The following is a 103,047-nucleotide window of genomic DNA, read 5'->3' on the forward strand; positions in this document are numbered from 1 at the left end:
TCATACCATTGTAAACAAACAATGATTGTTGTTTAATTATATAAAAATAAAATCCTAATCGTGTATAGTGACACACCGAAATATCAAACGCATTTTACTTCATTGTCATTATTAGTCTAAATGATTAGCAAGTCACGATAAAATCCCGTTAAAATAATAATCTAATCCTTAGGTGTTAATTGGAAGAATTTCTTTTAATAATAGTTCAGTTATAGATCAGAACCGTACAGTTATCAAAATACTTACATTGTTTTTTTCATGTGATCTTCACATAAATTATTATTATTATTAATATTATTATTAATGTTATTATTATTGTTGTTATTAATTCTATTATTATCAATATTATTGCTAAATTTAATTTTTATTATTAAGGTAATTATTATATATTTAGTTAGTTGATTTATAACCATTATATCATAATTGTCATAATTATATTTGAATTTTATAATCATATAAATTAATTTATTCTATTGACATTTAAAAAAAAGATATTTATGATTTTTCATTTATTAGTGTTTAAAAATTTTAATTATTATTTTTTTCACTTTTTTTTATCAAGGTAGAGAATATAATGAAAAACTGATTCTTTTGACAAATGCAAATTAAATTTTATTATTTTTTTTACACTCATTGTTTTTTTATAATTACATATTATGAATAATTAATTTCATAAAGTACAATTATTACATAGTATAGATAAAAAATCAGTAATTATTTCATCTGTATAAAATAAAATTAATGTAAATTATTTTCTAAGTTTATAAATAGCATTTATTCAGTAACATTATTTTAATTTTTTAACGAACAATTGAAGTCGTAATACAAATAATTTATCATACATTATAGCAAAATAAGTTGTACAAAATATTTGTGTCCGTCCGCATGAAAAGGGTCAACTTTTTTGATTTCAATAAGGAATATTTTTGCGTGAACATTAATGCGAATATAGTTCTTATGAAAGAAAATAAAGTAGTCCCTTTTAATGCTGACGGACACATAATTATATTAAAGTGAAATTTTAATTCCCTATTTACAATATTATTTTTAATAAATATTTTCTATAAAATATTGAGATATTTAATCTCGTTTTTTTTGTCTTTGGCAGCTTTTTTGAGTCTTAACCCGATTGGATAATTATTTTACATTAAGGACGTTTATATCCAGGAATGTAGATTTCCTGAAAAAAATATTCTATTTATTTGGGACCTAAGAAACAACAAATTATAGGTTATGTTTATGATAGTTTGTAGTGGAAATAGATAAAATATTAACTCTCAATTACAAACTATTGAGTCTTTATTATACATAAAAAAATAAAAACTGATTTTCATTTTACATAATTAAAAAGAAACTTTAAATTAAAATATAAATGTATCATAAACATAACCTATAATTTTTTGCTTCTTAGGTCCCTTTCTTCAGAATGCGTCACAATCAATACATATCATTTTTTTTTTCACGTTTTTCTATATTTTTCAATAGCATCGAGAATCCACATTGTATAATCCCACCAATTCAATTGATTTTGTTGAGCAGAACTTCTTGCATTTGAAGCAACTGATGCTAAATTGGCCGGAAAATTAATCTTGTGCCTGGCAACACTCTTGAGAACTAGAGCTGCTATATAAATGATAAAATAAATACTGAAATAGAGCGGAATATACCAAAGTTTTCTACCAATATAATAATAAGAATAAGGCCTCTTGCTAAGACGTTGATCATTCATTTCAGGCTCTTCTGTTGTAGTGGTAGTGTAATGATGATCATGATGATAATGCGGATGATGATCGTCATCAGGAATGTGATCATAGATTACATCATGTTGATAGTCGTGATCAGAAACATAGCCATCAACTGAAATGGGGGGAGGAGGATGATCAAATTGAGTTTCATACACCGTTGATTTTGGAGGATCCTCTCCATATATTGTTGGTTTGTTACCATAGGAATCATGGGGTTTATGATTCATCTTATGGCCATTCAGATAGGAATCAGTTGCATAAAATGATGGTGCCTGTTAGAAAAAAAAAAAAAAAACAAAAATATTAAAACAGAGAATTTGGTAACGAATTTAAATATTTTTTGTTAATTAAAATCATTGTTAAGGTTCAGTTAAAATTATGAATTTAGACAATAAAAACTATTATTGTTGATTAATTTTTACGAGGCCTTTAAACGGAAAACATGTTTAAAATTTTTAAAGAAATTTATTAAATTAAATGGAAATTTTCTTTACTTGTTTTTTACTTTTTGTTTAAATAAACATTTAAAATGTAATCATTTAAAATACAACATTTCCTCCTTATGAGGTAATTTTTTTTAAATTTAAATTAAAGCTTCTTGTTCATTACAGGAAAATGTTGTTATTTATCTTGATCATTGTCAATTATTAATTTTTATTTTCATAAAAAAAAGGCATTGGACCTAAAAAGAACAGTATATACTGTCGAAACATATTGTCCTTAAATAATAAATTTCTTTAAAAATTGTAAACACCTGTTTTCCATTTAAAGGCCTCGTAAAAATTAATCAACAATATAATAAATGATGGATGTAAAATTAATTCAACAAAAACTATTATTGATAATTTTTTATACTCATTTTCCATTTTTATTTATGTATTATTTAACAGACGCTCGAATAAGCTCTAGAATGAATTTGTTAGAATTTCCATTTGACAGAATTATTTCATAACCTAAATTTTATTTTTATTCGAATTTTTATTTTTTTGAATTAATTTTCATTTAACAGATTCGAATTTGAATTTGACAGAATTATTTTTTTTTGAAATTTTCATGAGACAGAATAGTCATTTTAAAAAAATTTTGTTTTACATAAAGTAATATTAGAAATAATTCTTTTTTTATCGAGTTTTTATTTGTTTGAATTTACATTTGAAAGAATTCTTAAAACGACAAATCTTTAATTTGCAGAACTTTCATCCCAGACAGCACGTAAACTTGCAGCAACCTTGCCGCAAGCTTCACGTCAAACTTACCGCAAGCTTCAAATGTCCCACCTGACCCAAGCTTGCATGGTAAGCTTAGCGAAAGATTGCAGTGTAAGGTTACTACAAGATTGCTTTGTAAGCTTGTTTCAAAGTTAGTGCAAGGTTCCCAAATAACATTGCTTTAAACCTTAAAATTTTTTTTTAAATGTATTATCTAATTTATATAATAATCAAATTTATATAATAAAATTGTATAAATTAGACGGAACATTAAAAGAAAATTTTTTTAGGTTCAAAGTAAGGTTATTTGGCAATCTTGCACTAACCTTAGCAAGGTATACTGAAATAGAGCGGAATATACCAAAGTTTTACATTTTACTTTACAATGTTTAAAAAAGTGGGTTTCATTGATTAAGATATTTATTTTTATTAAAATAACAAAAATGTGTTATTTAAAAAATCAGTTTTTGGATTTTATAGTATTATAAATGTTTAAAGGTTCAGGTCAATAATCCAAAGTAATTTAAAAAAAATTTTTTTAGGAAAAATATGATTATTTTTTCGATGTTCCAATGGTAGCCACTATATCCTTTTCAAGAGATTACAAAAATCTATAATTAGTTAATTAATTTAATTACAATTAATAGTATTAAAAACTAATTATAAATTATTGTAATAAGGATAGTTGTCACCATCGAAACGTCTGACAGAATTTCGTTATCTAAAATTTACTTGTAGCCGAATTTTGATTTCTTTGAATTATTATTTAACAGAATTTTCATTTAACCAAATTTCTATAATACAGAATTGTTACTTAAACGAATTTTTATTTTACAAACTAGTTATTCCATCGAATTTGAATGAATTATTATTTCAAGCTTAACGCGCAATATTGCCAACCTTGCACGGCAAACTTGCCGCAAGCTTACTGCAAGCTTCAAATGTCCCACCTGATCCAAACTTGTATGGTAAGCTTACCAAAAGATTGCTCAGTAATCCTACCGAAAGCTTGCACAATAAGATTATCGCAAGATTGCTCAGTAAGCTTTCACGGTAAGCTTGTAGTACTGCTTTAATCAGCAGAAATAATTGATTACTTCAGTATACTACACGGAGAAAAATGGAATTGTGGTGCAAACAAATTTTTGGATTGTTGTCAGTAGATTTGTTGATATTACAATTCGAAATGTTAATATTACAATTCGGATTGTTGTCAATACAAATGTATGTTGTTTTAACAACAATACGAATTTTTTGTTGTCAGTTTTGTTCAGTTTGCAATTCCGTACATTTGCAGAAGCAAACTCTCTGTCGATTGCTGATGGAACAATCCGGATTTGTTCAGCTGACAGGTTTATTGTTCCATGTCACGTGGTCATCTTGAATTCTCGCAAACTGGCGTGCAGATCGTCGCGTCGTTTGCTTCTGGCACAAATGCCACTTTTGCTTTTATTATTAGTTTTTTTGTAAATGACGAAGTCCTGTTAAATAATTAATCCGGTTAAAGTGAGAAATCTATTACAAGTGTAGTGAATGGATGATGAGACAATTTCATCGTTAATCGGTAAGATAGGTTACTATTGAACATAACCTTACCTTAAAAAATACAAAATGTATATTAAATATTATTTAATAACAAATTTCAACTGAAAATAATTTTTTGGTTTCAAGTCAAAGAATTTGATTCAGAAGCTGCATGTTCCAAAGATTTTAATGCAAATGAAACTGGTGATATGACCTACGGAAATCTGCTATCGATTATTTTCGAAGGCGAAGAAACTGAACAAATTGTATTAGACGGATCAAAGCTTTGTTAATAAAACAAATTGTATTGCCGATTTAACAATTTAGTTTTGTTATTTCAACTGTTCTATAACAATTTTCTTTGTTCATCAAACAATTCTGTTTGTTCACCGGACTTAATTTTTAGTAACCACAACAATTCTTTTTTCTCCGTGTATAAGTACTATAAATAAAATTAATGATTTATCCAAAAATTTCTATAATAAATTATTCAAATTTTTCATTATTTCAATTATTATTTCCATTGTCTATAAATAATAATAATAATAATAATAAATTATAGGTGAAGTTTATTTTGATAAATTAATTATCTACCTTGAGATCGGAATTGGAAGTTATGGATCCGTCAGAGTCGAAATTAGAGGGTGGATAATCGAAGGTCTCAGAAATCATAGGTTTTGTGAATGTAATATCGGGCCCCATTGGCGATGGCCTTGCGTCTAATGTTGAAGGATTTGAAAATCCTGATCCTGGTCGATTTTGTTGTCTTTTTGCATTTTCGTGGGCCAATACGTGTTCAAAGGGAGCTGGGGGATGAAATCTCTCTTGAACATTTTGTTTGAGTGGCATCGAATTCAATTTTGAAATCATGCTTTCATCTAATGTTGAATAACTGCAAAAATTGTTTTTTTTTTTGATAAAAAAAAAATGAAAATATATATAGCTTTAAACTTTAAAATTGTAAAGACTTAAATAGGAGAAAATATTAAAATTTCACTAAAAGTGAAAACATATGAAAATTTTGTATTCTTATTTACTAAAAAAAAAAAAAAAAATTCGTCTACGTCCTCACCCTTTGGTTGTTGGATAATCAATGGCTTCTCCAGGTTTGAGAATAGGATTCCTGGCATTGACGAACATTGGAGAGGCAGTAATTACGATATCCTGCACACTTCTACCTTCATTTTTTTGGCCCTTCGATCTATAAAAAGCGATCATTATTTATAAAAATATATAATTTGAGAAAAAAAAATTGGCACAAAATTCTATTTCTCTTCCTCTTTAAAAATATCAACAAAGAAAAAAAATTAAATCATCTATTTCTTGGAAGTCAAAATCCTTTTAAAACACCATATAATAATACTCATTTATGTAAATCTATTTGATGAAGAAAAAAAAAACATTAAAAATGAAAAGAATTTTAAAGACCTATGACACACATTATATGACGTCCATTTAAAGTTTATAGTTGAAACATGAAATTAAATTGCAGTTGAATAATAATTGAAGTTAATGAAGATTAATTAATTTTTTTTTTCGTTCTTAAATAGTAAGAAATTTTTTTTTATTTATGCAGAGTCTAAAATTAAATGAATTTGTGAAAAATAATTTTTTGTACTGATGATGTGAAAGGATTCTATTTTTAGGAAAATAATTGTTGTGCTGAGTTGATTTTGATGGAAGATGATGACCCGTTGGTCTATATATGTATGTATATATGTTTTTTTTAAATGATCACTAATTCTTGCGCCCTTTGATTACCTAGATATTTCGACGCGTTCTCCTTGAAGTTTTTCGTCTTGCTTGCCATTCTTCGTTACTTTTGAATACGAAATCACTTGCGGAATTATAATTGACAATGATAAAAAGAGAAGAGAAAATAATCTTTTCTTCATCTTCTCTGAACAATACTTGTACAAGTGACCAGTAAAGCAAGTTTGAACCTCCTATATAGACTCTGTAACTGTAACTGAATAGTGACAACTGTAATTCTATTGTCCACAATGTAATGTTTAATTGATCTTTAAAAAAAAAATGTTTCTTAAAAATTATAATTCTTTATTATAACCATTGATGAATATAATTATATAATTGAAATTTAAAAATTATTTATGTCAAAAAATTTTCTTCCTCTTCTTCTTCTACTGCTCATTCTTTTTTTTCTCTATCTTCTTTTTATTTTTTTTCTTTTTAGTATAAAAGAAAAAAAATTAATAACAAATTAATGCAACAATTTTTGAACGAAATATTTAAATAATACAAAAATTAAAATATTTATGAGTCAAACTGAAATATTATTTCGTTTTCACGGACAATATTTTAGCAGTTGAAAAAGGGTGCTAACTATTCGAAACGATTGCAGATTGATGAGTTCTAATTTTCTTTGTAAACTTCATGCGACCGTTACAATAATTCAAAAAAGTAATGAATTTACAATATGCAAAATTGTTCTTACGTGACCCATATGTGTTTTGAAAATTATAATAATTCAAATGTAAAAAAAATAATGACGATAAGAGAAGTAGAGATAAGACTAGGGCATACTGACGAATTTTAATTTTATTAATCAAAAGTAAATTTAAGTCAAAATAATTTCGCTTTATACTTAAAATAATTTACTTATTATTGTTCATTAATTATTATTGAGGAAAATATAACGGAATATAACTAATTTTAATACTTCAAAGTGTATGTTAAAAGCTTTATTTAAATTTTTAAACTTATTTGCCAGATCAAGTGAATTAAATTAAAAAAGTTTCATAATAAAAATTTTTTTTTTCACTTGTGCATAACCATTTATTTTTAAATTGTTTAAAATTAATTTTTACAAATTTATCAAGTGTCACTGTTTTCAATTGGTTTGCCTTAATAAGTTGAAAGACGAATAAGACGCTTTTACAACCTGAAAATAGAAAATCTGTCAATTATCTTAAAATTTAAAAAAAATAAATTTTCAATTTTTTTTGCCCATAAAAGCGAATAATAATTAAATTCATCTTTTATTTATAAACGAAAAAATTACTTTGAAAAATGTTTCAACAGATAGTGTAATTATTAAAGTGCCAGTTAATTGTATGGGGCGATGTGACCTCATCATCATCAATATTAATTTTTCTTTCGTTTGTATTGTTAATGAAGTCCAATTCATTTGATATATTTCATCAGAAATAGACAAACTCTGCAATGAGTGCAACAATTTTATTTTATTTTTATAGAAGGCGTTTCATACGAAAATAATTAAGGTTCATCTTTCGTTTTTGGATCGGGGGTAGGGCGACTAATTAACCATATATACCAAATATTAATTAAAAATATTTATTATTTTTGAAGTTATTTGCATTAACAAATTAATGACACTTTTTTTTAATCGTTCCTAATTTTATTAATTTTTTTATACAACACAAATAATTCAAACTTTTCTTTTTAAAAATTATAATTGAAAACCTCTTGAAATGTTTTCATCAGGTTCAAAAAGAATTTTAATTCTGACTGAAAATTAGAAAAAGAAAATAAAATTTTTATGTCAACCCTGTTATAAAAAAGTGAAACTATAAAAATTGTTTATATAAATAATAGTTTATATTTTATAAATTAAAATCTATTACTTAAGGGGACTTTCTGGTTTAGAATTGACAAAAAAGTACACGTTTTAAAACTTTTGTTGTAAGAAAAATATTAAATAAATTGCAAAAATTCTTTTTGGACATTATTGCACATTACATAGAGAAAATTTAAAAAAATATTTTTGAGTGTATTTAGTTCAATTTCTTAGTTGTAGGTGGCGTCATCTAAAAGGTGCCTTTTTTTGGTACAGGTGATTGCGGACAACCTGTAATATATAATTTCAAATTTCAAACGCGAATCTCTTCATAAGGGTTTATTCTAGACAATAAACTTAAAAAACGATTTTTTAGAAGGCTTTTTTTATTTTTATGAAAAAAACAGGGGGTAGAAAAATAAAGTTTCAAAGGTTTATTCTCTAGTTTTAAAATTTTTTTTTTAATTAAATTAAATAAATTTATTTTTTTTTAATAAAAAAAAGTAAAAAATTAAAATTATATTTTTTTCCCTTAAAGTTCAATTTTTTTTTGGTGTTTAAAAAATATTGAAACAACATTTTTTGTATAACAAAAAATAAAAAAGTTATAATCCAAAAATAATAAATATTTAAAATTATTAATTAGATCCCCTATCCCTATTCAAAAACATAAGATGAATATTAGAGAGGTGACCTCTCAATCTCATATGAAATTCCTCATAGATGTGTTTTATTAATTAAAAATATTATAATATTTTACCTTTCGTGTTAATTCTTCACCCAGAAAGCAATAGATAAATATTTGAGAAATAAAACAAGTCATTGTCATAATTAACTTCCAAAAATATCCAGTGCTTACTTTAGCTCTTGTTAAACAAAAGCAACTAGTGCACATATTTAATATGGAAATGAAGAACTGGAAAAAAATTAGGAGACTAAAAATGTCATTTAATGTCTTTTCCATTCTGTAAATTAAAACATTAGTAGCTTAACATATCGAGAATCAAGAAGTTTTTTTTTAACAATTTATTGACTAAAACATATTAATATTAAATAATAGATTTAAACAAATAAATAATAATTTTAATAATAATTTTAATAATAATAATTTTAAATAAATAGATTTATTATTATTTAATATTTAAACTTACAAAAAAATACGAAGATGAAGATTTACACAATCTTTTACGATGTTACACTCTTGTTGATAAACATCTACTTTCTCAATACTGTTTTGTTTAATATTTTGCAATTTCAATAAACGATAAATGAAAATATCAAGATTGGTGTCAATTAGTTTCATGAAAATTATTAAAAGCGAATCAAATGATGCATATGTTAAAGCCAAAACATAAACAACTATGATATCATTTATGTACGACATCCAAAATATAGTTTTAGAACTAATAGAATAAGGAACCCATCTATTTAACGGTAGGGAAATTGTTTTTCTACTTATTAATGGCAAAAACAAATATAATGTTGCTGTCAGTAAAGAAGAAATCACAAAAATACGTTCAATGAATCTGAAAATTGTGAGACTAATAAGATAAGATCAAATATATTAATTATTTACTTATTGTAATCAATTTTAAATTATTTAATTGTTTTTAAAATTAAATAACATTTGCGTCATAATTTCTTAATAAATGAATTTTTACTTAACAGAATATTTATTTGACAGAAATTATTTTTACCTAACTTTTTATTTGAAAGAATTCTAATTTAACAAAATTCTCATTGGATTCGTCCATAAATTACGTCTCACATTTTTTACCTTTTTTGACCCTCCCTCCCCCATGTCACACACTATTGCGTACATTAGCGCCATTTTTTGTACTGATTACTGACTTCCCCCCTCCTCCCCCTTAATGTGTGACGTAATTTATGGACGACCCCATTCAACTGAATTCATTCAAGGATCATTATCTTATAAATTTCCTAATTCCGAAAGATTGTGCGAATCCATACAAAAACGCAATTGAAAAACGAAAAGTAGGAAAGTAATATAATGACAGCTTTATTACGTCCTACAGCCGTTAGGTGGCTGAAGCATGCAGGGAGCACAACGTCGCAGTTGTCATTATATTACTTTCCTACTTTTCGTTTTTTAATCGCGTTTTTGTATGGATTCGCACAATCTTTCGGATGGTCGATTTTTTAAAAAGTGTCCGTATATCGAGAAAAAAATATTTTAAAATCAATTTTTATCATTTTCACGTTCAGTGTGTTGTTTTTACAGACTAGGGCGATAATTAAATGCCAAAGAATTTAAGAGACCATTCGACACTCTTAAGTAAAAATTTGTTTTAAAAGAGTTTTAATCAAATGCCAATTCGAAAAATGAAAATTCTAACTAGACACATGTATTAGACAGTAAAATATAAATAAATCATATAAGACGCCTGAATTTCATAAAGATAATTTTTAATAAATACAGTTTTAGTCGTATATGTAATTACAACTACTAACTTTTCATTATTTTCAAACTTTTCATAAATTACATTCTCTTCAATATTACGAGGAAGATTTTCTTTTTGTAAATATAATTTAATTAAAAATTCCACTTCTTTTTTATGATAGTTGAAATATGCTATTTTAAATGATAATAGAAAAATAGTTGTAAATGAAAATATATTCTCTACAAGCATTTCTGCTTTGTATTTATTCTGATAAAGTTTAATTAAAAAACTGGTGGAAAAAAAAAAATTTATATAATATAATAATAATAGTAAAAAAATTATAAACTCGAATTTTCCATAATGATTTTAAAGACATCGGACGCCAAAGTCCAATATAAGATATTGTCTTAAAAGAGAATTCTGCTACTTTAATATTTTTCGATTCTTGCATTTTATTTGATTAAAATTTTCTCCACCATTGATTAAATATCTTTCATATATATATATTTAATAATATATCAATTTTACATAAAGTTTAAATTAAAGAGTCAAGTTTAAATTTTTTTAATCATAAAAATCAATAAATATTAATATGCAATAAGGTAATAAGTATCTATTATATAGAATTTAAATTATTTAATTGATCAATTATTATTTAATTTCACATTCATTTAAAATTAAATTCAAATTAAAATTTTATTTTTCATTTAGAATTTTGCAAAAATAAAATATTTGTAAGATGTTTAATAAATCCTAAGTTGAATTAGTATGTACTCGAAAAAAGAGAGAATATAGATCGATTAAATTTTACTTGTATCTTCCCTTCTTAACATTGTGCTTTATACTAGTAACTCTATAGCTTTAGCCATAATCTTTTTCAAACAAGATTTCTATAAAGGAACATTTTTAATAATATAGTGTCTCTCGAGTTTTAGACGATAATGAAACATAATTATAGGTACAAAAAATAATGTCTGTAGAACTTGTCCATTTATAATGAAACTTATATTCAACTGGCGAAAAGTGATAATTATTATTAACTCTTTGTATGGGACAGAATATTGATTAAATTTTGTTTCTACAGTTGTGTTTATACATAGTCAGTCTTTTCACATCCTCTATCGAGTTCACTTCGTTATGTTTAAACTGACTTACTTCTATTAAATAAAATAATTTTATAACATATACGCTTGTTCTTAAAACAAATAAATGAATTCAGCAGATAATTAACAGAAAAAAAAAATTTAATTAAAATATAATACTTTATTTTTCTGACAATAATAATAATATACAATTCTACATTTACAATAAATTAACTTTTTTTTTTTTGCTCTTAACATATAATAATATTTTCTAGTATAGTCAATAAAAAGTTATATAACTTAATATATTCTAAAAATTAATAATCAAGAAGTTCCTAATAATAAAGATTTCTTAATAAATTCTTAATCTTCTAATATTAAAATGGAAAACAAATCTCACTTATATATCGTCCCTGAAAAGTTGACGTTTATTTTTTTGTTAACTAATAATTATACTTATAATTTCACAGCAATCATGTCACGAGCAAATTGATATTTTTTTGTAAATCTAGTTTTATTATATAATAACACTAAAATAATATACTACTACTTGTCATTCACACTTTTTTAACTGTACTTTCTTTAGATATTTGATAAAAATAAAATTCTAAATTAATAATTTATTCTAAACATTTAATATATATAGGTATCAATAAAAATAACACAGATTATTTTAGAGTAAAACAATTGTTAATAATTTTTGGATTAACAAATTATTAACAATAAAATAACTGTACGAATCTTTATAAAGTTTATAAAACTATAATTATAGTAATCATAATATTATCATCATCATTTTTTTTTCTAATAAATTATTAACTATAATGAATTATTATTGTACAGCTATTTTAATAATCGCATATTACAATCTTTATAGACTCTTCTCTCTAAATCTGAATAAGTGAAATTTCACTTAGAATGTTTCAAAAGTCTTCCATGTAGAAAAATAAGTTTAAATGCACTTAAAAATAAGTGATTTTCACTTAAAAATAAGTGAAGTTTCACTTATTTTTCTACGTGGAAGACTTTTGAAACATTCTAAGTGAAATTTCACTTATATTCAGATTTAGAGAGTTGAAAAGTTATTTTTAAAAAAATGTTATTTTTCATTTATTGACTTCGATTTCATTCCATCAGAATCATTCATAATTAATTATCGTACACTTCTGTCATTCCTTGAGATTTTACTTCTAAATGAAAAGATTTATTTAGCAATAGCCGAACAATTACGATAAAATATAATAATGATAATATAAGCTTCAATTAATAGTCAAATTAATTAATGATAATTTGAATCGACAGTATTAATGGTAACAAAGCCACAGAAAAACATAAAAAAAAGTTCTGATCTGATGATGATCTGATGTTTTTGGGGTCTGTCCGAATCCGAGGTCTGTTTAACCTCATCAGATCAGGATTTTGACATAACCTCAAAAAACCCTTTAATTGAGCTACACAGCAAGCAAAAAAATTTCTTTCTGATCTGAAAGTCTGACCATGTTTATACCATATCATTTTAGGATCCCTAAATCCGAATTCAAGGCACATTTAACCCCATCAGTTCAGAATTCTGTAATAATATCAAAAAATATGTTTCTAATGTGTTTTTTGAGGTTATGGAGAAATCCTAAGGTGATCACAGAAAATTAAAAGGCATTAAAATAAGCTGCAACGCTTATTATTTTAATCCAATTTTGCTTATTTTAATACCAAAATGGATTAAAATAAGCAAAATTAGATTAAAATAATAAGCGTTGCAGCTTATTTTAATGCCTTTTAATTTTCTGTGATGCGAGGTTAAATGGAATTCGGATTCGGGGACCCCAAAAACATATGGTAAACATGGTCAGACACCCAGATCAAAAAAAATTTTTTTTTATGAATTCGTATTTTAAATTTAGGGTTTCTTGATATTATTACAAAATTCTAAACTTATGGGGTTAAATGGGCCTCGGATTCAGATTCAGGGACCCCAAAAAGATATGGTAAACCTGGTCAGACCTCCAGATCAGAACTTTTTTATTTTTTCTGTGGCTGTGTTAGCTTCAATTAACTGTATATATATGAGAGATTCTTTTTCAATCGCCCCAGCCCAAAAAGTCAATGTTCTGGGATTGGCTTCATACTTTGGTAAATTGTTCTCCTATATGATAGTAATAAATCCCTAAAATATAAACTCATTAAAAAAATATTTGTAGAAAGTAGAGGGGGTTGAAGTTTTGACGTTAAGGGTAACATTGTCATTTTCAAATCCGTATAACTATGACAAAAGTTAATGGATTTTAATTTATCTATAATGAATTTTAATGCATTTTTCACGTACTTTTCAAAAATGTATACAAAATTTAAAAAAAAAAATTTTTGATCCCTTTTTTTTCAAAATCAACCCTTATTTTTCGATTTTCACCCCTTCGAGAATTTTTTTTTTTTTTTTTTTTTATTTTCATTGGAAAGCTGAGGTTTTTTCCCATGAGCTATGTAAATATGAAAATGGGACAACAATAATTTTGTGAGAAACAGAATATTAAAGTAGGCGGTGCCTACCTAAATCCTCGAAGATGATCTTTAGGTATACCAGTTATCGGCACCGCCTACATTAATATTCTGTTTCTCACAAAATTATTGTTGTCCCATTTTCATATTTACATAGCTCATGGGAAAAAACCTCAGCTTTCCAATGAAAATAAAAAAAAAAAAAAAAAAATTCTCGAAGGGGTGAAAATCGAAAAATAAGGGTTGATTTTGAAAAAAAAGGGATATACTTCCGAAGTAGGGGTACCTCCGATTTTAATAAAACTTGGTATACTAACGTATTTTGGTGCGCTGATTACGAAAATGATAGTGAAAATTGGCGCAAATTTGATTATCATGGTAAAAACCATAAAAAACACCATAAAATAATGGTTTTTTACGATTATCTCGTAAAAAACAAAAAATTTCGAAAAAAGTTTTAGACAAAAGTTGTAGATCTCAAAAAAACACACATTTTATGTTTTATGCATTTTTTACCAAAAGTCATTATTTTTCGAGAAAAATCCAAAAAACGAAAAACACCATGATAATGAAAACATATACAGCAGTCATGGTTAGACATATTATTTGACTCGTATATAGTATGGGGTACCTTCGATCTTAATGAAACTTGATATACTAACGTATTTTGGTACGCTGATTACGAAAATGATAGTGAAAATTGGCGCAAATTTGATTATCATGGTAAAAACCATAAAAATCACCGTAAAATCATGGTTTTTTACGATTATCTCGTAAAAAACAAAAAATTTCGAAAAAAGTTTTAGACAAAAGTTGTAGATCTCAAAAAAACACACATTTCATGTTTTATGCATTTTTTACCAAAAGTCATTATTTTTCGAGAAAAATGGTCCGAAAGTAATTTGCGGAAATTGTGGGGTGGAGTCTACAGCAGCGGTAAATGCAAAATATTAAACACGGCCTTCGGCCGCGTAAGGTACTGCTCGCTTCTCTTTTTAAGAAATCTTGGCGAGAGGGGGTGGATGTGTCCGAAAGTAATTTGCGGAAATTGTGGGGTGGAGTCCACAGCAGCGGTAAACGCAAAATAGTAAACACGGCCTTCGGCCGCGTAAGGTACTGCTCGCTTTTCTTTTTAAAAAAAACCTTGGCGAGAGGGGGTGGATATGGCCGAAATTATTTTGCGGAATTCGTTAGATTCTGACTAATGGTGAATATGATACTGTATACGAGTCAAATAATATGTCTAACCATGACTGCTGTATATGTTTTCATTATCATGGTGTTTTTCGTTTTTTGGATTTTTCTCGAAAAATAATGACTTTTGGTAAAAAATGCATAAAACATAAAATGTGTGTTTTTTTGAGATCTACAACTTTTGTCTAAAACTTTTTTCGAAATTTTTTGTTTTTTACGAGATAATCGTAAAAAACCATTATTTTATGGTGTTTTTTATGGTTTTTACCATGATAATCAAATTTGCGCCAATTTTCACTATCATTTTCGTAATCAGCGCACCAAAATACGTCAGTATACCAAGTTTTATTAAAATCGGAGGTACCCCTACTTCGGAAGTACACCCAAAAAAAGGGATCAAAAATTTTTTTTTTTAAATTTTGTATACATTTTTGAAAAGTACGTGAAAAATGCATTAAAATTCATTATAGATCAATTAAAATCCATTAACTTTTGTCATAGTTATACGGATTTGAAAATAACAATGTTACCCTTAACGTCAAAACTTCAACCCCCTCTACTTTCTACAAATATTTTTTTAATGAGTTTATATTTTAGGGATTTATTACTATCATATAGGAGAACAATTTACCAAAGTATGAAGCCAATCCCAGAACATTGACTTTTTGGGCTGGGGCGATTGAAAAAGAATCTCTCATATATAGAGTTTTAATTAATGGTAGCTTTAATCAACAATAACTTAATCTCTGGTAGCTTTAATTAATTCTAATTCTAATTCAAATTAATGGTAACTTCAATTAAAAGTAATTTTATTTTATAAAAAAAGCTGTAATTAATTATTATCCTAATCGGATTTTTATATGATTTCAATTGGTTACAATTTTAAACGCAACTGTAGCAGATTTTAAAATTATTTTCAGTTTTCCTTTAAAATTGCCATATTTTGTGAGATTTACGTATTTTGAATAAATGAATGTTTTTACAATTTTTTTCTTTTCAACTAATTACATATTTATTATATAAAACATTGAATAGTTTTGAAAAATCTCGGAATGAAACCAGGACCCTTGGGACGCGAGCCATGTACTTTGACCACGCTGCCATTAATTTACAGATCTTTTACGTAACATTTTTTTGAATATTGAGACTAAAAGTACTTTCTGTTTATCATAACAAATTAACAAAATTATTTTAAATAAAATTTTTCATCTTATTATACTTTCTAATCCTTTTAAATGATTTAGTAAAAAAAATCATAAAATAAATTTTTTCATATTGTTTTATAAATTATCGAATTAATTTTGAAATAAATCATTAAATTTAGTAGAGAAAAATTCGTAGAATATAAATTTTACAAAATTATACAACTGTACAAAAAATAATCACATCTCTTTTTGAGTTTTCGCTCTGGGAATTCTAGTAATTTTATAAATTTAATTTCTTTACATTGTTTTTAAGCTAGGAAATCTGGTCAGGCCCTGATCAGTGCCCTGTTTTAAATCTAGTAAACATTCTATTTGGGGTTTTCACCCTGGAATTCTGTTCGAACTGCTAAAATAAAAAAAAATTATTATAATATATTATATTATATTAGTTTATTTAAATTTTTGTTTAAGCAGGGAAAACTGCCGAAACCCTGTCCAAAACACCATTTTAAATAGAGCAAAGTAAAATAATTTCTGCATGGGTAATGGTAGTTCCGAATAATAATCATTTTAATTAAAAAAGAATGTTTGCAATAATTGAAGCTATTATTGATTAAAACTATCATCAACTTCAACTTACAATCATTATTTAATTAGTATTAAAATTATTATGAAAATATGGTTCATGTCTTTAATAATCGAACATAAATTATTTGTCCTTTGGTACTTTTTCGATCGTAACACTACACTTGCGTGGACTTTTGTCATCAGTGGTTGAATTTATAATTGTATTGTTGTCTTTTTGATAATCTTCCTTCTTATCGTGATTTTTCTCGATCTCTTCATGATCATCTCCACTTTCAGAAATCTTTTCAATCTTGTCGAGGTTCTTGACATTATTGAGGGCCTCAATGTCCTTGGATGTAGGGTTTGCACTTTCAATTTTCATTGCATCTTTAGAATATGCCTTGTTGTCGTAGCCCTGGGCAATCTTTTCTTTGTCTGGTATCTGTTGATGTTGTTTCGTCGTTGTCTTCTTCTTCTTCTTCTTCTTTTCCTCCTCTCCTTTTGAGACTATTTCCACTGATCCATTCTCGAGATCATTTTGACCCGTCGTCTTCTTCTTCTTCGGCTCTTTCTTCACGATGTCGTTGCCCTCAACCTGAGGACGCTTTTTCAAATAAGTGACGTTGAACACGTAGTACATCAATCCTGTCAATAGGGAAGCTAACGCGAATATCTGATAAGTAGGACGTGTACCCACTCCTTTCATAAGAAATCCTCCCACGAGACCTCCGCAACTTTTTCCTGAAATTAACAATTATTTTGTTAGGGACACATGAATATTCCCCACATTTTGGATCTTTTGGTATTTTTTTTTTATGTGGAATTAAAATTTATCCATAAGTTTTATTTAGCTGAATATTTAACAAAATAGGTTTTATAATGAGCCGAATTTTAATATCGAAAAACTAAAGAGGAATGGTACACGTTAACATAACCTAAAAATTGGGAAATTGTTTTTTTAACAATTTAACGCAAACAAAATTATGATTTAAAATTAATTGTAAAAAAATTTTAAATTGAATGGAATGTTGCTACAGATAAAAAGGCTATGATTTTGTTTATATGGATAGATTTTATGATTAAAAATCTTAATACCAAGAAACAAATGAAAAAAGAAATAATTATTATGTTACGTAACAATATTCTTGTGAACATATATAATTTATATATATTTTTAACGATTTTGAAAATTAAGATAAACGAGTTTTTTACGATGCAGTAATACATACATACTTCATTAAATTAATTTGATAATTTTGAAAATAATAATTTGTTTAATTACCAACTCCGTAGTAAATTCCACCCAATAAACCTTGTACAGTACTATCAGTGGCTGTCGTTGATAATTTTGCAGCATAAGTTACAGCTGCTGTAAAAGCAAGTCCAGATGTTACAGATTCAAGAGCTTCAAAAATCAGACATAGCCATGGGTTGTAAATCAGTGAATAGCCTGTAATCAGAGTAAATTAAATTTTTTTATTGTCTAATTTACGTAACTGTATAATAATACATATTATTATACATATATTACAACTTTAGTTATTATTTTCTTTAAATTTATTACATTATAATCCGTTACAATACATTTTACATGTATTGGATAGTTTTTTTTTTTTTTGTCATTTTTTGCATACTACATTTTGTTAATTTTATTTTTATTCCACAATAATTTGTCACAGCTAATTTTTTCCCATTAAATTAAAAAATTGAACTGAATTGAAAAGTTCTTTAATGATTTTGGTTTTTATTAATAAAACAATTATTAATAACCTATGTTATAAATAATAATCTTACCAACAAGTCTAATAGCATAAAAAATAAATCCAATGAAGAGAACATTGGCGTGACCAAGTTTGTGAATTATTGGTCCCGATACAACCAATAAAGGTAAACCAGCAAGGCCACTAACTGTTATAGTGATTCCCATAAGTGATTGAGATGCACCCAAATCCTGTAGGAACCAAAAAAGAAAGGATTCGATGTATCCCCAAGCAGTGCCTGCAATTAATTTTTTTTTTTCATAAATAATTAAAATTTATTTATGTTTCATTTCAAATTAAATTAAAATTCCTTTAAACTTTTTCGATCATATTTATTATTAGTCAATTATACGATGGCTATGTATTATTATTATTATTTATGTTCTATTTATTAAGGAATAAATAGATATATAAAAAATTATAAATATATATAAATAATAAGCGAAACAATTTATAATTATAGAAATAAAAAATAATATTAATTATAATTTTTTTTATTCTTATAATTATTTTTTACGTTTTTCTACTAAATATTTATAATATAGGCAATTATTTTTAAAAGAAAAAAGTGTGAACGCATAAAACATAATTGAAGATTAACATTTTTAACGAGCAGAAAATTGTTTAGTGAGTTTTTTTTTTTTTAAAAGGTATATAAACTGTAAAATAACATAATGTAAACGTGATTTTTTAAATGATGAGATTTGAAGTTGAATGTCAATGTTGCAATTTATTGATTTAAAGCCAAAGTGTTGCAAATAGTCCGGAAGTATTACCGTTTAAATTACGTAAATTCTACAATATATAATTGCAAACACTCAAAACTCTGACGTTATAACATAGACGATAGTAATCTTTACTTACAAAAAAAATATATGTTTATTACACATACATATATATAGGAAATATTTGAAAAAGCACAAAAAAATGTTTATTATTTTCCAATTTAAAAAAAAAATAAAATTCACTTGTTTTTTAAATTCAGAAAAACAAATTTCTAATTAGTTTCATCAAGTGGATAGTAGCTAATAATTATTTATTTGCAAATTCAAATATTTTTAAATTATTTAATTATATGTTTTTTTAAATATTATTTTTTATAATGATAATTATAAATTATACTCGATCAGCGTAAATTTAATTAGTTTTGTCATTATATCATTATTGGTTTATATATATATATGATTTTTTTGCCTTCTTTTTCTGCATTAGAGAAAAGAGAGAAAAAAAAATTGTATGACGTGAAAGACTTACCTAACATGAAGGAAACAACATAAAGTGTAACGATTTCCACATTTTTCAGCACCTCATAAACATCCTTAAATATATTTTTTGCTGGTGATTTGAATTCCAAACTAATAAACAACATGAGGACACCTGAAGCCACTTTTAGTGCAGCGTAAAGATAGAACGCTGGCCTAAATTGCATTGACTTTTAACAATTATTTGTGTTAGAAATAAATATTCTTTAAAATAATAATTTTTATTACTAAGAAAAATATATATTAGAAAAGAAGTTTAAAAATTTAATGAAAAAATATTTGTTGAAATTAAAAAATTTAAATTATACAAATAATTATTTAATTAAAAATTAATTTAAATACGCAAAAAATAATTTCTTTTATTGAAAAAAATCAATACGGTCTTAAAAAAAAATTCTCTGATTTAAAGAAAAAATATTGACCTTATTTATTTTGAATTATACAATTTTTTTTTTTTTGTGTGTAGTAAAAATTATAATTTGCAAATAAATAATAAATATTTTTTTTTAATATTGAAATAAATTTAAGAATTTTTAATTAAAAAAAAATTTTAATTTAAATTTTACCTGAAATCAGTGAAAGCTTTTCCTTTACTAAAAGAGTCTATCATAAGACCTGATAAAGGGGATGATATCATTCCCCCTAAACTACCATAAAGCCTCTGTAAGCCATAATCAGCCTTGTGTTCTCTCAATGTGGCAATCACAGCACCTTCAAACATTGCCCATGCAGTACCACCAATCATTGCTAAAATTAAAATTAATTTACTTTAAAAAAACAATAAATTTATATTCTAATTAATTTTTTGTTTTACCTAACAAAATTTGTTGGTATTATCAAATTTTTTTTTTTTGACATACTTTTTATTTGACAGAATTTCTCTTTATTCAACTTTTTATTTAGAAAAAAAATCTAATCTAACCGAATATTAATGTAGCACAATTGTCATTCAAGAAAATTTTAAGTGATTCGAATTTTTCGTGCAAAAATAAAAATTCGGACAAAATGAAGATTCAGTGAATTGGAAATTCTGGCACTTAAAAATTCGAATCATTTAAAATTTTTAATAATATTTGTAATGAAAAGGCCTAAGTACGTTTTTTTGGATATATATTTTTTTATTAGAAATTCCAACTAGTTTCGAACATTATGTTATAAAATTGGAATAATAAGTTGATAGGGCAATTAAACTGTCAGATCAAAAATTCCATCTTGAAAGTCTCGAGTTTATTAAAAAAAAACTCTAATACAAAACGGATTTCCATAATGTTTCCGATAATGTTCGAAACTAGTTGGGATTTCTAATAAAAAATATATATCCAAAAAAGATCGTACTTAAGCCTTTTTGATTACAAAAATTATTAATAATTAATACTGTCAATTGCACAAAAAACAATTTAAAATTTTTGTTGAATGAGAATTGTGCTAAATTAATATTTGATAACATTAAATTTTTTTTTTAAATAAAAAATTGGATAAAGAGAAATTATGTCAAATAAAAATTCGATAATTCCTAAAAATTTTGTTAAGTGAAAATTCGTTTATAAAGAAATTCTGTCAAATGTTAATTGAAAAAATGAAAATTCTAATCATTAATTTGGAAATTTATGCGCGACATTATTTCTAGTTTATTATAATAATACTAACCGTTGAATAATCTAAAAGAAAGATATAACCAAAAGGTTAATTGAATATTATAAACGACTTCTTCCTTCATATTAGAACATATTTCCGATCTGGGAGCAGTGATAAGACATCTTTGATGACAATTCATAATATTATATTTCCCAGCTGAGATGAAGAATTTCTGATATGTTCGTTCACCATTTTCACATTCAACATTCATCATATTATTGTCAGTCCAATTTGATTTCTCCACTAAATATTTAGTTTTAATTACTGAACTATCTGTTGACTCATTTAAAGTCTTGAGATTTACTTTGAAGGGCTCGTACGTATTTTCACCCTTTAAATTTAAATCTTAATTAATTAGATAATTTTTAAAATTAAATAATAAAATAAAAAAAAAATAATATATATAAATAAAATAATATAATTTTAATGTTAATTAAGTTACCTCTTGTTTATTAGAAATATGCCCAAAGCCACATTTTAAAATTTTTTTTGCATCTTGGCTTACAGGTTCCTCCTCAGTAATTATGCACTTAAAACTGTATAAATCGTTCGCTGGAAAGAAAAGGGTATAATTCGTGATTTGACGAATAGACGTCTTAAAAAATTCATCATTCTTTAACATCCTGTGTGATCTAACATCATCTAAATCATCGTCTACCTATATATAAAGTGAAAAAAAAAGAAAATACTATAAAACATTTTAATATAATAATGTGTAAATGAAAGTTTATGGTTAAAATAATTATTTTATTACGATCACTACTTTTTAATTAATGGGCGATTCCACGTGAGATTTACATATGACATTTTAAATTCGGTAAATATATTTTTTTTCGATCTTTATAGAAAAAAAAGGTTGACGTATTTTTTTATTTTTTTATAAGTGCTCAAATTTTCGAGTTATGAATTTTTAAAAATCTGATTTTTTCGACTTTTTTTAAAATACACCTAATTTCAATGATATCTAACTCTAAAAGCATTGAATTTACGAATTATGACCATGGTACAATAAAGTTTCAGTTTTTCATCGTCTTTCAAAATATGTCAACGAAAAAAAAATTCTGAATTTGTTTATAAAAAACAGAGATTTTTTATAAACAAATTAAATTTTTTTAAATTTAGGGGCGATTTTAAAAAAAAATTTTTTTTATTTTTACACACATGAAAATAAAAGGAAAATTTTGTAATAAATTTTGGTGTGGGCCTGATGATCCTTTTGTTTATATAATTTGTTTAAAAAAAAAAAATTTACTTTTTTCGTTTTTTTTTTTATTTTTCAAAATAAAATGTATTTTAATTTGCTTTTCTATTATGAGTTTACTAAAAGATCCTAGTGTTCAAAACACTTTTCATTTCAAAAAATAAAAAAAAAACGAAAAAAAGTAAATTTTTTTTTAAAACAAATTTTATAAACAAAAGGATCATCAGGCCCACTCCAAAACTTATTACAAAATTTTCATCTTATTTTCATGTCATAATTCGTAAATTCAATGCTTTTAGAGTTAGATATGTCATTAAAATTAGGTGTATTTTAAAAAAACTCGAAAAATTTAGATTTTTAAAAATTCATAACTCGAAAATTTGAGCACTTATAAAAAAATAAAAAAATACATCAACCTTTTTTTTCTATAAAGATCGCAAAAAATACATTTACCGAATTTAAAATGTCATATGTAAATCTCACGTGGAATCGCCCATAAATTAATAATAACTCTAATTATGAATAATAATTTCAATTATAAGGTTATGTTCCAGATTTTATTAATATTTTATGAAGTGTAGAATGTAATTAATAATGTAATGTAATTATTAATTAATTAATTTGTTTTTTATTATTAATAATAATTAATTAATGATTAATTAATAATAATGTAATTAAATGTAGTAAAAATAAATGTAGGTAGTGAAAAAATTTACCTTATTTATTTTTCTTTCTGGAATTGAATAATTGAATAGCATAATTGAATCATATTCCGCTACTTCTATTGTGTAACTTTTTTCTTGTAACAATAATGGAACATCGGTATTATTAGGTACTGAACACATAAAACTGAAATAAACAAAAATTAAGTAAATATATTAGGTGATTTAATTGTTTAACTTAAAAATCATTATTAAAAACTAGTCCATTATGAGTGGATTTAAAGTTATTTAAAGTACGTAAGTGACCTCGTCTGAAAAAGAGTCAGTTTTTCAAAATTCAAAATGTCTGACTCAATATGGCGGAATTTTTTTTTTTCAAAAATTAATCGAATTCGCTTGAAACTCGTTACACGAGGGTTTTCAGGATCACTGATTACAAATCTTATGTCAGTTTTTTAAAATTCAAAATAGTAGATCCACATATATGTGATGCTCATATGAAGTAGTATAAGGAGCACTCACTACCGTTAGAGGGATGGCCTATTGTAGTATAGAAAAAAATGTTAGAGGCTTGAATAAGTCAACAATGACGCCTCTAGCGGAAAAGCGAAGTACTGCAGAGTTTTCAATATGGCTGCGTTCATTGACGTCTGCTCGCGAATAGTGAACAATCGTGAAACAATCTCATTACGCAATAAAAGTTTAAATTTATACAGAACATTAATATCGTGATTAATATCTGGATAGTGTAAAAACATAGTGCAAACGTGGTAAGTTTGTGTTTATTTATATGAATATATTTTTGAGTTAGACTGTTTGAAAATTTCTAATTACGTTTTATTAAAGAAAAGTGTATGTAGTATAAGTTATAAATTATACAAAAATTCATTGATTACCATATGTATTAAAAAAATAAATATACTTTATGTCAATTGTACATATGTATACATATATCTATGTACCACGTGGCCTGTAATATTTCGCTTTTCCGCTAGGGCTGCTAGTATCAACTTATTCTAACGTCTTTACATTTTATCCTGAAAGTTGGGGAATGATTTCCCGAAACGGCCTATAGAGTGGGTGCTCCTTATACTACTTCGTGGATGCTCCACAAAAAAAGGACCTTAAAGGCAAAAAATTTTAGGTTAAGTTCAGTTATAACATGAAGTAGTATAAGGAGACCCCACTGCTATATTAAGCCCTCGAAAAGTTGAAGCTGATTTCCCCGTTTCTCTTACAATTAACGGAGGTGTCGAACCTATCGGAAAATTTGGGAACTAGTTACCCACACTGACACAAAATGTGTACATACAGTTACTAACACATAGAACTTTCGCAAAATGGCTGCCGTGACATAACCTGCATAAACTGATTGTTTTTATATCGGTTTGTTTTTTTCTGGTTTTTGAAAATAATTTAAAGAAAAGTAAGGAAATATGATTAGTGGTTCCATTAAAGGTTCCAAAACAAATTGTGTTAAAGGCAATACAAAATATAAATCTATTTATAAAACTATTTTCAAAGAAATCCAAATAATAATAATGAGTTTCATTTTAAATATATAAATCTTATTAAAGTATATTTTTATCACAACCATAATTAAAATAAAATTTAAACAGTTTAATAATTTATATTCACTTGCAGTTACTAATTTTACTTCGTTACTGTGTTTTTACACAACATAAATAATTATATCATGTTTATATCCATGGAGATTCTCCATGTTTACATGGCTCATGTCACTTTTAGCAGACGAAATTTCGGAGGTATCAAATTTTCCCGTTAGGGTTCGACACCTCCGTTAATTTTAAGAGAAACGGGGAAAACGGCTTCAGCTTTCCCGGACAGTGGGGTCTCCTTATACTACTTTGTGAGTTATAATTTTAAATTGATTAAATACGTTTGTCTTTAATTGTGTAAAATAAAAATCAGTTTTTATTTAATATTTTGGATTTAATGAAGACTTAAACATCAATTGTTTATATTAAGAGTTGATCGTCTTTGTGTATTTTTAATTCAACAATCACAATCATAACCTAACATTTTTTGCCTCCAAGGTCCCTTTTCTCGTGGAGCGTCATATATATATATATTAAAGAATTCTTAATGAATTTTTAGTATTGTTTTCAGTTATCAATGTGAGAATTATAAAAAATTTAATGTACTACCTTACCCACAACTTTCTATCCTCATGTTTATTTCCGATTCAAGTTTCTCCTCACAAGGATAAGTTTGATTAATTTCAAATATTAATCTGTCACTATTTCGCTGACATTTTGCATCCAAAATTATTCTATCGGGATATTCTAAATTGACTCTACCCACGGGGACTAGTAACAATAAAAGTGCTGCCAATCCACCGACTGATGTTAAAAGTGCTAAAGATATCTGGAAAAATAATATTAATTTAAGTTTGTTTTTTTTTTTATTATTTTTAATTTTTTAACAATCAAAACAATAGTAGTACAAATAATAATAAGCAAACAAAAATTTACATGAAAATGCGTTTAATTAATAACTAATTAAGTAATACACAACTAGAGATGTTAATAATTAATATTAATTAATTAATTGTTTTTCATTTATAACATTATTATTTATCGTACCTATAAAATTATTATTTAAAAATTAAATGTATTTTGTTGCGTAAATTTAATAAAATATAATTATAAAATTTTTTATTTATTTAATAATTAAAAAATAAGGATAATAATAAACTCACTCGAAAATTTCCTATTCGATCTGCTATTAAACCTGCTAATGGTGGCATAATAATTACTGCAAGTGGAGTTATTGCACTCATTAATGCTGTCTCTTGTACATTTATTCCTAGTTCTCGCATGTGAATAGTCAAATATGGATAAAGCACCGACAGTGCTAAAAAAAAGATTCAGTCATTATTAATTTTACAATAGATATTAATTAATTGATTAATAATAAAAAAAAAAATTTCAAAAAAACTAACTTGATGCTTTTACGAAAAAAGCGAGTTTTAATGGTAACAGTTCCTTGTGTCGAAAATCTTTGCTAATTCGCTTAAAGAAGCTATTCATTAATCCTATTAGATTCATGTTGTTCTCTTTTAAATTTCAAATCAGATGAATATGAGCGAATAATTTTTCGAGTATTAAATTAATGAAACTTCAAATTATCATTCTTCAGTGTTTCTGAAAAAAAATTTACTTTTTAAATTAAATTTTACATGCAAAAACAATTATTGTAACTTCAGCTGTTGGTATGTTTTAATATAATAATAATTTAATTATTAATAATATAGTAGCTTTAATAATTGAAACTTTAATTATATGTCTTCAATCATTAAAGTTACACTGAAAAAAATGTATTTAATTCAAATAATCGGACTATTATCAAATAAATATTTTAAATAGTTATTATTTGTGTCAATAATGAAAAGATATTTATTTTAAATACAGAAATTATTGATTCGAATATAATTTATTTGGTTCAAATATATAACAATATTATGTAGTCCAAATAAATATTTATTTTATAGTGTAACCAAATAACTGATTATTTAAATCAAATAAATTTTTTTTCAATGTACAACTATAAATATAAATTGATTTTAAATTAGCACGCTGTTTATCCGAAATTGATGATAAATTATAATTAGAAAAAATAAATTATACAATCAAATGTAAATGAATAACGGGAGTTTAAATAAAAAAAAAGCAGTAAATACACAAATGATAATTAAATAATCATTAAAAAATATATTAAATGAAAAAATAAATACTAAGAAATAGTGCCAAGTTTTATTTAATTCGAAAATAATCTCGCTTTTATTTTGTCATAGAAATTGTTGTACTAACACTATGAGACATTTGCTACATATATTTATAACAGTGCAAAGATCTTGATATGTAAATCATTGGTGTCATGAATCGTGCTGCAAAAATGTTTGACACCTTTTCTTATATTACAATATAATATATATATATATATATATATATATATATATATATATTTCACTATTTCCTTTAATTATTATAATTTCCTGAAAAAGGATTTTAAACAATTGAATATACTAATTAAATAGTAATTTGTATTATTTAAAAAAAAGGAATTTAAAAATAAATAAATATATAAGAAAACGAAGAATCACAGTATGTAAAAATTTGCTTTTAAAATTGAGTAATTTACAGAAATAAAAAATATGACAATTAAAAATTGACATTAAAAATTTACAATGAACATGAATTTTTAAAATCTTTATTATTAAAAATATATGGGAGTTTTCAAAAAATAATTTACGATCCGTTATGTAAATTTATAGTTTAAAAACTATTGTTATTTGTATATATACATATTTTTTTAAGTGTTGACATATTCACGAGATTACATAAATAACATCAACTAGTCATGTAATAAATTGCACCAATAGATAATAATCAACTATAATTTTTGTTTACTTCAGGATGGCGCGATGCTTCCTGCTTTTATTTCAGATTTCTGCAAAAACGACACATCTGCATCTCTACATAGTTTTCTTTTATTATTTCACGTTCATTTGTTCCAGGTATGAAGTAATCATCATAGAAAGAAAATTTGATAATAAAAAAATTAACAATCTTCTAATTTTTCACTTCTAAAATATTTAAATTACAAAGTAATAATTAAGATATTAATAAAAAATTATTTATATTAAATATTAATTAATATAGAGTCAGTTGGGGTAAATAGGGGCAAGAGGTTTTGGAGCTTAATTTACAGTTTTAAAATTAAGTTCAACGTCAATATTTTAATCTCAGATCACCTCCAAGAGGTTTTGAGTATTGCCATGCTTTAAGCTTGACAATTGGCAGCAAGATAATTCAAGTTATTGCTTAATGCATAAAAACTTGAAAATCAAAATCAAACTGTTTCAGTATTTTGTTGAGCATTTCAAAGAAAACAGACTTCAAAATCATAACAAATTTTTTTTCTTTTTCCTTATGACTCCTATAACAGAAATTCACTTGAATTTTTGATTTTTGTCAATTTGGTTAATAATGACAAGCTGTCCCCATTTACCCTGAGTTTTCAAATTTTTGGGGTAAAGGGGGATAGCTTGTTATTATTAACCAAATTAAAAAAGATCAAAAATTCAAGTGAATTTCTGTTAAGGGAGTCATAAGGAATAAGAAAAAAATTTGGTATGATTTTTAAGTCTGTTTTTTTCAAATGCGAGACAAAATACTGAAATTAGAAAAAATAAAAAAATTCCAATTGTTTCAACTATTATATATCTACTACAAATTTTTTCAAGTTTTTTCATCCCTTAATATGTAATATACTTAAGGAAACTTTTTTCTTTAAACTTTCTTAGAAACTATGCTGTCCCCATTTACCTCAAATTTTATGAAATTTTCTAAATTTTGGGGTAAATGAAGACAGTCAGTTTCATGCATTTAAAGTTTATCTAAATTTTTTCCTGCTACATAAAATTAATCCTGGGAATGTAATAAATAACAACTTTAAAAAATAAATCTGCAAATATTACGTTTTAAAGGAAGAAACTTACGTATTTTGTGAAAAATAGAGATTTTTTCCCCATTTACCCCAATTGACCCTAAAAAGTAACAATAATTTCATTTAAAAAATGTTTTAAAAAAAAAACAATTTTTTGCTAATTTAATTTTAAAGAAAAAATATTGAAAAATTTTCCTTCGATATTATGTGAAAGTACATAAGTATACATTTATTTGTCTCATTAGTATTGTTTCTAAATCATGTAATTTGTATTCAATGTCACTTAACTAGGTCAATGTTATATTTGATAAATTATTATTCAACACCTTAAAATGAATTGTTTGCCAAGTTCCATAAATAACTTTTGTCAACTACAATGCGGGGCCCATTGTGAAATTTGTAGCATATTTTTAGCAAGACCCACAATTTAAATTAATTTGAACAAACAGGTTTACAAAAAAAGAAAAAATTTAAATTTAAGAAAGAATTTTAAAATAAAATACATATAGGTACATTAGTCCGGTTTTCCCTAGTAGTTATAAATCAATATTATATAATTTTAATTCTGTTTTCAACAATTGATAGTTGCAGTCAATAAAAACTTCAATCAATGGTATAATAATTTTGATAAATTTTAGATTGATTCATAGCTTCAATTGATAGTAGGTTTGTAACAATAATTACCACGGGATTGGTAACGATATAGTCCATTCTCATTTTAACGATTTACACAGAAGAATTCAGTAGAGCAGTAGGTATGACAAAGTGAAAAGTTTATATCGTTAAAGAAAGAAGCTGCTAATACAGAGAAAGAAAGCATCCTAAACAAACAGCTGATTAAAAGAACGCGAGAAGCTATACGACAGTGTTACAAGTGAAGATTTTTTTATGGCCGACAATTCATTTAGATTCCAACAATGACTAGAATTCGTCAAAAAAGTAACGAAACATTTATTTTCCCATAGGTAATGAAGAGATGAATTTTCAAATAAAAAAGAAGATTCTAGATTCCGGATCTAGAATACGGATTGTGGAATAAGGAATCCAGAAAGTGGGTTTTGTAATATGGGGCTTAGAATATAGGGTTTGGAATAATGTTGAACTTAAAATGTGGGGGGTTTTGCAATATTGAACTTTAAATGTGGGGCTTGAAATACAGATTATGGAATCCAGAAATGTGGAATCTGGAATGAGGAATATAGAATGTTTTTATGAAAATTTTTTTTTGTGAAAAACCACTTTTATTAATTTTACAAAAAACTTATTTGGCGTGTTTTTGTTTATTTTGACAAAATCAAAAAATTAACCCACTATAGCCCGAATGCAAAGAATTTTATATCAAACTTTAATTAATATTGTTTTATAAAAAAAATTATTTTATCTTAGGATAGAGCACAGTTAAATAGGACAGAGTCACTAACGGTTGGGCTACGTTTTGATTTGTGGCCATAAATTTCGTTCTAAGCTTAATTTCGGATGTTTTCACATATGATTGAAAAGATCTTCCAAAGTGTAATGTTTCTTCTGAATAGCAGAAAATTATTGGATCAAAAGTGTAAAAGTTGTAGACATAAAAAAAATCATTTTGTCATTACGGTCGCAGACCAGGACTTTACGGTTGGGCCACGTACAAAATCAATGTTATATGAAGAAAAATGATCCGTAAATGACAAAAAAAAACTACTGAAATTGAGTTTAAAATAAGAAATAAAATCTGAAATTGAAATAAAATAAGCTCTCTTGACCAAAATTTGATTATTTCTCGCGTTTCGCAAAATTGGTTTGAAAATTTTAAATTACATTGTAATGAACAATTTTAGTCATTTTATTTTGTTGTTTGCCTATTCCTTCTGTTATTTAATTCACTATTCTGACACTATAAAAAAGTTTTGTGTTGTGATTTCAGCATTTATTTAAGTTTTATTAAAAAATTAAGTATTTATTGCAATTTTACTTAACTGTAACTGACGTAAATTGTTCATTGCCATCACAAATAAATATTTGTATGCAATAATAGAGGGAATCACCCAAGAAGCACGGTATATCCCCTGAATATCCCTTGAATACCACCGTGGAATATTCCCAGGATCTTTCAGGAAAATCAAAATGTCCGCATCATGGGAATATTCCACAGTGACATTCAGGGTATATTCCAGTGACATTGAGGGTAATATTAAAGGAATATTCCAGTGATATTGAGGGAATATTCCACGGTTATATTGAATTTTTTTTAAGTGTTGAAATAATAGAAATATGTTATAAATTGTTATTTGAATAAGCAGGAAGATTAAAAACACATTTTAAAAAAAAATTCAATGTAACCGTGGAATATTTCCTCAATATCACTGGAATATTTCCACAATATCACGTGAATATCCCCTTAATGTCACAGGAATATTCCATGAATGTCACCGAGAAATATTCCCACAATGTCACTGGAATATGCCCTGAATGTCACTATGGAATATTCCCATGATGCGGACATTTTGATTTTCCTAGAAGATACTGTGGTATTCAACGGATATTCAGGGAATATACCGTGCTGCTTGTGCAGTGTAATAAAATGAAATAAACCGTGGTGGCTCAACCATTTTTTTAAATAAATATCATGAATTAAAATTTGATTAAAAATTTTGTGCATTTAGACGTTAATGGGTTTATTATTTGATAGATTTGTCGAAGTAAACAAAGATACGCAAAGTAGGCTTCTGTGTAAAAATAATAAAAATTGGTTTTCTCGAATAGCCGTCCGCCGATGATTTTAATTTTTCTTGTAAAATAAATTTGCAGTTACTGAACTTTTCATTTAAATTTGATTCAAGCTCACTGTGTTGGGTTGGGGTGAATTTCCCCTTTTTGAGATTAGGTGGTGGGGAAATTTTCTTTTTTGAGGTTGGATGAAGGAGAAATTTTCCCTTTTTGAAATTGACGGTGGGAGGAATTTCCCCTTTTTAAGCACAGAAAAAACTTGGACTCATTTTTGTTGCAACTCATTTTCTTTTGGGTATCGAAATGAGTATGGGACAAACTTCATGTTATTCAAAATGATATTGGCTGGAATTTCAGATTTCTAAGTTGGCATCATAAGCAGAGTAATTTTGTATTTCAATTATTGTTTCTAATATTTCAACAACACCAGAAAGATTATTTTGACCAGTACGAATATTTAGAAGTTTTTAAATAAAAATTATTTATTATTATTTACGTAGATAATAATTAATTTCATAAGTTTTTAAATTTACCGCTATTATTTAAGTTGGCAGTACCGTTCCTGTTGTCAAAACACATGTTTTCATTTTTCTAACCTAAAAACATATTTCCTTTATTATTTTATTACGCGATTACAAGCAATTTTTAATCAAATATATTAAGTCTAGCGTGTTATTTACTTCTTTGTAATTATTATATTTCATGTTTTTGTGCAAAATTATTCGTTATTTCACAATATTTTTCCATTTTTCTTTTTCTCAAAATGAAACTTGCCTATTTCATTTTGATACTTTTACCTTAGAACTCGAAATGAGACAACCAGTTTCATTTTTGTTGCGAATCAAATTGAGTATAGAATCTATACTCAATTTGAATTCAGGTTTTTTCTGTGAGATTGTATGGTGATGGGGATTTCCCTTTTTGAGGTTGGGGATGAGGTGAATTTCCCCTTTTTGAGTTTGGGGATAGGGTGAATTTTATTTTTGGAGGTTGGGTGGAGGGGAAATTTCCCCTTTTTGAGGTTTGGGTATAGAGTGAATTTCCCCTTTTTAATATTGGATGGTGGGGGAATTTCTCTTTTTGAGGTTGGATGGTGGGGAATTTTCCCCTTTTTGAGGTTAATGATGGGGTGAATTTCCTTTTTTGAGATTGGGTGATGGGGGGACTTTTCCCTTTTGAGGTGGGTAAGGTGGGAATTTCTCCTTTTTGGGGTGGGGAGGTGGGAATTCCTCTTTTGAGATGGGGGAGATGAAAACTTCCAATTTTTGAAGTGGGTAAGGAGGAAATTTTTCCCTTTTGAGGTGAATAAGGGGGGAATTTCCCCTTTTTCAAGATTGGAAATAGGGTGAATTTCCCCTTTTTGAGATTAGATGGTGGGGGGACTTTCTCCTTTTTGAGGTTGGGGATGAGGTGAATTTTCCTTTTTGAGATTGGGTGGTTAATTGTATATAACTTCAGTTTCTGGTAAATTAGTTGTATTTTAATAGTAGCAATATGTGATAACAGCTTTAAGGCCATGTATTAAATTCTCATGTGATCTAGTGTGGAAAAATATTTTTTGCGAAAACCAAACTTTCTCTAAAAAAAAAAAAAAGTTTTTGAACTACTTTTTCTAGGGATGATTTAGATAACAGATGACACGTCGCTGTATTAGTGATCCAAAAAGCAGCGCTAATGCGAACTAGTGGTCATTTAATAAACTAAGAAAAACCACATTAGTTCACCATTTTACTGTTTTATTTTTTACCATTTTTGCATTAAATTTTATAGAAAATGAGCAGGAAAACAATGTTTCTTGTACCTTTCTATATCATTCCTTAAAAAATTTAACACTAAATATTTTTTTCACTTAAGAGAAAGTTTGAGATTTCTAAAAAAAAAATGTCTTTTTTTCTACATGGCCATATTACCATATTAATTATGAAATTTAATAAGATTTTTGTTGTAATAAATTTATTATTTTTAAATTAAGCCAATTTAATAACGTGATTTTTAAAAGTTTGATTGTTAGTTTTAATCAGAGACACATTTATCGAAAAGAAGTTTATAAAAAAAAGATAGTAAAATGAAAAGTCGGTGTATAGCATGTTGAGGTTCCTTACTCTTCTTTCACGCCAGCACACGGGCAAAGTTAATCAACTAAAATGGATAATTGACTACTTGCGAATGCTCCTGGACAAGTCTATTTCGCATTAACAACCTTCAGAAACATAATAAGGTCCATCTAGGCATATCAACGTTTAAATAATTACAAATTTTGAAAGTCGCAGTTAAGAATGGCCTAATTTACTTTAATGCTTGTACATCGCGAAAAAATACGTTTCATTTATATCTCTATATAGCGCAATAGAGATTCTAAATTTAAATATGAACGAATTTTAAAATTGAAATTCTCACTATAAAATGAATCATATTTTTTTTCTTTTGTTCGCAGGTAATAAACTTTTGCGGTTTCTTTTTTTTGTAAATTTCAGATACCTGATATTTTACATTTTTTATGTATCAGAGAAAATTGTTTGTAAATTTATAAAAGTCATATAATAAAATCATTATTAATAGTAAAATTAATATCAACTCAAGTTGGTTCGTTGGTTAACACTTCAGATTCGTGTACAAAAGGTTCAGAGTTCGATATATACCCACTAGTAAAATTAAATATCAATATAATATTAATTAAAATTTATAAATTAATTCGTTTAATTAATATTTGCTAAAACAATTAAAATTGCTAAAAAAAAATCTTGTAAATTTTTAGGGAAATGTAATACGTTTTAAATAATTTAATTAAATAAAAAACAATTTCTCTAAAAGAAACTGTTAGTTAAGATTTAGCGAAAGAGATTTAGTGAAACACTTGTTAAAGAGAATTCACTATATTTAAGAATCTCAGGAAAACGCTATTTAAAATTGCACTTGTGCAAGGTCTGACCAGCAGAAGAGTTGTGTTATGCAATAACTTTTGTAATGGACCAGCTCACCATATACCTGCTGCATAAAAATTAATTACGGGTCTCGTAATTCTCAATTCGCGTAACCAAATTCAATTCTAAACACATTAACACATCATTATAAAGTCATTTAAAAAAAAAAAAAAAATATTAATAAACTTGTTTGTTTAAGACAAACTATTAATAATTTAAAAATCAACTACTAACAAATCTTTAATTCAAGTCAACTAATTATATGTATCTTAATTTTACAAGATAGTTAATTCTGTTTTTAAAAAACAATAGTATTTTTAAAAATAAGGCAATTAATTTTATAAGTTGTTTGTTATTATAATTTATGTTACTGTTCAAAAATTTAGGTTAAAAACAAATTAAAATTTTGAAAGTAAAACAAAAAATAGCAAAATATATAAAAAATTGAAAGTAGTAAACGATATCTGTGTTAGTTTAGTAAATGGTCATAATGAGACAAACGATAATGATCGAATCAGTTATGATAATGGCAAAATATGTTAATTTATACTCTTTATTATAAAGTGAATCACACAAGATTCATTAGGATTAAATTTAACGGTAGATCTATATGCATTTTAATAGTAATAATGTAAGTGAAAATATTATATATAATTATTTTTAATTTAATTAAATAATTGAAAAAATTTTAATTACATTTTATCAAAATTTCTTGAATTGTGAAATTATTTTATTAAAAATTCAAAATAAAATTTTACTTAAAGTACCGCAAGCTTGGAGAAAAATATGAGATACCGGAAGTTTTTTGCATATATATATGTATATACTTATATGCTTGATGAAGAACAATGAATTATTAAGGACATTGACATAGAGAATTTGTAATTCAAGAGTGTGACGTGAAGACAATATCGAATTTCTAAATAGTTTAATGTTGAGAACTTGTCTCTCTTTTTGTTGCATTTGACACGCTGAAAAAGTGAACGCCAATGAACCTGTCATCGGTAAATACATCAAGGACTAATACACGTTACGTGAATACACGGACTTTCAAAATTACTTCCTCTGAGAATATACAATGAACATACACGATTTGGTAAAAAAAAAATGACGAGGCAAGCTGTAAATTTAAAATGTATTTATTTAAAAAAAAATTTAAGTTTTCTTCATTGAAAAAATTTATTTTTGCTTCTCAAATAATCAGGAGTATTTAAGTATTTAATCCGCTAAACAGAAACAGTTATGTTGAGCGTTATTCATATTCAAAATAAATGAATTTTATAATTTAATTAATAAATTATTAATTTATTTTAATAAATAAATTGTTCATTTTATTTTTTGTAATAAAATACTTTTTCTATGAGTAAACAAGTAATTGTTAAAAATAGTAGAATTATATATATATATATATATATATATATATATATATATATATATATATATATATATATATATATATATATATATATATATATATAATTTCCTTAGGTATTTGTTACTTAAAAAGGAAATATAATTAAAAAAATAATAATATACACATAAAGAAAAAACGTAGCTAGTAAAAAATAAAATAAAGTCGAAATATTCTAAATGAATATTTTATATTTACTACTGGTCATTTAGAAAATTATGTAGTTTGTGTATAATTATTATTTGTGAGATTTTTTATTCGAAACAAATATTTATTTATTTGAATGAAATAAAATTTATTTGAAACAAATAAATATTTATTGATATCTTAGAGAAATATATTTTTTCACTATAGGTGTTCTTTTTATAAATATATTTTATTCGTATGTTTAAATAAATAAATTTGTTTTGTACATTTAAAATATACTTTTGCAATAATATATAGATAAATTATTATTTCCTTTCATAGTTGTAAAATGATTCCCAGATTTACACAACTATCTTAATAAAAGATAGAATTTCAATCAGGTTGATAATAATTATTAAAAATACGAATAAATCTGTAATAAATATACGCACTTTAACATTATTTTGCTTTCGATTCTTATTTCTCGATTAATAATGTTTCATTTATAAGATAAATAAGTAAATTTTATTCAAAATAAAAAAAACAATTGATATTATTAACTCGACGAATATTACATTGTAAAATGGAAAATATTGTCAATTTTTAAACAAATCGTGACTTTAATGCCAAATTAAAATAAACAACAAATAATTTAAAAAATATATATTTGCAAAAATATTGAAAAAAAATGAAGATACACGTGTTGAATAAGATAAATTTTTCACGCGATTACCATGAAAATAATACATTACTAATGTACGTATAAAATAATTAACAAATAATAAGCAACGTGAAAATAAATGAATTAAACAATTTTTTACAATTTAATTTATAAAACTTTTCACACATAAATAACCTGTAGATGGTCACTTTTTCTACAAAATAATTTTTACTAATCCATATTTTCTATAAAAAAAAAAGAATTTTCTAATAAAATTCGTTTTCTAAATAAAAATTTTATAAAAAATTTTTGACTTCTAAAGTTAGAAAAAAATTTGGAAAATTTCAATTTTTCTCAAAAAATAAAAATTTCTAAATTTAAAAATTCTAAATATCATATTTCTTTAATTTTTCATAATGAAATATGATTTTATCTTCTACAGAATCGAAAAAGTTTTGAATCTCTAAACAAGTTAAATTTTCATTATTAATTGAAATTTTACTGATAATCCTTTTCTAATTTTATACTTTTGCCACAATTTTTATTATTCTTTATCGGTAAATTTTTTGTTTTATATTTTTATTTTTAGAATTTTGAATAATAAAAATTATTTGGATATAAAAAAAATTTTATATTCTCAAAAAATAAAAATTTGAAAATGGTCAAAAATAATATAAAATGTCTCTAGATTCTAAATAATCCCATAAAACAATTTAATTGACTATTATTAACAACGTAAATTTTGATGAGTTAAAATTTTACCGATTCTTCTCACTTAATTTCGAAAAAAATGTAACTTTAACTAAAAAAAAAAAATTTTAAACTTAAGTTAATTGTTAGAAAATAAAAATTTAAAGAAAAAAGAATAAGAAAATATTTTATTAGGAAAATTTTTAGGTATTAATATATTATTATTATTGACATTAATGAAATTAAAAGATAAATTTACAAAATGTAATAAAATTAATTACAAAAACTGACAATAAAAATGTTGTTTTATAATCTTTTTAAAACTATGTATTTTTAAAACTAACGTACCTATATAGGTATATTCAAGGCTTAAATCAAATATCTGATTATACTTGTACCGTTTCAGACTGTAATTAAACCGTTTATTTCATTTGCATTCATATGTTCACTTATACAAAAATATCACTTAATAGCAGATTCAGTTTAATATTTTATATGTACATTTCCATTTTTCATAGCATCACAAAAACAAAAGGATTATTGCATTAATAAAAAATTTTTACAATTTGACGATATAATATTTACAGTAAAATAAAAAATAAACATACTACGGAAATAGTCACAGTGTATAATTTAAGTTTTCTACTTTTGCTAATTTTTCTACTTGTTTAACATTCTCATTTAATTTTATTACTACACTCATTGCGAGATAAATGAAAAAAAAATATAAATATAATTAGAAAAAGAAATTTAAAAAAAAGAGAAAAAAAAGAAGCTGATGAGATTGAGAATAAAGACGATGAAGAAAAAGATGATAAGAGCAAAGAAAATGATGAAAATTAATTATTCTTTAAATAATTAAGTAAATGTTTATAAAAATAATTTTTTTATCTCACCTGCGTTAGGAAATTATTTCTGTTTATTTAAAAATATACTTTAAAAATAATTGCAGTTAATTAACACTTTTTTTCACGCTTCATGAATCACTTGCACTTGAAATTTAACAATATTATAAATTTCACTCAATTATATTATATGTGCATGAATATTTTCAAATAATCAACATTAAATAATTGACATATATACGAGATGATAAATTAGAGAATTTCTCTAATTATTAAATTTATCAAATTTTTTTACACTATATTTCGCGTACTTTATTTTTAAATATTATGTTACTTATGTTACAAATTTTTGTATTTCAAATTATTATAAATATATTTTATTTTTAAAAATTATATTTCTAATCAAAATTTACGATATAGAAAAGTAATTTTGTAGGTTTCTTTTGTTTTTTCTTTTTTTAATTCAAAAATTATTAGAAAAATTAAAGCCAGTATAAATTTTTGTTTCACGTGTTTTAAATTATTATTTTTTTTTTTTAATTCCTTTTTTTTTGTCTATTTTGGAACTCTGGCCAAAAATTGGCACCAATATCCGTATAGAGCGATGTCAAACGCGCTACTGCTTTGTACCGATTGTAACAAGTTGGTCGGTATGAAAACTCATTTTCTAATAAGCCAATGAAATTTAAGCGCAGTCATCTTCGCCGATTTGCTTGTTCTGGAACAGATACCCACGCGTAACAAATCGGCACGAATAATGTAAGAGAATCGCTTGCTTTTTAAAAAAAAAAATAATAAAATCTCTCTCTCTCTCTCTTTAGAACCATATGCAACGGAAGTGCTGGGAACACAATTATACATCATTTTATTGCAAAAATTACTGTATTGTTACTTCACAAGTTTCGTAAAAATGTCAATTAACTTTTCAAAATGTGTCGCTCATTCGACAAACTATATATTTTCAAAAAAAAAAAAAAAATAAAAAAATAAAAATTCTCAATAAAAATAATTGTCTATTTGACTGTTAAAAAATTAAAATAAATATTTTAATTTTAATTGTACCTTTTTTATATAATTTTCAATTTCATTATTTATTTAGAGGAATCATTAAAAATATTTTAATTCCTTTTCTTATTTATTTTTGCGAGTAATTATTTTTTTAACAATATTGAAATCTAATTTTTAATGAATTATTGTAGAAAATAAATTCTTTTTAAATTACGCAGGAATTAACAAAAATTTAATAAAACAAATACAAACAGAATTAATTTCTTTTTTTTTTTTTGAAAGTGCTAAAAATATTAAAAGAGAGAAAAAAAATTAATTATTAATAATTATTTAATATTAAAAAATTCATCTAATATTCATTTTCATTTCATTTTATGTATTTTCACAAAAAATTTGAAACAATGAAAAAATAAAGTGCATTTTAAAAAAAAAACAGATCCTTCATGAAAAGGAAATTACTTCTGTTTATTTCTTATAATTGCAATCGATAAAAATTGCAATAGACAATAAGAAAAATGTAGGCCTACAATATGTTTTTATTAAAAGGCATCAGAATTATTACGCCTTAAGCGTAAAATACGCCATAAAATTCTTACACAATGTGAAAATAAAAAATTTGTAATTTTTTTCAAATATTTCCCGTACACTTTCTTGTTTAAGTTCTTTAGATCACAAACAATGAATGAAATTTCCATCGTGACACTTTTTAAAAGTTTTTATAGATAACTAATAAAAATACATTTTTTTTTACAAAAAAAAATTTTTTTTAAACAATTTTACAAAATATTGTTTTAAAATCTAATTTATATATATATAAAAAATCTTCTTTCCATATTTTTTAAATGTAATCGTACTTTGTATATTATGATTATTAAAATAATTTATTCTTAATATTATGCAACTTGCCTGATTTTTAGCTAAGGATCTTGAAAAAATACTGCACCTTAAAATAATTAGCAAAAAATAAATTATTAATTGAAAGATTTAATTTTAAATTTAATTTATAATGATAAATTTACGTTAATTAATAAATTTTAAAATTATTTCCCACAAACAATAATAAAAGTTAATTTTTTTTCTCACCTCTAATATTCCATCTTCTGGCAAATCTGAGCAATGAACGGCATTTTGAACTTTTGTTTTTCCATATTTGGCACGTAACGTGTCGGGTCTGACATGTTTAGCAATTTCCTGAAATAAAAGTGAAGCAAATTTCGTTACGTAATCATTTGCATGATGCGAAAGATAAAAAAAATCTTCTCCATAAAAATTTTTATGGAGAGTATTTAAACATTATTTTTCAATAATAAAATTATAAATAACGCACAAAAGATATGTGTACAAAATGAAAAAAACTATAAACATTTTTTTTTTTTTTGAAATTCACAAAAAACTTGCTTTTAATATTATTTAAATTCCACTCACTGGATCCATGGGACCGCAGAATTTTCTGAATTCCACTGGAACATTAACACTCTCGTCTTTATGTTTTATCTCCATTGCAATGCAAGGTCCTGATTGTAATTCCGCAACCATGGCCTGCCAATAAGAAATAATATGTATACGATTAAAATATAAGATAAAAGAAGATAAAAGAAAAAATAAGATTTATTAGAGAGAAAAATTAAACGAGTCGCTGTTGTAATTTTATTTTTATACCCCATAATCAGGAAGAACTCCTTTATAAACTTCAAGAAACTCTTCAACATTTACTGGATCCACGTGAAATAGTTGCATTGCAGTGATAAGATAGCCATTTTTTATTATTTCGTCAATTATATCGCCTGATTTTTAATAAACAGAAAAAATTGTGAGAAAAAAAAACATTTAATTAATTATAATTAATTAAAATTAAATTTAAATAAAATTTAAAATGTATTTGAATTTGAATCTCAAATGAATGTAAATGCAAATTTCTAATTAATTTTCTTGCATTATTAAAATTAAATATTTTTTTACCTTCAAGCCTGGACTGCACAGCATGAGGTTTAATAATGCAACAAGTACAATCTTTGATTGTTGATGTATTTGGTAATTCTCTTTTTTCGCTCTTTGGATCAGGAAAGAAAAATTTTATATCCTAAAATGAAATTGTTTAAAAAAAAAAAATTATTTTTTTAAAATCGTTTGCATATATTTTATAAACTTTAAATAACATTTTTTTCTCAATTTAATATTGAAGTATAAGAATTATTTTTTATTAAATTATACCTGATCAGCTGTTTCACTAATAGAACCGTAAAATGTATTTTCGCCAGCATATTTTTCATAAAAAGCACTTAATGATGGAGAATCTGTTTCTCGAATCTCAGAAATATCATTAGAACCTATTAGTTCCAGCCAACGGGAAATACAATCTTGTCCCAAAAGTTCAAGGGCAATAATTGGTCCGGAAGTTATACGACTTAACATCAATCTGTGACATAAATGTTTAAAAAATTTTAATAATTGAAATTAATTTTTAAATTTTGTTCAACAGGTAACAGTTTTTGTAACAATTAATTAATTCCTACGTTGAGTTATCTCCCTTTTCTCTGAAAAAATCCATCGCATCTTCTCTTGATAAATGTACCATTTTTAAATTTCCAATTTTAAAATTTTCAGCTAATATTCGTTTTAATATTTCTCCAATTTTATCATGAAGCTCTGGCATTATAATTCCAAGTGTCCTGAAAACAAATCAATGACAATTATATATTTATTAAAAATAAAATAATTTTTTAATACTGGGAAATAATAATTTCAAAGTATATACTCAAATTTCTTAGTTAGAGAAAAAAAAACTCACTTTTGAATTTTGTGTAACACTCTTGTTTTAGTAGAAAAATCAGCGAAACTAATAAGTTTCATACTTCGTGCAAAAATTGTAACTACTGCTCCAACATAAAAATTTGATTCATCAACTCCTTCGCATTTTGTTTTTCTTAAAAAGGTTTTTCTTGTTTTTAAATCGTACTAAAATTTTAATTACAATTAATTACTCAATAACTATTAACTATATTAACGAAAAAAAAAATCAACATTTATTAAGTAAGAATTAATACTTTTTAATAAATTCATGTTTAAAAAAATTATTATTAATAAAACAAAAATAAATTATTATTATTATTATTTTACGAACCAGTTCTACGGAATTATCGGAGAGATAATAATATAATAAAAAATTTCTAGTAATGCAAGCCACTTTATCGTGCCATTCCGCTTCAAAAACATATCTTTCAGAATCTGTTGACATTTTTATTACCAAGGAAATGAATTGCTGGAAAATAAATAGACCTGATGATTACAGTACTTTACACTTTCTAGGTGCGCAAAATTTACATATAAAATTAATGTTAATGTTTCAATTGTACATTTAAACTAATTTTTAAAAAAACTTGAGGCTTCTTGTTAAATAGCATGCGATTTATTTAGACAATTTATTAAAATATATCTAAATACGATTATTTCATTTACTTTTATATTATAATTATATAATTAATCTTATAAAAATACCATAAATTATTGTAAATTATAAAGAAAATAGAAAAAAATTTCATCAAATTATATTGTAATAAAAAAAATATTTCATAAATATAACCTATATAATAACGATTTGAACAACAAAAATGGAACTTACCTGCAATTTATGTTTTTAAAAAATAAAGTTTAAAAGTGTTTCTATTTAACTATAAAATAATTATTAAAAAACGAAAAATAAAGAAACAATCAAAACATTTCGGTTAGTAACTTATTTTATTTTGTTTCTATGGTTACGACAACGCTAGTCAATGACAAATGTCATTATCAGCTGATCAGGGATAATTTCTTTAATTTACCACAAGAGGCAGCACTTTTGAAAATTTTTGAATTTTAAACATGTTTTTAAATAATAAATTAATTTAAAGCATATAATTACAATTTCTTTAAAGAAAATATAAAATTTAAATATAAATTTATTTTCTTTTGTAATTAATATTTTTTAAACGAAGTTTAAAAATGATTTCACTTTTTATGCCTCTATATAAACGCCCGCGCATTTTTAAAATATTTATTTGAAAAGAGAAAAACAATGTTAATTATAAGTACCATTTTCTTTTTGTTATTCGAGTAAAAGAATGTATTATTTCTATATGTTTCTTGAATATTTGAAATGTTATATATGTAAAATAAAATTTATAACTTTCTTTTTATAAAATATTGTTTATGTATATAGATCGTATACGTGTTTGTGTCCTTGTCCACATGTGACTTTAAAGCAGACGAAATTTCCTAACCTCAAAAACCGTTTTAACACAGAAATCAAAGTTAAATAATAAATAGTGTAAATAGTTTTCAATTATTAATAGAAAAATACAAATTATTGAATAATTAATATACACATATTATACAAAAATGTCTGTTCAACTAACTGGTAATGTAGGATCTGAAGAAATAAAAACGGTACGTTGTTTATTCATTTTTCTGAACTCGTGCTTATATACAATATAAAATATTAAAAATAACACAATTATCACATAAATACTTTATATTTATTTATAATTTACTATTTAATTAAAATTTTTATGTTGATCTGTTTAAATTAACAAAATAAAACAAGAGAATTATATATTTTTTCAATTATTGGAAATGCGTTTTTATTTTTCATGTTTATAAAACAATTATTTTAATATAAATCGAAAATATTTTTATATATAATTGTTGTTTTTCAGTTTCGAGAATTTCTGATGAATTACAATAAACTGTCAGAAATTTGTTTCACTGATTGCGTGAGTGATTTTACAAGTCGTGATATTAAAAAGAAAGAAGAAAAATGTGCTCTAAATTGTATGGAAAAATTCTTAAAAATGAATCAAAGAATTTCTCAAAGATTTCAAGAATTTCAAATGCTTGCTAATGAAAATATATTGGCAGCCGAAAAAAAATTGTCTCAAAATAAATAAAATTCTCATATATTTTAAGTTAATTGCAGGTAATATGTAAAGGCTGATGTAAAAATGTATATTAAAAACTTTGATTTTATATTTTCTTCCACTTTTCATTGTTTTAATTTCATAGATTTGCCTATTAATTTTTCAAATATTTTATGAACTTGAAAATTTTTAAGTTACATTAATTATTATCTTATTTACAAAAAATCATTTAAAACTTTATCGTATTTGAAAAAAATAATGATACAGTTTTCCTAATTTTTGAAAAATAATAACTACAATTTTAAAGATTATATCTATTACTATTGTGAGATGATAATAAAACTGTTAGAATTGTCAGAAACTAAACTATTTTATTGAAATAATATAATAAAAGTATTATGCTAATTTACAGGCCTATTTTATATAACTTAGTAGATTTTTTTTTCGTCTGGAACTATCCTATATATATATATATTATAGTTATAATTAAATTTCTCCCAGTCTTTAGAAATTATGTAATAATATATTATTATATTGATACTTAACATTAAATTGAACGTAACATTACAATTAAATATCTTACAATTTAGCAAACATTTTTTTACAAATTCGAAAATACAATTTCAAAATACATCCTCTAAATGTAACAATAACTTCATTTAAAAAAAGAAATCTATTTGCGAATTTCGTAAGTGCTAATAATAAAATCAATCACAATTTTTATTTAAATAATTAAACAATATAAATAATTCTGACACTTAATATTAATAATATAATTATAATAGTTAAATAAACTTTATTACATTTAAAGTTAATTTAAATACCAACATGAAATTTAATTAAAAGTTAATAATTTTTCGTTATAAAATAAATTTAAATGCTAGTAACATTCGTTGTTATTTAACACGAAACTATTCATTATTTAATCGCAAATATTTTTTACAATTAAAAATTCAACACCGAAAAATATGTTGTTTTTTTTTTTTTGACTAATTATAGCCAAAATATTTTTCTTGTATAATTATTCAAATTTCCGAAAACTATTTTTCGTTAAATATTTTTTTTTTAGAAAACATAGAATATGTTTTTTTTATGAAAATACAAGTTAAACATTATTTATAGAATATTATTTTTCTATATTGGAAAATAACTGTACCGTTTATTTGTTCCGGTTTTTCTAATTGGATTTCGAATGTCCAAAATTGTGAAATCTTAATTTTGTTTGACTATCGAGCCCTGAATTATGTGTATTCCATTCGAATTGTGGTAGTTTACTTAAATTTTGCATTGAACCAATATTTTGCGATATCATTGATGATGAATTATTGAAACTTGTGCCTGATATTTGAATTTCTTGATTTTGCATTACTGAATCGGGAATTGGTGAGTTTGGTGGTGTTTTTCTTAGTCTTTTATTATCTGAAAATCGATTTAGAGACACTTGATCAACACAAATTGCCTGCGTTGTCTGTCGTGTCTTATATAAAATTGGACAACTTAAATCGCCCTTTAAACTTAAACTATAAAGATTTGCGAGTCTTCTTAATTTTTCACGTTCAGGCTGATGCATTGGATGTAATTTCAATTCACTTTGATTTGGATCTTGTAAAAATCTTGAGACTTTTTCATTTGCCGATGTAATTATTGAATATCCCGGTTTATTATCGACGTGTCGACGACCAGCGCGAATTTCACGTCCATTTATTCCATCGCGAATCCATTGAATTCTTTGACGATAACATTTTCTTGCCTCGTCAGTAAGATGCTCTGAACTACCGTGTAAAATTGCTTGAAGAGCTGAATCTGCTGCAACTTTATCTTCGCTTATGATACTTTCGGTGTCGTCCCACCAACTTGATTCTCCAATCCAATCGGATTGTTCATCGTCACCTGTAAATTTTTATTATTATTATTATTATTATATATTCAAATTTTAATTGTTAACTAAAAATTTAATTTAATTTTCTTCATATTCAATTTTTAATTTTAATTTTTAATGCAAAGAAAGATCAAAATTAAAAAATGTTCACTCAAAAACTAAATTTGAATAATTTTATTGTCTTATTTTTTTACCTTCACGATCTTCATCATTTGTTACTATTCCTGTCTCGGAATCGCTCGACGAGATACTTGAACTTGAAACTTGAGAACAATCCATTGCATCTTCACTTTGAATTTTTCCTCTATTTTTTGATTTTGAAACACGAGTTGGTTTTGGCGAACGCATTTCACAATCTATTGATCGCTCGCGACATGATCTTTTTCTCTTTCCACACCTGTGATGTTAATGATGATGTTAGATAAATTTTCAACTATAAATTAAATTTATTTACTGAATGAAAATTCTATTTTTCTTTAATGTAATTAAAAAAAAAAATGATTGTTGCGTAGTATTATTTATATTACCAAATTGCTCCGTATCGATTTTCGCAATCGTTTCTAAAAATTCTCTTCTTTTTTCCAACTGAAGTGGAAATAATAGCAACTGCCTGTGATGTTGATGGATTTGAATCAGAATCAATGGCCATTCTTTTGAATTTTCTTTTACGTCTTGTATTAATTCTTGGCACGAAATTTTCATTAACAGAATCACTTTCAAAATTACTGGCATTATTTAAATTTGAAAAACGAGCAAATCTTTTTGTGCGATTTGTATCATCACTATCGGATTGATATTTCGATGAGGAAGCAGTTTTTGATACTATTCTTATGTCACAAATTGACGATGAACTGTCATCTGAATGTTTATTGGCACTTAATGATGCTAAACAATAAATTATTATTATATAATTATAAATTTAATTAAACTTATCGTTATTTTATGATAATAAAATTATTTAATTTTTGTGTAAAATAATATATATATATTAGATTAAAAATATATTACAATAGAAATATGAAAATTGAAAAAAAAAAAATTAAAATAAAAAAATTTTTCACCATGACAATGACTTTATAGACTTACGAATATTTCCTGTTGAACGAGCACGTCTTCGAATTCCCCATCTTCGTCTGACATTTGCACTATTGCTGCTTTCCTCAAGTGCCAATGTTAAATCATGAACAAGCGCTTCCATTTTTTCTCTTAAATCCACTGGCACTGCTTTTAAAACACGCTCCATTTGAGGGATGGTTTATTCTAAAAATATATATATATATACATGAATATAAAATAAAAATATAAAAAAATATAATATCTATTAAATACAATACTTTTAATTAAATTATCCATATTGTCAATAATTGAACAAACGATTAATATGTCGAGACGTGAAGTACGTACGTGTCAATCATTTGTATCCCATGACACTTTTACTTAACCCTTTTAAAAGTAGGGTTAGGACATTATATTTTTTCTTTAATATTTTATTTTTGTAAATAGTATTAAAATATTTATTAAACGTATACTTTATTTTATTATTTTCATTAGAATCAGTAGCTGTCAATTAAATTTTATTAAAAAAGAAAAAAAATTATATACCCGTTTTAAGAATGGGTGGTAACAAGTTGCTATAAATATAAAATATAGTCGTAGACTAACAAAGAATAAAAATTTTACAACTATTTTGCATATTTTAATTTATTTATAATTTTTTTTTTTTGCTATTATTAAAATCTTATACTATATTTGGCATTAAATGTAAGGTACTGTACCATGAAATTTTTGTTATACTAATTTTTATGTATATATACTAACTCATAATTAATAAAATATTATCGTCAATTGTTTATTGAAAACAAAAAATTAGTAAAATTTATTTTAATAAATACGCAATTTTGCGTTCTATAGAGTTGACCCTTGGGCATATTAAAAATAGAAGAAAATCCTGACAGTTCGAATGTCTTCTACTTACAGTGATGACAGTGATTAAAGATTAAAAAATATAACAAACTGTAAACATTTACTAACCTGTCGTACACTATACTATTCGCAATGCGAGTTTTCCTTCATAAAATCATGACTGAAACATATGGTTTATTGAAATTTAAAAAAAAAACAATACTTAGTTTCTAAATATTTGACAAAAGTAGGCGATCACTGACTTCTTGGGATAAATACATGTAATTATTTTTTTTTTTTTGCTTCTTTCTCCTATACATATGCAGTGACACAACAACATATACAGACAAACGTCATTTTCCTGTTTAGTAAATATTATACTTCTCCCGGGTTATTTAAATTTTAAAAATAAAAATAAATATTTTAAAAGAAATATATCAAAGAAAAATAAAAAAAAATGACAATTTTTTTTATAATTTTTGAGTATTAGTAATATTTTAGAAAAAAATATATTTATTGATTGCATTAATTATCCGTTTTGTAAAAAAGAGTTAGGGATATTAAGGTTAGAAGCAGCACTAAAAGTAAACTATGCGCAATGATTACTGCACATCCAACCTCAAATTATTTCATGATTAAAATTAAGTTTCTAATAGTAAAATCTTGATGAATTATTTTATTGTTTATAAAAAAATATCTCAATTAACTTTTCCAAATTACAAATGTGTAAAAATATTGTTAAAAACTCTTTATTTTTAAAGAAAAAATTTTTCAGCACTGATGGGATTTGATATTTTGTGTTGGCAACATTTGCTATGAACATTTATGTCATTTCCGGTTTAAACCTGAGAAGAGACGCTTGCGCCTTATGCGTCAAAATTTACTTTTTTGCAGTAGTTGCTTGTTCGTGTGTGTTGTGTGCAGTGTTTTGTGCTTTGCATATGTAATAACAGACAAATGAACTCGACGACATTACAGCTTGAATGTGGAAAAGTAACAGTTGTTTGTGAAATTCGGACTGCTAATTTGCAATACTCAGCGAATTGGGAAACGTGAGATTAATCGACGAATTTGGTGTTTCAAGTGCAAGTCCTTATAAAAGAGGCCGAGCTGTGTGGCCCGGCGGAATTACACGATGGAAACTGCCGATCTTAATGGCGGGAACGCCGAGGTGGCGTGCGAAGGTTCTAACCTAGAAACTGTTGAACAGCAATCAACATCAGCAGAGAAACAATCGAACGAAAAATCTGAAGAAACTAAGGAAATTGAACAAGAAATAAATGGGGATTCAACAGATTTGTCAAAAACTGTCATGTCACCGACGCGAAGAACTTTGCGTAAAACCAAGGCCAATTCGACAAGCACCGTCGAAGCCGTCGAGAATGACGCAAAACCCAAAATGAAGGGATGTAAACGGAAACTTTCAGATCCTGATATAAATTCCGAGGAATCACTTGATTTCACCGGCTTTGATAGTCGCTATTTTGATAATTCTGAGTCGGGAAATTTAGTTCTTCAAAAATTAATTGGTAATTATTCATTTGAAAAATTCTCGTTTCTTCATGAATCAGAATAAATTATAATGGCAGTCACTTTTTTTTTTTTTTTTTATTACAAAAAAAGTATATATTTAAATGTTTAAAAGAGTTTTCAACTATTTTAACTTTTAATGCATTTGTTATCGATTGAAAAATAATTATAATTCCTTTTTTAATATTCTGAAGTTTTTAATTGTTAACTATAACCTAAAAAATGTTAAATAAATATTAAAATATGGCGTTTAGAATATGAACTGCTTTTGTTTGATGTTATCAATTTCGAATTTTTAATTATAACAAAAGACGAATTTATCAATTTTTGTTTATTTACTTACAATTAATTAAATTATAATAATTTACATTAAGTTATTTACTACTTGTGAATTTTAATATTAATTATTTTAAAAAAAAAAATAGAAAAAGGGCTTTATTAATAAAAAAAATAAAAAAATATTTGTTTATAGCTGAAGTAGAATTAACGGTTGGCACAAAAGCAAAACGTGGTCGTCCTTCACGAAAAAGTTTATTGAGTGACAATAAACCAGATGATATTTTAAATGACGTACGTGAAATTATGTCCGCCAAAGAGCCCGAACCAATGGATGTTGTGAATAATTTTAAAGCTGAACTAACACATCAAAAATCTGAAGAATCAGTTAGTAAATCGCCCGTTGTTTCATCTGTAAATAATAGTACGCCTAATATTTCGGCAAAATCAAAAACAAATCGTTCATTGCAACAAACAACCAGTCCTTCGACTCCAGTTGGAAAGCCAAAAACTGACATGTCAAATCCTGCTTTTCTTGAGCCATTTAAAAATGGTTGGAAACGAGAATTAGTTTATCGTGGTGCTGGAAGTGAAGCTAATCTCAAAAAAATGGCTGATATTTATTATATCACACCTCAAGGAAAAAAAATTAGAAGTTACAAGGAAGTCTCTTTCCATTGTAAGTAATAGTTATTTTTAGATTTAAAAAAAAAAATGTATTAAAATTCTAATTCATTTTTAGTAATTTTATTTTACTATTTAATTGAATCGTGAATTTTAAAAGGGGCTCAACTCCAAAAAGTGTTGAGGCCTTTTTAAAATTCACGATTCAATTAATTGTAAAAAAAAATAAAATAGTTACTAAAATATCTATACAAATAGATAAATTTGTAACTTTTTAAAATAATGTACTCAATGAAACTTATCAGCTTTCATGTTAATAAAAAATTATATGTAAAATTATTTCTATAGTAACAGCGAAAGACAATATGACAATGGACAATTTTACTTTCCATAAAGAACCTCTTGGCTTGAATGATCCCGAAAAGGAAATAATCCGCGTAGCCAGAAGACAAGGAAAGGTATGTCTATTTTTGACTTAAAAAATAAAATGAGATTTCAATTTTTATCCAGACTTTTTTTTAAATTCGACTTGTAAATATGTTTAAAATTGAATGAAGATAATTCCAGCCATCTGAATCAATATTTGCATATAGTTTTAATTATTTTATTAATTATATAATTGAAGATAATTTCAATTTTTTTAAATTAAATTTTTGGTGATAATTTTAATTATGATTGAGTAAAAAAAATTTTTGAAAAAAAGTTATATTTTTATTAGGGGGTTATTCACTAAGATCTGAGAGATATAAAAAATATAAATAAAATTATATTAAAATTTATATTATTAAAATACAATTTGTAATGGTTATGTAACTTAAATTTTATTTACATTAAATTTTTCAATTTTTAAGGTTATTTAGAATTAGATATTTTGATAAAGAATTGAGAAAATATGTCATAAATTGTAAAATTATTAGTTCAATTTTGAAAAACAGGATTTCAAAAAATGTTTTTAAAAAATACTTTGCACATATAACGATAAAGTTTTAAGGTGTGAATATTTATAATTTTTTTTTGTAGGATAACACTCCAGCAGCAAAAACTCCAGTAGTTAAAAAAGTAGCTGCTGCTGCTACTACTACTGCTGCTGTCACTGTCGCCAAAAAAACGCCAGCGAAAAAAACAGAAAATCTTCCATCACAAGTATCTACACCAGCAGTTGCTAAATCCACTCCCTCTAAACCGGTTGGAAGACCACCAAAAAATACACCAGCTTCACAGAAAGTTAAACCTGCGAAAAAAACTCCATTAAAAAGTAGATTGTTTTTTTTATAAATTTTATAGATATAATTATTTAATTTTTTTTGCAATTTCATTTTTACAAATTACTGATTTTATAATAATAATAATTTTAGAAGAGGCGAAACAAAAGCAATTGGAACAAAGACAACCATCACCGCCTGCAGTTACTGAAGCTAAGGAAAATGATTTGTCACCGGCAAGATCTTCCCCAGCCACTAGACGCAGTCAACAGGCAATTGAAAAAACTGTTTCGCCGAAAGCAAAACGACCGTTAAAGTAAGTTATTCTTTAATTACATACTATAAATCAATTTCGAGTATTATGCTTTTTTTTTATTTGAAAAATTATTTTATAAAAAAATTCTATTTTGTATATACTCTATTTAATTTTACTTTACTATTTGCATATAATTTTAATAATCTATATTGAGTATTTAAGCAAATCCCATTTGGTTAGGAAAATTGTTAATTAACTTTTTGAGAATCTAAATTTTTTTTAAGTAGCTTTTTCTCTGTTGTTCATTATAATTGAACAATATTCGATATTCGTTTTTCATTCAACTGAAAAGTGGGAAATTTTCATAATTTTGCAAAATTTGAATAAACGATTTTTAAATTCGAAATTTGGGAGGGGAAAAATGTGATTATGTTAATTAATTGCAAAAATTTCAAGATTCATTTCCTCTTGCTGTTTTCGTCTTGTGTTTCACAAAATCATCATTCCAAAAGCCATCACTAATTCACTTTCGACACACTCAGTTTTTGAATACAAACAACCTATTGTCCCTTTTCCCTATCAACGCACATCTTACAGGGCCAAAGTTCTGGAACCGTGTAGTCTACGATGTTCAACCAGTATGGGACAGATACCCAGTTTACAATGTTCAGTCTGCCTTTGTCTTTATCATCCCGAATGCGTTCACGTTTTGGAATATGCAGGCTGCGATTATGTCTGTGAGGTACGAATTTTACACAAATTTTAAATAACTCAAAAAAGTGCATGAACGAATGAATTTAAGAATTCTTATTAAAGAATTAGCGAAATTAATATATTACCTAAGAATTAAAAATATCGACTTCTTTCATCTTAAAGTCGATCAAAAGTCTGATAAATAAAATTATAAATCAAATATTGTTAAATTTTCTTTATCAAACGAAATTTAATTAAAATTATATTTCTTCTACGACATTTTTATTCAACCGAATTTTCATTGAAAGTAATAAAATGTTTGAACAAATAAAAATTTTATTTTATAAAAATTCATATAAGCAAAAGTTCTCTTTAATAGAAATTCGGATAAATACAAATTTTGTTAAATAATAATTAAATGAAAATTCGGAAAAATAGAAATTTGATTAAATAAAACTGATTTTTTAAATGAAAATTCTCTTAAATATAAATTATGTTGTATAAAAATTCTGAAAAATAAAAAAAATTAATATACTTATAGAAAATCAGGAATTAACTTTAATAGTAGACACTTTAAAAAAGTAATTCATTTAAACTTATTTCAAAATTTGTAAATATAAATAAACAAGTAAAAATTTCAATGGCATTTTGTCCGAAATTTGTTTGAAAAATTCGATTTTGTATAAATATGAATTCAAAAAAAAAATAAATAAATAAAAGGCATTCTATCTGAAACCGTTCCACCTTCAAAAGACGATCGCTAGCAGAGCATTTTTTTAAGTTAACTTTTTTTAAATAAAAAAAAAAATAATTTATATAATGTTACATATTATTTCGAAAGAGAATTTAACGACCTTTCGATTTGTTTTAACATTTTTCTTAATTTTTAATTAATTTTTCTAAAAGTAATAATAATTTATTTTTGAAATGTTTCTAAAAATATTATAATTTGCAGTCACATAATTTGTTACATAATTTTGCAGAATCATTATATCGAGACACAATAGTATCCAATTTTTTTTATTTTCAATAAGATCACCCCTTTGCTTGACATTGAAAATTATATAAATAATCATTTATATTTAAAAAGTTTTCTTTTCCTATTTGCAATCAGTTGTACGACTATTTTGTTAATTTGAAATTATTTAAAATTGAAATGACAATAAATATTGACACCACGAATTTTGAATTTATAATAAACAACTACTAACAATTTCTGTTAGCAAATTTTAGTATAATTGGAATTTTGTTAGAAAAAAAAAACATATTAGAAATTAAAATTTATTAGAAAAAAATTTTTAGAAATTCAACAATTAAGAAAAATGTTAAGACCAATTGAAAGATCATTAAATTCTCTTTCGAAATAGTATGTAACATTATATAAATTATTTCTTTTTTTATATAGGAAAATTAACTTAAAAAACGCTCTGCTAGCGATTGTCTTTTGAAGGTGGAACGATTTGAGATAGAATGCCTCATAAATAAAGTTTTGGTTTATTTATTTAAAAATTTTTCTTTTTTTTTTTATAGAATTGTCGACAGGATTCAGAGGAAACAGTGTCACAACTTCAACCGCAAAATTCGACTCTTACGCCACCTCCATTAATACCAATTAGTATGATAGGTACATCAAATATTAAATCAAAACATCCAGGTAATATAGCACCTCCAAAATTACAACGTATACCAAAATCCGATGGTACGGATAAAAATTTACGAATTGTTTCGAAATATTTAAAATCAGGTCCCTGTCCACCACCACCAACACAAGTAGCATTGCCACCACCGCCTACTCCTCCTCCTCCACCAACACCTCAGTCTCATTCAGTATCACAATCTGAGAAAAAGGAAGCAGCTTTGTTTAATAAGAATGACAATAATGAATATCGTCACAGTTATGATGGATCAGTACCAAAACCTGCACAGAATATTGCCACAATGGCAGGCAAACGTTATATAATTATACCAAAAAATAATTCCATGGCAGTGCAACCTGCTATTACTGTAAAACAAGATAAAATTGTTGAGAAAACTCCAGCTCTACCAATTAATTCTTCCACTGATAATACTAGTAGTATTGTTGACGAGGAAATTTCGACTCCTCCAATTGTTGAACAAATTGAAAAATCAAATGATAATATCAATGATGGTGATAATAGTGAAATTTCCATGATAATTTCAAGTGAACAAAATCAAAAAGAAAATTTAAAAGATGATCATGTTGACGATTCGAAAAGTATTTCAAACGATGATTCTACAGAGACTAAAGAAATTGTAGAAGATGGAAAAGAATTATCCACTTCAATGGAAATTGATTTAAATGATATTTCTGAACAGAATTTATTAGTGGAATCAAGTGAGGCTAGTAAATCGTTGGAAATTGTGAATTTGGGAAAGAAAAAATTGAAAAAATCAGTGGGAAAAAATCGAAGAGGTGTGAGAAATAAATTTTTATCGAATGGTACTTTACAGAAGGGTTCTCCATTAATACAAAAATCAAATAATTTAGATGATTTTCCATCAACGGCAATTCAGAATATTGCAAAAGCGGGACTAAAGTGAGTAGTTTTTTTTTTATTATTATTATTTTGTTTAATTTACCCCTTTTCCTAGTGATTTTTTTTTGTCAATTTTAATTAACTCCTTTTTTTTGAGGTTTTGGCAGTTGCTTTGTACATATTGTGTTTTATCAGTTGTTTCTTATGACTGCAAAACGCAGTTTTTACTTCAATAGAAAGCACTTTTTTATGGTTTAATTTTAATCCTCACTCACTTATGACGAGTTGGTTTTGTTTTTTCTTTTTCTATTGAATCATCGCTTTTTTCTATATTTATTTTCAATATTTAAATTTAAAGCAATTTTTGAAAGTGATTTTAGATGATCATGATGTTGAATCTGCGTTTAATTTAAAATAAATCATTTTTTAATTATATTAATTTTCAATATTTTTAGTAAAATTTAATTTTAAATAATATTATTTAAATATAAATTATTTGATTGCTAAATATGTATTTGAAAACTTTCCTTATTCTTCACAAGTAATGTTCCTCTAATTTGAAAATTTCCAATTTTAATTCTTGAATGTAAGTTTAAAAATTTTTATTTTTAACTATTATTTTTAGTTAAATTTTTGTTATTAATCATGTAATCAAGTTTTGTTTACTTACAGTTAATTTAATTTTTAATGCTCTTGGTATTAAAAAACTTCAAATTTTCTAAATCTCTTTTTTTTTCATTTTCTTATATTTTGTTATACTGTTTTTTATTATTTTAATTTTAGATTTTCAATCATTTTATTTTTGCTAATTATTGATTGATTTTTATTATATTTTTTATAATGGTTATTTATAAATGATTAACAAATCAATTAGTCATTGGGAAATGTTTTTGTAATGAATGAAAAATTTAGAATTCTCTTCAGAATCAACATCTCGATTATTAATCATAACGGTTTTTTTTTCTTTTTTTTTTTTTTTTGTAGTATAGACTTAATTTATTTAAAGTGAAATTTACAGATATTTTATATGTGCAAATATAAAAATTTTTTTGAAAAAAAAAATGAATTTGATTTTGATTTAAAATCGAAGCACACTGCCTTAGCTTTGAAATTTTGCCAAAATTTCTAAATGGTAAAGGAATAAATTAATTTTAATGTAAAAATTGTCTTATTGTAGTGTCAATGTAACTTTATTTATTTTAATTATATTTAGTTAATAAAATAATTGATTTTCAATTATAATTTGAAATTATTGTTAATAATGTTAATTAATATTAAATAAAATTATTGCATTAATACTACAATTATAAAGAGTGAATGATAAATGCTTCACTGGAAAAAAAATCTAATTCATTTTTACTTTTTATATTTACAGATATAAAGACATGTGCGAGCTGAAAAAAAAACATTATTTTGTGCGTCTTCCCATCAATTTTCCACAATTCCTCATCCATTGTTTCTTAATCCACACGCTTTCTATTTTCATATTCTCTATAACATTATTGACAAAGCTTTTTATTGATTTTGCAATTTTAAATATAGAGTTTTAGTCTATGAAAATTAAGAAAGAAAATATTTTGCGATAACTTGGAAAAAATTGTGAAATTATTGACATATTTTTTATAATACATATAAATTTTTTTTTTTTTTTTATTACAGAAGGAAACAAATTCAAGTTGAAACAGATCAAAGACAACATTTTATGGTATCAGTTTGTGCTGGTTATCATGCATTATCGAAAGTCTTTCAATACTTAAAAGTTCAAGAATTGTTGAGAGTTGGTCGTGTTTGTAAAATGTGGCGTGATCTCGCTGCACATCCATCATTATGGAAAACTGTACGAATGAAAAATAGTCAAGTGACCGATTGGGATGGTTTTGCTGAAACTTTAAAGAAACGTGGTACACAATATTTGGATTTGAGAAAAATGATATTTTCTGGTGAATCTGATGCAATGTGGAGAAATTTTGCAGCTGTTATACCGCACGTGAATAGTCTTGTGAAATTGGAATTTTGTCGATGTTCCGAAATTGGTGTTGAAGAAGTCATTAAAAATTGTTCACAATTGGAAATTTTAATAGCACGGATGATTAAATGTGACACATTGAATTTGGATGCCTTGGGAAATCTTAAACGATGCCGTGAATTAAGACTGAAATCGTTGGAAGGAATGTATTTACAAGATGATTTATCGTCTATAAAAGAATGCACTCATTTGACATTTTTGGTAAAGAGAAGTTTTCAATTTAAAGAAACTATTTTTTACATTTTTTTTTTTTTTTATTTTTATGAAATTTATATTTTTTTCTTACAGAGTCTCACGACGATTAAAGATCTCGGTCAGAAGAAACTCGAGGCATTACAATTTCTAGTTAATTTAGAGACACTTGAACTCGGTGAATGTACTGATTTCCCGGAAAACTTTGGCAAAGAAGCACTAGTGAAATTAAATAAATTAGAACGATTAAGACTGGAAAAAGGACAAGGTACATGTTCGACTTTTGATATTTTGGAAGGCGCTTCAAAAATAGAAAATTTAAGTCAATTGGAACTTGTTAATTTTGATGTGAAAAATGGTTTTGACAAATATTTGGCAAAATGTACAAACATCAAAAGATTATTAATTATACCAACGTACATATCGCAATCGGCAACAACAAATAATATGGTATTGGCTGGTGTTATTGAACTTTCACATAATTTGATACATTTTGTTTGGGGTGTCACATTAGAATTGTTGCGAGTCACTGAATTATTTGTCGATCAATGTAATCAAATGAATAAAACAGTTAGTGGTGACTCGATACCAGTGTTGAAGCCAGTACCGTGCTTAAAATTGATTCAAGATAACGTCGATGATGCGGAAAGTAAAAAAGGTAACATTATTTTTATAGAAAATTAAAATGTTAATTATTTTTTTTTTTTTATAGGTGAAAATAAGTTTTGTAAATATATATTTTTTTTTTTTATTTCAAGAAGACGATGATAAGCAAGCGAGTGGATCAAATCCCCAGGTGGATATTTTACCCATGTCCCAATTGCAAAAACTTTTACTCACCGCATTACCGAAAACAAGAGTGAAGATTTTGAAAATTCCTTTTAACGCTACATGGAGGCAGAATATTTCTGATACAATTTCACAATAGAAAAAAAGAATGAAATTAATTTAAAAATATTATTCAATATTGATCTTTGAGAGATTTGTTTCTTTTTTTTCTTTTCTTTTGATAAGAAAAAAAAATTCACAAGAAGATCTTGATAATTGTTGTGAACATTTTACAACAAGTATTATTAATTGTGCAACTTTTATTCGATACTTTGCCCAATCATTTATTGAAAGTGAGTGAGTGTGAAAAATAAAATCAATTATGTGCGGACAAAGACGGATCAAACAAAACCCTCATTAAATACAGAGGTACTGCTTAGTTTCAGGTAAATTTTAACATTAAAAACAACAACAAGAAATTGTTTGCTGTCATTAAAGAACACGTCCAATCGAATTGACAGTGAGTTTATTGCTTTGTTTAAAATGGAACAATAAATATGATAAATATTTATCAAAAAGAAAAAAAAAATTTTTGCAGTAAGATTATATTTAGACGTTAGATTGTATAATATTATGAAATATTATATATATAATAGTTCTAATTACTGTTTGGGTTTTAACGCTGCAAAGAAGTTTTTGGGAGAAATTATATTGGTAACTTGATAAATTTTGTAAAAAAGAAAAAAAAATACATCATCTTTCCTGATCTTGGGGATCATTAAAATGAGGGATATCTAAGAAAGCCCGGCGATGTGATAGGAGACTTTAAAAAAAAGGTGAAAAAAAATTATATTTATACATATATTATATAATTATATATATCTCATTGTTATCCTAGAATGACTGAGAGGCTTTGTAGAATATTAGAGGCATTTCTTAAGAATTAGATTTAGATTTCTTTGTAATTTTCAAATATGTTCTCTTTCTTTTTAATAATTTTTAATTCTGTCAAAAAAAAATATATGAAAATATAAAATATATATATATATTTCTTTACTAAATTGAAGATTCCTTTACAACGCGGAAATTCTTAGATTCCCCCCCTCACTTTTTTTTTTTTTTTTTTTTTGTTTAAACAATTTTTTATTTTTAACATTCAGGAAATTCTAGGGAACATAAACAGAAAAAATGAAGCGACATGAATAGAATAAATTATTAATATTTTATCAAATTATCTTGATAATGTTAAATTATTACTTTTTATTTATAGATGAAATTCTTACATATTCTTGTCTCATTGAACACTTTTGATTTATGAGATGTTTTAAACAATTAAAATAATAATGAGCATGACTTTTTTTTAAAGAATTATGCTCTTCACAAAAATATATTAAAGTGTTACTAATGTTGGTAATTATTTGTTTTTCATCATTAAGTTGATTTCTTATTAAACGTTATTTTTTTTCACGATATAATTATAAACTAAAAATTAGAGCTGTGGAAAAGTTCGAATTTTGTATGGGCTCGGATCGAATATTCGATTCGAGCCCATGCTAATTCTTATGGAGCGGTTCGAATTTTAAAAACTAGCACAGCTCTACTAAAAATATTTTAAATACAAATTATTTTAGTATAATTGTCAGCATAATCTTTATTTTAGAGATCTTCATCTTTATTTTATCTCTTTATTTTAATTCTCTATTTTCATAATCTAACATATATATATATATATATATATATTTCTAAAATAAATTGATGCGAAATATTTAAAATGTAAAAAAGTTACATTATAATAATTAAATTTAAAGAACAAAAATGAACAGTTATAAACTGTTTTTTTTAAATCTCTTTAAAAAAAAAGGACACTAATTATTTATTGTAATAAGTTTTTAAAAATACTTTGTTTTTGTAGGCATCAAAAATATGAAAATACGTCTTTAAAAGATTGGTTTTTACAGAGATAATAAATTTTCATTTATGTACCCTGATAAACATTAAATATTGTTATTTTTGTTTTGTTAATTAATATTATGAGATGACATTCTCTAGAATTTCTTAAATGCTATCTATACGGTGAAGGGCAATATTGAAAAAAAGGATTCTCCTTGTAATTTAAATTTTTCAAAAATTATTGTCAACAAAACGAAAACTAATTGTAATGAATTTCTTGAAAATATTTTTCAAACATAATTTTCCCTTTTTTCAATCATATGGAAAAAAAATGAAAATTTTTGAAAAATGTTCGATATTTTTGTTTTTGACATTATTTTTTTTTTGTTTTAATTTAAATTATTTCGGTAATACTAAATTAACAATTTTGTATGCTCTTCTATTAACATTATGTATAATATTTATGCACATTTATTGATGATGTACAATGTTTCAATAATTTGTTTATAATAAATGATGCAGTTGTCTCTAAAAGGTACAAGACAGTTATTATTAATTTAATAAAAATTTACGTTTTTTTGAAGACTCATAACAAAACTTTTCAATTGTGCCATAGATCGTTATTCGGTAGAGTTCTTCAATTGTATAAAATTATAAATACTTAGTTTAGATTATAAATTATTATTTAACGAAATTTAGATTATTTAATTACATATTTTACATTATACAAATAATTATTTTTGAAAAGAAAGTAAAATTCAAAATTTTTAACTTTAAAAAGAAATTTATATTTCCAATGTATTTTGATTGACTATTTTAATATAATTTACTTCACAATCAAATATTACACATTTTTTTAAATATCTGATAAATTAAAAGAATAAGGTACTTCCTATGTAATATTTTTTTTTTTTCAAATGTTACAGTTTTTGGACGTTCATTGGCTATTTTAAATTTTTGCTGATACAAGCAACCACTAATAAGGCAAACTTATGAAAATAGGTTTAATTTCCTCCCGCGTAATTTTGAAATGACCAATGGGCAAGATCGTTATAACGTCAAAAAAATTCGTCTTATTGTAGTGGTGCCATCTATGACAAAATAACGGAGAAACTATGGAACTACAGCTTATAGCACATTGGTTTGGTATATTGTTCATTTAATTTGTAGAAATGTGCGGCGTAATTTTAATAATATTACCAATATTACATTAACAGAATAAAAAGTAAATGAAATATTTATTAACAGTGATAGATTTTGGTATTATTAAATATGTTTTATCATTGTGGGAAGTGTTGGAAAAAGTATGCTAATTAAAAATTTGTGTTTCTAACCTTCAAAAGTACAAAAACTATTAATTATAGTAAGTATATTTGTAATATTTATCAGAAGAAGATTGACAAAATGAATAATTATAAAATTTTCATTTTTATTTCTTTCATTAACAATACTGAAAAAATATGAGATAACAATCTGTTATTGTTGTATGCAAAAATATTTATAACATGTCCATAATATTTACTTGCCATTGAAGGAATACAATTATATATTTTTTTTGTTTTGATGATGTTAAAATTGTCATAGATTTTAATTTTTAAATTCGTTATTTTATTTTAAAAACATATAATAAATATGTGTATATTTCTTTTTGTTTACAGAAAATGGATTGTCAATTACGTTTAATTATTCACAATAAGAGTTCTGTTTACGACAATCTCATTTTAATGCCTCACTGTTTAATTTCAAATAATACAAAAGAAAATTCCAAAAGTGAAAGCTATTTCTGTGATGATAGTTTATCTAAATATAATCCAATTCCTGTGAATCGAAAGGGACTTTGTTCATTTTTGGTATCTGCTTATGTTTCAAACTTGCAGAGATCTGATATTTTTAGAAAATCTGCATTTAAAATCTTAAATTTATTCATAAAGGAAAATTCATCTCTGCAAGATAATAAGATTGTCTTAATAAAATTGAGAAATCCGAGAAAATATTTTATAGATTACGCATGGTTAGTAACATTTTAATATTAAAAAAAAAAATTTTTTTTTTCATATTTAAACATTTTCAATAAATAAATAAAAAGTCTTCTCCCAATTTTCAGGAATGAAAGAATAACACAAATGACGGCAGAAAAAAGAGAAATTGAACATGCAATGTCTTGGTTATCCACTTTAGGAGGAGCCTTTTCTGCCTTGGGGGAAGAAATTCCTTATTGTGTAAGATTTAATTTTTGTTTTATATAAAAATTAATTTCATTCAAGTTTCTTTTTAATTAGAATTTTTAATATAAATAAGGAGTCATCAACTAAAAATTTGAATTATTTTATATTCATAAATGAAATTTTTGTGAATCAAAAATATTTGATTTCACTGAATTTTTGAACATTGTCATTTTTGATTTATCGAAATTTATGTTGTAATTAAAATTTTGTATCATTCGTTGAAATTATTATTTAGATTTATGAAAAATTGATACTTTAAAATATAATAATAATTTCGATGAAAATAGTAAGAAAAAAAAAAATCTAACAAACCGGAGACTTTTATTGACTTTATTCTTTAAATACAGGCGGAAGTAGCTGGAAAAATATCATTAAAACAATTTAAGTTGGCTTACCGTTTAGGCGATCCGCTTTTGGTTGCTCGATGTAAACTATATGCAGCATTGAGTTTAATTCAAAGAGGAAATCTTAAGCAACCAAAACAAATGTTAAAAGCTATCTTTCAATTTGCCGTCAATCAAAAAGATGTGCGTCTTCAAAATATGTGTAATGGAGTGTGGGCAAAATTAAAATATTACCACGACAGAAGGAAACAATTAAAGCCTTATTAGCTGTAAAATTTTTTATAGGTAGTCAAAAATGAAAAATTATTGAACAAAGTTCTTTGTACATTTATAAATGATAGAAATAATTCGAAATTGATACTAATTTTTAGTTAGAAATATTTTGATTTTGATTATTATATTGAAACATGGAAAAATATTATTTTTTAATGTTTTTGAAATAAAATATCATATTAAAGAAAATTCTTTTATTTATAATCAAAGATTTTTCATAAAAGTACATTATTTATGGCATTGGATTCTCTTGAACTATTCGCAGTTTTACTTGATTATAATTTATAATCATCATTCAACAGGGTTGTCACAGTATTTCTATTTTTTAATTTTTTCCCCCCATTTTGTGTAGGTACTTTTTGAATTTCCCTGATCATTCAGTTTTTGTTTCTTTTATATCTGTGTCAATCCTATTCAAATAAATGCAATTGTCCAGTGGTTTTTAATTGACAATCAAACATTAATGTTAATTAATTATAACTTAAATCAAATTATGATATAATTATTAATTATTAACATTAATTATTGATTTGCGATTAGGTATAATGATTAATTAATTTTCATGCAAATGATGGCACGATATTTTAATTGATATCTCGTTGAGTTTATGTTATTTTTGCTTATTTAATAAAAATTTGTTGTATATATATATATTCCTAATGATAAAAATTTGTTGAGTCGATATGAACGGAATATATTGAAATTTATTAAAATCTTATGACTACTTGATAATATTTTTTTTGCAAGCTATAAATAGTGTTTACACAATAAAGAAATAATTGTATATTAATATCAAAATTGACCATGTATACTTTTTGTGTTTCAGAATTAAAAAAAAAACATGTGTGCAAATTATTTAATTTTTCAAGTGAAAAATGTAATTTGTCATTTTCTTTTGAATAGAGATGGATATTGAGGATAGCTTGCTTTTTTCCATGTCATGTGATAATCAATATGACACGTTCAGAAATACTTGTTACTTTTTTTTTTTTTTTACTGAGCGAGAGTTCCCATTGGATCCCAGGCTGGCAGTACAACGGGATCTTGTTTGAAAACTTCGAGAACATTTTCAGGTACGAATTTTTTATCTACAACAACTTCAAATACAAATTCTTTGAACCAATCAACTGTACAAAGTTGATAGCCTTTGTCTCCGTAATCTTTACCCCAGGAATTTTCAATTCGGAATTTCGTTGCTTTTTCATCCTTCTGAAAAAAGAAAAATTTATTTTCATTATATTTATTTTTTTTTAAATTATTATTCAAAACTCTTTTAAAAGTCAATTACAAATTTTATTTATTGCATAATTTTTTTGCTAATTTTACAAAAAAGTTTCAAACTAACACAATATTAAGTAAATTTTTTCACAATTATATTTAAAAAATTATTTTTCCCATTTTTTGAAGACATATAAAAGATGAATTAATATAAAAACAAAAACCTCGATTCTGTTGGGAATAAACATAAAATTGAATATAATAATTCTTTTAATTTTGACGATGCAGAAATTTTTTTTTTAAAAAAAATTTTAATTCTTAATCCTGTAAATAAAGGATAAACGGTTTTAATTTTCTAGTAAATATAAATTAATATAATTAACTAAATAAATCAAATGCTAATTTTATACTCTTAATAAAATATTTTTTTATCATTCATTTATAAAAGGGTTCTTCGTCTCCAATGGAGTTGATATATTCTCACGTTGTAATTTCTAAGAAAATCAATTTGCATCATAAGAAAAAAAAAGGCAGTAAAAGCAAAAAAAGAACTTACGTCTATGCTAACGCCGGTAAACACCATAGCATGAGTCATTGACGAATCCCCATAAAGCAGTCTATCGGCTTTTGAAAGTGTTATTTGAAAATCAGTTCCAAGAAGTGCCTCATAGTTATGAGCTTTAAGATCGTTAAGTCCCTGTTTTGAGGCATAACGTTTTGAAACTTCACATCCAAACCATACGGGCTCATTGTTTTTTATACTATCAACACATAATTTGATAAGTAACTCGGGAGCTTGATTATTATATAAAACAGGACCGCCTCCCCAAACATTACCCAAACAATCGAGTGTATAAAGTTTTTCAAATGGATTTGTTGGCCTTGGATCGGTAACTAAGCAAATTTTTTCATCAACATCAAAACATGATTTCACATATTTTTGATAAAATTCAACAGGTGTTATTGGTCCAACACTATTGTATACTTTTGAGCTTGTATAATAATCCCATGTAATTGTTTTCGATGGAATGCCAACGCAAATACCAACTAATTTATAAATAATTGCCATTTGTTCACGAATTTTTGTTTGAACCTCATCCTTTGATGCCTTATCGGACATCATTGTTCGCAATACTTTAGCAAATTCGCGAAGTTTTGTTTTTAACAATCCATTGAGTCGTAAACTCGCTTCACTTGTAGTTGATTCTGGAAAACATGTCTTTGGTACAACACCATATTTTTTAACTAAATTCACTATCATATGCCATTGACCACCGTCAGTCACCAAATCGCTTTTCAATAGAAAAGACACTAATCTTCCCTCTACTTCTTCGCCCCGTGCGGCAGTTTCCACAATATTTTGCAAAAAATAATTGCATCGCTCAATCTGTGAATAGAGAGAATTACAAAATTAATAAATTTTAAATAATTAATTAATAAATATAAATAAACTGTCTACAAACCTTGTCCCAAAAGAAAAGATAAGACTGACTAAATTCAAATTCCTCCAAACTGTATTTTTTCATGAATGGCGATCTCATTACATTTAAAAATGCAAAAAGCCAACAACGTCCAGAATTCTTTTGTTCAGTGATTGGCTTTCCTTCGGGATCAATTTTATAAGTAAAAACATGATTACTATTTTGAACAACTTGTCTCGATATACAAGCATCGGTTGGATTTACTTTTGTGCAAACATTTTGAGCGGCAAGATTTCGTGGATCATTATGAAAATCTATATGAAGTTTATTTAAATAGTCTTCGGACAAAGCGCCGCCTGCAAAAAAAAAAAAAAAAGAAAATAGATAAATCTTATATATATATATGTAAATGGAAAACTAGCATAAAAATATATTTCATTAAGAAAAAAAATATGAAAACAAACAAATATTTGTGTAGAAAAAAGTGTTCAAGGTTTTTAGATTAGATTAAATTTTTTCTAACTATGTACATACATTAAACATAGTTTTCTATTTTTCCTAGTTCAGAAATTTAAAGTTTTCAGTAGAATATGGTTCAAATTCTGGATTCTGAAAGGTTTTAAATTACATTCAACCTTCGGATACCTGAATTCTTTTCACAAATATCCACCGAACTCCTTAGGGATAATCCGGTTACTGTGACAAGTCAATAAGCGAAAAACGAAAAAGTTTCGGTAGATTATTTCTTCTTTTGTAAAACATTTTTTTTTCTCAGTATTTTGAATTTCTTAAATTTCAGTACCTATTTTTAAAAATCGTTTTTCTTTTTTCATTTTTTTTTTTTTTTTTGTAACAAGCCAATTATGAAAAATGTGTCAATAATTCTTTAAAGAATTTATAATGTATTTATTTAATTAAATATGAAATTATATAAAATTTTGGATTTTTCAAATATTTAACCCTCTGCCTGCTCTGGGTTGTCCTTATTCCAGCACTATAGAATGTATTTTCCATAGTTCCCACCAGACAATCGAATTGTAGCTTTTTGTCGATAACGGTCAACTGGCCAAGCAGAGGGTTAAATATTAAAATAATAAACTATCAAAATTGGAAATATTAAAAATCTTGAGCATTCCAAAAAATAAGATATTTGATTTAAAAAAAAAAAAAAGAAAAAAAATGAAAATATAAATCACAACTGAGCGCAATTAGAGACTGTTTTTTCTAAAATGCAAGTACATCTGAAATCTTGGTTATGAATGTATCTATTTATAGAAGTATTAACACATGCCTTATCAATTTACCGGAATTAAATTACACTATAAAAAACATACAAGTAATCGGTTAATACAGTGCAATAAAAAAAACTGCAATTATCTCTTTTGATGCACAATGGAATTTTTTAATCACACCTTGATTATACATATAGGTTTTTAATTATTATCGAAATTAAAAAAGAAAAATAAATGCAGTTATTTTCATTTTTTTTTTTTTCAATAAATTCTTATAATTTTTCCAAAAAAGACAAATTTACCATTATGTTATTCAGAAATTTTTTTTTAAATGTCAAAAGTTTTGTAATTTTAATCACTTTTTTTGCACACAAAATTATTTTTAATGTGACAAATAAATTATCCATTAGAAAAAAAGGCGATAATTTAACGTACTTTTCCCATAAAAAATATTAAAATAAATATTGAGATATGTCAATAACACTATAGAGATGATAAAAGAGATTATGCACAAGAAGAAAAATTGTGATTAACTCATAAAATCATATAAGAAAAAGAAAAAAAAATTCCATAAGATTAAAAAATTTTTTTTTTTTTTTTAAAGTAAATAATACTTGTGAAAAAAAATAGTAAATAATAATGCACTTTTACTCACTGCAATTCATTTTGTTAAATCGAGGAAAATGGTGGTGAAGTGAGCGTATGTGAACGACTCCAAAACCCAAGTGAAAGCCGTGCTCCAAATGACTCCAACGAATGACCTGAACACAACTGCGCATGTGTTGCAATAACATGAGGAGAATAATATGTGGAATTCTTGAAGATTTTAAAACTGCAAAAATGCACTTTAAACAAAGAAAACAAATAAATTAAATAGTTTTAATTTATACTTTAAATTTCGTTTGTTATAAGCGTCTCCGTCATTCTTTTTTTTCTATCTCGAATAGATTCATTTCACCTTAAAAAAAATAAGCAATCTATACTTTAAACAATGTTTCAAAACGACACTGACTTCATGTGAAATTTACACAACAATAATTTTCTTGCATTTATATAACTTTTTTTTTTTTATTTAATCCCGCGAAATTCGTTTAATTTTAACTGAATTTATAAAATTTATTGATAACTTATAATTTCATTAAAATTCAAATTTTTAACTTTTCTTTTTTAGTTAATAAATTTTAAAATTCTTCAAAAAATCATCTCCAAATGAATGAATTAAATTCAATTTTACATAAAACAAATATTATATTATATTTATAAAAGGAATAATTTCGTTCATTGTTGGATATAAAAATATTGAACAACATTATTTTTATAGAATGAATATTACAGAATATTTTTTATTTCCTATTCACAATGGTACACATGACCGAGTTTTTTTTTTTTTTTTTTTACTTAAATCTAAAAAATAAATTATGTACAAAGTAAATTACGAAAGCTTGTAATTATTTATTTCTGGGAGGAGTTCAAGTATCACTTTTTTTTTTTTTTTTTTTTTTTTTTTGTGTTTAAATCTGTTTCTTTTCTTTTTAAAAACAGATATTTAAAACATTTTCACGAATTTGTATTTGAGTTGGACGTTTCATCCATTTTGGATTCTAAAGAAAAAGGTGGAATTCTACAGTCGAATGCATATCCATCTTCACGTTCCATTCTAAAAGTTCCCCTGGAACAAAATTATATATATTTAATTAAATATTATTCGGCTATTATATAAAAGAGTGTAAAAAATATAATTTAAAAATTGATTTAGTTTTCGTCATTTTATATATTATTAAACTTGAAAAAACCTCACGTGCTCTAACATGAATTTTTGATATCAAGAAAAGAGGTTCAACTTAAATATTAATAAACAAAAATGGAGTTTCGTGATTTTTCTGGTGAAAAGTTATTAGTTATTAAAATTGTCAAAATTTCTCAAAACTTTAACATTAAAGGTTCAAGTTTCAACTTAAAAAATTCATTCAAACATTCAACTTAAATATTAATAAACAAAAATGGATTTTTGTGAATTTTGACTTTTCACAGCTAAGTTTAAAAATCAATTTTTAAATAATATTTTCAACTTCTTTTATATATATATATATATATACAATAATATAATTGATTTTTACTCGTAGCTGGAATTGTAAATTTAATTTTATACAATAGAAAACTAATTTATTTTTATCTAAACTATTGCATTATCTTTTATTTATTTATTTAATTACAATGTACGGGCTTACAAGTAAAAAGTTAAAAATGCCCTTTAGTGCAAAAGCACTTAATATTATAAAAATATATAATGAATATAATCACAGAATGACGAAATCATGTAGGTGACTTATCGACTAATACAAAATTAATTTTCGTAAGTCGTTTGTGAATTTTCCTAAAGATATACCAAAAAAGTCTAACGCGTGACAGTACTCGTTACCTCTAGTACAAATTCTGTTAATAACACTATTGTCTAAATAGTTAGATTTATTAAATTTAACTCTGAACAGTTTTTGATTTCTTAAACCTTTTGAAGGAATAATAAAATTTATTTTTGACAATATTGATGGACAATCGATTAATCCGTTAATAATTTTGAACAATAATAGTAGGTCCAAAAAAATAATTCTTTTTTATGCTTATATTTAAAAAAATCTAAATTTAATTCTTATTTAAAAGTTAAAACAAAATAATTTTTATTTTATTACTAAATTAATAAAATTATTTTTCCATTAAAAATTTTTAAAAAGATATTTAATAATCTGAAGTGAAAATAAATTTTCTTTTTAATTTTATCTAGATACTTACCACATATGACCACTTGGTGCTTGCAAACTGACATGACTGCTGTATTGAAAAGCAGGCAAAGTTTTTGAAAGTACAGGTTCCTGACCCACAACTCCTCGTCCTCGAACTGTTTCCAATGTACCAGACAAACTAAATATCCTCCAATGTCTTTCACGTAACTGAACACTTAAATCTCCAAGATTTTCAAGTCGAATACAATATCGCCACTAAAATTTTATTTATATAACAATTTCAGTGAAATATTTTTTTATGATTTAAAAATTTTTTACAAACGTCATGCCTTGGATCAATTGTTAAATATAATTATGACGTAAATTTTATTTTTGCAAATAAAATTAATAATTAAAAGTAGCATGTTCAGAATGTTATTTTGTACTTTTTAAAAAACTTCGACATAATTCAGCTATTAAAATTTCACGAAAGTGTTTTGCGCGTATTGTTAAAGTATCACTTTTAATAAATTAATGTTTCTTTTCTGTAATTTAAAAATACTAGACACTTGAAAATAAAACTAACAATAAATATAAAAAATAAGAAATTTATACTTTTGAAAGATCTAAATATTTAAACACTCTAAATAATGTTTTTTTAAAAAGTACAAGATTACAAAATTCTTTTATTTATTAATTTTCATTTTAAAATATAAAAATTACGTCACAATATTGTGATTAATGAATTAATAATTAATTATAATTGTTATGCAACAATAAGATACTTTATAGAAAATTACTCTATTCCAATTATTTATTTAGAAAAAATACTACTTGAATTTAAAAAAGAAATTCAAAAACTAACCCAATAAACGGAGGTAGTTTGACTCTCTCTACATCCCATATAAAAGGGAATTACAGTGACACGAATATTTTCAGTTGTTTCCTTGTGAACATCTGAAAGTTCAAGCCAGGGATGATTTTTCTTTTGCCAAGCTCGCAATGTATCTTGAGCAATAAAAGGTGGATCCTTATTAGGATCATAAACTAAAAATTTGTCAATTAATTCATGTTGAAGTGCGGGTTTTTCATTTGTTGTGTATGGCAAGATATCTTCATGTGCAACATAATCCAAACCAGGTATTGCGTATAAACTACGACTACCTTCTTGATTACCCAAAAATGTTACCGCCTCAGTTTGTGCTCGCTATTAGGAGAAATAGAGAAAAATAAAACTATTTAAACTATTTTACTTTCAATTTCAAATATTGATATAGCGGTTTTTTTTTTGTATACTTACAATGTGTGGACAATCTCGTTGATCTATCAAAACTTGATAAAATGTGTGAGTTCTGCCTTTAACTTCCTTACCAACACTATTGAAATTCCCTCCCTCGTTTCTAAGACAAATTTTATTAAATTTTTTTAATCAAGAAAAACTAGAAGTTTACTGTATGATAAATATTAAGAGATTTTGTTTATTCAAAAAGAAAAATATATTTATATACCCTTCTTTTCTGCTTGGTATATCTCTGTCATAAACTCTTGCCAGCCATGGGAAAAGAATAACTCCACGATAACCAAAAACCCTGTGTAAAATTAGCTGTCCTGTTTCATATTTTCCTTGTAGTTTTGGCGTTTCCAATTTACCAACTTCTGTCAGTCTAAATTGAAAATATTATTAATCTCAATATTTTCTTTTGTTTACATCTATATAGGTGTAAACTCACGAATCTACGCACTTTTCTTTGTCATACATGCATATACATATGTGTAATTTATTGACAATGAAAGTTTAAAACTTAGAAATAAGATAAATAATTTGAATAAATAAATTTATTTTCAACTTGTATTGGTTAAATAAATTTTTTTTTTTTTTGGAGCCGCTCTTGTCAAAAACCGCATTGATGTTTGATTATTAAGGTTATATTTTCGGCATTTACGTAATAAACATTCTGATATTACCTGACATAAGTTGCATTTTGTACGTAGAAAATTTGTTTTGACACATCCAAAAGAGAACTGCAAATTTTTCTACCGAGAAAGCCACGTACAAGTTGCATATTTTTGTTCCAAAGTACTAACGTTATTATTTTTTTAAGTAAAAAAGACTAATGTTTATTAAGAACTACATCACATGGTATACTACAGTATTTTTTTGCTCTAACCCTCTAACAGTAATCGACACTCTCGAAATTAAATATCGAAGATTGCTCTCGATTTTGTATTGGCAATACTGCACAGAGCGGTAAAATTTAAATTGCATACAAAGCACAAAGTAATATTCCGTGAAAAAAACACCTACTTAAATAATAATTAATTAGTTAACATTTTTTCTTTATTTATTATATTTAGAAGATTATTTTTTCAATTTACTTTTCAATTTTTAATTCTTTTTTTGTGTTCTCAGCATATATGAAAAAATTGGCCTAGAATGTTCAATCCTTTGAAATGAACATATTTTACTCACTAGAGTCCCCTGATTTTTCTTTCAAAAAAGAAGTTATCATTGTAAATTTACTGGTAAAAAAGCAATGAAAAAAAGAAAAAAAAAATCTATCTACTGTAAAGAAAAAAATCACCGATTTATAGTAAAACCGGAAAATGAAAATCTACAGAAATCTACATTACCGACTAATGATAAAACAAGAAAAATAAATAATTGAATTTATCACTCGATCGTCTTAGTTAAAATATGAAAAATGAATTGAACGATCACTCTGAGTTAGGTTTTTTTAAAGAAAAATAAATGTTTAAAAATTACCGACCTTAAGAAATCTACATTATCGACTGATGGTAAAACAGGAAAAAGAAAATATAAAAAAATACCGACACACATAAATTTACATTACTGACTGATGGTAAAATAAGAAAATAAAAATATAAAAATTACATATGTGACGCTCCACGGTGAAAGGGTGCTTAACTGCTTTAAATTGTAGATTATGTTCATGGTAGTTTTTGTTTTATTAAAGATTTATTTTTGATTATTTAACATCAAAAGCATTTTTTACTGAAAATATTGCATCTAATAAATAATTAAATAATAATAATTTGTTCCGAAAACTAGTTGCTTTTATTTATTTTTACTGCAAAGTTTAGTTTCTGTCAAAAACAGCTAAGTAACCTTTTACAGTGGAGCGTCACATATAAAGAAATCTACCTTACCAACTGATGGTAAAACAGAGGACAAAATATTAAATTATCGGTTTCCATAAATCTACATTACCGACTGATGACAAAAAAGGAGAAAAGAAAAATTATATGGATATCAGAGGGATTATAGGTGACGGATTAGAAAAAAATGTATAAACCAAAATAATTATTATTTAAAAAATTTATTATAATTTAATTCATAAATCGGATGAATGATGAACAGTTTAGATTTTCAAATAATAATTATTTTTAAAAAAAAATTCTAATACCTTCAGCAATTATTACAGCAAATTTTTAAATTGAAAAAATTATAAAATATAAAATAAAAATAGATAAAAAATTTACAAATATTTAACGTACAATTTAAATTAAAAAAAAAATATATTATATACCTACAATTCAATGAAAAACAAAAAATTGTATATTGGTTTATTTATATAGTGAATAAAAAAGAAAAGATGTGATGACGATCGCCAAATTTTATCAGCGATGGTGGTCGATTGCGTTAAGAGGCCGGAAAGCGGGCGTCGGTTTGACGTATCATCCGGTTGTGGCAGCTCGCCTTAGATGGGGTGGGGTGGTAGTCGTGGGGGCCTTATAAATGTGGGGGGGAAGAGGACAGCAAAGAGTGACTTTCTTACTCGTTATATACGCGACGATACCTGCTCCAAGAGTTGCAAGTGGGCGTACAGGCCGTGAAGAGAACGTCGTCCTGTGTTCCATACATGGCTATGCTATGTGGAAACTGAAAGACAGAGAGACAGTCCCCACTGTGGACTTGGCGGAGGCGAGTCCCCCTTACGACTTTACCCATGCACAACGATCGGCACACGGCCCATTCTCAGTTTTCCTGATCTCCTGTAATCACCTGCGTATCTTATCTAATCGTACAAAAAAAAAATTAAAAAATTACTCATACTTAATTTATAAAAAAAAATATATATATTTCCCTCCCTTCACTAACTCTCCCCCCCCCCCTAAAAAAAAAGTTGAAAAATATTATCATCGATATTAAAAATTATTCACAATTGTCAAGTGTTGAAAAAAAAAAAAAAAAATTGTTTTTAGTGAAAAAAAAAATAAAAATTATGAGCGCAATGCGTGGGAGTCGTTCTCTTATGTGAAACTGAAATCAAAAAATCAAGGGTGCCGCGCGCTGCTTGATGCGTCTGCGTGCGAGTGAATTCAAAGTTGACACGTGTTGGTGCGCGTGCGCGCACGCGAGTGGGCGCAAGCTATCAGTGAGCGTGTTTGTGTGATCCACGTGCGCGCAAGTATTTGAATGTATGTGCGCAAGGAAACCCCGCGCTTACCTTACGAGCAAAGAAGAATAGAAGGAAACATCACTGAAGAATAATATCATTGTATGGAGAGAAGGAGAATTTGCGACAAGGGTGTAGGTAGGTGGTATATTAAATGGCTATGGGAACATTTACACGTATATGTATGTGTGGGTTTCATTCTTATATGTGTTTGTACAAGTGAATAAATTAAGGAACGACCCACCCGCTCACGTTTATATTGCCTGTGCTTTTAACTAACTCAATATATATATATATATATATACAAGAGAGAGAAAATTTAATTCATTACTTTGTGGCATTATTCTATTTGTCCAATTTATCATATATAATGATTGTTTTCCAATATCATTTTTATTAATACATATATGTACAATTATTTTTATTCAACTTTTTTTACTACGCATTTGTATATTATTATTTTTTTTTTTATTAATTTAAGAAATTAATTTCTTTTATTAAATAAATGTATCAATTACTGTGGATTAAAATCTAAAAACCAATTTTGAAATGTAAAAGAATTTATAAAAAGAAAATGTCCAATTCTTGTATTACTGTGGATTTAAATCATTTATTGCGGTGCCAAAAACGGTAAATTAAATGTTAGATTGTCCGCAGTAATAGAAACATGAGAAAAATAATTCTATACTGCAATTAAAAATAATAGAAACTTGAATAATTTAATAAAAAAAATCGAAATGTGTTTGATCCGAGATAAACGAATCCAATGTTAGTTTTTCAGAATTCAAAATGGCGAATCCAATATGGCTGAAGATTTTTTAAAAATTGATTTAATTCGTTTTAAATAGCTTATTATTTGGGGGTTTTCAGGCTCATTGATCAATTTTGAGAAAATATTTTCACCATATTAAATCTGCCATATTTTGAAAATTTGAAAACAAATTCGTAATCAGCAATTACTGGATTAAAATAAATTTCAAAAATCAATCACTTCGGTTTTCGAGAATAGTTACTTTTTAGATTTAATTTCTAATTTTTTAAATACTTCCGTTGTAGTTACATTATTTTTTAATACACATTTAAAAAATATTAATGAAAAATTGAACAAATTTCATAAATAATATTATTTTTTTATCAATCAGTACACTGAAAAAAAAAATTTATTTGATTCAAATTTTTCTTATTTGAATAAAATAAATGGTATTTGCTTTAAATACTATAAATTTGTTTCAAATAAGAAATATTTGATTTAAGTAAATATTTATTTGATAATAACCAAATACACCGGTATTTGAATCAAATAAATTTTTTTTCAGTGTATAGAACAGAGAAAGACGCATTTCAAAAGTACTCTGCGATGAATTTAAAAAAAATTATAATTTCCATAAATGTTACAAAAAAAAAAAATTTATTTTATTCAATTAATCGGTTACTTGATTGTTATAAAATAAACATTTATTTGTATTAAATAATTATTATTTGAGTCAATTAAATGATTTATTTAATTCAAATATAAATATTATTTGCTTCAAAGAAATATTTATTTAATAATAGTCAAATAATCGATTATTATTTGAATCAAATAAAAAATTTTTTCAGTGTATCAAATCAAAAAATATGTATTTTCTTATTTTCAAAAAGATTTGGAAAAAAACAGTTAAAAAAAAAATGTTGAATGAAAATCTCACATGGAATTCCCCATAATAGAAAATTACTAATTTATTTTTGTTCCAATAATTGCAATTAATTTTGCAAATAGAAAATAAGGTTTTAATAAGAAAATCTTTATACCATTTGCTGCTGAATATATATTGTTTTTCGTATTAGAGAAAATCTTCGATTCCTTAAGGTATCACATCGGCACTAATCGGAGTCAAAAGTTTGTAGCTCGCATTACTACTTCCCGCACTATACTTTCGCCCTCAACTCCCTATACTCTCAGCCCATACTGTACCTACTTCTACAAATACACTCGTACACGTATACCCCACACTAGCAGCGATTGGAAGGAGTAGGAGGTTTGACAACGTCGCTATAAGTCTCGCTTTGACTACTGTGGACTACTGTCTCTCTCTATCTAATGTTACCATCCTGCGATGTTGCCACATCAAAGTGGCGGGTGTGCTATATATTGCAAATGACGTCATGAAATAGAATTTTTAATTTATAATTACAAATAAACGGCACGGTAAATTATAAATTTCTTTGTATATTTTAGTTCCAAATTTATTCGTGAATTCAACATTAGTTTTTGAAAAAAATTTATAGAAAACTTCTGATGATATTTATGAAAATGTACTTCTCCCCCATACATTAGTCCCGTCTCCCATGCAAAATAAGCAACTTTGATTGCTAATATCTCTGGTTTCGTACGGCGAAAATTCTTCATATTTTGCAAATTTGTCAAGAATGATAATAAGAACATATGGTAAAATTTTCAAGAAAATCTATAGAAAACGGTTTTACCGATGTGATACCTTAAGGAAGTTATTTTATTGACTGAATGAAAAAAAAAAATTCCTCCAAATATTTCAACCTCTCTTATTCTTCATTTTTTGTATTCGTTCACGTTCCTCCTTTTTTGCCAGTATCATCGTTATTCTTTTTTTGCCGAGCGGTGTTTTAAACTCAAATTCTTTAAATTTTTTAATAATTCTCTCACCAGGTCCATTATAATTTAATAGTTGTTCCATAATTTCCAATTGATCGAGTGGTTTAAACAAAAGTTGACTTCGTCTTTTTAAATTCAAAACTTTTTCAATTGTTTCACGAATAAATTCAAGTGGCAATCCAATTGAAACTTTTGCCAAACATGAAATATCAATATTTCTATCGATTCCATGATATTTCATTAGGAGATTTTGATAAAACATAAATAAACTATTGTAGTCAGTCACTGGAATTATAATAAATTTATCGTGAATTTTGATGAAAGCTTTTCCTCCATTATAAGGCTGAGACGTGAGCGTAAGGAAGAGTATCTGGATGGTGAAAAAAAAAAAAAAATTTTTTTTATTCCGGTTAATGATATACACGTGTATTATACGTGTGCGCAGAGCGGTAACAAGGACAGACTCGTGGGCGTCAAGAATCTGGGGACGGCACTCGTATATACATATATAATGTGAAAATATATACATTATATACATGTATACACGAACTCCAAGAATAATGAACATCGGAGTTTCTTTCTTGCTTAATTTCTCTTAATCGTTTAGAAACATCAAAAAATACTTTTACGGGTACAAGAAATCTAATCATATATTCAAGTTTAAATATTGAATTCAAAAATACTTTTTAATGAATCATTTGTTTCGATTAAAACGAGTATATAATATATAAATTAGAAAATTTTATTTCGAAATTCATAATTTTTTAATTATCAAAAATTCTATTTATGTACATAAATAATTTTTTTTTCAATTTCTAAACAATCATTTTTATTTTCTATTAATATATATTAATTTTTTTGAGGTAAATAAATTAAATGTAATAAATAAATTACTATAGTAATAATAATAATTAAATAAATTAGTAAATAAATTACTTTTATTTATTTATAAATAATGATTGTTTAATTTGTAAATTTTGTCTTTTTTTGTAACAAAACGGTTTTTTTTTTTTGTATAAAGCTTCTTTGAAAGAAAAATTATTTTTCCATTTTATTTTGAAATGCAACAGATGTAGATATGTATCAATAGGAAAATAAGAACAATGAAAATAAGGTGGGGATTAGTTATATACATATGTAGCTCAGATCTGGTTGCAAATGTGCATTAAGGTACACACTGCACGTCTATATGAAACACAAAACCTAAGGGAAACGGTTGATGAAAAGTGAAACATAGCATCCGGGATGAACTGAAACTTATCTCTCTCTCTCTCTCTCTTACTCTCTTATATAATTATGTATATACTGGAACTTCTGGTTTTATGACATTGTAAAGAAACTTTAATTTCCTACTTTAATTCAAAATAAAATTAATAAAAAAGATCTCATTTTATAATCATGATATGAATTACATGTCCGTCCGCAGATTCTTCCGCCTCAAGTCCATTTCAAGCAAATTGAAAATAAAATTTATATATATGTAAATATATAAATCACGTTAATTAAATTAAATCTCTAAATTATATATTACATTTTTTATCACTAATTTTATGTATTTTAAAAACTTAATTTCAAAAATATTGTTTACTTAACTAAAATTTAATTTCATATATTATTAAATTAATAAGCTTTTTCTGTTTCTAATTAATTAATTAATTTAAATAACAATAAAATGAAACCTGATCTCCTGGTTTTATTCCTTTTACAAATTTTGTCAAAAGTTTCGCCAATCTCTTTGGTTTTGTATGCTTTTCTTCGGGAGGAATTTTTTTCCACCATGGTTTTTCACCACCATCAATAAAAATTATCGAAGGTGCATAAACACGTGAAACTTTTTCAATTATATTCATAAGACGTTTTTCATTTTTTTTACTTGTATATTTATCAATTAAAACACTTGGCGTCAAGTCAAATACAAGTGCTCCACATTCCGATGAAATTGCATTTGCTAAAAATGTTTTTCCATATCCAGATAAACCACAAATACAAACTGATTTCACTTGGGGTGACATTAGATTTATTTGTTTTGAGCCCAATGGTAAAATACAATATTCCATGATGAGTTGTTTAATTTCACCCAATCGATGGCTGTACTCGCGAAATTCTCTTTGAGCTTCATAATTTGCATATGATAAATCACCAATCCAATCTTGTAATTTCACTGAGGAATTGTATCTTATTATATTTGCCAAGGCAAGTTCTTTGAACAGTTCCTCGACTGGTACATTCGATAAGGGATCTTTTTTTCTTTTTTTCATTTTTTTCCGTTTTTTTTCTATATAGTTCAAATGTAGTAATAATTAAAAGAAAGAAATTGTTACTGAAACTAAATTTAGTTTCAATTTTTTTAAATAAATTTTTATATTTTAAAGAATTTTATTGGATATAATTATTTTTTAAAGATGAATTTTTATTTTTTGAACTAGCATTTAACAGAATTTTTATTGAATTTTTATTTGACAGAATTTCTCTTTATCAAATTTTTTATTGAAAAAAAAAATTTTAATTTATTATAATTCTTATTCAACATAATTTTAAGTAATTCGAATTTTTAAATATCAGCATTTCCAATTGACCGAATCTTCACTTGTCTGAATTTTTGTTTGTGCAAATTCTTATTTAATAGAATTTTTAAAACAATAAATGGATCATCATTTGTCCGAAATTTTAAATAACCGAATAAAAATTTACTGAATGATTTTGACTTGATTTTGTTTGCTTGGACAATTGCAATTTCGGAGAAATGGAAATTTATCGTTTTAAAAATTTTATTTATCAAATAATAATTCGTACAAATCAAAAATTCGGACAAAAATGAAGATTTCGTGAATTGGAAATGCTGATTTTTAAAAATTCTAATCACTTAAAATTCTATTGAATGAGAATTATCAGTGTCAATTTTTTTAAAATAATATTTCATGGATTAGATGTAAAATTTTTGCTTTTAACCAAAGTTAACTAACCGCGTTTTGTTCAAACCCGTTTGTCAGAATTCAAGATGTTTTGGTTTTAAATTTTGACAGACATATTTTTAAATATTATAAAAATTCATTTATTCACAGAAAAATTATCAAACTATAAAAATAAAGAAAAAAAAAAAAAGTATGACTAACCTTTTTTAATCTCAGGCATAATTGATAATTTCTCTTTATTCCCAGCGTTATCTTTTCTTACGGCTTGTACCAATTTATTTAATTCAACTCGCATGATTTCATCAACAATTTCTCGCATTTCCAATTGTAATTTGTAGCATAATTCGTCGTTTATCAGATCAAAATGTATCGTTTGATGTTGATTTTCGGTTTCTTCACGTAGACTCCAATTTTTGATAAAATCATCGATAGCCTCACGCATATATGGGAGAATTTGTGATTTTGTTATTTTTGAACCCTTCTTCTCTTTTTCACTTACTTCTGTCTCAGTTCCTTTCTTTTTTTCTCTCGTTGTTTTTTCTTTTTCCATTTGAGCTTTATTTTTCTTTTTTTCCATTATTTTTTTTGCATATTCCTCGGGTGTTTGAGTTTGACCAGTCGCCATTAGAATTGAACCACCAGCTTCCGCATTTGGATAAACATCAAAATATCCCAATTCTCCGTACCACAACAAAAACCATTCTCGAATCTCGTCTGTTATATCCTCCATTAGGCCTGGTCCACGAATTTTCCAAAGCTGAAAATTATGAAACTGAAGTTACCAATGTTGATTCAACGAAAAAAAAATAGAATTTAAGAATTCTAATTCCCATATATCAATGAAATTTAATTATTTTCAACCCTCTCAAACCTGAAATAAAAAAAAAAAAAACAATATTTATCATTGTTTTGTCCCGGATTTTCCAAAAATTTCAAGGTAATTTTGATATTTCCTCAACTTGGAAGCAATTTTTCTCGTTTGATAATTATTTATTTCAATGCAAAAAGCATTTAAAAAAAAAGAAAAATTGCTTCCGAGGCGGGGAAAACAATATTTATTATTGTTTTGTCACGGATTTTTCGAAAATCCCGAAATTTCAAGAAAATTACTATTTCATCGCCTTGGAAGCAATTTTTCTCGTTTAATAATTATTTATTTCAATGCTAGAAGCCTTTTGAAAAATAGAAAAATTACTTCCAAGTCGGGGAAAACAGTGATTTTGATTTTTTTTCTCACAAATTTTTTTCGAAAATCTCGAAATTTCACAAAAAAATTTCTATTTCCTCGCCTCGGAAGCAATTTTTCTTTTTTTAAAAATGACTTCTAGCATTGAAATAAGTAATTATCAAACAAGAAAAATTACTTCCGAGGCGAGGAAATAGCAAATTTACTTGAAATTTCGAGATTTTTGGAAAATCTGTGAGAAAAAAATCAAAATCACTGCTTTCCCCAACTTGGAAGAAATTTTCCTGTGTTTTAAAACGATTCCTAGCATTTTGAAATAAATAATTATCAAAGGCGAAAAATTGCTTCCAAAGCGAGGAAATAGCATATTACTTGAAATTTCGGGATTTTCGAAAAAAATCCGTGACAAAAAATTCAAAATCATTGCTTTCTCCAACTTGGAAGGAATTTTTCTATTTTTCAAAAGGCATTGAAATAAATAATTATTAAACGAGAAAAATTTCTTTCGATGCAAGGAAATAGTAATTTATCTTGAAATTTCGGGATTTTCGAAAAATCCGTGACAAAACAATAATAAATATTGTTTTTCCCGCCTCGGAAGCAATTTTTCCCTTTTTTTTAAATGCTTCTTGCATTGTAACAAATAATTATCAAACGAGAAAAATTGCTTTCCGAGTCGAGGAAATTTTTTTTTTAAATTTTCAGAAAATCCGGGACAAAACAATGATAAATATTGTTTTTTTTTTTTTTTTTTTTTTTTTTTTTTTTCAGGTTTCAGAGGGTTAAAAATAATCAAATTTTATTGACTTAAATTCGACTTTTTTCGTTGAATCAACGTTGGTAACTGCAGTTTCATAAAATTTAATAAATGTTATGTGACAATTAAAGACGTCAAAATTTGGAAATTCTTGAACGTGTGTAAAATTTGCTTTATTCATTTCTTTTTTTTTGTGTCGGAAAACCGTTATATTTAATAAAATAATTAAAAATGTGAAATTTTTAAATTAGAGAATAATATTAAAAAATTAATTTCATTGTTAGTCATTACTTTGTTCTTTTCGTTGGCGACAGTTTTTTCAATTTTTTCAACAGCCAAGGGTTGTAAAGCGAGTCGTTGTTGAAAGTTTTTTTCGTCTTGATTGAAGACGTCGTCGTGAGATTTCCAACTGGGTATTGTCATTCCCAGCAGTGTCTCAAGTCGATTCATCTTTTTCTTAAGAGACTTACGGACAAGGTAACTTCTCCAGGCCTTCTGAATGGTTATCGTTGCACTCATTTTTCTGCTTTCGTTATCCATTTTAGGTTCTATCTCTCCCTTTCTTAGCTTATTCTCGTAATTGAACTGCCGCTCAGCTTGAAAAAAAAACAACATTTATCATGTTTTCATACCATAAATAGAAAGTTGAATCTTCTTTTTTTCAAATTTTTTTTTTTTTTTTTTGTTTTAGGGTAAAAATTTGTCATTAAACGATAATTTTCTGATAGTCGAGTTAAAATTGTAACAATATTTTCAATTATAAAATCCTATCAATAAACATATTGATATACGATGGAATTATCATATTTTACATGCATTATTAATCATTAATCTCGAGTGCAAGAATTTTAAACAATATATATATATATATGAATTTCCCATTGAGAATTGAGTTTAATTTACATATTATCAGTTTTGAATTACAACCGCCCGCCCTCAGTTAATTTATAAATAGTATATTTAATTACCACCTTCGTACACTTTCTAAAATTGAGGTTTCGAGAATATGAGATTTCATTTTGCGGATTTAGTTATAATTTTTTATAACATTTATTTTTTTATTTTTTTTTTGTTTTTTAATAAAATGGGTATATTTAAAAAAAAGAAAGTGTTATTCAAAGATTAGCATTTGAAGAGAATTTGAATATAAACTCTTCTTTTTTTGACTGCTACGTCCCAATTAAATGTCCTCTCACTTGTTAAATCTTAGCACTATCTTTTTTTTTTTTTAAAAAAAGTAATCAGCGAAAAGGTGAGAAGGAAAGGAAATGTTTCTTTTTTTTTTTTTTATAATGGATCGAATGCAAACTTCATTCATCGCCCCTGAATGAGTGGCAAAGTGGGGGGGGGGGGGGGGGGAAATGAGAAAAAAAGGAAAGCCAAAAGCAGGAATGTAAAATCCGGTTTTAAAACTTGAGTCTGATTCTTGATGTGATATCGGTTCCAGATTCGATTTTGCGCCTACGCAGATAACGGTGACGAAAGGGGACAGGGGACATGACTTTTTTTTCACTCCTTCTCTTTTCTCTCTCATCTCTTATAAAGTTACAACAGTATCACAGTGAATGGAGAGATAAGAATATGTACAATAAAATCTTCATGCCCACAAACTTTTCTCACAAAATTACGTCACTTTACCAGATGAAATTCAATATTTTTTGCTAAATATTGACAATAGTTGCAATTATTCAGTTATAGAGATTTCATTTTCAATATTTCAGTCTCATTGAGACAAGAATTTATTTTATATTCAGAAATATATATATATATATATATTTCATTTTCTTAAGTCTCACAAACAAGACAAGAAATATATTTTATATTCAGATTTCATTCAACGAATGATTTAATTCTTCCGTCTATCTAATGGATTGCTCTTTGTGAAAGTTTATATGTTCAAGTTCAATAAAGATGCAAATTCAAATCTAATTTGTAATAGGAGAAACTTGAAAATTTATTTTATTTAAAAATTATTTTAATTTTTTGCTTTTTTATTTGCTTAAAAAAATGTGCATAAAGTTCTTAACGTTCAAAATATATAAATTAAATGATTTTTTAAATTTATTTTTAAAAACAATGAAAAATAAAATTAAATATTTAGTAAATTTAATTTTGGAGACAGAAAGCAATATTTTAATAATAAAAAAAAAAAATTGATCCAAAAGTGATTTTTTAAATTAGAAAAATATTTTTTTTTTGTAATGACGGACATAAATTTTTATTTTATTTTCTCACCATGTTTCGCCAAGGAACGTGCAACTCTTGCTCGCTCATGTTTCTGTATCAGGAGAATTGCATCGAAGAATTCTTTTTGTTGCATTTTAAGACGCAATCTCGCAGCTTTTTCCTCTAAAAATTCTGCGTCTAATGCCAATTGCGCTTTTGAGAGTGGAACAATAATTTTTTCCGTTCTCCTTCGTAATCTTGGTCGTCGCAAATCCAATGCACTAGCTTTTCTCGATCCTGATTCACTCAACTCCTCAATTTCTTCCTTATACGTGACATTTTCTGTTATACAACAAAATTAATCATTAGCAATTTTTCATAAAAGAAAATTATTAAATTAAATCAATTTACTTTTTCTTATTTTTATTTATGTGTTTAAAGTTCTGAACACGTTCAAAATGGACGAAATCATTTTTTTGAGTCTATAAATTTTTTAAAAAATTACTATACAACAGGGTAAAATAAAAAAATATATTATAAACATTTAATAATTTACTTTTGGATACAAAAATTAATATTTTATAATAAAATTTGTAGCTAAAAAAGTTCACAACATTTATGATCAAATGATTTAAAAAAATTTTTTTAACTTTTCTCGATTAACAATTTTTAAAGGAAAATAATTTGTAGGCAAAAATTATTATTATTTTCCATAAAAAAATATATATATTTTTTTTAATTGTTGATCATAAACGTTTCATTTGAACATTCATAACTTCAGGCACATTATTATTTAATTTGTTCAGAATATTTAATATTAGAAATAATTTAATCAATTAAATTAAATAAATTTTGCAAAAATTACAAAAATAAAATATCGCATTAGAGCAGTGAATGTAAAATTGAAATAAATTAGTAATGTAAAAATTGTTTTAATTTGTCGAATTTTGAATATATTGATAAATTTTTTTAATGTTTAATTTAATTTTTAGAAAAGTTGAAAAGAAACATATAGAAAAGAAGAAAAAAGAAAATATCTCCACAGAGAACGAGAAAATAATAAGAAATTAGAGATAACTATAGAGGTGTCTCTCTATCTCTCTCTCTCTCTCTGTATATATATAAAATGTAATAGAAATAAAGTATCCAATCAATTTATTCAATTTTTAATTCATTGTATATGAAATTTAATCGAAGGTGAACGAATCGAATCAGATCTCAACCGCAATGAGTGTGCGATTGCATTAGATTCTCGATCACGAGCGATATAATTAAGGGGATATCAAAATCATCGTCCCACGATGTTATCAACTAACGTGCATTCGCGTTGGCGATCAAGTCCTCAATGTATTTTTTGCGCTGTTCCAGCAGAGCCTTTCTATCCGACGTAAAACACGCGGGAGTCGTTAGCGCTAAGTCGTCGGGCGTGAGCTTCATTTGAATCATGAAATTGTCCGGCCAACTGAGAAATAAAAAACATGAGGATTAATTACGTGAAAAGGCCTCCTGACTTTGCTAATTCGTCATTTTGAGGAACCAATCCATAGGAAATATCCAAATTTCACATACAGGTAATTTTTTAATAGAAAATTTTTAATGTACCTTTTTTCCAATTAAAAGCTTATAATTAAATTGAAATAAAAAAAAAAAAAAATAAGAATATCATAAAATAAAAAAATTAATTCAATTAAAATAAAATTTATAAAATGAAAAATTATATAAAAAAAAATTGACTAACGTTTAAATTACGTATGTTAAAATTCTTTATAATTTTCCAAATTAATAAATTCTTATGAAAAGATCAGTTCTGATCTCGAAACATTAAAAAAAAAAATTGTTTTATCTTTTTTGTATGTTCCTAAAAATGACGTAAATTTTAATTGATTTAAATTTTTATTTTTATAGAATGGTAAAAATTAATTAAAACTATAAAGAAATGAAATTAAAATTTTTTTTTTTCCAAATTTGTGTCTGAGACACAAATTTTTAAAAAATCCACCAAATAAATAAAATTATTATTCAATAATTTTTAGTATATATATTACCACTTACTGATATTCTGAATAGTCAAGATTAACAATTTCTCGTTTATACTCAAGCATTCTAATAATTGCACAATTTAATATTTGTTTAATTAAATTTCGCTTTTGAACTTGTATCACTTGATCGTGACATATAGTGAGTCGTTTGACAATATTTCGATATCTGAAATTAAATTAAACACTCAATAAATTAAAATTAATTAACTTAATTAAAAATCATCAATTTTAATTACTTTTTTCAAAATTTTGTATATTTTCCCTTTTCAAAATATTTATTTTCAAAAATATTCCCAAAAAAAAAGCTGAAAATTTGTCTTAATTTTTATAACTTTTATATCATTGTAGTAAAAAAAAAAAAAAAAAATACATACTTGAGGTAAATAGGCAAAATGCGATTTAAAGCTTCTACTTTTTTTTCTGTACTTCCATTTGCTTGCACTTTTTCGTCCAATTCTAATAACTGCTCCACGTCTTTTTGAGTAATTAGCCATAATTTCGAATAATACGATTCAGACATGAAAATGAAGTATTAAAATATCAAAGTAATTTTAAAAATAATTTTTGAGTTGAAAATTATAAAGTTTCCATTAATTTTTGCCTAATTATCATTTTCTTGAGGTTATTGCTGCAAAAAAAAAAGTCTGAAGTTGTCTTAATTTACATAACAAAGTAAAGGAAAGAAATATTTTTTATAGACAAAATAATAAATAATATTACTTAATAATAAAAAAATTTTACGTCTTAAAAAATATTTTTTTTTTCAAAAAATAAAAAAATAAATAATTTTTTAAGAGGAAATCTTGTTATATATTTAAAATTAATATTTTATATTATTTATAATCTAGAAATTAATTAATTGTTTGTTTAAAGGATGCCGAGGTTAAGACAAATTCTGTTAGTTATGGCGATGTTGATGTTGATGATGATGGGCTACTCTTTTGGAGCAGATGATGAAAATTCTACAATAACAAGACCAATGACGACTACAATAGAAAATGAAAATTCGATAAATATAACAACAACAGAAGCAACAAAAAATACAACATCGACAACAACTACTGAATCAATGTTAATCATAAATATAACATCATCGGAAACAACTAGTACTATTGAGTATACAGAAATGCCAGAAATATTAACAAAAGAAATGACAAAAATCACAACTTTGTTACCAAGTACAATATTCGTTACTCAAAATACTACTACAACTACTCCTGCTAGTAGTAGTACTACTACAATTGAACCTCAACAATCTTTTAAAGCAAGAAATGATTCCTTGAATGTAGCGTGGGAATGTCCTAATATAACGGGAGTCGGAATCGAGTGTTCTTGCGATTTTCCTCATACACTCAGATGCACAGGGGACAGAACTGGTCTGCAGGTATTGGACACTTCTTATAAATAAAAAAAAAAAAAAAAGAAAATAATTAACAATTAATGAGAATTATTTCTTATAATTTAGTTTTTATATTATTTTCTGATATTTAGATTTTTTTTTTTTTTTTGATGATTTTTGGTTCCGTTTTAATGGAATACTATAATAACTAGCAAAATTAAACGCGCGCCAAATTGAGTATTTAATTGTTTGTTATAAAGAAATTAAAGATTAATATTATCAATAATAATTTAATTTATTAGAATGTTATTACATTTTAAATGATAATAATGAAAATTATATGTTTACAGTCCTCGGATTATACGACTTTTTCCGACTTTTTTCAAAAATACGACTTTTATCGACTTATTTTAATAAACTGCGACATTTTTTTTACATTTGAAAAAAATGTAAATAAAATACATTTTTTTTAGTATAAAATATAGATCTTCTTCAGATCTTCTTCAATTCAATTATTTAACAAATTTTGAACTAAAATGATTCTTCACTAAATTAATTATTTTTAATATAATTTTAATGAAATTTAACAATTGTTTATAATTTAAAAAAAAAATATCACAATAAAATTGAATAATTTTTTGAAAATTTCAATTCAAAATAAACTAAAATTCAATTATTACCCGAAATTTTAATTCAAAATCAATTAAAAATCCAATAATTATCTAAAATTTTCAATTTAAAATTTAATTATTTACCAAGTTTTCAATTTAAAATGAAATAAAATTCAATTATTTTCTAAAATTTCTATTCAAAATTAATTATCCAAATTTTCAATCAAAAATGAACATTATTATCCAAAATTTCAATTAAAATTCAATTATTTCGTAAAATTTTCAATTTAAAATGAACTGAAATTCAACTATTTTCCAAATTTAAAATCAAATAAAATTTCATTATTCTCAAAAATTTGAATTCAAAATTAATTGAATTTTCAATAATTTGAATTTAAAAGCATCTAAAATTTAATTATTTCTAAAATTTTCCATCAAAAATTTTTTTTTTGAAATTTAATAATTTCAATTATACCTCTAAGGAAATTCAATTATTTTTAACTATTTTAATAATATTCTTTGAAATTTCAACTATCTGAAACCATTTTTTAATTAAAAACGATTTTCAAATTATTGTATTTTGTCCGCATTTTCTAATAAATTTTTAGTGAAATCATCTAAAATTTTAATTAAAAATCACTTAAAGTTTCAATTAATTTTAAAAATCACAATTTTAAATCTTTGAAAATTCAATTAAATTTAAAAATGTTTTCCAAAAATTGTTTAATAAATTATTTTTAGTTCTGTAAAATTTAATAATTGTTTGAAAATTAACAATATCTTTGAAATTTAATTATTTCTAAAAATTTCAACTTTAGCCCTTCGAAAAGGATTATTATTTAAAAAAAATTTTTATTTAAAAATCTGTAAAATATTTTTGTTAAAATAAAAAACAAATCCACTTTTTTTTGGAATATAAATCGACTGAAACGACTTTTTGTGTCTTTAAGTTGATTCGAGGCCTGTGTTTTTATAATTAATATTTAATAGGTATTCGTTGATCTCTGGTACCTTAAAAATAAATTTTGAAAAATAAATTTTTTTCAAATTACTATCTTGTACGAAATTTCCTGGCGCATCATCACTTATTCCGAAATTTGGAAACACAATTATACAACTTTGGCAAAAATGAGAAAAAAGAATTGTCAAAATTCGACACGTCATAAGATTACTATTTAAAAAAACACGTGAAATCAGAAAAGGACAACTTCAAGTTAGGACAGAAGGACAGACCAAGCATTTTATTATTATATAATTGTTATTAATAAATATTCTATTAAAATAGAAAAAAAAATAAATGAAGTAAAATTATTTCTTTTTATAGACAATTAGCCAACACTTGAGACACAATCATCTAGGCATTTCTCTATTGGACGTAACAGTCACAGGTATATCTACACTTCCAGCAAATTTTTTGGAGGACATTTCACTTCACGGTCTTGTTGTTTCCACCGGTGAATTGCGAAGAGTTCACGAAAATGCCTTCACATCGCTAAATAGACCACTTCAAGCTTTAGGATTGCCTAATAATCTTTTGGAATCAGTCCCAACTGCGGCTTTATCACGTCTAATTGGCTTAGACAGGCTGGATCTGTCTCGAAATAAATTAAAAATGTTGGAAGCTGATTCATTTGTCGTAAGGATTTCTCCATATATATTCAATAAATTATATATAAAGCCAGTAATATTGAAAATTAACTTTTCAAATTCTTCAATTAATTTCAGGGTTTGACAAACTTGACGTATTTGGATCTTTGCGATAATATGTTGTCACAATTGTCACCACAAGCATTTTCATCATTGCCGGCTCTTCGAAATTTAAAAATGCGAGGCAATCATCTGAGCGTATCAGCTCTTTCGGCTCTCAGAGGACTTAAAAAACTTGAAGAACTCGATCTTTCTCGAAATATTCTCGTAGGAACTGTGAATAAAAATCTTCTTCCAATTATGCCGCGGCTCAGGACTCTCGTGCTTTCGGAAAATGAATTAACCAACATTCAGCAAGGAGCACTTTCTGGATTACGAAATTTAACATACTTGAGCCTCAGTCACAATCAGGTATGATTAAAAAAAAAATTGTATTCCTTCAATTTTAATTCGAGTTAATATGTTAAATAATTTTTCAAAAATTGCGATCTATTTTCAGATTGACGTTTTGGAAGATCATGCATTCAAACATTTGTCTACATTAATGAGATTGGATTTATCGAATAATGGAATAATTGCCGTCTCCAGTTTGTCTTTGGCTCATTTAGAAAATTTAACGATGTTAGATTTGACGCATAATTTTTTACGATCTCTTACATCGGATTTGATTTTGCCACTTAAAAATTTACAGGACCTTCGTCTCGATGACAATGACATTACTTTAGTTGCAAGCGATGTACCAACATATAAATTAAAATTGAAACGACTATCGCTTTCCGATAATCCTTTAAATTGTGATTGCACTCTTTTGGATTTTGCAAATTGGCTGACAAATTCAAGTTTAGAAGATGAAGATAAACTTTCAGCCGTGTGCGCGACTCCACCAGCTTTGGAGAATGGCATTCTTGTCCAGGTTAGTTTCTTGATAATTTTTATTATAATATAATACAGGCCTCGGATAGTCATAAAGGCACAAAAAAAAGTCGTTTTAGTCGATTTATATTCCAAAAAAAGTCGATTTTTTTTTATTTTAACAAAAACATTTTACAGATTATTAAATAATTTTTTTTTAAATAATAATACTTTTGGAAGGGTTAAAGTTAAAATTTTTAGAAATAATTGAATTTCAAAAGATTTTGTTAATTTTCAGACAATAATTAAATTTTAGGGTCAACCGGGGTAAATCCGAACGCTTTTAGTAAGTTTCAACAATAACATAAGTTTTTTCTTTAAAAAAAAAATACTTCCGGTATTCTGGTGCATGAAGTTGTTACTTTACTTCCATAGAACAATTTTATGGGGTAGAAAAAATTTTTGATAAATTACAATCGCAGGAAACTTAGCGTTCGTATTTACCTCGATACTTTGCAACTTTCCTAAAATATGGGGGTAAATACGAACGCCACTGTATTTCAGAAAAATCTTAGGGAAAATAAATTTAAAGTATTGCAATTGTTAAACTTATATAAAAACTCAAAAAAAATACGATAATAAACCTATTATGTAATAATGCATCATATATAAATACAAAAATCAAACAGGTTAAAAATTAAAATGCATTACACAATTAAAACCTTCAATAACTTTATCAAATCATAACGGATTTTTGCAAAACTTCACGGAGAAAAATGGAAAAACGAATAAAGTAACTTTTACTACTTTAAAAGTAAAATTGGACCTGTCCGAAGTTTCTGCGCATCTCTGGCAACTTTTACTCGAAAAATAGTAAAATTGACTATTTCTGTAGTAAATTTTACTGTTTCCGTAGTAATTTTTACTATTTCTGAAGTAAATTTTACTATTTTTGGAGTAAAAGTTGCCAGAGATGCGCAGAAACTTCGGACAGGTCCAATTTTACTTTTAAAGTAGTAAAAGTTACTTTTTCTTTTTTTCCGTGTTGGTACAGAAAGTATTTTGGAGTGATTGAATGTAAATACAAAAATAAAAGTCAAATTTTTTAAATTCAAAATGGCGGACTTTCCTAAAACTTATTTTTAAAAATGATCAAATTTGCTAACCCTGAAACCCCCCGAGTAACAATTTTCGAGCGAATCCAATGAATTTTTTAATTCTCGTCCGCCATTTTGAATTTTGAAAAACTGACTTCAAATTGGTAATTAGCGACCCCAAAAACCGTAGAATACCAAATTTTATTAAGATCCTGAAAAACTTTTTTCAACAAACCATTTGGCAAAAAAATTGAAACACTCCTTCGAGAGAATAGAGATTAGGTTTCTGCTTATTAATTACTAACGAGGATACATATAGAAAGAAAAACTTTTTTCTATGTACTTTTATAATGTTAAAATAATAGTATAATCAAAAAAAAACAATTTTGTGTGGCTCTGATGTAAAAAAAAATTATTAAAAATACCGTTCGGATTTACCCCAGTTTTCCAATTTTCTTGGGTAAATACGAACGGTCTGATATTATTAATAAAATTTTACAGAAGGCAAAAATCAAATATAGTTTCTGTTCTAGTATTCATAACAAACAATTATAAATAATAAAATGAATTTTTAGCTTCTTTTTCTTCAAATACGAGACAAAATACTGAAAGAGTGTCATCTTTGATTTTCAATCTTTTTTGCAATACTTGTTATCTTTGTTTATGCTGTTGCTAATTAACAAACAAAAAATGGGATAATACTTAGAATCTCTTCAAGAGGATCTGAGGTAAAAATTCTCATATCGAACTTATTTTTAAAAATTTTAATTAAGCTGAAATAATTAGCGTTCGGATTTACCCCCCGTTCGGATTTACCCCGACTGACCCTACATAATTAAAAATAATTTATCAAATAATTTTAGATAACATTTTTTAAATATAATTAAATTTTCAAAGATTTACAATTGAGATTTTTAAAATGTGATTTTTAATTAACATTTTTTTTTCACTAAAAAATTTATTAGAAACTGCAGACAAAAATACAATAATTTGAAAACCATTTTTAATTGAAAAATGGTTTCAGAGAATATTTTCAATATTTTTCAAAGAATATTATAAAAATAGTTAATAATAATTGAATTTCTTTAGAGTTATAAATGAAATAGTTAAATTTCAAAAAATTTTAGAAATAATTAAATTTTAGAAGCTTTTAAATTCAAATTTTTGAAAATAATTGAATTATAATTGAAATTTTTGATAATTCAATTTTAGTTGATTTTTGATTGAAAATTTTAATAATAAATCATTTTGAGTTGAAATTTTTGAGAATAATTGAATTTTAATTTAAATTTTGATTGAAAATTTTGATAATAATTATTTTTGTATTGAAATTTTGGATAATTGAGTAGCTGTCTGCAATAACTCGCCGAGCGCTTGACCGATCGCTCTAACGCCAGTCAAACGTTCAAAAACGTGAAAAAAATGAAAAATCAAAATTTTGATTTTTGAAAAGTGCAATCTTGTAGGACATAAGATGGCGCATCTTTTTTCCTTTGAGTTTTTTTTGTAGATCAAAAAATAGAGTTAATATATGCAAAACACTTAAAAATTTTATTTCACAAATTTCATTCAATTTTTAAACATAAATCATAGTATCTTTGACAAATTTCCATGAATCTTATTGAAAATTAATATACATACGTATTTAGGTCCATAGAAGACGACAACATAATCAGAAATATTAAAATCATCAATTGTTTATTTATAATTAATTGTAAATGAAGACTTGTCAATAATAATGTTTACTTACCTTTGTCGACATAAAGTGTGTGGGGAACTTCAGAGTTGAAGAAACTTCCAGTAAGGAAGTTTTTTGTAAAATTGAAAAACAATTTATCAACAACTTTAGAAAATATAGAACGTTTAAGAAAACATGCGCGACGCGCTAGCGAGTCTCCGCGCGGAGAATTGCACACAAGAGTTAAGAAGGACGTTATGTTATGTTGTGATATATTATGTTTTGAAAATGGAGCCAACATACTATCACTGTTGATATGTAACAATACACTAATTTCTTAAAAAAATGAAGAAACAGAAAATAAAGATATACCTTAATATTAATTATTAAAAAACTTATTTGCAAACTGCACAAACTGTACATACAAGCACCAAAATATTTTAAAACTATTGATTGTTTAGTAAATATTAAAAAAACAGTTGTTCAAATTTAATTTGCATTTTCATAAAATTAACACATATTTTATTTGAAAAACATTTCTAAGAATGTAGTGACAATATTTGTTTCTGTATTTTCGGTCCTCTACAACTCTTGTTTGCAATTCTCCGCGCGGAGACTCGCTAGCGCGTCGCGCATGTTTTCTTAAACGTTCTATATTTTCTAAAGTTGTTGATAAATTGTTTTTCAATTTTACAAAAAACTTCCTTACTGGAAGTTTCTTCAACTCTGAAGTTCCCCACACACTTTATGTCGACAAAGGTAAGTAAACATTATTATTGACAAGTCTTCATTTACAATTAATTATAAATAAACAATTGATGATTTTAATATTTCTGATTATGTTGTCGTCTTCTATGGACCTAAATACGTATGTATATTAATTTTCAATAAGATTCATGGAAATTTGTCAAAGATACTATGATTTATGTTTAAAAATTGAATGAAATTTGTGAAATAAAATTTTTAAGTGTTTTGCATATATTAACTCTATTTTTTGATCTACAAAAAAAACTCAAAGGAAAAAAGATGCGCCATCTTATGTCCTACAAGATTGCACTTTTCAAAAATCAAAATTTTGATTTTTTATTTTTTTCACGTTTTTGAACGTTTGACTGGCGTTAGAGCGATCGGCCAAGCGCTCGGCGAGTTATTGCAGGCAGCTACTCAATTATTAAATTTTAATTGATTTTGAATTGAAATTTTGGGTAATAATTGAATTTTATTTGATTTTAAATTAAAAATTTGGAAAATAATTGAATTTTAAAAAATTTTGAACTGAAATTTTGGAAAATAATTGAATTTCAATTGAAATGTTGGATAATAATTTAATTTTAATTGATTTTTGATTGAAAATTTTGAAAATAATTCAATTTTATTTGATTTTTAATTAAAAATTTTTGTTAATTTTATTTGATATTTTTTTTAAATTATAAATAATTGTTAAATTTTATAAAAATTTTAATTGAAAAATAATTTGAAATAATTGAATTTGTGATGAATTTCATTAAAATTATTAAAAATATTTAATTTAGTGAAGAATTTTAGTTAAATAATTGAAATAAAGAAGATCTGTATTTTATACTAAAAAAAAAAATATTTTATTTAAAAAACTTTTTTAAAAATGTAAAAAAAAGTCGAAATAGTCGCATTTTATTAAAATAATTCAAAAAAAGTCGAAAATAGTCGAAAAAGTCGTATAATCCGAGGCCTGTAATATATAAATATAGTATAAACAATGTATTATTATACAATTATTAGAAAATATAATAATACACTTTTCTTTCAGGTATCACCTGGAAGTCTACTTTGCGGTGATCCAACTCCATCGACGAGGCTTCCAGTTTCAAACGTTCAAATAATCCTCAAAGAATTTCATTACGACGAGTTAAATGGAATAAATCTTCTTTGGAACATAGATCTTGGTACAAGTTATTACACGTGCGATACTCTGATGATTTACGAGACTGTTGGCGCCAAGGAGGAGCGCATTGAATCGAGTCCACTTCATTGTGATTCACGTTTAATGAGAGATCGATTTACACTTCCGGTTGCAATTCCTACGTCAATTCATTTACAATTGAAACACAAATATCGCTATTGTGTGGCAATTTTAATTCCTTCGGGTTATGATGATATTTCACTTGGTCTTGGTTGTAGTGATGTTATTGTTCTCGAGGAAACCAGAAGTCGACGAAAAGATCAACATCAATTGAGCCAAAATGAAGTTTCCCTGGCTGGCTCAACTCTTTTGAAAGCAGCCATCACTGCAGTTCATGTTAATGTTTCCAAAGAGGGCTTTCTTCAGGTACATTTATTTAAGATTTATTTTTCCATTTTTCTATGAAAAGAAGAAATCATAAGTTTCAGTTTACTTGCTTTAAATAATTATAATCAGGCAAATTAAAATTTTTTTAAATGTATGCCTAAAGAAATTTGTAATTTTAATTAAAGAAAATGAAATTGCATTTCAGGTGGACGTCAGTTTATCGCTTCCACCGGAATTTCAGCCAGGCACCAAGTGTGAATTGTCGGTTGTTGTTTTTGCAACGGAAAGTGCGTCAGTTCATCGAAAAAAAATGAATTGTTCATTGACATTCATAACTCTCTCGGGATTATTGCCGGGACACTATAAAGTGTGTGCAAGTCTCGATGAAATTGCCGGTGATACATTATCAATTTCCAATCACGATCGATATCGTTGTGTACAAGTACAAACATTTAAGCAAAATTCAGAAATTTGGTTTCTCATTATCGTCATTGTTGTCAGTATTTTTCTATTGATAATCATTTTGGTGAGTCGAAGTCTCATGAAAAAACTTCGAAATCCAAAGATTCAAACTCAGTGTTTTATGCCAACTCAGGAATTTGAAATCACTCAAAAGGCTCATTATATTAAACTTCTGGCCACCACAAAAGTTTAATTGTTGAAAAAAATTTTTCTATTCACCTCGCAATCATTTCATAAATGAATTTTTCATTTTATTTAACATCTTGATATAATTAATTTAATTAATTAATACGAATAATAATTTAATTAATTAGATTGAGATTTTTATTTTCAATTTATAATAAATTTGCCGTGAATGTAAAATTTGATTGATCTTGAAATTTTTCGTAAATCAAAGTTAAAATTCAAGATAATGGAAAATTGTGTTTTTTTTATACATGTAAATTAAGAATGAACATGTGCCATAAGATTGTTGCGAAAAGTATTTGTTTTTTTAAATGACGTTTTGTAAATCATTAAACAAAATTTTCTAATTAAATTCTAAACCTAAGGTTTAAGAAAGAACATAAAAACATCGTGATGAAAAAAATGAAATGAAAAAAAAGACGTAAGAACGTTTTAATAAAATAAATAAAAAAATCTTCTTAAATAATAAAATACGTCTTACTGAAACGAATGAGAGAAATGCAGATAAATTATATTTTTATAGACATCTACTTACGAGTAAAGATTTATATATATATATATATATTATATTTTTTAATATAGTTGCAGTGCAATATTATTCAATTCATAAACGTCAATTTTGTACATATAAAAAGAGAAATTTTATAAATTTATTAAACTCTATATTATTTTTTTTTTACATAGATTTCTTGTAGATAGTGTTGAAATATTTCATCGATCGTATTGAAATATTAAAAATAGAGTAGAAAATTTTCTATTATATGAGATTAAAGTCTTATTAAAATATTTTTTTTTGTAAAATAGCAACGAAATTTGTTTACACTTTTTAAATATCTGTAAACCACTGACTCATTAATGTAGATTTTACTGTTATTAACTGTTCGTCATTTTTGTGCGTGAATTACTTTGTAAATAGATTTTTAATTATTCTCACATTATTCTAATGTCATTGTTGTTTACTTATAGTATATTAAGTAACTCTAATTAAAAAGTTTTATTATCATAATATCGATTAGTTTTTTTTTTAATTACTCTCCTTCACTCCTGGTCTGAAATAGGGATGGAAAGGGGAAACGAAAAGTCGACTTTCGACTTTACAATCGACTTTAAGTCTTTCGACTTTTTAAAGTCGACCGAAGTCGACTTTGTAAAAAAAGTCGACTTTTTATCGACTTTTTTTGAAATCATATTTATTTTAAGAATATTCATTTATAACTTATTAATAATTATCTCTGAATCATTTTTTTAAGAAAAATCTAATTTGATGAACTTAAATTTAATTATATTACAATAAGTAATACTTACACGGAGAGAAATTTATGCTACTGGGTAACATAATGATGTTAAGGGCAACCATATTTAGTGCTAAATATACAGACAGCGATATATATTGTAGTATTTACTATCAGATGATTATAGAAATTTGATTGTACAATTTACAATCTTTGATGTTAAAAATTTTATACGATCTCTTTACGTTCTCGAGTGGCAAAAATACACGAACCTAACCTCGCTTTTTTTGTAAACTTAAATAATTTCATTTTATTTTAATAAGACATTTCGATAAGAATTTAAACTTTAAACTTTTTACATAAAAAAGAGTATGTCTATTTTTTCACTCCGTCTATAAAAAGGACTTGCTTAAACATAAATATATTTATCAAACGGTATATTTTTTTCACAGAGTCAATTGAATTTGTATTATTTTACTAATTTTTAAGTTTAAAAAAAGTAAGAAAAAATATGAAAAAGTTTTTTTTCCAAAAAAAAATTTCAATAAACACATGTACATTTATACAAACGAAAAAAAAACATACTTGATTTTTGTAATCTTGAAATTTTTTAAAAAATTTTAAGCGAGGTTCTGGTTTTGGTATAATGAGTGATATTGTATAATTGTCCAGTAAGTAAAACGATTCTTCATCAATTTCACCGTCTAAACAACGCAAAATTGTTTTGAGGTTATAAACACGTTCACACTTCAGTCTTCGCTAATTCAATCAAAATAATAAACCTACCTCCAAAAGATGGAATCAAAGATTCCATATTCAACGACATTAATAAATTTTTAACAAACTCGTCCATTTTTTTATTCACAACTTTTTTCACTATATATAAACACGTGCGTGAAAACACAAGGACCGCAATTGAATAGGCGAAGTATACACTACAATCAGCGCATGCGCTCACATTTAATTTTTACAATATTTGATAGTAGTGACTACAATCCAAAAGCTAACATATTTTACGTCTTTGGGTAACATCTTGGATAGTAAAATGTTGATAGTAGATTCTTGTCAGTAACACAATGATAGTACCTTGTACAATCTTTCTTTTTACTATCAAATTCTTACTATCCATTTCTCTCAGTGTAACTATGAAAGGAAAAATCCAGAATAAACATTTTTAATGTAATTGATTATATTTCTACATTAATGGTAAAAACATTCTATTTTAAAATATTAAAATTATTCTTTATCATCTAATTATAATTATAATTCAATCGAAATTATTGTTATTAAATATTATTTAATTATTCTTATTAAAACACATTTCCTTTTTACATTCTGTACACTGCACTTTACTGCCGTCACCAATTTTTGAAAAATAAATCCAAACAGCACTAGGACCCATGTGCTTAATATTTAATTAAAAATAATGTCGTGCAACACAATGTACGAAAAATAATATATAACGTCCCGAAAACCGTTAGTCCACAGTTTCGTCATGCGTGTTTATCACGTGTCAGTTGTTTTTCATGTTGACAGAAAGTCGAGAAGTCGACCGACGAAGATCGACTTTCATCGACTTCGACCGAATCAAAGTCGACCGCGAAAAGTCGACTTTTTAGTATCGAAAGTCGACTTTCGACTAAAGTCGAAGTCGACTTTTCCATCCCTAGTCTGAAACACCAGAAAATAAAATTAAAATCCAAACAAATTTACAAATTTGAAAAATTTTATTTATATAAAACAATTACTGGCAAATCATACAAATTTAAAACATTTATGAAATTAATATTCTTAATGTTGATAAAAAAAATTTGGTATTATTGTCGCCTTGTACATAAATATTCGTATCTTCTTATCGTAGAAGAAGGGGAAGATTCAAAAATTTACACCCGAGTCTTCATCTTTTCTTATCATAGAAGAAAGAAAGGAAGAGCAATGGTCTGAATTTATTACATTTATTATTTCAATCATAATAATAATAATATAACATTAAATAATTTTTATTCCATGCTCTTGAAAACTGGAATATTGAATTTTTAAATTGGTCAAGTTCACAATGTTTATGATCAACTATTGAAACATTAAAATAAAAAAAATTTGTGCCACAATTTTTTCTTTTAAATAATACCAACTCTCAGGTCCGTTAACCTGGCTTGTCCACATTGTCCGATCTGGATAAGACCTATTTGAAAATTAAGGGCTAATTTAAGGCTAATTTAATGCCCTAATGCCGAATTTAATGCTCGGCATTTTCTTTAAAAAACTTGTGGACAAGCTAACTTAACATTAAGGTGGCTTGTCCACACAATGAAGGAGCACTCGTAGGAAGGCCTACTATAGGTCAAAATTTAGGGCTTTTTTAAGGCTCTTGAATGCTCTATTGAAGAATTTAATGCCGGCATTATTTCACGAATTATTTGCAAAAATTCAAGTTTTACATTACAACAGTTTGTCCAAAAACGAAGGATTACTCGTAGGAAGGTCTACTATAGGTCAAAATTTAGGGCTTTTTTAAGGCTCCGCAATGCTCTAGTGCACAGAAAAAACTTGGACTCATTTTTGTTGCAACTCATTTTCTTTTGGGTATCGAAATGAGTATGGGACAAACTTCATGTTATTCAAAATGATATTGGCTGGAATTTCAGATTTCTAAGTTGGCATCATAAGCAGAGTAATTTTGTATTTCAATTATTGTTTCTAATATTTCAACAACACCAGAAAGATTATTTTGACCAGTACGAATATTTAGAAGTTTTTAAATAAAAATTATTTATTATTATTTACGTAGATAATAATTCATTTCATAAGTTTTTAAATTTACCGCTATTATTTAAGTTGGCAATACCGTTCCTGTTGTCAAAACACATGTTTTCATTTTTCTAACCTAAAAACATATTTCCTTTATTATTTTATTACGCGATTACAAGCAATTTTTAATCAAATATATTAAGTCTAGCGTGTTATTTACTTCTTTGTAATTATTATATTTCATGTTTTTGTGCAAAATTATTCGTTATTTCACAATATTTTTCCATTTTTCTTTTTCTCAAAATGAAACTTGCCTGTTTCATTTTGATACTTTTACCTTAGAACTCGAAATGAAACAACCAGTTTCATTTTTGTTGCGAATCAAATTGAGTATAGAATCTATACTCAATTTGAATTCAGGTTTTTTCTGTGTGTCGAATTTAATGCCAGCATTATTTCACGAAACAATTGCAAAAATTCAACTTTTACTTGATAAGCTTGCCTATTTCTGCTGTTACTCAGCCACTAGTCAGACCCTAAATAGCGTCGCTCGTCTGAAAAGTCTAGCCAAAAAGGTCGTTAATCCTAGAAGTACCACTTCCACGAAAAAAAGTTTTTATATATGCTCACATTTAGGGCTCAATTAGGGCTAATTTAGTACCACATGCAAAAATTGAGGGCCCTTTACCTATTTAAAGTAACCCTTCGTACTGCTAGCTTGATGTCAAGCTGGATCTGAATTAGTAGTTTTCTACTAATGAAAGAGTGCGTATTCGTTTACTAATTGAATTAGTAACAGTTATGACTAATTTGTAGTAAAAAAAACTACTAATTGCTAGTAGAAAACTACTAATTTATGGAGTCCCTATTGAAAAAAAACACGTATAATTATACGTATAATAATACGTATAATTATACGTATAATTGTACGTATAATTATACGTATAATTATACGTATTATTATACGTATAATTATACGTATTATTATACGTACAATTATACGTATAATAAGACATACGAATTTGAAACAAGAATTATACGTATAATTATACGTATAATAATACGTATAATTATACGTATAATAATACGTATAATTAATTATACGTATAATAATACGTATAATTATACGTATTATTATACGTATAATTATAATTCTATTAAAAATAGAATAATAGAATAGAATAGATTAATTAGTAGCAAAATTGCGCTGAAAATTTTTAGAAATTTTAAAATGCAAATTAAATTTCACGAAAAAAAATATCGTCGAATGTCAATTCAAGCAGTCACCCATCCAAGTACTAACCGCGTCCAACGTTGCTTAACTTCCGTGATCTGATGAGAACTTGTTCCTTCGCCTTGGTGTTTCCGCTGTCTTGTCTTGATTAATAACTTTGTCGTATAAGTATCACTAAAAGTGAGGTTAGGTGCGATACAATACTTATACGACAAAGTTATTAATCAAGACAAGACAGCGGAAACACCAAGGCGAAGGAACAAGTTCTCATCAGATCACGGAAGTTAAGCAACGTTGGACGCGGTTAGTACTTGGATGGGTGACTGCTTGAATTGACATTCGACGATATTTTTTTTCGTGAAATTTAATTTGCATTTTAAAATTTCTAAAAATTTTCAGCGCAATTTTGCTACTAATTAATCTATTCTATTCTATTATTCTATTTTTAATAGAATTATAATTATACGTATAATAATACGTATAATTATACGTATTATTATACGTATTATTATACGTATAATTAATTATACGTATTATTATACGTATAATTATACGTATTATTATACGTATAATTATACGTATAATTCTTGTTTCAAATTCGTATGTCTTATTATACGTATAATTATACGTATAATAATACATATAATTATACGTATAATAATACGTATAATTATGCGTATAATTATACGTATAATTATGCGTATAATTATACGTATTATTATACGTACAATTATACGTGTTTTTTTTCAATAGGGGTAAGTCGTATTTTTTACTATTTCAAATTAGTAAGCCGATTTACGCTATGAATTAGTAGTTTTTTTACTAAAAATTAGTAAAAACTGTTACTAATTCAATTGGTAAACGAATACGCACTCTTTCATTAGTAGAAAACTACTAATTCAGATTTAGAGAGTAGGGTTCTCAACTAAGACTATTTAAATTTTTCAAAAACCACCCCTAAGTTCAAAAAAAAAATCTCCAATTATTAAAACTTGATTTAACCTAACAATAATCATATATAATAGGACATAGGTGCTAAATTAGTGTTCTTCAATAGCACTAAATTGACTTTTTAAAAATGCACTCCCAAGCACCCCAACCACGTAACTGATAGAAAACCAAACACAAAACCTACCCTCAAATAATTCAAACTTAATATTTTCAAAAACAAGTACTTATGAATTTAGGGCTAATTTAAGGCTCTTAAATAGAACTAAATTAAATGTTCGAAAATGATCCACTAACTTCAAAAACTACCCCTGGGTAGTTCTAACTCAATTTTTTCAAAAAACAAGTACTTAGAAATTAAGGTTGATATAAGGCTCTTAAATAGAACTAAATAAATGTTCAAAAGTGATCCACTAATTTTAAAAACTATACATGAGTATTTCAAACTCAATTTTTTCATGAAAAAGTACTTAGGAATTTAGGGATAATTTATGGCTCTTTACGAGCACCGAATTGGATATTCAAAAATGATCCACCAACTTCAAAAACCACTCCTGAGAAAATCAAAATCAATTTTTTCAAAATCAAGTAATTAGAAATTTAGGGCTAATTTAGGGTTCTTAAATAGCACTAAAATGATCCACTAATTTCAAAAACTACCCCTGAGTACTTCAAACTCAGTTTTTACAAAAAACAAGTACTTTGGAATATAGGGCTAATTTAAGGCTCATTATTATAGCACTAAATTGCATTTTCAAAAACGATCCACCAACTTCAAAAACTTCGCCTCAGTAGTTCAAAAATTTCTTTTACATTTTTATATCGAAAATAACGATTTTTAATCAACAAATTAATTTTTTTAAACTATGAAAGCTATTACTTTTACTTTTTTTTATTTTTACATACCTGAAAATAGTAAGAATATTTTGCAAAAAAAAATTTCGAGTAGTCATCCAAAAAGGGTAATCAGGTTATCAGTAAAACATTTTACAAAGTATTTTAGTAGTATTTCCATGTATGTAAATATAAAAAAAGTAAAACAACGGGTCTAAAGTTAAAAAAAATAATTTGTTTATAAAAAAATCGTTAATTTCTATAAAAAAATTCAAAAATAAATTTTTGAACTAGTCGGGGGTAGTTTTTAGGATTGGTAGATCATTTTTAAACAGCCAATACAGTGCTATTTACGAGCAATAAATAAGCAAGTAATTCTTAAGTGCTTATTTTAAAAAAAAATCGTTTAGACTTGCTAAGATAGTGTTAAATTTGGCATAAAAGCATTTAAGAGTTTTAAATAAGCCCTAAATTTTAACACCTAGAAGACCTTCCTAAGAGTATT

General features: G+C 25.5%; 11 protein-coding genes across 19 annotated transcripts; 4 read left to right on the forward strand and 7 right to left on the reverse strand.

Annotated features, from left to right (window-relative positions):
• Positions 1-769: 769 nt before the first annotated feature.
• LOC127276815 (uncharacterized) lies at positions 770-6,377 on the reverse strand. The gene is made up of 4 exons (XM_051297476.1): positions 6,239-6,377; positions 5,550-5,678; positions 5,072-5,369; positions 770-2,017 (listed from the first exon to the last, which is right to left on the reverse strand). Exons 1-4 carry the CDS (start codon positions 6,370-6,372, stop codon positions 1,460-1,462), a joined length of 1,119 nt encoding a protein of 372 aa, XP_051153433.1. The 5' UTR covers positions 6,373-6,377; the 3' UTR covers positions 770-1,459.
• Positions 6,378-15,591: 9,214 nt separating this feature from the next.
• On the reverse strand, positions 15,592-39,076 carry LOC127276820 (uncharacterized). The gene is made up of 12 exons (XM_051297483.1): positions 38,305-39,076; positions 26,384-26,585; positions 26,141-26,295; positions 25,592-25,806; positions 23,473-23,605; positions 21,998-22,213; positions 21,568-21,886; positions 20,487-20,667; positions 19,913-20,076; positions 18,693-18,896; positions 18,181-18,348; positions 15,592-17,639 (listed from the first exon to the last, which is right to left on the reverse strand). The coding sequence occupies exons 2-12, from the start codon at positions 26,487-26,489 to the stop codon at positions 17,041-17,043; spliced, it is 2,460 nt and encodes an 819-aa protein (XP_051153440.1). The 5' UTR covers positions 26,490-26,585; positions 38,305-39,076; the 3' UTR covers positions 15,592-17,040.
• Positions 39,077-39,949: 873 nt separating this feature from the next.
• LOC127276814 (nucleoside diphosphate kinase 7) lies at positions 39,950-43,038 on the reverse strand. Of its 2 annotated transcripts, none has more exons than XM_051297475.1 (10): positions 42,881-43,038; positions 42,383-42,520; positions 42,050-42,216; positions 41,775-41,930; positions 41,473-41,677; positions 41,221-41,341; positions 40,921-41,045; positions 40,687-40,800; positions 40,345-40,452; positions 39,950-40,198 (listed from the first exon to the last, which is right to left on the reverse strand). In XM_051297475.1, exons 2-10 carry the CDS (start codon positions 42,494-42,496, stop codon positions 40,175-40,177), a joined length of 1,134 nt encoding a protein of 377 aa, XP_051153432.1. In that variant the 5' UTR covers positions 42,497-42,520; positions 42,881-43,038; the 3' UTR covers positions 39,950-40,174. The 2 variants fall into 2 exon arrangements, with proteins under 2 accessions (XP_051153432.1, XP_051153431.1); XM_051297474.1 differs by having other exon boundaries at positions 39,950-40,204.
• Positions 43,039-43,481: 443 nt separating this feature from the next.
• LOC127276819 (mitochondrial import inner membrane translocase subunit Tim9-like) lies at positions 43,482-44,274 on the forward strand. The gene is made up of 2 exons (XM_051297482.1): positions 43,482-43,683; positions 43,953-44,274. Exons 1-2 carry the CDS (start codon positions 43,636-43,638, stop codon positions 44,181-44,183), a joined length of 279 nt encoding a protein of 92 aa, XP_051153439.1. The 5' UTR covers positions 43,482-43,635; the 3' UTR covers positions 44,184-44,274.
• An 886-nt stretch (positions 44,275-45,160) lies between these two features.
• LOC127276812 (G patch domain-containing protein 2) lies at positions 45,161-48,258 on the reverse strand. 3 transcript variants are annotated; one of them, XM_051297471.1, is made up of 5 exons: positions 48,064-48,258; positions 47,119-47,292; positions 46,560-46,917; positions 46,227-46,429; positions 45,161-46,043 (listed from the first exon to the last, which is right to left on the reverse strand). In XM_051297471.1, the coding sequence occupies exons 2-5, from the start codon at positions 47,273-47,275 to the stop codon at positions 45,331-45,333; spliced, it is 1,431 nt and encodes a 476-aa protein (XP_051153428.1). In that variant the 5' UTR covers positions 47,276-47,292; positions 48,064-48,258; the 3' UTR covers positions 45,161-45,330. The 3 variants fall into 3 exon arrangements, with proteins under 3 accessions (XP_051153428.1, XP_051153430.1, XP_051153429.1); XM_051297473.1 differs by lacking the exon at positions 48,064-48,258 and adding an exon at positions 47,437-47,545; XM_051297472.1 differs by lacking the exon at positions 48,064-48,258 and adding an exon at positions 47,367-47,471.
• A 538-nt stretch (positions 48,259-48,796) lies between these two features.
• On the forward strand, positions 48,797-59,039 carry LOC127276810 (nucleolar protein dao-5). 3 transcript variants are annotated; one of them, XM_051297469.1, is made up of 11 exons: positions 48,798-49,463; positions 49,937-50,419; positions 50,713-50,822; positions 51,385-51,619; positions 51,720-51,882; positions 52,420-52,564; positions 54,046-54,169; positions 54,260-55,073; positions 56,673-57,240; positions 57,328-57,889; positions 57,990-59,039. In XM_051297469.1, the coding sequence occupies exons 1-11, from the start codon at positions 49,070-49,072 to the stop codon at positions 58,157-58,159; spliced, it is 3,768 nt and encodes a 1,255-aa protein (XP_051153426.1). In that variant the 5' UTR covers positions 48,798-49,069; the 3' UTR covers positions 58,160-59,039. The 3 variants fall into 3 exon arrangements, with proteins under 3 accessions (XP_051153424.1, XP_051153425.1, XP_051153426.1); XM_051297467.1 differs by having other exon boundaries at positions 48,797-49,463; positions 54,046-55,073; XM_051297468.1 differs by having other exon boundaries at positions 48,797-49,463; positions 54,046-55,073; positions 57,993-59,039.
• A 1,975-nt stretch (positions 59,040-61,014) lies between these two features.
• LOC127276818 (uncharacterized protein F58A4.6) lies at positions 61,015-62,743 on the forward strand. Of its 2 annotated transcripts, none has more exons than XM_051297480.1 (4): positions 61,015-61,252; positions 61,548-61,900; positions 61,976-62,108; positions 62,462-62,743. In XM_051297480.1, exons 2-4 carry the CDS (start codon positions 61,551-61,553, stop codon positions 62,723-62,725), a joined length of 747 nt encoding a protein of 248 aa, XP_051153437.1. In that variant the 5' UTR covers positions 61,015-61,252; positions 61,548-61,550; the 3' UTR covers positions 62,726-62,743. The 2 variants fall into 2 exon arrangements, with proteins under 2 accessions (XP_051153437.1, XP_051153438.1); XM_051297481.1 differs by having other exon boundaries at positions 61,017-61,252; positions 61,994-62,108.
• Positions 62,744-62,910: 167 nt separating this feature from the next.
• LOC127276811 (bleomycin hydrolase) lies at positions 62,911-67,554 on the reverse strand. Its single transcript, XM_051297470.1, has 4 exons — positions 67,258-67,554; positions 65,413-65,726; positions 64,506-65,336; positions 62,911-63,940 (listed from the first exon to the last, which is right to left on the reverse strand). Exons 1-4 carry the CDS (start codon positions 67,394-67,396, stop codon positions 63,725-63,727), a joined length of 1,500 nt encoding a protein of 499 aa, XP_051153427.1. The 5' UTR covers positions 67,397-67,554; the 3' UTR covers positions 62,911-63,724.
• Positions 67,555-67,911: 357 nt separating this feature from the next.
• On the reverse strand, positions 67,912-71,490 carry LOC127276816 (polymerase delta-interacting protein 2). Its single transcript, XM_051297478.1, has 6 exons — positions 71,285-71,490; positions 70,828-70,983; positions 70,620-70,719; positions 70,185-70,526; positions 69,390-69,595; positions 67,912-68,271 (listed from the first exon to the last, which is right to left on the reverse strand). The coding sequence occupies exons 1-6, from the start codon at positions 71,380-71,382 to the stop codon at positions 68,160-68,162; spliced, it is 1,014 nt and encodes a 337-aa protein (XP_051153435.1). The 5' UTR covers positions 71,383-71,490; the 3' UTR covers positions 67,912-68,159.
• A 4,574-nt stretch (positions 71,491-76,064) lies between these two features.
• On the reverse strand, positions 76,065-98,514 carry LOC127276822 (IQ and AAA domain-containing protein 1-like). 3 transcript variants are annotated; one of them, XM_051297484.1, is made up of 9 exons: positions 97,565-98,514; positions 85,783-85,882; positions 85,422-85,574; positions 84,686-84,831; positions 83,439-83,711; positions 81,495-81,799; positions 79,462-80,017; positions 78,028-78,623; positions 76,065-76,718 (listed from the first exon to the last, which is right to left on the reverse strand). In XM_051297484.1, the coding sequence occupies exons 1-9, from the start codon at positions 97,629-97,631 to the stop codon at positions 76,269-76,271; spliced, it is 2,646 nt and encodes an 881-aa protein (XP_051153441.1). In that variant the 5' UTR covers positions 97,632-98,514; the 3' UTR covers positions 76,065-76,268. The 3 variants fall into 3 exon arrangements, with proteins under 3 accessions (XP_051153441.1, XP_051153442.1, XP_051153443.1); XM_051297485.1 differs by having other exon boundaries at positions 85,783-86,036; XM_051297486.1 differs by lacking the exon at positions 85,783-85,882.
• Positions 84,748-96,049, forward strand: LOC127276824 (leucine-rich repeat protein soc-2-like). The gene is made up of 7 exons (XM_051297487.1): positions 84,748-84,940; positions 86,282-86,792; positions 88,683-88,994; positions 89,084-89,416; positions 89,505-89,918; positions 94,419-94,937; positions 95,104-96,049. The coding sequence occupies exons 2-7, from the start codon at positions 86,283-86,285 to the stop codon at positions 95,551-95,553; spliced, it is 2,538 nt and encodes an 845-aa protein (XP_051153444.1). The 5' UTR covers positions 84,748-84,940; position 86,282; the 3' UTR covers positions 95,554-96,049.
• Positions 98,515-103,047: the final 4,533 nt, after the last annotated feature.

This window comes from Leptopilina boulardi, unplaced genomic scaffold (genome assembly GCF_019393585.1).
Source record: "Leptopilina boulardi isolate dan_hultmark-lab unplaced genomic scaffold, ZJU_Lbou_2.1 LbouV2_154, whole genome shotgun sequence".
Taxonomy (NCBI): Eukaryota; Metazoa; Arthropoda; class Insecta; order Hymenoptera; family Figitidae; genus Leptopilina; species Leptopilina boulardi.

Bases quoted from the DNA above. Each gene is read 5' to 3' on its own strand.
- LOC127276815 (XM_051297476.1), bottom strand. From the start codon at position 6,372: ATGAAGAAAAGATTATTTTCTCTTCTCTTTTTATCATTGTCAATTATA. The intron at 5,679-6,238 runs GTAATCAAAGGG...CGCTTTTTATAG, and splicing joins GAACGCGTCGAAATATCTAG to ATCGAAGGGCCAAAAAAATG. The intron at 2,018-5,071 runs GTAGATAATTAA...TTTTTCTAACAG, and splicing joins CTTCCAATTCCGATCTCAAG to GCACCATCATTTTATGCAAC.
- LOC127276820 (XM_051297483.1), bottom strand. From the start codon at position 26,489: ATGAATCTAATAGGATTAATGAATAGCTTCTTTAAGCGAATTAGCAAA. The intron at 26,296-26,383 runs GTTAGTTTTTTT...TCTTTTTTTTAG, and splicing joins TTTTTTCGTAAAAGCATCAA to CACTGTCGGTGCTTTATCCA. The intron at 20,077-20,486 runs GTAAAATTTAAA...AATGCAATTTAG, and splicing joins AAAGCTTTCACTGATTTCAG to GCCAGCGTTCTATCTTTACG.
- LOC127276814 (XM_051297474.1), bottom strand. From the start codon at position 42,496: ATGTCAACAGATTCTGAAAGATATGTTTTTGAAGCGGAATGGCACGAT. The intron at 40,801-40,920 runs GTATAAAAATAA...TCTTATTGGCAG, and splicing joins GAGTTCTTCCTGATTATGGG to GCCATGGTTGCGGAATTACA. The intron at 40,205-40,344 runs GTGAGAAAAAAA...AATTATTTTAAG, and splicing joins CAGAAGATGGAATATTAGAG to GTGCAGTATTTTTTCAAGAT.
- LOC127276819 (XM_051297482.1), top strand. From the start codon at position 43,636: ATGTCTGTTCAACTAACTGGTAATGTAGGATCTGAAGAAATAAAAACG. The intron at 43,684-43,952 runs GTACGTTGTTTA...GTTGTTTTTCAG, and splicing joins GATCTGAAGAAATAAAAACG to TTTCGAGAATTTCTGATGAA.
- LOC127276812 (XM_051297471.1), bottom strand. From the start codon at position 47,275: ATGGAGCGTGTTTTAAAAGCAGTGCCAGTGGATTTAAGAGAAAAAATG. The intron at 46,918-47,118 runs GTAAGTCTATAA...TTTATTGTTTAG, and splicing joins TCGTTCAACAGGAAATATTC to CATCATTAAGTGCCAATAAA. The intron at 46,430-46,559 runs GTAATATAAATA...TTAACATCACAG, and splicing joins AATCGATACGGAGCAATTTG to GTGTGGAAAGAGAAAAAGAT.
- LOC127276810 (XM_051297467.1), top strand. From the start codon at position 49,070: ATGGAAACTGCCGATCTTAATGGCGGGAACGCCGAGGTGGCGTGCGAA. The intron at 51,620-51,719 runs GTAGATTGTTTT...TAATAATTTTAG, and splicing joins GAAAAAAACTCCATTAAAAA to AAGAGGCGAAACAAAAGCAA. The intron at 57,890-57,989 runs GTAACATTATTT...TTTTATTTCAAG, and splicing joins TGATGCGGAAAGTAAAAAAG to AAGACGATGATAAGCAAGCG.
- LOC127276818 (XM_051297480.1), top strand. From the start codon at position 61,551: ATGGATTGTCAATTACGTTTAATTATTCACAATAAGAGTTCTGTTTAC. The intron at 61,901-61,975 runs GTTAGTAACATT...ATAAATAAAAAG, and splicing joins TATTTTATAGATTACGCATG to TCTTCTCCCAATTTTCAGGA. The intron at 62,109-62,461 runs GTAAGATTTAAT...CTTTAAATACAG, and splicing joins GGGAAGAAATTCCTTATTGT to GCGGAAGTAGCTGGAAAAAT.
- LOC127276811 (XM_051297470.1), bottom strand. From the start codon at position 67,396: ATGTTATTGCAACACATGCGCAGTTGTGTTCAGGTCATTCGTTGGAGT. The intron at 65,727-67,257 runs GTGAGTAAAAGT...TTTTTTTTGCAG, and splicing joins ATTTAACAAAATGAATTGCA to GCGGCGCTTTGTCCGAAGAC. The intron at 63,941-64,505 runs GTAAGTTCTTTT...TTCTTTTTTCAG, and splicing joins TTACCGGCGTTAGCATAGAC to AAGGATGAAAAAGCAACGAA.
- LOC127276816 (XM_051297478.1), bottom strand. From the start codon at position 71,382: ATGCAACTTGTACGTGGCTTTCTCGGTAGAAAAATTTGCAGTTCTCTT. The intron at 70,984-71,284 runs GTAATATCAGAA...TTTTCAATTTAG, and splicing joins CAAAATGCAACTTATGTCAG to ACTGACAGAAGTTGGTAAAT. The intron at 70,527-70,619 runs GTAAGTATACAA...TTCTCCTAATAG, and splicing joins AACGAGATTGTCCACACATT to CGAGCACAAACTGAGGCGGT.
- LOC127276824 (XM_051297487.1), top strand. From the start codon at position 86,283: ATGCCGAGGTTAAGACAAATTCTGTTAGTTATGGCGATGTTGATGTTG. The intron at 89,417-89,504 runs GTATGATTAAAA...ATCTATTTTCAG, and splicing joins TGAGCCTCAGTCACAATCAG to ATTGACGTTTTGGAAGATCA. The intron at 89,919-94,418 runs GTTAGTTTCTTG...CTTTTCTTTCAG, and splicing joins AGAATGGCATTCTTGTCCAG to GTATCACCTGGAAGTCTACT.
- LOC127276822 (XM_051297484.1), bottom strand. From the start codon at position 97,631: ATGGACGAGTTTGTTAAAAATTTATTAATGTCGTTGAATATGGAATCT. The intron at 85,575-85,782 runs GTATGTATTTTT...ATTTAATTTCAG, and splicing joins ATTTTGCCTATTTACCTCAA to ATATCGAAATATTGTCAAAC. The intron at 84,832-85,421 runs GTAAGTGGTAAT...TTTATTTCTCAG, and splicing joins CTTGACTATTCAGAATATCA to TTGGCCGGACAATTTCATGA.